Below are 144,179 nucleotides of genomic sequence, written 5' to 3' on the forward strand. Positions count from 1 at the left end.
TACAAAATAAGACACGCTGCTCCTCGAGGGGAGTCTCTATCCTTTATATAGGATTCATACATGCAATACCATGGGGCAATACCATGGTTCTTATTAATACCATCTATCTAATAACATGGTCCATTTGCAATTAATTGTGGTCCCTTCATTAAATGCGGGTTAACCACTTACAATTATTAATATGGGATTTATTGACTCTTTACTTAACTATAACTATGACTCGATCCTATTACATAAATAAGGTGGTTAGGGTGGGACCCTAACATTTAACTAGATGGGCAGAGGAAGAATCCGTGAAGGACTATACAAGGGAAACAACAACGAAGTTCTTATTTGAATATGTGTTGACTAGGTTCAGTTGGCCGAATATTTTGATGAGTGATCATGTTACGCATTTCCTAAATAAAATTATTAGCGTATTGACATAATAATTCCAAGTTTATCATCATAAGAGTATGCCATATCATCCTTAGGCCAATGGGATGGTTGAGGCATTTAATAAAATATTGGAGGGTGCGCTGACAAAGGTTTGCAATGCACAGAGGAATGATTGGGACATGCGTGTACTAGCAGTATTATGGGCTTACAGAACTACTTGTAAGAAGCTTATTGGTCAGACACCTTTTAGGTTGGTCTATGGCGTAGAGGCTGTGATGCCTATGGAGTACATTGTGCCTAGTCTACGCGTAGTGGCGTTCGAAGGAATGGCAGACCGCAGAGCCTTAGAAAAGTGGTTTACGCAGATAGCAGAGCTCGAGGAAGATAGATTTTTGGCTAGATTCCATTAGCAGGCTCAGAAGGAACGCGAAAAGGAATGGCACGATCGACACATCAAACTACGGACCTTCAAGGTAAATGATTTAGTTTTATTATATCACAGTAAGTTTGATAAGTTTCCAGGAAAATTTCAGATGCATTGGCTGGGGCCATATGTTATCAAATAGAATAAAGATGGTGGAGCAGTTCAACTTGTGAAATTGAATGGAGATCCATTTCTAGAAAAGGTAAATGCAAGCTAATTGAAGCCATACACCTGGGATCTAGCCTGATGACTACATGACGTTAGCACAATCTTAGCATTCTAGGCAGTTGCAAGGAGGCGCGAGACTATAAACTACACTGCCCTATGTGTAGAGTTGCGCGACAGAAAGGTGTCACAGTACCAAAAGAAGCGTGAAGAGAGCTGCAATATGGGGGGGAGACCACACAGCATAGCCACAAAGTGACCGTTACCGTCATTGTTCATGATTTGATAGTCAGGATATGGCTAAGAGGAGTGGGGCTGCAACATTTAAGGTTGAATTTAAGAGTGAAATCTTTGGAAATCTACTGCCAATCTAGCATTTATGTACGGATTTTGGGGTGAATGGTCGAATTTGAATTCGAATTCACCTATAAATTATGCATGGCTGTCCAGCGAAAAACACTTTACATTTTGTCACGGATTCATAATTCTGCTGCCAAAACATGGGGGATAACACCCAGTCCGGACCTTAAGACAACTTCTTTTCCGTTTAAAGTGGTGGCTCCGACTAGGGATAATGGGACCAGTTTCCCAATATGGGTTTTAAGATGAGAGTGGGTGGTTCATGAGTGTTTTTGCAATAGAATAATGATAATCTAAGTGACTTATTGTTGATGCAATTTCTATAACTTAACATATTCTAATATAAACCCGGGTGTTCTTGCATGGTATGCAATCTACAAAGATATCCTTTTAACATGTGATAATAAAGATTGAACTCAATTAAATGGAGATGATAACGTAAAAGATAATTCCTTTGACTAATTAGTTAGTCAAATGAATTTATAAAATATATCGCATGTCTAATGAGTTATATATGAAAATCAAAACCTCAGTTATGGCATAAATATAGAAGTGCAATTAATGCTTCACAAAAACAATAAATCTCACATATAATTCATGAAAAGAAAGTTTTGCCACTAATTAAATGTAAACAGAATTATGCATACACGATAATAGTACCAGATGTATGAAGTCCTGCTCATTTGACAAATGACATAGACCAAATTCTTCCTTCAAATCAAATTGTCTCCTAATAATACAGAAGTGCATCAAGAAAGGAAAGTAGTCTGAAATCTAAAAGAAAAGATTGTGTTCCATAATTTCACCAAAGCATTCACAAACTTACAATAGTGCATTCTTTGTAAATGTTTTTGATAAAATTCTGGACCCTTCTCTAAATGCATGAGAAGGGTATAAATACTATGCTAACTAAGTATGAAAAAATAGATTATACAAAATTTGAGGAGGTTTTAAACAACCTTCCTCTTACATAGGTAACTAACTACAAAAATAAACAGAGATTGACTAAATAGAACTAAGAGGATGACTTGTTGTCTACCAGCTTTTCCTTTAAATCGTAAATATCGATCATCGGTTGAATTTGAGGAGGTGGACCGAAACGAAATTTGAGCTATCCTGTAAAGATTGCATCGGAAAGTGGTGGAAACATCCTTTGAGTCGCATGGAGGGAACAATTGAGGGTCATGATCTGGCTATGTGGCTTGACCAAATATTGCCAGTATGACTCCCAGTCCGTTGTAGTTAGTTTCGTAATTTCACCTCTTTGTTTCCCCACTTTTTCTTGCCGGCCTTTACTCAGAGCAGTTAAGTCAGGCATTTCTTTCAAATTACCCTCCTTCATGAGATTGGTAGTGAACAAGGTATGCTTTAATGCCTTAATGATGTTCTTTGATACTCCATCTTCCCTAGCAACTGCCAGCTCGACCTGTTTTATCCTAGCATCCCAATCAGTGAAGAGGATGTTTTTGTGATTTCCCTCAATCTCGGGTAGATAGGCCTTCTTTCCCTCTTTTGATTCCTGCCATTCAATGAATTCAGAGATTATGGTGTTTAAATCATTAAAATCTGTTCTCTGGTCAATGGCTCTGTCTGTGAGCTGGTCGTTGGTAATCAGGTAGGGAGTGATGTGTAATAGCTTCTCGCATAAATACTCTTGCTACTTGACTAGAAGAGAATTTAGTTCTACAGCCTCTTTGATGAATTCCTCAACAGTAGGAACATCCTTGTACCTGTCCAAGGATTGCTGTAATTCATGGAGCTGCATGTTTTTGGACGATAATTTGGCTTCATGGCTTATTTTCAAGACTTCCATGTCCTACTACAATTGTGTGAGCTGCTTGGCTTCCTGCTTGTTTGCTCTTGCTTTTTCTATCTCGAGCTCTTGTTCGTGCTGCGCAATTCTTTCATCCTTTTCCTTTAGCAGAGTAGACACCTCAGTAGCCTTATCCATAGTGGTTGACATGTATGCTCCTGTGAACTGTGATAGTGTAGTCAAGTTCTCGATCAGATTAAAAGGCATGTGCTTCTAAACAACGTCCATTGGCTCATCTCCAAGTGAGAATTCAGGTGCATCTACCCTTCTCCTTTTCCTTTGTCTTCGGAATACAACCTTGTGGAGAGGGCTATAGAATACATCAAGTGGAGGTATCTCTGTCACTTTCAAAACAATTTCTGATGTGAGTAGAGTAGGGATGAGTTCAACATGTTAGGATGTTGTTGCTTCTTGATATATAGGTGTAGACTCTTTGCCGATAGACTTGGGCTCTGTATCTTGATGAATTTTTAGAGGAGTCTTGAATTCCTCTGTTTCCTAAGTATTTGGAGCTTTGGGGGTGTCTTGTAATTTCTGATTGAATTGATCCCATTCCTGCTCCAAACTAGTGCCTTGGGCTTGTGAAATTGTCTCTGTGGTCGGAGTGTCCATTACCTATTTTTCAGTTAGCTTCCTACTAGACTCAGCCGTATTGTCTGCATCCCGGACTTTCCCTGTGTTTGTTGTATTCTCAGTGTTTACTTGAGAGTCCTTTTGAGAGCTAGGGGTTGTGCTATCGACAATGTTACTTGGGGTAGGCTTATCCTCGGGCTTTAATAGATGCATTGGAATGACCCGAAGCCTCTCATTCCTGAATTCCTGAAATCTTTGAAAATCTTTGGGTTTCAGGTTATCCTTTGCCCATTCAAGTGCTTGCTCAAAAGAAACTGCTGACTGTAACAAATCCTCAAGGTAATTATCTCCATGATTGTATGCCTTGAGCTTTAGTCCTGTAGTAACATTGTATGCTACTTTGTTTGGAAGGAATTTCCTTGTAGGCAATGTATGAAGCTTGAGGGCTTCCATTTGTGTTGATTCCTTAGTAGCATGAACAAAATTCGCTAAAGTAAAAGAGCCACATTTGATAGGGAAAGTAGGCCATAATTTCTTCTTTCCATCTTTAAGAAATTTAGTCAGGCCCTTTCCCACAGTCTGTGATCCAAATTTAAATAGGAGCGCAACAAATTACAAATATAACCATACATATAGAGATGTAGTAGAAATAATACTTCATTTCATTACTGTAAAATACTAAAATATGCTTACAAACAGAAATGGAAATAAACTAGCTAGGGAAATGGTAGCTTATCTCTGAGAAGTGATGTGGTAGCCACATACCTCTGAACTGTGTTACAATGAGGCTCAAAGGCCTATTTATTGTTGAGAAACAATGGAGAACCCTAACATCCAAAAACCTAACCCTAGAAGATGAAAGGCCAAACTGTGGGCCCCATTTGGGTAAATTGGTACATCAACTTCCCGGGGTCGTAACTTTGGCATACGATCTCCGTTTGACACACAAAATATCTCGTTAGAAAGATCTATCTGAGAACTACAACTTTGGGAAGCATGGACCTTTGTTGCTCCCACATTTCCCAAAAAATGTCGTTTAGGGCCTCAAAACGGCTCTGGAAGTTCAAAACCTGAAAAACTGCTAAAAATAGTAAAATGTGCTACAATTAAGGAAACTGAAAAGCTGAAAGAAACAATGGTGGGGGTACAAGTGGACTTGGTGGGTGGCCACCAATATACACCTAGATCATTCCTCCCCCCTTAGGAAGCAATGGTCCCCATTGCATTGAGTTCCTCCATGAGATGAGGAAACTTTGCTAAACTTGGTCCCTGGTGAGCCTACTTGCCCTGGTGAAGGATTTGGCCTTCTTTGACAATTTGATACAATTGGATATTCTACAGGCAAGTGTGCTTGATCTGTGTGTCCATGATCCGAGCAGTTTCAGCTTGTTCCATGCAATCCGGATTTAACTATGTGGGTGTGATCTATTCTGCAATGTCGGATGTGTCTAGTAATGGTGGAAAATATGGCCGAAGATGGTCCACATTGAACACTGGGTGCAGGCCAAGGAATGGGGGAATGCTGAGCTCAAATTCATTGTCTCCCATAGCCTTGGTAATGGTGTAAGGACCATATCTGAGTGGTTTGAGTTTCCGATAGGCTCCGGTAAGGCGTTCCTTTCGCAAATGAAACCAGACTTTGTCACCCACCTGAAACTTGTGTGGCACCCGATGTTGATCATGTCGCTGCTTGTACTTGGCATTTGATTTCTCCTAAATTTCGTGGACCTTCTGGCAAAAATGTTGGATGTGCTCAATGAAACTATTTGCCTGATCTGTTTCAAACTGGACATGAGCCAAATCTGCATGAGTAGCTACAATTGGCATGACCACATGAATGGGACATAGTGACTGGAATCCCAAGCCCACCTGAAAAGGGTTTTGTCCAGTCGAGCTGTGGAGAGCCCGGTTGTAGCTGTGTTGAACATAGGGGAGGCTCTCGTCCCATGTACGTGGATGCTTTGAGTTGTACATGCGTAGAATATGTACGATCATCCTATTCACAACCTCTTTCTGGCCATCAGTTTGAGGATGGAAGGCTGTGGACTTAGTGAGTTTGGTGTCCAACATCGACCAGAGACTGGACCAAAATGTGCTGAGGAAACTACTGTCCCGATCTGAGATGATAGACAATGGGATCCCAAAGTGTACCCACACTCGTTCAAATAAGAGTTTAGCAGTGGCTTCTGCTGTGATATTCTTCTTGCAGGCCGCCATAATGTCCATCTTTGAGAACCTGTCAATGACCACAAAAATACAACCATTTCCATGCTTCGTAGAAGGCAGGCCCAACATGTAATCCATGGAGATGGATTCCCAAGGTTGACTAGGGGTAGGCAGCGGGATATAGAGGCCTTGCTTCTTGATAGTCGGTTTGGCAATGGCGCAGGAAGTGCATGATATGATGTACTTCCCGACATCCTGTCAAAGATTTGGCCAATAGAAATACTTCTGTAGTACTGCCACCATTTTGTCGACCTTGAAATGCCCAAAAGCCCAACTGTAGTGTGCTTCCCAAATTATATTGGCATGCTCGCTTGAAGGAACACAAAGGTGACCCAGGTGGCATAACAGGGCATCTTGGAGGTGAAAATCTGGAACATGCTCACCCTCCAAGAGTGACTGGTATGTGTGGCCTAATTCTTGGTTGCTTTTGTAGAGAAGTGGCCAATCAAAAGTCTCGTGCCCACAAGAGTTGAGCACGGTGGTTAACGCCATGATCGATGGTCAACTGAGGTAATCTGAAACATTATTGGTGCTGCCCTTCTTATAATTGATATTCAAATGGAACTGTTGTAGGTATGAAGATCACTTCTGATGGCGATCATTCTACAATTTCCCTTGGGTCTGTATGAACTGTAGGGGTCGGTGGTCTGTGTGGATGGCCGTTTCCTTCCCCAAAATCTAATGCTTCCATTATTGGCAGGCCTGTACAATGGAATACATCTCTTTGTCATAAGTGGGATACTTTCGGACTGTGTCTGAAAGTGTGTCACTGTGATATGCCACTGGATGACCGTGTTAAGTAAGGACTGCCCCAATAGCATAGTCAGAGGCATTTGTCTCGACCTCAAATGGTTGTTGCAAGTCTAGTGATGCGAGCACTGGTGCCGAGTAGAGGCGGTCTTTCAACTCTATGAATGCCTTCTGTTGAGATTCAGACCAAAAGAATTTTTCTTTCGCTCCTCCCTTGGTGACTTGACTCAAGGGCCAAGTGATATGAGAAAATCCCAACACGAACCTACGGTAGAAGTTGGCAAGACCTAGAAAGCTGCAGAGCTCTATGAGAGTGGTTGGAGATGGCCAATCCCCAATGACTTGGATTTTGGCTGGATCCACATGCACCCCCCATTCATCAATAATGTATCCCATATATTGAACTTGGGTCATGTCAAAAGTGCATTTCTCCAAATTGGCACATAACTTGTGTTGCCGCAGTGGTCGGAGAACTTGTCGGATGTGGTGGAGGTGCTCTTCCCAACTCTGGCTGAAGATTAGGATGTCATCCAAGTATACCACTACAAATGAGTTGGTGAATGGCCGCAAAATGTCATCCATTAGCCTCATGAAGGTTGCAGGAGCATTCGTCAATCCGAAAGGCATAACCAACCATTCGAAAAGGCCCTCCTTGGCTTTGAAGGTAGTCTTCCAAACATTGGAGGGTTCGATTGGTACCTGGTGATATCCTGACTTCAAATCGATCTTGCTAAAATATTTTCCCCCCTTCAGTTGCTCTAGGAGGTAATCAATTCGTGGGATCGGGTACCTATTATGGACAGTGATATTTTTCAATGCCCGATAGTCAATACAGAGTCTCCAAGTCCCATCCTTCTTCTGTACCGTCATGATTGGGCTCCCAAAGGGCGATGAAGTTAGACAGATGTGACCTTTTGACAACAGCTCCTGAATCTGCCTCTTCATTTCATCATTCTCTAGCATGGATCGCCGATAGATTGGTCCATTGGGAAGTAGTGCACCTGGGGTCAGATCGATGGAGTGCTTGACCTGAAAGTGTAGAGTAACCCCTGCGGGGGAGGTGAAGATGTCCTTGTACTCCTCCACGACCTTGTCCATCTGTAGTTATCGTGTGGAGGGGCCCTGTCTGGAGGTCGTGGCCACCGTCTTCTTCTTTCCCTGAGGGTGTATCATTAGGAAAACAAATTCCCCAGTTTTGGAAACGAGCTTACTGCATTGTTTCACAGTAACCAAAGAGATGGTGGTAGGCGGTGTTACCTCCGGTATCTTGTACAAATTATTTCCCAAAGTAACAATAACAACACGGGGCCTTGATTCATACACAACATGTCGCTCCACAAGTATGGGTGTCCTAATAATACATCACAAACATCAAGGGGAGCAACATCACACAATACCTTATCCTTGAAGGGCTTGATGTTGTATGGATGGCGACACTGCTGGATTACGCGAAGATCCTATCCTTGGTGAAGCCACCCGATGGTGTACGGTTGTGGATGTGCTATGATCAGTAAGCCCAACTGCTTCACGACCTTTGCCGAAATGAGGTTCTTTTTGCTGGGACTGTCGAAAATGAACTGTAGCGGGGAGCCCTTTACCCACATTTGGGAGTGGAAGAGACACTCCTCCTCCTCTAGATCTTCGGGTTCCTTCTTCTGGTTCTTTGTGGTGGCAACAGTGGTATTGGGCTCCACATCAATAATCTGCTTCCCTTTTTCATTCCCCTTGTCGGGTTCTGACTCAGAGTCGAAACATGCATCTGATTCTGAAACCCATAGCTTGGCCACTAATGACTGCTTGGCCTGACACTCACTTGTGTTGTGAGTGGAACTCTTATGGAACTCACACCACTTTCCCGTGTCCTTTTTGTGGCTTCGTGGTGCTTTTCTTTTCTTGAAGCTTTGGTGGGTTGTCTTGGGCCACCCCGCTTTGGCTTTATCCGTTGTTCTATGGTTTGGGGGCACCTTTCCCTTTTGGATTTGAAAACCCAAAGTCTCGCTTCTTCTATTTAAATTTTTTCTTGATCTTGACGGTATATTGGTATGTCGTGCCAAGGGAGGAGATGTTTAGGAATTCTATTTCTTCCTAGATGTACTTGTGCAGGCATCCACAGTATTTGAGTACAAAATACTGCTCTGAATCCTTGATACCTAACTTTGTGTGAAGGGTATGGAAAATATTGGTAGGCTCCGGCACGTCTTGGTCCCTTCCCTGTTGCGGCGTGGTCCACTTTATGTATTGATCCTCATAGCTTCCTACAGGGTAGTACTGCACCTTGATGGCATTTCGGAATGAATCCCAAGTGGGTGCGGCTGAAAATAGTGAGGCTGTACTTTCATCCTTCTGCTCACAGTAGGTTTCCCGCCAATCCTTGATGTTGGGGGCGACTTTGAGAAGAGCGAAGGTAATCTTTTCCCGACTTGAAAAATTATGAAGATAAAAATACCCTTCTAACATATTTGACCATTTATCTATAGCATCTGCATCTATCCGACCCTCAAATATGGGAATGTCAAAGTTAACTTGTACCTTAAAGGGTGTGGCGCTTCCAAAGTAGCTGATGTAAGTAGATGTGTCGCCCCTAGGTAGTGCTGAAGGATCTGGGCAAAGTTGTCCATCATCGCATTCCTTTGTTGCTCGAGGGCCTCTTTGAGCAAGATTTTGATAGGATCTCCTACCCCTGTTAGGATATTCCGACACATAGGGAATAGTTAAGTACAACTTGGTCTAGTATAGAGTTAGGTAAAGTGTGTTTCTTTACCTTGTACATTTTGTAACTTACAATCCGACGGTCATGATATGTAGTGATCCGACGGTTCATTCTCTCCTCGGTATTACCGACACTTGATCCATGGCTTGACACCAATTGGTCCATGATTTCTATTTAAAGCACATGGAGGGTCATTTGTAGTGTAATCCGTCTATGAGAGAAGCTTATGTAAATTTTCATTCTTTTATTAATAAATTGCCTAAAGTGGCCGCATTGGCTCAGGCTGTGGACTGTTTCCCTCTTTGAGGGTTTTAACCACATCACAAATACTGGTGTATTGATCTGCGATCTGGTTGTGAGCGGTGTCCTTTGGTGTTCTGTCTGAGGAACTTACCCTGTAAATTCCTACATGGTATCAGAGCTATTTGAGGGCCGTGTTGGCTTAGGCCGTGGACTGTTTCCCTCTTTGAGGGTTTTAACCACGTCAAAAATACTGGTGTATTGATCTGCGATCTGGTTGTGAGCGGTGTCCTTTGGTGTTCTGTCTGAGGAACTTACCCTATAAATTCCTACATCATGTAGGAATTTACAGGGTAAGTTCCTCAGACAGAACACCAAAGGACACCGCTCACAACCAGATCGCAGATCAATACACCAGTATTTTTGACGTGGCTAAAACCCTCAAAGAGGGAAACAGTCCAAGGCCTGAGCCAACGCGGCCACTTCAGGCAATTTATTAATAAAAGAATGAAAATTTACATAAGCTTCTCTCATAGATGGATTACCCTACAAATGAGTGTCCATGCGCTTTAAATAGAAATCATGGACCAATCGGGTGTCAAGCCATGGACCAAGTGTGGGTAATACCGAGGAGAGAATGAACCGTCAGATCACTACATATCGTGACTGTAGAAATTTTGAATAATTTAACACATATTCAATGGATATTATCCTGATCATGTACTATTGCGGAAAACATACACAATACATAAGCTCCTCTATGTTGATCAACAATATAGCAGCATCAATAACAATAAAACATCAAGAGCATTCACACATTAACATAGTATGTATCCCGGGGAAAGCATCGCGCTAAAAACCCCAACTATCTGTATATTAATGATTGAGTCATGTAACATTACACAGCATAATACTTCTCACAAGTATCTCCACCTCTGTTACACACAATACAGCTCAGATCTGATCTCCAAATCTCTTCCACTGCTTGCCTGCCTCCACTGCTCAATACCTGCTCAAGAACTGATGAGAATAGCTTCCCAAACTCGATTTTCACCTGCAAAATAGTCACTCACTCTTTGTGGACGTGAGCAAAGGCTAAAATGTGGGCCAAATACGTGAGCAAACTCATTGGCATACTCAATCCTTTGATTGTGCAAGATCTGATGCACAACTATAGTCACAACTGATAGCAATCTGATTCTCTACCACCTGTCCCTGTTGAACTGAACATGCACTGACATGCAACTGAGTTAATTGATGTATTCATTAGTTGTATTATGAGTTAATAACTTGTGAATTAATTAATAACTAATTCACTCAACTCATCTCTAGTCTATTTTCCAGTTAGACTAAATACAACCAGTTTAACAAAGCTAAACTGAACACAACTCCATCAACTCCACAATCAACTCCACCAAACTCAACTGATTGAGTTCTAACTGAAGTCATGCATGCAACAACTCAACTGACTCATAAGAAAAGCGTATTTCCTTCTGACAGCTACATGTGCCACTTCTGTAGCTCAAACTGAAGTGCTCCAAGAGAATAAGATTAAGTTTATAGTCCAAATATTATTGTGAGATAATAATATTTGACTTTTCTATTTTTGACAGCCAGTCTAAAAATAGACTTTGATCACTCACACTGTGATCACTCACACTTTCATCAAAAATAGAATTCCATCTATTTTTCCCAACTTGATCAATCATCCATAAACATAGACATGATCCATATGTCTAAAAATAGACATAGTCTAAAAATAGACTTGCGCCAAAAATAGCCTGCGGGCCCACTTAGTGAAGGCGACTCTTTTCACTAAGCTCCATCATCTTGTTGCAATCTCAACACTCCCTCTCGACAAGATATGGATTATCCACAACCCCTATCCTGCCTCGGTGGTACTCGAATTTGCTCCTAGTGAGAGCCTTCGTCAGAATATCAGCATCCTGATGCTCCGTTGGAATGTACGAAAGTAACATGATCCTCTGCTGCACACAATCTCTGATATGATGGTACCTGATGTCAATATGTTTAGATCTATCATGAAATACAGGATTAGCCGAGAGTTTAATGCAACTCTGGTTATCACAGTAAATCACAGTAGGATCCAAATGAGAACCGAACAAACCAACCAGGATCTTCCTCATCCATATAGCCTCGCATGCAGCCAAACTTGCTGCCATATACTCGGCCTCCGCTGAACTGAGTGCCATGGATCTCTGCTTCCTGTTGTACCAAGAAACTGCTGTCGATCCGATACTGAAGACCCCTCCTGATGTGCTCTTTCTGTCTATTGGGCTCCCTGCCCAATCTGCATCCGTGAAGCCACATAGCTTCACCTCATCCTCCTGTCTGTACCACAAACCATATCCCGATGTGCCTCTCAAGTAGCGCAATACATGCTTGCCCGCCTTCCAGAAGATCTTGGTAGGCTTAACCATAGCTTGTGAAAGCTGGTTAACTGCATAGCATATATCAGGTCGTGTATTGACCAAATACATCAGCGACCCCACCAACTGTCGATAAACAGTGGCATCCTCCTTCCTCCAACCTCCAGGAAGAGGAGTATCAACAGGCTTGCAGCCATGCATGTTGAACTTCTCCAGTATCTCCCGAGCATACTTGCCCTGAGAAACAAACAGTCCACCACTGCACTGCCATATTTCCAATCCTAGGAAATAGTGAAGGAGGCCCAAATCCTTCATCTCAAACTCTGTAGCAAGATCCTTCTTGCATGACAGTATGAACAGCTCATCACCCGTTAGAATCAAATCATCAACATACAATACAATGATAAGCAACTTACCCTCCACCACAATCTGGTATAGGTTCGGATCCGCCTCGCTCTTGGAGAATCCAAGTCCTGTGAAATAGCTGTCTATCCATGTGTACCAAGCACGTGGTGCTTGCTTCAACCCATACAACGCTCTCTTGAGCCTGCACACATGCGACTCGCTGCTGAAGACTTCAAAGCCTTCGGGTTGCTCAATGTACACCTCCTCCTCAATGACTCCGTTGAGGAATGCAGTCTTCACATCCATTTGATGAATGTGCCATCCCATCTGCGCTGAGAGAGCAAGAATCGTCCGTATGGAAGAATACCTTGCGACAGGTGCAAAGGTCTCCTCATAATCGATCCCCTCAATCTGTGAAAAGCCTCGGGCAACAAATCTTGCCTTGTACTTCTCCACACTCCCGTTAGCTGCCTGCTTGACCTTGTAGATCCATCTCGAACCCACCACTGATTTCCCTTCCGGTCTAGGAACAATCTCCCATGCACTGTTTCTGACAATAGAATCATACTCTTCCACCATGGCGTCTACCCATGCGGGATCCTCCACAGCTTCCTCGAAAGAGGATGGCTCAGTCACAACACACTTGCTCATAAGAGCCATGTATCCAGTGTACCGATCAGGTGACTGTCTCTACCTGCGTTGGGCTGTAGGTGGTCCTACAACTTTCTCTGCATCTTGAGCCAGTCGCTCAGCTTCTGTCAAGCGCTTTCGCCCTCTGATGGTTGGCGCTGCATGAGTGGTCTCTTCCACTCCATGAACCTCGTCCTGTGGCTGATCCACGTCCTGAAGCTCATCCTTAGGAACTAATAGCTCCTCATCTGCATGCAAGTGTAGCTCCCTCTCAAGAGAACACTTCATGGCTTTCTCATCCTGAAATTTTATATCCTGTCGCACAACAGTTTTACCACTGTCTGGCAAATACACACGATAGTTGTGGGGCGTATCAGTGTACCCCACAAATTTCCCAACCTCTGCAGTCGGCTCCAACTTCTTTCTGGCATCCTTCGTCACATGCATGTAAACGTTAGCACCAAAAATCCTCAAATGAGAAAGATCAGGCTTCTTACCAGAATAAGTCTCCTCAGGTGTACTCATGCCAAGTATCCTATGAGGACAACGGTTCTGCACATAAACTGCTGTATTGCATGCTTCCGCCCATAAGTGAAGGGGTAGGCCCTGATCATGCAACATTGCCCGTGCAGCACCCACAATCGTTCTGTTCTTCCGCTCAGCTACCCCGTTCTGCTGTGGGTTATGGGGAGCTATGAGCTCTCTACGAATCCCTTCTGCCTTGCAGAAATCCTTGAACTCGTCCGAGATGTATTCACCACCATTATTGCTCCTAAGAGCCTTCACCTTCTTCCCCGACTCCTTCTCGACCAGTGCTTTGAATTCACAGAACTTTGAATATGTCTCGCTCTTCTTCTGCATGAAGAAGATCCAACACTTACGAGAGAAATCATCAACAAAAATCACATAATACCTGTGTTTTGCTGTCGAAGCAACTGAGAAAGGTCCACACACGTCTGTGTGAATTCTCTCAAGGATCGTCGTGGCGCGACTATCCTTCTCGTGAAAGGTGGCTTTCACAAACTTCCCCAAAGTACACCCCTTGCACTGATCTGACTGCGCAAGTGTGCCTTTAGGAAGCCCTGTAGTGATCTGCTGCAGTATCTTCAAGGCTCCATGGTGAAGGTGACCCAATCTCCTGTGCCACAACTCACCATCATCCCGGCTCACCAATCCTTCTGCCTTGCCAGCCATTGCTGCGAATCCATCTACATGCAACTGATAAAGGTTCCTAACTCGAACCCCTATCTTCCGGGTCTCACCAGTTGTCTTGCTGCGCAGGAAGGCCTTTCCCTCGCTGAAAACAACATCATACCCCTTGTCTTCTAACATCGCCACTGAGATGAGATTCTTCTTCAATCCTGGAACATGCATGACTTCCTTCAATACAAAGGGTTTACCAGACTCCCTCTCAAAGGAAATGGTACCGATACCGGTCGCACTGTATCTACCATCATCGCCCATCTCGATGTGCACTCCAAGATCTTTGTCCTCCAGATCAGAGAACAAATCTCTATCTCCCGTAATGTGAAAAGACGCACCACTGTCCAAGAACCACACTGATCCCATCACACTTGAAACCAAGCATGCGATCAATGAAAAATCAAGCTCAAACTGAGAAGCTAAGGCCTCTCCCCCTGCAGATCCAACAGCTTGCTTGTTCTTCTTCTTCTGCGGACAATTTGTGGCATAGTGTCCATGCTGGTGACAGTGAAAACACTTCACCTTGGACATATCCTGCTTCTTGCCTTTCGCACCAGACTGAGAAGCTTTCTTGCTCTTCCCTTTCTTTGCTTTGGCAGCCAAAGCGCAATTCTCTTCATCAGCTCCCTTTGATGAAGATCCGTCCCTGGTACTCCGCCTGATCTCCTCCTGCACAAGATCTGACCATAGTCTTTCCCATCCTGGCAAATTCTCCCGACCATTGACAGAGTCCTGATAGGAATGCCAACTCTTCGGAAGACCAAGGAGAGCCAAGCTCACCAAGTCCTCATCATCGACAGTAACCCCCACACTTCCCAGCTCATCTCGACACTGAGTGAACTTCGTAAGATACTTGGGAATACTGTCACCCTTCTCGCATTTGATGTTTCTGAGTTTATCTTTGAGCGCCAACTTCCTCTGATCGCTCTTCCTTTGGAATAATTCTGTTAATGATTTCCACATCAAATATGGAGTAGCCTTTCCATGGAGGCTGGACACAATGTGATCCTTCACGCCCTCCAACAGAATCCTTCGACATTTTGCGATCTTCTTTTGCCAAGCATCAGCTTGAGTAGCATCAGTAGGCTTTGGGATATCCGTATCTATGAACTCCTTCAGCCCGTTATCATCCAATACTGCCTCCATCCTGTCCTTCCATGCAATATAGTTTGAGCTGCCCTCAAGAGCATACTCCAATCGCAATCCATTGAAAGACATTGCTGCGTTGTCACCAAGAAAACACTGCTGCAAATTCGAATTCCACCAGCAACCAACTCAACCGCCTCGGATCTAAGATTCGTGAGAACACAATATTTCTCGTACAGAGATTGACTGTATGGGCTTTTACCGGATATTTCACCTTCCAAAGGAAGGATGAATCCAGAGGCTACCTGGCCTGATTACAGGCTCTGCCTAGAGAAATAGAATGTAAACACTTCCTGAATAGTAGATCTGATGATCAACAGCTCCGATACCATGTAGAAATTTTGAATAATTTAACACATATTCAATGGAGATTATCCTGATCATGTACTATTGCGGAAAACATACACAATACATAAGCTCCTCTACGTTGATCAACAATATAGCAGCATCAATAACAATAAAACATCAAGAGCATTCACACATTAACACAGTATGTATCCCGGGGAAAGCATCGCGCTAAAAACCCCAACTATCTGTATATTAATGATTGAGTCATGTAACATTACACAGCATAATACTTCTCACAAGTATCTCCACCTCTGTTACACACAATACAGCTCAGATCTGATCTCCAAATCTCTTCCACTGCTTGCCTGCCTCCACTGCTCAATACCTGCTCAAGAACTGATGAGAATAGCTTCCCAAACTCGATTTTCACCTGCAAAATAGTCACTCACTCTTTTTGGACGTGAGCAAAGGCTAAAATGTGGGCCAAATACGTGAGCAAACTCATTGGCATACTCAATCCTTTGATTGTGCAAGATCTGATGCACAACTATAGTCACAACTGATAGCAATCTGATTCTCTACCACCTGTCCCTGTTGAACTGAACATGCACTGACATGCAACTGAGTTAACTGATGTATTCATTAGTTGTATTATGAGTTAATAACTTGTGAATTAATTAATAACTAATTCACTCAACTCATCTCTAGTCTATTTGCCAGTTAGACTAAATACAACCAGTTTAACAAAGCTAAACTGAACACAACTCCATCAACTCCACAATCAACTCCACCAAACTCAACTGATTGAGTTCTAACTGAAGTCATGCATGCAACAACTCAACTGACTCATAAGAAAAGCGTATTTCCTTCTGACAGCTGCATGTGCCACTTCTGTAGCTCAAACTGAAGTGCTCCAAGAGAATAAGATTAAGTTTATAGTCCAAATATTATTGTGAGATAATAATATTTGACTTTTCTATTTTTGACATCCAGTCTAAAAATAGACTTTGATCACTCACACTGTGATCACTCACACTTTCATCAAAAATAGAAGTCCATCTATTTTTCCCAACTTGATCAATCATCCATAAACATAGACATGATCCATATGTCTAAAAATAGACATAGTCTAAAAATAGACTTGCGCCAAAAATAGCCTGCGGGCCCACTTAGTGAAGGCGACTCTTTTCACTAAGCTCCATCATCTTGTTGCAATCTCAACAGTGACCGTCGGGTTGTAAGTTACAAAATGTACAAGGTAAAGAAACACACTTTACCTAACTCTATACCTAACTCTATACTAGACCAAGTTGTACTTAACTATTTCCTATGTGTCAGAATATCCTAACATCCCCCCTTAAGAACAACTTGGGATAGGATTGAAGGATTTACAAATATGACACAATAGGAGAAGGAAGGAGGCACTAGAGCCTATCCCCCCTTCTAACATATTTGACCATTTATCTATAGTGTCTGCATCTATCCGACCCTCAAATATGGGAATGTCAAAGTTAACTTGTACCTTAAAGGGTGTGGCGCTTCCAAAGTAGCTGTTGTAAGTAGATGTGTCGTCCCTAGGTAGCGCTGAAGGATCTGGGCAAAGTTGTCCATCATTGCGTTCCTTTGTTGCTCGAGGGCCTCTTTGAGCAAGATTTTGATAGGATATCCTACCCCCTCGTCTTTCTTTTCATTTGCCATGGGAGGCCGTCAGTATTTGCGAGGCTGGCCTTGCAAAGGTTTGACCAGTTCAAGCCCTAACTCCTTATATCTCGACCTCGTTGGGGACATGAAAGGAAAGACAGAGAAAGGGCAGACCGCCTTGATACCACTGATCCAAATTTAAACATGAATGCAACAAATTACAGATATAACCATACATATAGAGATGCAACAGAAATAATACTTCATTTCATTACTATAAAATACTGAAATGTGCGTACAAACATAAATGGAAATAAACTAGCTAGGGCGATGGTAGATTATCTCTTAGAAGAGATGTGGTGGCTACATGCCTCTGAACTATGTTACAATGAGGCTCAAAGGCCTATTTATTGTTGAGAAACAATGGAGAACCCTAACATCCAAAAACCTAACCCTAGAAGATGAAACGACAAACTGTGGGCCCTGTTTGGGTAAATTGGTACATCAACTTCCTGAGGTCGTAACTTTGGCATATGATCTCTGTTTGACACGAACAATATCTCGTTAGAAAGATCTATCTAAGAACTACAACTTTGGGAAGAGCAACTTGGACCATGGTCCCAGTTTTCCCAAAAAACATCATTTAGGGCCTCAAAGCGGCTTCGGAAGTTCAAGACCCGAAAAATTTCTAAAAATAGTAAACGGTGCTACAATTAAGGAAATTGAAAAGCTAAAAGAAACAATGATGGGGGTTCAAGTGGACTTGGTGGCTGGCAACCAATATCCACCTAGATCAGTGTGGTAGGCAATCTCCCTTGTTAATAGCTTATCAAAAACATATAACGGAAGGTCGTGTGGATCAGTAGTGCTACCAAAAAGCCTAATGTAGGTGAACCATTCCTTAATGAAATACTTGCCTACAGCAAGCAGGTCTGCTATAACTTCTTGGGAAAACCTAGGGGCTTTCTTATTGAAAATCATTTGGTGTAGGGGCAACACGATATAATGAAATATCTTGTAGAAGTGAGATATGTAATGCGATTCCCATATTTGTTTATGGCTGAGATGGATTGGGTAAGGATCTTGTATGGTCCATTTCCAACCCATGTTTGGAAATGTCGTGCAAAAAGAGAAATCATCCATAATATAAGCACATAAATATAAGGGAGAGAGGTTATTTGAAGGGGAGGCTTTCTTTTGTCGATATTCAGTAATGGAGGTGGCTAAGTTGTCAGATAGGATAGAAGGCCAATTCATGATATACGAATTTGTAGAAATTTTGAATAATATGACACATATTCACAGAGATTATCCCGATTATACACTATTTCAGAATACATGCATAATACATAACCTCCTCTACGTTGATCATCAATTTACAGAAGCAGAAACAATAACATGCGCACATAGAAGCATCAATCACACATATCAACACAGTATTTTCCTGGGGAAATCATCTTTCTAAAAACCCCAACTATCTGTATATTATATTGACTGAGAACATGTAACAAACATAGTACAATACTCCTCACAAGTACTCAGTACTATCTCCACCTGTTACACACAATACAGCTTAGATCTGATCTCTAAATCTCCCTCGCTGCTTTGCCTTCCTCCACTGCACAACCCTGCAAGAGAATGAATGAGAATGGTTGAACCAAACTCGTTTTTTACCTCAAGAGAATCACCCAACCTGGGAATCAGGTGAGCACAAGCTATATTTCTTGGTATTGGCCCACACTACGCAGAGGTCATTGGCATAACTCAATCCCATGCATGTGCACAATCTCATGCACAACTGATAGCAATCTCAACCTCTAACACCTGTCTCCACTGAACTGTACATGCACTGAGTTAACTGATGTATTCTTCAGTTGCATTATGAGTTAATAATTAGTGAATTAATTAATAACTAATTCACACAACTCATCACTTAGTCTATTGATCAGTTAGACTAAATACAACTAGTTCAACTAAGTCAAACTGAACACAACTCCATTAACTGCTCATCCAACTCCACAGAACTCAACCATATGAGTTCTAACTGATGTCCTGCATGCAATAGCTCAACTGACCCACAAAGAAGGCATATTTCCTTCTGACAGCTGCATGTGCCACATCTGTAGCTCAAACTGAAGTGCTCCAAGAGGATAAGATAAAGTTTATAATCTAAATATTATTATGAGACAATAATATTTGACTTTTCTATTTTTGACTAGCAGTCTAAAAATAGACTCTGATCACTCCTGCTGTGATAAAAAAATAGACTTTGTGCCATAATTTGCCTACGGGCCCACTTAGTGAAGGTGACTCCTTTCCACTAAGCTCCATCATCTTGTTGCATTCTCAACAAGCATTTCTTGTTGCACACTTTTCAACACTCCCTTTCAACAAGAAAGGCTTCCTCTCAAACCGGATCCTGTAATTCTGGAATATTCTGCATGCAACACATCTGCCCGGTCCACTTTGCTCCAACAACACTTGGAGAAAAAACACTCCCAACTGACCACTCTGTTGGGCTAGGAACATACTCTGATGCTGAAGCTCTACCTGCTGCTGACAAGTGCTCCCTCTCTGACATCTGTGCTACTGCAACATCTCCATGCATCTCGCACCATTGCACACCTCTCTGTGCCACATAGCACTGTGCAAAACACTTGTTCTCTCGCATTGTTGCAGCCTGCATGCTATGCGCTGTCCTGGGATTCCCTACACTGTCGCTCTCTCTGCCACTCCATCCGCATCTGTCTCTACCCAATTAGTCAGTTCCTGCTACTCCACATCGGGGCTCCCGTAGCAAGGTCTCATCCAAGAGGTTGGGTACCTCAAGGATCCTGCCCCTCCTCCTTGGGACGATCAATCCACATCACCCCACCTCCTACCTAGAGGTATGGCTGCATGCGATCCCTCAGCCCACCTGGCTCGAAGTTTCCCCCTACTGGAGGTCTCTGCATGAGTAGATGTATCTACTTAATCTCCTCTCAGCTTACCTTGTTGTGGCTACCCCAAAACCTCCTGAAGCTACTGCACCAATCGTGGCTCCTCCACAATCGTCTGAGACTTCTTCTGGTTCTGCATGTTGAGAGGTAATATACACTCCCTCTCAACCACCAAGTATCCATCAGTTTCCTTGCTGCTCAAGGCTTTTCATGCATCTTGAACCTCAATAGCATACAGGTTCTTGACCCGTGAACCAATCTACTTCACCTGTCTAGTGATGATGTGTCTAAGGAAAACCTTTCCCTTACTGAGGACTACATCATAGCCTCTGCCTTCTAGCATCACGATCAACACCAAGTTTCTCTTCAGTCCTGGTACATAATTGACATCGGTCAAGGTAAGGCGAGCTCCATGCTCCCTCTGAAAAATAACTGTGCCTACACCTGGGACACTATACTTCTCATCATTACCCATCGCTATGAGTATCTAGAGATCTTTCTCCTCCAAAGTACTGAACAAACTTTTGTCACCGGTCATGTGCAAAGAAGCTCCACTGTCAAGAAACCAACCACTTCCCATCATGGATGAAACCATGCATGCGAAGAGTGTGAAATACAAATCAAATTGTGAAGCAAGTGCCTCACCTTCAGATCCTTCCCCGGATCCCTTCTTGGACTTCTTCTTTGGGCAATTAGTAGCATAATGGCCCAACTCATGACAACGAAAGCATCACACCTTCGACTTGTCAACCTTCTTCCCATCATTGGAAGAATTGGATTCGGAAAGAGAAACCTTACCCTTCCCCTTCTTCGCCTCACTCGCTAAGGCACAGTTCTCCTCATCATGCATAGATGAAGAACTGTCTCTGGTGTGCCATCTAATCTCCTCTTGCACAAGATCCGACCAAAGTCTCTCCCATCCTGGCAATTTCTCCCTTCCATTCACCGAGTCTTGGTAGCTATGCCAACTCTTAGGAAGGCCAAGGAGTGCTAGACTCACCATATCCTCATCCTCAAAAGTTACCCCCACACTTCCCAGCTCATCCCGGCATTGAGTGAACTTCGTGAGATACTGGGGCATACTGTCTCCATCCTCACACCTAATGTTTCTGAGTTTATCCTTGAGCGCCATTCCACTAGCTCAAAAATCAACCGCTTCCGATCTAAAATTCGTGAGAACAAAGTATTTCTCGTACAGAGAGGCTACCTGGCCTGATTACAGACTCTGCCTGAAGAAATAAAATGTAAACACTTTCTGAATAATAGATTTGATGATCAATCCCGCTTTGATATCCGTTAGAACTCTTTCTACAAATCAACTAGCTCTGATACCATGTAGAAATTTTGAATAATATGACACATATTCATAGAGATTATCCCGATTATACACTATTGTGGAATACATGCATAATACATAACCTCCTCTACGTTTATCATCAATTTACAGAAGCAGAAACAATAACATGCACACATAGAAGCATCAATCGCACATATCAACGCAGTATTTTCCAGGGGAAAGCATATCGCTAAAAACCCCAACTATCTGTATATTATATTGATTGAGAACATGTAAAAAACATAGTACAATACTTCTCACAAGTACTCAGTACTATCTCCACCTGTTACACACAATACAACTTAGATCTGATCTCCAAATCTCCCACGTTGCTTTTCTTTCCTCCACTGCACAACCCTGCAAGAGTATGAATGAGAATGGCTGAACCAAACTCGTTTTTTACCTCAAGAGAATCACCCACCTTGGGAATCACGTGAGCACAAGCTATATTTCTTGGTATTGGCCCACACTACGCAGAGATCATTGGCATAACTCAATCCCATGCATGTGCACAATCTCATGCACAACTGATAGCAATATCAACCTCTAACACCTGTCTCCACTGAACTGTACATGCACTGAGTTAACTGATGTATTATTCAGTTGCATTATGAGTTAATAATTAGTGAATTAATTAATAACTAATTCACACAACTCATCACTTAGTCTATTGATCAGTTAGACTAAATACAACTAGTTCAACTAAGTCAAACTGAACACAACTCCATTAACTGCTCATCCAACTCCACATAACTCAACCACATGAGTTCTAACTGATGTCCTGCATGCAATAGCTCAACTGACCCACAAAGAAGGCGTATTTCCTTCTGACAGCTACATGTTGCACATCTGTAGCTCAAACTGAAGTGCTCCAAGAGGATAAGATAAAGTTTATAGTCTAAATATTATTATGAGACAATAATAATTGACTTTTCTATTTTTGACTAGCAGTCTAAAAATAGGCTCTGATCACTCCTGCTATGATCACTCTTGCTGTGATCACTCCTGCTGTGATAAAAAAATAGACTTTGCGCCATAATTTGCCTGCGGGACCACTTAGTGAAGGCGACTCCTTTCCACTAAGCTCCATCATCTTGTTGCATTCTCAACAAGCATTTCTTGTTGCACACTTTTCAACAGAATTAACACAAGCATCGATCAAGGGAATCCATTCTATTGAAAAATTTGTGTTATTTGGTAGTCCATACAGTCTACATAACATTGTTGCTGCATAATTGTAGGGGTTTTCCAAAGAGGCTATTGCATACATACACAATTTGTCATACTTTAATTTGTTGTCTAACATTCTCCAAGTTTGAATTAACTTGAAGGGGTCTGGATTATTCTTTGCGAAGTTGGCCACAAATGTGCTGTTGTAGATTTCCTGTGGGTCAGGTGTTGTGGGGAAAAATGCCTATGCAGGACGATCCTATCCACCTAAGGTGTGACAGTGCCTTAGCAACAAACAGAGACAACTATTCTAGTATTCTTCCTTTATGAATTAAGAATGAAGAGAGATGGATGGACTAACCGGTGTCTTCCGTTTGTCCCTCGATCCAGTTTCTCTTCTATTTGGGAGTTCCCAGCTACTTGCCTTCTCGCTCACCCAGCTTCAAGAGGTTTCTGCAAGATCACAAGAGGAGAACACTACACAAAGACATAGATTCATATTCATAACTAGTTCAGGATTAGATATAAACTAAACATACTAATGCAATCATACATCAAAGATACATCAGTATATAGGAGAAACCAAGATAGCTTTATTGATGAATAACAAGGTTCAGGAAGAGAAACAACCTAGAGGGCTCCAATCCAGCATCTCCTTCCCAGCAAATGAAATTCCTATCTTCACCCCCTTCAAAGCATTAAGCACCCAATGATTCCAGTCTCAAACCAACAACAATTCTTTGCAATAACAAAATTCCAGCCCCTAGATCTCATGGAGGAGAGATCGATATATAGATGTTTGGAGAGAGGATGAGTCAGCTTGAGATCTGACTAGTGTCCTCTCCCTCTGTTAGTTCTTGATTCCACTTGGAGGTTCTTGCTTCCACTTGGAGATTGGGAACCTCTTACTCATCATAGTCGAATTCACTGAGGCAAGTGTCATTGAGGAAGATTCTGGAAGCTTCCTGGGTCTTGACACCTTGCTGAATGAGCTTGCCATTTGTCAACTCTCGCTCAGCGCACCCTGGTAGTGCTTCTACTTGCGTTGCAGTGCAGGTAGCCAGTGTTGACTTTGCATTTCAGCGCAGACAGCTAGTGGAGCCATTGAATTGATCCTGAATTGACTTGTTTTTGAGCAGTTTCTGGTGGAGAACTTCTGTGGTTTGTTAGCCTTGTTCCTGTAGGGGTAGGAACAACATGTTTAGGGACTTTGGATCCCTTAGATTATGGACATTTCATGCTTAATGCTATAAGGCACAAAAATGTCTATAACAGTTGCCCCCTAAAGTATGAGGCCGTTTATCGGGTGAAATGCTTTATCAGGAGGATCCGAAGTTCATCCAATGCTAGGAGGAGACCTGTAATAAGATACAATACAATACATTATTTTTCATACTGCTTTCATGATCTAGCTGAGGCGGGCATTCCCATGCTCAGCTTTATAAATTCATTTTCCTGTACATAGAATAGACAATCGTCTGATGGTAGACTGATAATTTTGATGCAATTATCATCCTTTGGATAGGAGGATTATCTGCTGCAATGATGTACATGTCAATGTCTTTATCTTTCCTGAATATATATCGCAGCCCGGATGGATGAAACTAGATCCGGGGTCTTCAAACTCGTTCGATCTTCACTCTAAGTACAAGTTGATCCATGTGAGAAATGTTCTGAAGTCGAACATGGAAAGACATCGCTTGATTACCGGTCAATGAGGTAAACCGTTAACAAGCACGAGAGGAATCACCGATAATGATAATGACCCTCAAGGTACTGCAGTACAATTCACGTGGTGTGAATAAAGGACTTGGCGTCAAACACCATGCAAAATCTTTCGGTCGAAGGTCATTGATGTATACCTGTCGCCGGAAGTGAGAAACTTGCCATTGAGGCATGCAAGCTTCAAAGTACTGAAGGGGTTGTTCCTAGATCAACTTCTTGGATAATGAGCTGATGTCGACAAGAAGCGATCCGTCAAAGGAGGGCCTTAATGAATCCCACATCAATGACACGGAACGGAGCTAATGATTTTGATGGAGGTGAAAACGATCTGTGACATATGATTCAGGGTGGCGGTCATGAAAGGATGAAGGATAATGTACGGCAGTGGATGGGACACGGTTGACTTTTCTGAACGACTTCTCTTGAACATATGGCGACACTGATGCGATGGATCGGTAGCATTACCCCAAATATGGATGGTATGGCGAGACCATGGTGATGTGACCAGTGAATGAAACAACCCAACCCGATTGTGGTACGGAGGAAAAGTGTCACGTTCAAGAGCGACTTGCTACCATCAAAATTTTCTTGAGTTTCTCCCAATTTTTCCCAGTCATTGCTGACCAGTACCTCTTTATTTTTTTCAAGCTTGAGGAGGATAACATATGCTTGTTCTATAACTTGCCCTTCGGGCAAGCCCATCGCTATGTTTTAACGAGTCTAGCGATAGTGAAACTCGTTCTCGTCTAAAGACAAGTTTGTCGCTATTTAATGATTTTAACGAGTCTAACGAAAAAGATAACTCGGTCCTTTTCATTTTTAGAGAGTCTGAAAAGGTACATAAAGTTAACTCCAAAAGTCATTTTTCGTCATCTAATCCCTTAGGTCCGAAAAAAGTATAAAACAATACAGAAGGGATGCGTTTTCGATAGTTTTAACGAGCCGAATAAAACAAGCGCTCGATCTTTTTGTGCAATAATCCCTCAGGTCCAAAAAGATTAAAATCTAGAGGAGGGATAGCACTTCCTGTCCCTTTAACGAGCTGGAAGGCCAAGGACTCGGCAATCTTTTCATATTTTACGAGTGAGATGAAAAGAGCTTAAAGAAGACTCGTCTTTTGAGGAATGAGTGATGAAACAGGTTAGCAGCTAATTCCAGGTACAGGTTGGAATTTTCCAATCACGGCAGTGTCACAAGGATGGCTAGTGAAATCACTCTTCGCAGCTGTTCCTCAAAATGGGTAAACAAACATATGGAGGTGAACGATCGGCCAATGGAAAAGTGAAGGTGACGGTGCAAACACGACCAAGGCTTTAATGGCTGATGATATTACATTCACTATGGTTATTTACCGGGATAGTTCATTTTTTAACGAGCTTAATTGCGGGTGGAAACATTTGCTCGATCTTATGTTTATTTTTTAACGAGCATGAACTATGCGCTAAAACTGCTCGGATCTTGCATTTATTTTTTAACAAGCATGAACTGTGTGCTAAAACTGCTCGATCAATCCAGTCATATGATAAGAATGTCCCATGTAAGATTCCATTTTTTATGGAGCTTGCGCCTTACCAAAGCTATGCCCCGCATCCTTTCGTTATGAAAGTTCGGAAACGACTAATCCTACGAGTTTAAAGGGTTAGACCTACAGGTTTAAAGGGAGGACCTAAAAATTTAAAAAATAAATAGCCACCCCTTGCTTGCACTCCGAAAGGTTTGCATGCCCCCAGGTATAAAACAGAGTTTCAAGGTTACCCCTACTTTAGTCCGGCAAAACAATTGTTTTACCGAGAGAGGCCTACCTCTTTCAGGTTACCCAAATATTGCTCCATTCGTGGCCACGAATAGAACACTTCCTCGGCGCTGTTTATCGAAATAGACAACGGTGAGCGATGATGCCCGCCAACCCACATAACTTTGACAAAAGAATCTTATTCTAGAACAACCCCTCTTCCACTCACGGACGGGGTACGGACTAGTCATATTCTCCCATGGAAACCTACCCTATACCCAAAGTTTTCTTGCCGAAGCAGACCAGGACGCATGCCCCCTGGGTTCCAGTCATATCTTCCCAGATTACTCGCGCTCATCAGGAGGACGGACCGTGGGTTGAGGCATTTCTTGTGTGAAGAGACCATTTAGGGATGGTATATGACTATTTGCGATGCGTGATCCGGGAAATGAAAGCTGGTCCACGAGCTTGACCACTCTTCCTTCGTGCGGAAAACACATTACTCTAAAGAGTGATGAGATGATGGCTCCCATGCAATATATATAGTCTCATCCAAGGAGTAGGTTATAATCCAAGGGTCCTTGAACGACCATCACGTTCATTTGAACGGTCTTCCCTTTCAATGTGATCGGTGCATTAGGGAGGATCCCTAAAGGTCGACTGGTTCCTTTATCAAAGCCTGATAGATTTTTCATTTCAGGCAAAAGCGCTGGCGAACCAAGCGCTTTCCAAGCAATAGAGGAAAGGATACTCACAGATGCCCCCTCATCAATGATAGTGCCAGCCATTACCATTCTGTATATTTGAACGATAATTCTGAATGGTATGCTTGCTGGCAAACGGGGTCTGCCTAGTTGGTTCCAGTCGAACGAGACAACTAGGTTGCTTGGTGGTGGGACCAAATAGACGGCCGGGTATGACTTTGACGAAGTTCCTTCCTGGGATAAAGGAATGGGCAAATTTCCCCCTTGTTCGTCGGAGTCTGTGTTGATGAAGAGAATTTGGACGGTGTCGCCTTTATTCTCCTCTGTGATGGTATCATTCGAAGATAGAGCCTCTGAAGGCAAAACCGGGTCAACTGCCGCCTCAACCTTTTGACTTTTGTCAGGTATGGATTCAGACGGTTCATCCTCAATGATAGGTGCTTCGGCTGACCACCTGAGCGGGCCAGCCGGGTTCTCAACTAGTGAAGGACTTGGCAGGAGTTTTTGATATCCAGGAGGAAGTTGTGCTCGTAAAATCGGGCGATCTTCCAAAACTCTTTTAGCCTCGTCTAAGAAGGGACAACGGTGGATGGCATGGTCACCTTCACACAGTTTGCAGGGAAATCTAGCTTTCCCTCTCTGTCCTGCGACTTCACTTTCACTAGTTGACGGTGAGCTGTCAACATGGCTATCAGAGGTTGACGCCACCGAATTGTGCAAACGGGGAGACCAGTCCCTTAGTATCCGAGGGATGCAGGGACAATCTCTGTGGAAGTGGTCTCCCTTGCATATGACACATGGCGATTTAGGCCTAGTCAGTGCGGTGTGTGGATTTTTGTCAGACGCCACTTGTTTGCCCCCAAGTCGCTTTTGGCTCCTTCTTCTTCTTCTCTTTCTTCTTCTTTTCCTTCTTCTCCTGAGGAACTTGGTTTTTTGTTTTACCAGTTCCGTCAAGCGAAGAGGAAGGAGGAGAGGAAGAATTAGATGAAGTAGAAGGCTGGTGGGTAACTCTGGTCTGGTCTAACTGTTGATTCGACTGTTCAGGAATGGTGGTGTTTTGAACGACATTGGTTGAAAAGAGCCAGACCGGCAGGCCAATTGTCAGTCCTGGAAGCGACAATGTGGCCATATGGGGCGCACCAACATCTCCCCAAGAGGAGAAGGGACTAGGATTTCCACCAAGGGGAATTCCTTGGTTGGTGTGCTCCATTTTCTCAACCTAAAGATCAACGCAGGAATAGGGGTGATTGTTCCATTTAAAATAAATTTTTAACGACGCTTAGACACAACTTGCTTTTTCAATTTTAAAGAGTCGAGAAAAAGCTAAAGATGACTCTAGTCTCCTTCGATGTTTTAACGAGCCCGAAGTGACAAATGCTCGGATGGACTTTTTCCGTTATAGAGTCTGAAAAAGGCCAAAAGAAACTGCTCTGGAGTTCTAGGCAGAGGGTGTGCCAAACTTTTCGCAAAACCGCAGAATACTTTTTAAGGTACGGGCAGTCGATCTTCCTGAATGTTGTGTTCAGTGCATTGTGATTAGTAGGGCGGCCGACATGGCTTCCTATGGATAAAGGTTTTATGCCTATAGGGGTCTCCCAATATATACGCGACGGTACGTGGGAGCACAATCCGTACTGGCGCTATCGTCCCTCAGGAGGAATCACCCACCATCAATGAGATCGACAGTCACCAGGTTTTACGACGCCGAAACACGTCTCTAGCCTAGACCTCTGTGTTGTGCGTTATGTTGCAAAGCGTTGTTAAGTTCATTCAATTTATTTTAGGTTGATATTTTTAGAAGTTTGCCTTTTGAGGTTCACCACGAGATGTATGATACAATTCCTAAATGCAGTCTAAAGATGATAAGCAAGCTTTATATCTTTTCAACTTATGAAAATCCTAGCTACAAAGGGAAAAGAAAGACACCATCTTTTCTCAAAGAGCAATCAGCACACTCTAATGCACTTTTCCTAAATCAAACATGCAAACTATGAAGATGCAAATGCACAATGCAGGTGTTTGTTTTCCACTTTCTTAGTATTGATGCCTACAAAGAAAGCTTTTTGTACAACTTTGAATTTGCTTTTAAATGACCAATACAAACAAGTTTACTTTTTTCGAAATCAGAAAGGGCAGAAGAGATTACAACACTTAACGATTTTCGAAATGAATACTTGTTTCGACACTTAAAAGAGACAAACTCAAACCAAAAGCAAAAGTAAATGTATAATCAACTGTAAACAGCCAATGAACTCTCTTCTAAGATCACAATCAACAGATCTGAATCAAGGGCGACAGGATGACTATTTCACTCTTGCAAAGGAAAACTGTAAATGACGCCACAAACACATAAAAACACTCATAGTCTTTTTGTACAAAAGGAGGCGGAATTTAAGCAGAGAAAAGGAGTTATCAGACTGGTACCTATGCAGGTTACAGGCTACAAAAATCAGAGATCAAAACAAGGCAAAACAGAGCAGAGAACCCCAGCTGCACAAGGCCTAACTGGATCAGCGCAACCTCAACACAGGGGTTTTGACATTCAGCGCAGGTAGCCTTCACGGGACCTGCGTTGAAATGCAGAACCTCTTCACAGGGTCTGCGCTGAAGGAGAAACGAGAGTTTCTCACTCGGTTCTGGGTCACAGTTTGCTATTTAATCTACAGTTTCAGGCCAAATAAAAGCAACAAGCTAGGTACAATCAAAGGGATGCTTTGAGGGAGTACTAAGATCTATCACAAAGGATCATCAAATCATTTGTGAGTCCATTGTTCAGATCATAGACAAATCCAGTGATTGGATCAAAGCAGCAGCTGTCTACTTTGCATCTGAGAATAGCAGATGCAGTTCGATTGTTGTTGTTGAGTCTATGAAACAAACAATGATGGAAACACAAATAAAATGACTAAACAGATCTCCCCAGTGGAGTCGCCAATTTGTTGTGGGGAAAAATGCCTATGCAGGATGATCCTATCCACCTAAGGTGTGATAGTGCCTTAGCAACAAACAGAGACAGCTATTCTAGTATTCTTCCTTTATGAATTAAGAATGAAGAGATATGGATGGACTAACCGGTCTCTTCCATTTGTCCCTCGATCCAGTTTCTCTTCTCTTTGGGAGTTCCCAGCTACTTGCCTTCTCGCTCGCCCAGCTTCAAGAGGTTTCTGCAAGATCACAAGAAGAGAACACTACACAAAGACATAGATTCATATTCATAACTAGTTCAGGATTAGATATAAACTAAACATACTAATGCAATCATACATCAAAGATACATCAGTATATAGGAGAAACCAAGATAGCTTTATTGATGAATAACAAGGTTCAGGAAGAGATACAACCTAGAGGGCTCCAATCCAGCATCTCCTTCCCAGCAAATGAAATTCCTATCTTCACCCCCTTCAAAGCATTAAGCACCCAATGATTCCAGTCTCAAACCAATAGCAATTCTTTGCAATAACAAAATTCCAGCCCCTAGATCTCATGGAGGAGAGATCCATATATAGATGTTTGGAGAGAGGATGAGTCAGCTTGAGATCTGACTAGTGTCCTCTCCCTCTGTCAGTTCTTGATTCCACTTGGAGGTTCTTGCTTCCACTTGGAGATTGGGAACCTCTTACTCATCATAGTCGAATTCACTGAGGCAAGTGTCATTGAGGAAGATTCTGGAAGCTTCTTGGGTCTTGACACCTTGCTGAATGAACTTTCCATTTGTCAACTCTCGCTCAGCGCACCCTGGTAGTGCTTCTACCTGCGTTGCAGTGCAGGTAGCCAGTGTTGACTTTGCATTTCAGCGCAGACAGCTAGTGGAGCCACTGAATTGGTCCTGAATTGACTTGTTTTTGAGCAGTTTCTGGTGGAGAACTTCTGTGAATTGCTGTGGTTTGTTAGACTTGTTCCTCTAGGGGTAGGAAAAACATGTTTAGGGACTTTGGATCCCTTAGATTATGGACATTTCATGCTTAATGCTGTAAGGCACAAAAATGTCTATAACATCAGGCATGTGATACATAGCCTTCAAGGCTTCTGCATTGAATGATCCTACGAGCTCCATCCTTGAATTCTTGAACTGCCTATCTTCAATGATAAGTTTTTTGACCACCCATATGATCATGTTTGTGTAGGGAAGGATTTTGGCTCTTTCTCCTATCCTATGAAGTAAAGAATAGGAGGCATCCCTGCATTGAGGTCCTCAAGGCTTTGTCGACCCAGCTGTTTCTCTCGTAACAATAATTTTAGGACGCTCGTCCTCCAGTCTATTGTAAATTACTTCCCAAGATGTTGCGCCTCTAGCTACATCATAGAATGTATTAACAAAGATAGGAGCCATCTCTATATCCTCTGTCTCAACAATGGTCTTCTTAGTTTGCTTCTGCATCACCTTTCTTAAGGACATGTCTTTTGTCGCTTGCCTGAAACAGACAACATATATCAGTGCAGATGATATCAAGTGATTAAGACTAAAATCCTCCATGAAATGACCTTGGATCATGAGAAAGGTTTTTATAAAATATTCGATTATAACTACCCATAACCTGGAGAATGATTATCCTCCCTCGGGCTACTAAACATTTAATAACCTGTCAATTCATTTGTTATTATTATTTAAAACGTAATTATTCTGCATGCTTTACCTCCTTAATTGCAAATCATGGTCTTTAAAGGGGTATCATGTAACGCTTATCAGATATATCGGGCAAAATGTGATTGCGAAATTTGCAATATCACATTTCACAAATCGTTAACGTTTGTCCTAAGGAATGTTCAAGTTTTTTGTGAATTACGAAATGCGATTGCGTAGTGACAAGATGAGGTTATCGAAGCGGGAGACCTTTTCGCATATCGCAATTTCGTAAAGGATTTATAAAATAGTGATGTGAAAAAGTGCAATATGCGATTTGCGATATAAGTTTCCTCCTTAGCTCATTTTGCAAGGTTTTGGTAAGTTTTTCTTTAGAGTTAGGCATTATTGTCCTACACTTAAAAAATTTAAAAAGGGTCCCCATTTATAACTTAAATGATATCTATTGTTAGATAAAAATGGGGTGGGGGGGGGGGGGGGGGGTTGTTTCGTAGTACAACAATTGTCGATTCACTTGGGAGAACCAATTATCTCTGAGTAGTTTTCTGAAATTTCTAAAAACTTTCAAAGTAATTGGAGTTATACGAATAACGATTTCGTGATTTATAAGGTAAACAACATTTCTCTTGAACCACCATTACTTGCTCATGCCCATCTACTTAATTACTTCACCCCTATAATGATAGAAATATAAATGTTAGCATCAATCAATAATAATGTTTAAAATAATATAGTAGGTGCCTCCTGCAAATTATTTTTTTGTTTTTTTTACTCATTTATAATATATAGAGCCTCTGCTGCCAACATGCATTCATAGTCTCGACAGGGTTACCTTTTAACCAACAATGATCCATTATCCCATATGTATTAATTTTTAGATTTCAAACTGATATTCATATGAATTGAATCTCTCTTGGACTTTGTCCCTTATTGTTTACCTTTTGAGTGTAATCTTTTCCTTGAAAGCCATTGTTTAGGCGTGGTAACCTACTGATGACAATGCCATTCACTGGTTGTAAATAAACTGATCAAGATGGCTCTTGATGAGAGCCCTTGTCTTCTGATCAAGAAGATCATTAGCTGTTACCCTGTTTTGATATGCAGTATTGGTAATATCAGTTTTAATTACTTCCCTATGAACATGGTAAACAAGCTCGTAATGAGGCTCTTTATCTTTTAAGTTTTTTATATTTTAGAATTACACTTTGAAAAAGGAAAATTTTAACAGATGGGGTGGGCCATTAGCATTTTTAAGGGTTTTGGGTGATAATGATAGATTTTTTAAGATACTGCTCTGTAAGGAGTCATTGCTAGGCTAAACATTCTTTTCTTGATTGATAAGAAAACCTTCATATCCTATAAATATAAGAGTTTTTCATAAAATAAATGTTTTTAAGCAAGATTAAGTTTTTCCAAAGGGATGAAGTTTATTTTAGTACTAAAGTGTCCTAATTGTTCCTTTTAACTCCTATTTTCTTATAAAAGTGAAAAATCAGAAATGTTGTCAAAGACTTATTTTGAAAAGCCAGGTGTAAATACTAGTTAACCATTACTTTCCTAAAAAGAAATATATTAAAAATTGGAAGAGGTTATCTCCTAAAAATAGTACCTTTTCAACATTTGCCCTAATGGGCAAAGAATATTTCCTATCGGACAAGTCTTGTAAAAGAAATGTTGATGGTCCAATTTTTTCAATAATTTGAAAAGGGCGAAGCCATTGTCTTTGGAATTTGGTATGTCTACCTTTTTCCTCATGTGCCTTGTCCCATTTCCGAACTAAGCCACCTACCTCAAAGGATTTTTTACTGGCAGAAGTTGTATCAAAAGAAGCTTTGACTAATTGTTGATGATGGAAGTGGGCTGCTTTAGCCTTTTCTCTTTCTTCTTCGAGTTTGAGAATTTGAAATTCTAGACTGGAGAGAAGATGAAGGGCTTTCATTGATAAATTGTACTAGGGAAAGAGATGGAATTGCTACGTTTGTGGGAAGAAAAACTTCTTTTCCATAAACTAAAGAAAAAGGAGAAGAACAAATAGAGGCTTTCTGAGTAATACTGTCTGCCCATAGGGAAAATGTTAATGCTTTATTCCAATTCCTATGCTTTTGATCAATAGTTCTTTTGATAATTCTAATGAGGTTTTTGTTTGTTGATTCTGATAATCCATTACCTTGAGGATAATAATTAGCTGAATATTTTAACTTGAAACCTCACTTAAGAGCGAATTCTACCATTGCATTCCCAGAAAAGTAAGATGCATTGTCAAACATTAAAGCTGAGGGTAAGCCAAATCAGGTAATTATGTACTAATCAATGAAATCTGCGATGTTTTCCATATTAGCTAATTTAATGGGACAACTTCTACCCACATAGTAAGGTAATCAGTAGCTTTAAGGATGTACCTATGCTGCTTGGAAGAGTTAGGAATAATCTCACCAATTATATCTAATCCCCATTGTTCGAATGGTTGTTGGATGTTAACTGGCTGTAAAGGGAATGCTGGATTTCTTTCTATTCCGGCCATAATTTGACAAGTTTTTCACTTCCTTGCATATTCATGTGCATATTTAAATATCGTTGGCTAGTAATATCCTACATGCAGGATTTTGTGAGCAGTAGTCCTCCAAAATGTTCTCTAGCTGGTCCATCATGTAATTCTTGCATGACCTTGTCAGCTTCAGGTTTCTCTAAACATATTAGCAATACTGAATCATAATTCTTCCTAAAAAATACATCATTGATTAGCTCATACTGATTTGAATTTAACCTTAAAGCTCTCTTTGTTTTACAATTAAGGTGCATAGGAGCATATCCAATTTTAAGATAAAATTTCAAATCAACATATTGTGATTATGTATCGTTGAGGCTTACCTCTGATATTTGCAATTCATTACCTTGATCTTCTTTTGATGGCAATTATGAAGCTCTTGTTAACATCTTGCAAAAACCTTGGCCGCTGACAATTTTAGCTGGCCAGATTTCTACATCATATTCTTGGAGTGTAGTTACCCAATTAGCTCTTTTCTCCCCTACTTATATTTTTATCAGTAGTTGTCTTATTACAGGGTAGGGCACAACTATCTTTGTATGGGTTTTAAGAAGAAAAGGTCTGAAATGATTCAGAGTTTTAAAGATCGCAAATGCTTGCTTTTCTACAGCTGAATAATTTAATTCGGAACCTTGAAAGTTAGAACTGAAAAAGGAGATGGGTGCCTCGACATTTTCATCGTTCAGCTATTTCAAAACTATAGCATACAAAGTATCAGATGAAAAAGTATATAATACAAAGGGTTTGAGATAGTTAGGAGTTGTTAATGAAGGGGAATTAATAATGGCTTTCTTTATCAACTCAAATGAATCTCTTTCATTCTTGTTCCATCTGAAAACTGCATTTTTTCTTATCATCGCTCGAAGGGGTAAGAGTATTTGTGAAAAATCTAGGATGATTCATTTAACCAAATCTATTTGGCCTAGGAATGATTGCATGGTTTTTTTATTGTGTGGGGTTGAATTTTTTCTATTTCTTGGAATCTATCCCGATCAATGTAAATTCCTTTCTTGGATACTATAAACCCAAGGAGTTTTCCTTCTAGTAAAGCATTTAAGATTTCTTGGGGTTTAAGGAAATGCCATATTTCATGCATCTTTCAAAGATGTGCTTGAGGTCACTTAAATTATTGTTCCTATCCTTGGAATAGACTGTGATATCATCCAAGTAAATAACAACCGATTTATTAATTAGACCTCTAAAGGAAATGTCCATAGCACGTTGAAATGTGGCACCAACATTTATGAGTCCAAAAGGCATTTTCTGATAGGCATATGTTCCCCACTTGGTCCTGAATGTTGTCTTTAATTTGTCATTTGGATGCACAAGGATTTGATTATATCATGAGAATCCATCTAGAAACAACATTAATTTTGAACCTACAACTGATTGTAGTACCTGTTCCATAGTAGGCAAAGGAGAATTATCCTTTTGGCAAGCTTTGTTTAGGTTTCTAAAATCAATGCAGATCCTAATATCATCGTTATTTTTCGTTACAAGTACCATATTTGATACCCATCTAGAATGCCTAATAGGGAAGATTATCTTGGCCTTCAGAAGTTTGTTCAATTCTGATTTAATTTGACTTTCAAGGTTCGGGTGAATTTTTCGAAGCTTCTGCTGAATTGGTTTTTCATTTGAAGTCATGGGTATGGTATGTTGAATTATAGAGGTATCATAGGTTTTGAGATCTGCATAATCCCATGCGATGACACCTTTATATGTTTTCAATAACTTGATGAATGATACTTTTTCTTGAGATGTTAGATCAAGACCTAGGTTGATATTTTGAGGTTTCTCATTTGATCCTAGGTTTACTACTTCAAATCTCAGAGTAGAACTTTGAGTTTTGGAGTTAGTAATTTTCTTGAATCTATATTTCAAATCATAAAGATATTCCATCTTAACCACAGACTTAGGAATTGGGTTTAGATTAAGATTATTTTTTATTTATATAACATGCTCATGTTCGTTTATGATCTGCTCTTCATATGATCCTTCTGATGTAAGGAAATTTACTATATCTGCATCATTATTGAATGCTCTCCAATTTGTTATATTGTTGGGAATAGATGGCCTAAATATTAATTCTATTGAAAATCTGTTTGGACTAAAGTCTTATGATGGTATAAGTCTAGATGCCTATGCTAGTGAGGGAGGTCCCCAAACCAAAGAAATATAAGCAAAAGAATCTTGTGCCAGTGCACGAGTCACTGAGGAAGCATGCCACTACACAGGCCCAGAGGAGATAAAATCCGAGCGCAAAGGAGAAGGGGAAGTGGTGGATTTGGAGGCTGAGGACGGTGTAGAAGATATAGAAATTGAGGGGGTGGACCCTATCTCTAGGTTGCTAGAATACATCCCTCTGTGCAAGGGAAAAGTGAAGGTCCCAAAGGACCCAAACGCAGGACAGTTCCTCCTCAACACACCCCTATTACCATAGAACATCACCTTTGAAGGTCCGTGATTGGTACGGATCCTGCACTTGAAGCTCGAAGACTAGGATTTGGTGGACTATGAGCGCCCCTCCACATTGCTACTGACACCTTCATGTAGAAGGTCTTCTACAAAGAATCTGGCGTCACCGCATTGGAGCCTGTGGAATGGATTCACGGAGTAAACAAGTCAGGGTTGTTCAACCTGTTGTGGGTGCCACACTACCATCAGTCAAATATAAATTTGATTGTCATTAAGCAGCTGCTGTGCTTGGTGCATGACGGGTGCTTATTGTTAAATTCTCTGATCCCCATCACCAATATGATGATCCATCGGATCATGGTATTGCCCCATTCAGGATTGAATCCGGCCAAGGCGTTTGGCGGAAAGACGAGCGAGTGCGACCTCGCTAAGGAGATGAAGGACAAGTTTAAACTTGTGAAGAAGCCATGTGGGTACTCGATTACTTCCACTACTGACCCCGCTGTAAGGGTTGCCACACATATTCTGGCTGGTAAGGTTATGAGAATGTGTCACGCGGATGAGGTTTCGACACTAGTGGTTTTGTTGGGAGCACAGTGTGCGGAGGGCATACTGTTCAAATGGGTATGCTGCTTGTGCAGTGAGTTCCTTGTGAACTGTTGAGAGGCATAGGATGACAGTAAGACATTCCATTATTCGTGGCCGTTACTCTCGATAGTTCTCGTTGCATGGGATTTTCCTGAGGACAACCAATTTCCTCCAATGGAGAAAGATTTACTAAAAGCTACGAAGTTTGCATCTATCTGGGCCACCAAAGATGCTGCATGGGTCATAGAGATCAGGTCTTTTGAGTGCTGATGGAGGAGAGCATTCACACGACCATCAACTAGAAGCCGCAGTTGTCAGCAACCATGTTTGAGTAACTTTCAAGGTACCCAGAGTTCAAAGTGGATTTCCACCATGTCTACATCCGGGTGCAAAAGGACCCTGAGCAGAAATGGTTCGACCTACCATACCTTGCTACTGATGATGCTATTGAAGAGGTCATCAAGCGTTGGACAACAAAGTGGCATTCTCCTTCTAACCTAGCTGGAGGGACTAGAAAGTATGTGAAAAAGAAGAAAAAGGAAGCAACCAAGCAGAAGGTTCAGTAGTTGGCTGAGAAGAGGAAGAAAGGGGTCGAGGAAAAGGCCCGAGTAGAAGTGGAGCGCACTACGAAGGAACATGTAGAGCAGGAAGAGCGCGGCTTCAAAAGAAGTCAGAAGTATCCTTCACCACAAATGGAGGAGGAAGAGTAGTCAGAGTAGGGCGACAGTGAGTAGCAGGAGAGAACTCCCTTCCGAGTAAAGCGGTACCAGGAGTAGGAAAAGGAAGGACTGAAAAACAAGACAAAGGCCACCAAGCTATCGCTAGATCCGATTACTTTAACAAATGACGACCTGGATGAAATTGGAGACAAGGTGTGAGATACTACCACAGAACTACTGTAGCAATTTGATCAGCAGCAAAAGTAGGCATTGAGCATCATCCAGACGGGTCTACATGAGCTACAGATATAGACAACGAGAATCTAGGCAGGTGTAGGATAGAGCAGTGTGGTATCAACTGGTTTGGAACTGCGGACCACTAAAGCAACATAGATGGTTTGGTCATTGGATCTCTGGGAAGTCGCGCTGCCTAATGGAGCTTTGAGTGCAGAGGCGGCCGCTGACAAGGCTATTGTCAGCACTTTGAAGAATATTGGCCTCAACTTGGCTGTGCTCCCTAGCGAGTTTCTTCACACACTACAGGCAAGTGTGATAGCAGAAGTTAAGGCCTGGAAGCACCGCGCATTGAGCCTGATCAACAAGTACAAAGTCAACATCGAACAAATTTATTGTTCATGGAAAAATCAGTAGCGCTGGAGGCCCAGAAGAAAGTTCAGGTGTAGAATGACCAACTTGCAGCCGTGGTAGCTGAGGCATGCATAACAGTCCCTGAATTGCATATCCCGGAGGAAGTGCCATTGGAGGCAAAGATTAGGAAGTTAGCTGGAGGTGTGCAAAACGCAAAGATAGAAGTGGCCAAGGTTTAGTTCGAACTGAACCTGAAAATCACATAGTTAGCATTGAAGTCACAACCTTCAACTCTGCAAGAGGATAGAGAACAACGCACAACTACTATGAAGGATGGAGTCACAGCAGTGGATGCTGTGGTGGTGGATTGCACCATGCTCTTTGAGAAACCCATGGAGGTAGTCACAGATTTGCAGGAAGATCCTAAACTGTAGAGGTTAAACATTGAGGCCCATGAATTGCAGCAACGGTATGATGAAGCAAGAGTGAAAGTGCGCATCGTCACTATAGCACAATCATTGGCCAAGATGCATGAGGAAAAACAGTTTCTTGAATAGGTGGAAGAAACACAGAGGAAAGAGGCAGTCCTCAAGGCTAGATTGGGTCCTTGGTTGGATGAGGCCTATGTTATCTCTGCCAACATTGAGGAGAAGTTGGCAAGCCTACAAAGAATGCAACAGAAAATCAAGGAATACAGTACGAGACCAACAAAAGAGCCGCTGGTGGAGCAGATCATACATGAAGCCATGCAAAGCGTGCTTGAGGTAGCAGTGGCACAAGTAGAGTTTGGAGGTCTTCGTAGTAAGATCTACATGCCAGCAGAGTGACTCAAGGCGAGTCATGATCTTTGTGTTGGGGTCCTGTTGGGATAGGGTCCCCTAGGGTCAATTTTGGGGCAAAAAGCCCAAGTTTTGTTGTATAAAATGTAAAGTCTCCGCAAGTTGTGGTAGTGGAGCGCATAGATAGTAAAGTTTCATAAAGGGTTTCACCCTTCTTTTATGTAAGATGTGTCAACTTTTATAGATCTACCCATAATCTGCAGACCATGGGTTTGTACAAGTAGGAGAGTCTTAGAGAGTCTAAGGCTTAACAATCGATGATGAAGATGAATGTAATGGGTCAGTAGGGAAAATAGTGAAGAAGTATTATAGTAGAAGGGAGGCTCTATAGTTGTGTGCGGAGTGGCCTAGAGTAGAGTCCACAGCTGAGTGAACGAACTCCTACAGCTGAGTGCATAGGGAAGTCTTGAGTCTGTAAGTAGAACTGAAGTATTAATAAAGTGATTATTCCAGAAATTTCTGTGTTTGTCTATTTACTTCTGTTATGAATGAGTGCGCTATTATGTTATGATTAATGATGGGTTTATGAATTAATACTGTATTGATGCGTGAATTTACATGATTTATATTATCATATGAATGCAAGTAATAGTAATTGTTTACGCGAAGAATATCTTGTTGCATGTTAAAGTTATTGAACACTTAAACCAATCTGGGTAACTACGGGATTGAGAGTAATCAAAGAGGCACATAAGTGGTTGATTCACATGTTTAGGGTCTGCGAAAGACCATCGTGAATGCTTGTGGAGGTATAGAGGCTGATTAAGGGTAGTTATATCGATAAGCCCTAAAGGCTTATCGATATGTGTGAAGGCAGATTTAGGGCATAAAATGACATTACACTAATCTTTGGGTGTGGAAATTTGGTTCCAGCATCCCCCTATACTGCTTCTGGTGAGACTTCAGTCTGCACTCCATGGATTGATGCCAAAAGGGCTAGTAGTGTAGGGATTTGTTTGGAAAAACTAGATCTGAACCTGGTTCAGGACCCAATAAGCCAACACCAACACTTGGCTATAAGACCCTAACAATAAACCCATGTAGGAAAACCCCCAACTAGGTACACTATTCAAAATGGGGGTTTCTTGGGCTAGGAAGGGTGAGTAGCTGATGGGGGGCCATGCAAGAAAAACCCTAGTTAGCTAAACTACCTAAAATGGGGGTTTCCTAGGCTTAGAAGGGTGAGTAGTTGATGGGGGCCCATGCAGGAAAATCCCCAGATAGGTGGACTTGCTGGAATGGGGGTTTCTTGGGTTTGGAAGGGTGAATAATTGATGGGAGAATAAATTCATAACATGCTCACTGGGATATAAGCATGAGAGGTCTTGTTCAAGGCAGACAGTGTACCGAAATCATTATTGTGGAGGCAAAGGAAGCTAAGAATGACCATAGAGATAAGTATTAATTTAAAGCATTACTTGTTGAAATTTTTGCTTAATTTGATTTAAATTTATTATGATTAAGCTCATAAGAACTGTATGCTTGTGATATAGGTGAGTTGATGAACTATCCAACAAGGATAGATGATGCACATTGCAAGGTGACAATGGAACAACACAATGAGAACATAATGGTATTGAATACCCTAAGTACTAGGCCATTATGGTGACACTAGAACCATATGCATTAGATATGTCCAAGAAGATAATGAGATGAATATGTGTTACATAGTATTTTATCACACCTTCTGTTCACTTCCTGTTCCATATCCCGAAGTTCCAAAATAGTGATAACTGTGAAGTATATCCATCATGATACATAGACAAAAAGATCCATGAAAAACCAAAGGAAAACTGCCCAGAGTCAATTATAAAGGTTAGCTAAAACCCTAATTTTTAGGGTCAGCGCTCTTTGCTCCACTGCTTGCTCATGTTGATGGTAGGTTCCACTGCTTTGTGCTAGTGCTACCAGCATGGGTTTTGATATGAAAACCTATACTGAACTTCTTCTAGAAGGTTTTCCCAAAATGGGGGAGAAGCTTTGTATGCTAGAAACTTCAAGAACAATGAGCTGGATATTGGTTGTTGTAGATATGGTCGAGCTCTCCCATTTGGAAATCTTGAACTTATCATTATGTGACTTCCCCTTGATATGTTTACCTTCCTCCCTATTTTGTGGATCCCTAACTCCCTCTCCCTTCCTGTAAATCAACTCCCTTCCATCCCTAAATGGTTGGTCATTGATTGCCTGCATTCCTATATTGAGATTATGCCCAAATGCCACCCATTCTAACTTGGAGAAGGAGTGCTTGAAGAGTCTTTCCCTGGAATTTGACATCCACCAAAAGGAGGTCTCTAACATCAAGGCATACGTTGTATGCTTCCCATTTTAGCTTATTAATATATACATTTGATGTTCACTTTCCATAATTGTGTAAATTTTTATGCTTTTAACTTAATACTCCTTGATCTATTAAGTAGTTTATGTTTGATATATGCCATATATGATCTTGTACCTTGTATTTCTCTTTGATCTTTCTTTCAGGTACTCAAAAAGGAAGAAAAATTAAGGAGCGAGCCTGGAAGCGAAGGAATCAAAGTCATCTCCAAAGGATTGAGTGATTAGCATCAGAGTGAGGTAGTTCACTCCCTCTTTTCATTTGTTAAACATAAAATACGAAAGTGCATGTTAGTTTGTTTAGTTTGTTGCTAGACCCACTCATTGGGCTAGCGAGATCGCCTCTGTCTGCAGAGGGGATTTTCCTTCACAACAAAATGGCGAATCCACTAGGGAAGCTATAGCCTCTTCAATATCCTTTTCTATCTGATCTCTTGATTAGTTTGAAATACCATTGATCTCATAGTTAGTTTGAGCCTATATAGGTTTACACAGTTACTGATTACTACATTAGAGTGTTGAGTCTGGAGTGTTTGTTGAAATCTTTTTTGTTTTTTCCTTATTCCTTGCCCAACTCGTTTTTGACTCGAATAATCATGCTGCTAGTGCACTTTCCTTTAAAACACTCGTACTGAACCCCTATTTAGCACAAGTTTGGCCATTACAGTTGTGCTGATATCAGATATTGGTGAAAATTAGGGTTTCTCTATCAAAATCCAGTGTGTCTTAGCCTCTGAGGCCCTTTTTCTTGTCCATTGTGATTGGATTTATTGGTGTTTTATATGATTATCTTATTTGATTAGCCAATTCTTGTATCTGGAGATTTCAAGTGTTTGGAGTGAAATTGGATTGATTCTAGGGTTTTTAGGTCATTTGGTTGCCACTTGCCATTTGTAAGTGTCACTAAGTTTGTAGTTTTCTGATTGATTGGATCTAGTTATTTGTTAAAGTTATTCAAAACATCAATTTGCATTAGTTTTGGCTTTGTCTTATGCAAATTTTTGTTCTGATTGCATTAGGTCGTCTTGCACTTGAAAAATCATTTTTGTTATTTATCAAACATAGATTACGTTGTTTAGTTTACAAGCTGAAAAGGTTGCAATGTTTATTCATTCAAAAGAGAAAAGTGAAAGACATTTTCATTTAAGTGCTTTTGGATTTGAGTTGGTGTTGCTTTGAGTGCATTATTTGCATTTGAGGCATTTCAATCAAAATCTATTTTTTTCTTTAATTTAAGCTTTGATTACATTAGAGCATCTAAAAATCAAAGAACATTATTTATATAAAGTGCATCTTAGTGAAGTAAACACAATTTTTCTTTCGATAGATTGCATATAAGATAGTGAAGATTGTTTTTTCTTTTGCATATTTCATTTGGAAAGAAAAGTTAGTGGAGGCATGTTCTTTGATGCATTCTCTTGTTTGATGCATTAATTGATTGAATTCTCTTCCCTTGTTAGTTTAGCTTTCATTGAAGTGAAAATTTTCATTTTCTCATATAGTTGCATTTTAGGATTCAGGTGACATCGTTTGAGCCAAAAAGTTGAAACATAATTCAAGAACAATGTTAAAATTTACTCAATTAACCTAAGGAGCATTTGGAACTTAACACAAATATTTAGAGGTCTAGACTAGAGACGTGTTCCGAAGTCTATAAACCTAGAAGCTATTGTTAACTGCATGCATTGTATCACAAGGGTGAAATCTCATTCCATGTATGGAAGTATATAGGATCGTTCTCCAGTACTCTTGGGTATATCAGAGGCTCTCCACATATAGAAAGTATATGGGAATGCTCTCATTGAACGGTTATTCATTAGAAAACACTAACATGGACTTGTGCTCTCCGTACTGTCACGTATATATTGGGAGACCCCACTAGGTTTCTATCATTTAGCCACAGGTAACTGAGTCAACCACCTTGTAAATGTGATACACCAAACACAACATTCGGGAGGTTGGCCGCTGTACAATAAGTCCTTGGTTTTGGCTAAGGTGTATATTGCGGTTCACAGATACTTGGTAAACCATCTTTCTTAGTAAACCCTTTTTGATTTATCTCTTGTTTTTAAGTTCTAAAATTTAATTTCCCATGATAACATGACTTACCTATGAAGTTATCCTTGGCCTCACATTACCTGCTTAATAGTAAATTTTAATTGTAAGCTCAAATAAAGGGTCATCACAAGGAGTCCATCTTGAGATTTCACAGTCACTTGAAGACCAAGGTTTTGAACTTGGAATTATCCCAAGTATTCAACCCCTTGCTTCTCGTCCTCCATCCCAAGAGTCATCATATCTAGAATCTGATCTAGAAACTCCTGAGGTTCCGTAGAGGTATTTATTATTCCCTTCGAATCTACTTTTTGATCCTTTGGTCATATCTCCTGAATGGCCATATAGTTCGTTTGATAACCCCAACATACCTTTGGAACGTTCTCCTAGTACATCACAGATTCATCGCCAACTGTTTCCACCTATGGCATCAAAAGGTGAGATTCCAACCGCTCCTCGAGATCCTCCTCTAGAAGTCTCAGCCACTCACACTCATGTTGTTGGTGACGAATCTAAATATAACTTTCCACCGGAAGGCTTTCTGTATGTGGTAATTACGCCACCTCCACCACTGCCTGAAAGAAGTGAAACGTTTTTTCCACCAGGTTACACCTCTTTGGCTCAATTTTTTTCAATTACTCTAAGTGCGTCTTCACCTTATCATAATCCCATTTTGTCATCAGGGGCTATGCCTACTTCTGGTCCATTTGTTTCAAGCATGGCCTCTCAAATTCCTGTAAAAACTGCAGTTGCTTCAGTTCCTGTACAATCTATAATTACGGTTGGGAATATTAATGTCCCGATAGGTTCCTCAAGTGCTCCATTAAGTAGAAAATATGTTCCACCACCTATCCCACCGTATGGGGGGCAATAACCACCTCCTCCATATGTACCTCCTATTTTGGGTGGAACTTATGTGAGTGGATCTCAAACTCTTGCCACCGGACTTAGTCAGACTGTTGGTAGTGTACCTTATCGTAGTGGATCATCTATTCCATTTGGATTAGGCCAAATCTCGAATCAATAGCCTTTTTTGACCTAGATACCCTACCAACAAACGTACCCTCCATATGGCTCATAACAACCTCAAAACCCACCTTTTAATCAACAAGCAGGACCCCAAATGCAGTTTGGTCCAAATCCATCATTTGGGACATTTGGTCAATTTCAAACTGGAACTTATCAGTACCAACATCGAACCAAAAAAATTCCACAAGGAACTTTCCAACAAAAGCAACCTTATGTACAACGAGGACCTTATGTGCAACAAGGGCCTTATCAACAACCATTATAATAGCAAGGTCAATGATTCAAATGGAAAATTGTATCCACCCATGGTATTCATCCACCCATGGAATTTGTTAGCACCTAGATTGAACCTCAGGTTGAATAAGGAAATTTCGGGGTAACCACAAACCACGCTTAGCCGAGTAGCTATCCCTACTAGGCTAGGAGAGGGCTCTCTCCGTAATGATCTCTTCCAAAGTGACTGGATCAAGAAACTAATATTAATCTAGGTATAGTAGCACAGGGTTTTGATTTGATTTTTTTGAAGGGTTTTGCTGGATCAGAAAGAGCCAAACAGTTAGGGCAAGGTAATTAGGTCAAAACTGTAGGGTGTTCGATGGGGCAAGGTAGGCACAATGATAAGAACCTAAGGGTTTGATGGATGGGGTGAAGACAGGTAAGGAGCTAGAAAGAGCATGTAAACCACATGGATTATTCCTAAACTGAAGAAAACACAGACTGTGAAATGTCTACCCAAAACAGAGCATAAAATATATGGATTCTACCACTCAGACTTGTATACATTCACATAAAGGTAATGAAATGATGAAATGGAGTCAAAAATACATTCTAACACATGAATACAAAAGAAAAACTAAACTAAGCATCATACCACATGGATCCCAAAGAAATAACTGCAATTTTTCATTAATCTTCTATTGTAACTGATACAAAATGATATCTAATCAAAACATAAGCATCCCACTGAGTCCAACCCCTACAATGACTGAGGAAAAGAATCATATAGACCCCAAAAAACTCATCCTAATCTTAGGGAGTCGAATCCATGAGAGGAGGAGCTGTTTCCAGCAAAATCTGAACTGTTAGTAAGAAAATAGGGTAGTCAAAGTGACTCATCCCTAATCCAAACAAATTGACACACTACACCTCATAAATTTGTTTTACCTAATGAATCTACCCTAGTCTGCTCTAGAAGCATCATAATTACATTCAAAATATCAATTACAAGGGTAAAAATATCATTTGTCATGGTAGAAGTGAAAATTGGGTCAAATCTGCAAAATTTTGGGCAAAGTGTCAAACGCGTAGTGCCAAGTGCCAGTGCGCAGCGCTAAGTGCAAGCGCACACTTCAACTTCAACTCCACTTTTGGAGGATTTCCCGATGTCCAAATTGCACCCACAATAGCTTGTTGGAAATATTTTCTTGTCTAATTTCCATAACAACTTGAATTTATGAATTTGGATGTCATTTTTCCAATAAAAAATCAAATCTCCCAACACTGCTCAGCGCCCAGGCCAAAAAGAGGGCATAAAGGTCATTTTTTGGGTGTTTTTTGACCTTTTGACCAACCAGTTTTCCTCCAAATTATTAGAAAATGTACAGGGTGTATGTACTCATCACTAGAAACCCAAAAATTATAACTTCTTTCTTATTGGGTGTCTCAAAAAAGAGCGCAACGCCCAAGGCGCTGCACGTTTTCCCTCCATGACTGTGAAAAAACTGAACCGAAAAACACAGGCATTTCCTTCAAGTTAAAAAACAGTTCAACATTCCCAAAAATGTATTTTTATGACTGATCAAAGGTTAGAGGCATCTAGGGATGCCTCAGCAAGTATCACGTCTCCGCCTCTCCTCTTGCTTGGTCAATTTGTCAATTTTCTCATGATATGTTTTGAGCTTGCTCCTTGCCACTTGGTTCCTCTGTGCATAATACTTGGCCATGTTCCTTTGTATCTCAACATCTCTGTTTGATTTTTCCACAAGGATCTCCAAGTGTGTGTTCACCTTCTCAAGCCATGACTCTTTGTTCTAGCTATGTCCTTGACCAGTTGCTCATTTAAAGTGAGTTGCTCCTCCAATTCTGCCTCCTTTTGCCTTTCAAGCTCTAAGGCTCTCTTTAATCCTCTTGTTCTTGGTCTTTTTCTTTGTCCTTGTTCATCATATGGCTATCCATAATCTCCATAAGCCTCATCAAGCTGAAACTTGGCCTTCTTAGCCTCCCTCTTTGCCTTGATGTACTTGGTTTGCATCAATTCTTGCTTGACCTCTAACTGCTTGTTCTCTTGCTCATAAAAGAAGATGATATATTCGACCCTTTGTAAACTGGTCTCAAGCTTCCTGATTTTGGTATCCTTTACTTTCAAGGCAGCCTGAGTGATTTCGTCTTTCTCCTCATCATTTGTGTTCACAAGGAGAAACACCTTTTCAGTGTAATGTTTTTCATGTTGTTGTTTGACCTCTGCTTCCTCCATCATTTTCTCTTTTCCTTTAACCTGTAATGTTGATGATGAAGGCAAGGCCCCTCCCACTTTCCACAGGGTAAACACCTACCTCTTTCCCCTTTGATAGTTGAAAGTAAATGGTTGCAAACTGTTCCTCTGTGGTATACTACTCTATCCATGCTCAGTTTGTACATCATGTCCCTCACTGCCATCATTGTCATCATGTTCCTCATCACTGTCATCATCTATATTGGGTGAATGAATGGTTACATGAAATGGTGATGTAGATGGTGTGGAGGTGTCTGGTGAAAAATGATCTGTTGAGGATGAGTGATAAGTAAGCTGTGGTGGATGAGAAGAAGTAGATGGATGAGTGGAGGATGATGGAGGAATGCGGGGAGCTCGCTGAGTAGGTGGTTCATTGAATATTTCATTAGCTATGAAGCTCTCCCATGAAATGCCTAGTTGATCTAAGTGATGGAGGACTATCATTTTGATAAGAGAATGATGGAAAATACTAGGCATATGATGAGTTGGATCCCTTTTCTGAGCAATATATGTCATATTGTCAATACTTTTGAAAAGGTAATATGGAAAACTGAGCATTCTTACCCTAGTAAAGTTAATGAGAAGCCTGATATGATATGAGTAAAGTCTAGAAAACATGCCCTCACATGTGAAATACCTCATGATTATCTTCATTCATGGCGCATACTTGTCTAAGAGATAAGAGAAAGGGAAAATTATTTTCTCATCATTTTTAAACCTTGCTTTAAGATATGGCTCATAAAAATTGTGAGGCAGATTTCTTTGCTTGAACCATTTCTCTACTGCATTTGGAATTCCAGTGGCCTGTGATATGATGGCAGGAGATATAGTGAATGTGACCCTGCTAAAGTGACCTGGTTGTTTTTCGAATTGAGGATGAACCGCTTGGTTAACTGCTGATGAAAATTCACCCTTTCAACCCTTTGGCAAAACTCAAAACAACCCATGTACTTGAAACATGATACTGTAAGTGGTGATGCCATAAGTTCTATGGTATCAGTGGGTTCAAATTTGATAATTCTCCCTCCCTTCTTGGCTGGCCTCCTTGACTGTCTTTCCCCTTCTTCTGAACTAGTGTGACCCTCTTGTGATGCAGGAAAGAGTTCCCTCTACGGACAGAGGCAACCCCTCTAGCCCTAGAGTGGGTTTAGTCACAAACTAGGACAGATCAACAATAGCTTTCCTTAAAAAATCATAGTTGTAGGCCTACCTCAACTGGTGGTCGATGGAGTTCCGTTGCACTGCTCCAGCTTCCGCTTCCTTTTCCACAACAAGTGATCAACCTAAAACAATGCAAAGGAAATACAACAAAGCACGTAACCGGAAAACAACAATGATCTGTTTACTCACAAAGTCAAGAAGTCATGATCTATCAAGTAAATTACATACAAGACATAGGAAAACATCATTGATTGTATTAATAATAAAATAAGAGTAAGCTTACAACCAAAGTCTTGACGTCACAAGCCTTCTCAGAGGGATCCAGCCAGCATGTTCCTCAAGCATTCACTCTTTGAAGATGGATCTCCCAATATACAAGTCTCACTCACTCATAGGTTTTACACAAGATTAAGGGCACTTCACAACCTTCCACAAGCTATCTTCAATCCCACACTTGTCACACTCACACCAAAGCTATCTACTCTGCTAAGAAACAAGAACTAGCAACCAACAATCCAAGAATTAGGAACTAGCAGATCATATCAATAGTGAGTGATTTTATAGGAGGAGGAGCCTCCATGAAATGAGGAAAGAGTGAGCTTATCCCAAAGGAAGGTAGCACAATTGATGGAACTGCCATGCCAGGAAAAGGGGGCGATACAAACTATGTCAATAACCAGGTCTGGAGTCATCTGGAAGGCCGACTGTTGGAACAAATTCGCCCAATCTAGATCATCGCGGGTACATAACCGAGCTTTAGCGTTGACATCGCTAGTGAGAAATGTAGCCAGTCAGATCATCGCTAAAGATAACAAGTAGCCCCGCACTGTCAGACCATCACAGGAATTAGATGTACTTCTGCGCTGCTAGCGTGGCTGGACTATTTATGAGTGCCATTCAGCGCGTATATTTATTCCACAGACGCGATGAGGAAGATAACTTAGGAAAAATGGGTCTTTGGCAGCACAAGAGAGGATTTTTTCAATATGAGCATGTTTGAATTACTGTTTAACACCTCTTCTGCCATGTTTTTAAGGTGAAAAATTTAGGGACTGATATGTGGGTCAAGGTGAGTGAAATAGTGAGGGATATTGAATGAAGTATAGGAAAGGATGATTTGAGGGCGACAAAAGTCCATGAAGTGCTGTAATTCTGATCAAATAGGTGATTTTGGAAACATACAAGAAAGCTTTGCTAGGGTTTTAAAATTTAGGGTGCCAACTTGGTAAATTGATGGAGAAAAAGAGATATTGGGCCCCTTAATTGTTGTATGCATGTAATAGAAGACTTTGTAGCTTGAGTAGATGAAGAAAAGTGGTGTTTTAGTGCTCCTAGGGTTTTCCAGGCTTTACTGGCCAAACGCACAGCACCAAGTGCCAGCGCGCAACGTCCTTGACAAACGCGCCCTTCAATGCACAGGTGCGCAGCGCCATTGAAATTTGCTCTAGTTCGGTCAGGAAAACGCGCCCTTCACTGCATAAGCATCCAATGACTCTGTTAACACCCAGGTTGTTCCCTATGACTCCCAAGGGAATACGGCCGGGGTAACCACTAACCAATCTTGTGATCACTGTTTCTAGCCAAACTGTGATCAGAGAGGGCTCTCTCTTTATGATTTGTATCTGTAATGATACTGTTTAGGCTAGGTATTAAGCACAGGTTTTGTTTATGTTTTGGTTGAAGAATTTCTTTCAGATCTTTGTGATGTATTATTCAGAGAGTCAAGTATCATTGGGCAATGGAGTCTATGGCTGTAGGTGTCTAGAAACTTTGGGATGAACTGGTGAAACTTACAGGGCCATTTGGGTGCTTTATAGAACAAACTTTTGATTAATAACATGAACAGGCTAAACAAGCAGTGAAAGCATTTAAGAATTTTCACTCAGCGTTTAAGTATTCCCGCCCTACTGGTTACGAGAAATGGATAGATGTCTCAGGGGCAAACTCGAAACCCTGGAAATGTCTATCACTGTGAAAGATATAGTTTTAAAGTGCAGCAATTAAGAATTACACTTCTGTTACTGTATCTAAAGAAAACATGGATAATAGCTCAGTTTGAGTTCAGGGTAATCATAGATTAAATCCTGGAACCATTCTTCCACTTTGCTATTAAGTGTAAAACATTTAAACGACAAAAGAGAACAAAAGACTCGAAAAAAACATGAAATACAGAGATTTAAGAAAAACTTATTGTTTTATGAAACACTCTGGAATCCTGCAACATTCACCATTCATCACGACGCATCAAATACACCAAGCTTTTGGAAATTCCATTCTCCCTTTGTATTACTTCTCTGAGGATCTTACAGCAAATGAGACTTCCGAAAGGAAAATAACAACAACCCCTGCTCTATTATGCGGAGGGGTCTATATAGTACTCTGTATACAAAATATCTCAGGTATTGAGTCATCTGAGAGAGAGAAAATATCTTTAGTAGTGTTCAGAAAGTAGGCCGGAAGTTATTACAACGTTAAATGCAGAGTAAATGCCCTTTATGTCTGTCAGATGATTGTTTTGACTTTAAGGAGTCACTGAGTCGGTTACATTACTATGTATCGATCCTGTAGGTACGCATTTACTTTTGCCTGCGCAATGAGTTTCTCGGCTTTGCCAGCTGCGTTTGTCTTTCTTGCTTTGTTGGCTGCTTCATCTGCTGAGTTGGCTCAGCTTTGAATTTATGATGCCTGCTGATTTTGCTGACTGTTCTTTCCATCTAAATTTATAGAAGAAACAGGAATTGATGCATGGCCTAATGTTTACAAAATTCTTTGGATGGCATCTGTCCACCATTCCTGTGTAGGGAGCTGATGCCTGAGGATGGCCTGCATTGTCTCTTCAGCTTCTGTATACTTGAAAAAGTTGGGAGCTACATCAAACAGATGATTCATTTCATTCATTATAAAAAGTAGATTTTCTATATTACCATAGAAAATTTGTCCTGTGATAGGCCCTGTGTCTTCTGAGGTGCCGGCCTTCTCATTTACCTGTGATGAGGCAAAAACATTCACTCTCTTGGCATATTCTTCATGGGTGAATAATCTCCCTCCGTTGTTCAACAAGCTGGGGAGTCCTTTACTTTCCAATACCCGAAACCTCTCAATGAACCTGTTTACCTCGGTTTGCATATCTTGGGTTCTTCTGTCTAACGTTTGCACCAGACTTCTAAGAGTAAGAACCCTCTTAATCATTTGGATAGTATCAGTTCTGTTTGCGATTCCCATGATGGTCAACTGAGAACTTGTCTTATGATTGAGCACATTGATCATTTTTGTTGCAATTTCAGGCATGTTCCCCAATAAGGCCCTTGATGTTCTGATTTCCCTCTGCGCCTTTGGAATGAGCTCCAGTTGCTCATGGATTGTCTCAATGTATGGCCATTGGTTATTGATGGATTTACCAATATTGGACCATATCATTGCTCTGATTTCGGCTATGATTTTATCTAGTTTTAGCTCTTTCTCAAGCTCCTTGATTTTGTCTTTAAGAGCTTTGATTTCCTTGGCCTTCTCTCCTACTTCTCTCTTTGTTTTGTCATGCCTTTCATTCACCTTGGCCAGCTGCTCCTTAGTTTCATTTAGCTGCATCATTTGTGCTTCTAGAGCTTGTATTTCGCTCTTTAGCTTTTGCATGTCTAAGCTCTGATCTGTGCTGGTGGGTGCTGCTGAAGTAGATGTGGCTGGTTGTTCAGCCTGCTGAGGTGGAGGTGCAGTAGTAGGAGCAGTCTCCTCAAGATTAATGACCTGTGGAGGGGGCTGAGATGTTTGCCCCTCTTGCGCTTGTGTTGATGATCCTTTCAGAGGTGCTTGTGTGGCCTCATATTGCCCCAATTTTTCTTGTGCCTTTATAAGTTCTTTGTAAACAGAAATTAATAGAGCAGTGGAATCCTGCTCATACCTTTGTTTTGCCACTTCATCGGTCTGTGGATGGATAGTGGCTGGAAGTTTAACCTTCTTCCTTAGTGCAGCCATATCAGCATCTCTGATTTTTAAGATCTCTTGTATCCCTTTGATATCATTGGGATTGTGCCCAATTTCTATGATGATTTCTTCCAGGGTTTTGATCCTGTTGTCTTTGGCCTGAGAAGAGGCTCTCTCTAGCTCCAGCTGGGAAGCTGTGGCATTCAGACTGCTTGTTAACTTGTAGTTGTCCAAGGTCTTATCGGCCAATGAAGCATACACCATTTCCCCTGTTTGTTTATGCAACTCAATTTTGTCCATGGGGTGTATGTCTTTGGCAAGGACCTCTAAATTGGTCCTGAGATAATCAGCAGAAGACTGTGGCTTGAGTGCCGTAGGCATAAAATGACTCAATGTCAGTTTTCCCTCACCTACATCAAAAGCAGACATGAGTCTCTGCTGATTGGAAGGAGCCATGTTAAGTAGGTGATTATATAATTGAACTTTGATTGGGTCACTCCTCCTCTTAATGTCTATGAACTGCTGCTTTATGCTCACTCTTTCCTCTTTCTGCTGGCTGGAGGAGCTGACTTCCCCTCCCATTGTCCTGTCTAGTTCCTGCTGGGAGGAACTTGCTGAAATTTCTTGACTCGGTGGGCCCATGCCCAGTGCTTCTCTGATGGCTATATCCTCTTCTGGAAAATCGTTGAGTCTTTGCCTTTTCTCTCCTTGATTTATAGAGGATGTCAAGGGAGTTTCTCTTTCCCTCTTCCTAAAGACAAATGTGTCCTCCTTTTGAGGGGTTTGGAGGACCGAGGCATCAGATGTAGTGTCTTGCCTTGCAGGCATGACTTTTTCAGTGGTCTGAGGAGTATCCACTGTTTCTTTTTGCTGAGCAGGTTGCTCTTGTCCTTGTTTTTCTTGCTGCTGTTCCTCTTGCTGTCCTATGTCTTCTTGTTGCCCTTGCTGTAGCCCTTCTGCTTGTTCTTGTGCTTGCTGACTTTGATTTTGCTGCTGTTCCTGCTGTTGCTCTTGCTCCATCTCTTTTTCTGCCTCCATTTCTTTTTCCTTTCCTTTTTCTGATACTTTTCCAGCAACTCTTGTAGTTTGATGTGGAGTAGTTGAAGAGGAGGCTGCTGGTCCAATTTGTGTGCTTGGCAGTGAGGGGACCTGTGCATAAAATTCAAGGTCAGCCATCTTCTTTTGATTGTTCAGAGCTCTTTGATTAAGCTCTTCTTGAGTCATATTTTCTTCTAGAGTTCCCCTTTTCCACTTGCTTTGATTGGCATATTTTTCAATTTGGGGGAGGCTATAATGACCGTAAGCAGACAGTTTATATTTGAGTCTCCTCATTGTGATGAAGTTGTTGGGGTCATATGGTTTCCATATAAAACTGTACTTCAAACCAAATCCCACCAGTATTCTATCTGCCTCCTTCCACCCTTCATCCCTTTCATTGTAGACTAAATGGCCAAGTTGGCTCTTGATTTTCAGCTGTGCTTTCTTGCCTCTGCCTGAGAAGTGGAACATATCCACATAGCCAAACTGCCTGAAGTATTCTAAGGCAAATAGCCTCATGGGCACAAATTTGGGTAGTCTAAATGGGGGTAATTCACACCCATATATTCTGATGACGGTGTGGTGTTGGTAGAGATACCAATCCCCAATACTGTATACTTTTGACAAATGTAGGCACCTTTTCATGTCATCTGTCAGTCTAGGAGGAGGTGAACCAATCAGTAGAGTCAAGGCTGGATGGATGAAAAGATCAATAAACTCACAGTAGGTGTATGGAGAGTGGCTTGATATGTGGAAAACAGATGTCCAATATACTACTGATCTCAGATTGCCCTGTGCATCTACTCTCTTCTTTGGGAAGGAAAATTTATCATGCTGGAAGTATATGAGCAGATGATATAGGTAGGAGGTGTACCTAAACACTCTATCTCTTGAAAAATTCATCAACTGTTCATGCATTTTGTCTGATATGTATGTTGCATAATCATAGTGAATTGGCTTTTTTCCTGGGGAAAACATAAGCATCATTTGTATAATTGTTTCATCCACATGTTCTATCGAATCATATCCCAGGATGGGACTGATCATGTCAACCAGGTCTAGGCCCAACTGGTTAAGATAAACATAGTTGATAGGAGGAACTTGCAGAGTGCTAGCCTTGATGAAGAGCTGGTTGACCTTAATGATTTGGGCCTCTGTGGTTTTGGCTCCCTGTACTATTAGATCAGCTAGTGACAGTGGGACCAACTTTTGCTCTGTCTGGAATTGCAACATCTCCCTGATGGCTTCAGGGGTAATGAGAAACAGAATTGAACCTTCAGCATCTAGCACTGCCCTCTGGGATGCATCATAGTGTTCAGCAACTATGTGCACAAGCTCAGGGAATTGATTAACCTGAGGAAGCTTGAATATTGGGAGGAATGAATCCCAAATTCCCAGGATGTCTGTCCCCCTCTCATGTTTGATCTTTATCTCGTTTAATATTTGCAGATGGAACCTGCTTCTGCTCATCATTTCCTCTGTTATCTTGTAGTCCAGGTCTGCCAATGCTCTGGTGTCAAATGTTCTATTAGGAACATTCAGGGGAGCCACATTGAGGGCTATGGGAGCTACAGGGGGGTCCATGACTTTCCTTTGAGGTTTCTGTTTTGCTTGGGGATTGTGTCACTTATGTAGATCAATAACAACAGAGTTTCTTTGCAGAGAAGGGTGAAAATGCCTGAGAAAAGGTGAATGCAGGGTCTGCAGCAGTTGAAATGCTGCTTTATGGTAATTAAGAGCGAAGCTTAGCTTTTCTGGCACCTTTCAATGGTAAAATTTGGTTTCAGATGCGCCTGCCACGATTGCGCAGACAGGACCTGGTTTCTTAGCAGAATGCCACTGGGAAAAGGCTCGGCTGGTGTTTTCCGAAGTGATAATTGGAACTTCAAGGCTTTGCTGAGGAATTCAGTGATGAATTTCTGATTTTCGGCTTTCTTTAAGCTTTCTAAAGCGTTAAATAGATAATTGCAGGTGCACAGAGGATGAATGATGAGGAATACCTGGTAAAACAATGAGCAGAGGTCGTGACCGCAGGTTGAACTGGTGCGCTGGAGGTCTTCTGGTCAGTTTAGCAGGTTGGTAGACAATTTGGACGTTGTTTGCATGCAGAGCAGAATAACGACGAACACACAAAATGACCAAAAAACGCAAACTTTTGGCTAAAATGGACCTTTTTATGTTTTTGGCGCGAATTCATGCTGACGTCAGCATGACGTCATTGGTGGGGTCAAGGTCGGATGACGTCATGCTGACGTCATCGGGTGACGGGGCGCTGACGTGACGGTGATGTGCGGGTGGGATGGGGAAACCGGAAACCAGCGATGGTTTCATATCGCACCGCCTTCTGTACGGGGGCGGTATCCATCGGCTATACCTCCGACGCGTGGTGGTGAGGACACGTAGCAGTGGGATGACGTCCTCCAAATACGGACGTCGGAAGATAACGTTCGGTCATCGGATGAGTTCCGACGTCACGATGATCGTTGGATCTGCGGGTGATGATCGGACGGCGGAAGGACAGCAGACGTGACGTGGGGTTAGTACGGGTAATGGTCAGATGACAGATGCAGTCCGATGCGATCAGGGCCGTCGGATCTGTAGGCCTTTGATCTGACGGTCGTCGGGGAGGTGACATGTGTGGAATATACGGATGAGGGCGGAGGCAGATAAACGTGTTTTGAGCGCTTTTCTAATGTATTATGATAAAAATAATTATATGCGCCAACCTCGGCTAACAGGCGGAAAGTGGGTTTTTATGCTCTTTTGGCTCTTTGAGGCGGGTAAGGTGGGGTTTAGGGCCTTTTTTAAAGGTTTTATGTGCAAAAGGGGGTAGAGATAGAGGAACTGGCTTATGAGGAAAAGGGGTATTCGGCATAGGTTTATCAACATGACCTGATGTCATTTGATCCCTGATTTGTAACTTTATTGGCTATAATGCCAAGGGGTGGGTATTTATAAGAGTTTGGGATTTATACACCTTGGTGTTAGTAATATTAGGGGGAAAAGGGGATGTAAAGGATTTATACAATAGAATTAGTGTTAATATGAATGAAGGGAGCAAATGAAGGGGATCTTACTGAGTTTATCTGAAATTGATTTAGTTTTGACAGTAGATCAAAATGAAAAGATTTTAGACAAGAAATGTGGCTTCTGAATTAACCAGAACCATCTAAAACCATGATCTTTCTCCATAAATCTCAGCTAAAAGAAAGGGAATGTTAGTAATGAAATGAAGGGGGAGAGGGAGGTTAGTCATGCTCCTGCTGTAGTCTTTTACTTTGCTGCCCATCATCACCATTCTTGCAATGATAGGGATCACTTTCTGCAACCCCAACTACCTACCCAGCTACTTACCTAGCATTTTTTGTTTCTCCTTGGAGGGTGCACTTGGACTTGCAAACCCTTACTTGCCTTTTCTTTTCTTTGGCTTTTTCTTTATTCTTTTCTATCTACCTCTAACCTTATCTCTTCCAAGGTCCCAGATTGAGCTGTTGGAAACCTTTTCTTCTCTACCTGAACTACTTGTCTGCCAAGATTAGGCTGTTTGGACAGACTTCTTTCTCTATTCTATAACACAAAATTGAAACATGGCATGATCCAGGTTAAACAGTTGGATCATCCATCAAAATTTGAAATTAAAGTCCTCAATCATTTAGACACTCACACACCTTTTTGTTCTCTAGGAAATATGGGATCTTTGTGAACTCAAAGCAGAGCATATTTGGACTTTCTCTTGCCAATCATGAAATATGAAACCTATTGGTATAGGTATCCAACAGACTCTGCCCAGCATGTAACATCCAACTGAAGCACGCAGGGCCTTCCTGATTTTTTCAAATTTTCACTCAATTTCCTCTTTGCCAAGGAGAGGTTACGGTCCAAAAGATTTGATGAAGTTTGAAAGATGCTTTTGAAATCTTATATAGAGGATGAGTTGGATTTTTCCTTAGAAAAACCCACTTTATAATGTTTGTTTGGAACTTTTTACTTTTTTTTCAAACCTTTGTCTAATGCTTCTCTTTCTTTGTCTCTTTTTAAGTGGATGATGCTTTGATTGAGCTAATTCTTCAATGGTTCCTCTATGGCAGGAAGGAGAAGTTCCTTGGGCAGCTTATGGGAACAATTATTACATAAAATGACGTGAATTACATAAAAAATATGAACAAACTAAAATACTTTGTTTTCATATAAAAATAAATAAATATGTTTTTGAGATGAAAATTACATCAATGAAACAAGGATTTTGTATAGTAACCATGACTAACTACTAACCATTCTTTGTTTATTGGTCTTCCTCATACCTTTGTTGCCCTTTATTTGCAATAAAACAAAGCTTTTGACCTTGGAAATGAACCCTAAGACCTAATGGAGACATGACTGCCTTAAATCTAAAAATAACATAACTAAAACCATAACTGAATGAATCATGAAGATGGGTCAGAAAATATCCCTGATGAGGGAAAATTAGATTTTTTGAGAACAAGAAGACAACCATCAGTGGATCATTTTTGGCATGACCTAATGGAATGATAAAAAATTTTAGTATGAGACACCTACAATGAAAATGCAAAGTGCAGATTTGATCCCTGATGGAAGTATGCATATGCTGACACTAACATTGGCCTTATTGGGGATGGCAGCTCCTTGGAGGTGTCAAGAACACCGTAGACGAAGTGCCTAGCTGATTGGGCCAATACAGTCAAACAAATGAAAGACTGAAAACTTTTTGAAATTTTTGAAAAATGACTCGATACGAATTGAAAAATGACTCAAAACCGAGTCTAGACTGACTCAAAAACCAACTAAAAATAACACAAAGAATTTAAGCTTTATAGCCTTCACTTCGAGCCCCAAGCTCAAATGACATTTTACTTCAAATATTGAAAGGAAAGTAAACTAGTATATACAATGGCAATGAAACAACTGCAGCAAGCTACATAAGAAATAATAGTGTTTCAGGAGCCTACAATTCACTGGTCCTCCTGAGCATTCTTGACCATCCATTTCCTTCAATAAATATGCATTTTGTCCTTGATAGGCTGAGATTTTATAAGGTCCTTTCCAAAGATTGTCAAACTTACCATGTTTCCCCTTTTCTTCATTTCATGCATCCCATCGCAACACTATATCTTCCAGTTGAAACTTTTTTGCCTTGGTCTTGCGGTCATAATTTTTCTTTATCTTCTCTTGCAGCCGGAAAGTATTTTTAGAAACCTCTTCCCTTGTTTGTTGAAGGTGAATCATTTGATTGATTTGGCATTGAATATCATCTTCTTCACTACCTTCTTCTTGTAATAATCTCATGACCGGGACTACAAGTGATGTAGGAAACACTGTATCAGTACCATAAACCAATTCAAAAGGCAACATTCCTATTGGTTTCTTACTGCTCACTTTGTCGGCCTACAAAGCATTGAAAAGCTTTCGATGCCAATTCTTCTTGTTTGCCTCCAACATTTTCTCAATAATGTTTACCAAGGATTTATTTGAACACTCGGCTAGTCCATTGCCTTGCGGATAGTATGTCGTTGAATGACCCAATCTGATGTTGTACCTGATGCAAAAATCAACCATTTTCCTCGACTTAAACAATGTTGCATTATCTGTAATAATCTTGTGAGGGCAACCAAAACGAGACAAGATATTAGACTCTAAAAATTGAATGATTACCGTGTCCGTAGCTTGCCTTGTCGGAATGGCTTCGATCCATTTGGTGAAGTAATCGGTGGCTGTCAAAATCCATCTGTGATGTGTTGATGACGTAGGATGGATTTCCCCTATGAAATCAAGTCCCCACTGCTGGAAAGGTGCATTAACTATGATTGGCTTCAAAGGAAGAGGAAGTAGCTTCGTTTTCCCTGAAAAACTTGACATTCATGACAACTCATGATTTTTTTATATAAATATGAAAATAAAGATGGCCAATAATACCCTGCTCTCAAGATTTTATTAGCCGTTGTTTTCCAAAACAAGTGACCCCCATAATCTGCTCTATGAAAATCATTCATTACCTGCTGAGCTTCATTTTCAACCAAACAATTAAGAAGAACCCCTCCCGGATCTTTCCAATAGAGAGCACTATCCAAAATGCAGAATTTTGCAGACTTTAGTTTTAGTGATCTGCGTTTACTTTTCGACATTCCAGGAGGAGGAGAAAGATGATGAAGAAGATATACTATATCAGAATACCAAAGTGAGTTGAGAAACATTTCTGATACCTGAATGAGTGTTCCACCATCTTCTTCATCTGACATTTCTGCAATAAGATTTATGTCTAGAGCATGAAGATTCAACTCAGCCATGAGTTTTTCCAAGCCTTGACCTTTGATCAATTTCATGGGTTTAATCTCAAGATCATACTCTAACATCGCTACTATCCACTTACCTCTTCTTCCTTCTGGATCAGTTTGCATGAGGACATCTTTGACAGCCGTGTTGGAAACATATGCTATGGTATGCGAATGCAGAATGTAAACTCAAAAATCCTTCAATGCCTTTATAAGAGCCAATGCTTGTTTCTCAATGATGTTATAGCAAAGAGAAGTATCTGTGATAGTCCGACTAAAAAATGAAATGGGTTGCTCCACCTGATCCTTGTTTTGCATCAGCACCGTAGCCAAAGTATGCTCAAATACAAATGGAAATGTAATAAAATCACGAGTATAATCGGGACTGATCAAAACAGGGGTTGTGGTCAAAGCAAGCTTTACCAAGTTGAAAGACTTCATGGCATCCTTGGTCCATTTCACAGTGCTGTACTTCTTCAACATATTAGTTAACTCACGCAAATTCTCAGCCAAATTTGGTATAAATCTGCGTAAGAAGTTCATCTTACCATTGAAGGCTTGGATCTCCTTTTTGTTGCGCAAAAAGTCTATTTGCTGAATTGCCTCCACTCTAGAAGGATCAATATGAATACCATCTTTGGAAATTATATGACCGAGGAGCTTACCTTCCTCCATGGCGAAAAGACTCTTCTTTGGATTTAAAGAAATCCCGAACTCCCTGCATTTCTGAAAAACAATCCTCAAGTGGTGTAAATGCTCATCATTAGAACTAGAAAACATTGTCAAGTCATCTAAGTAAACCACTAAGAAAACATCCTTCTCTTTAGCAAAAGCTATATCCATGGCCCGCTGAAAAGTAGCTCCGCATTCCTCAGCCCAAGTGGCATCTTGGCATACTGAAAATTCCCCCATGGTGTTGTGAAGGCAGTTTTGTCTTGGTCTTTTTCGTGCACCAAAATCTGATTGTAACTTGAGTAGCCATCTAGTAGTGACATCCGTGATGCTCCAACTACTCTTTGCAGAATGTGGTCCATCTTAGGAAGAGGATAATTATCTTTCAGGGACACTTTATTTAGGTTCCAAAAATCAATGCACAACCTTATCTCTCCAGTATTTTTTCATACCGGGACCAAATTTGAAACCCAATCAAAGAATCTAATTGGAACAATGATACCAGCTTTAAACAATCTATTTACCTCTTTCTCGATGGATGGCAGCAGCTTTGGGTTGATCCTCCTCAACTTTTGTCTAAAGGGTTTTTGATCCGGCTTGATAAGAATGGTGTGCTAAATGATGTTCTTGTCATACACTTTCAAATATTAGTAATCCCACGCAAAAACATTAGAATATTCAGAAATCAACTTAACATACTTAGCCTTTGACTCGGGAGATAATGTGTTTGATAACTTAACAAGCCTGGGCTTGTCTGCTATCCCAATGTTTACATCTTCAATTCCTTTGTCAGTAGGAACCAAGGTTGGTTTTCTCACCACATCATCTTGATCAAACAACTCCTCTAAAGGTATAAGACCTCTAGGAATAACATTATCCTTCAGCTGTAAAACATCCATCTGATTTACCTCAATGTCTTCTTCATCATAATCACAAACATCATCAATGAAAGCATCCTTAAACTTCCCTTCATTCTGCAAAAAGGAATTAATTTCATTGTCATCCCAGAAAACCTTCCAATATCTCAAATTTTCAGGAATAGTAGGCCTATTTTTGACATGAATTTCAAATTTATTTCTAGAATTCATTGGAATTTTCAAATTGCTCGCTGCTATAGCAAGTGAATCAGCAATGATGTTTTGACTTCTCGGCACCGCTGTCAATGTGTATTATGCAAACATCTTCAAGATATCCAGGACTGCGTACCTATAAGATCTCATCCATGAATGCTTCGTTTGATATTCTCCTTTGACTTGTTTAATCACTAACTCTGAATCACCATAAACAGAAATCATTTTCGCACCAAGCTTCTTCAAAATATTTTAGACCTGTAATCAATGCCTCATACTCCACTTCATTGTTAGAGCAATCGAAAGCTAATTTATAAGAACACTCTAACATTACTTGGTGTTAGTGTCTGTCTTTGAAGCCTTCCACCAGTGATCAAATATTCTCTTATAAAGTGGTATTAGGGTGTCAAACTCAAATTTTGTCATTTCAGTGAGCCTTCAAGTAAAATTTGGTCACTAGGTATTAGTTCTAGGATCTGTTTTAATTCCTTCCAAAGTTTTCCAAATGTCAGTCCATGTCACCATTAGGCTGAGTGTACCATCATTCAAAGAGTTGTCATCATCATTTCAGGTTCCAATGGGGCATTTTACACCTTGTTCATGCTTCAGTTGTACTTAGGTAAGACTCATTTCCCTCTCCTAGGGTTTTTGTTTCTGAGCAAGAAAAAATGAATTTGGAAAAAGCGAGAGATGTTTTTGTCCACAATAGGCCAAGGAAGATAAAGCCCCTTCACTTTTACACAGGTGTCATGGTTTTATAGAAATGTCAAAAATACAGTTGCCTTAGGAGGATTGCTGCACCTCTGGAGTGACCTTGGTAAAATAAATATTTCTCCTAGCCTGGTTGGCCAAATGACTTTCTTGATGAGTAAAATAATAACTAGAGACAAACAAATTTCCAATGAGCTATCATAAGCTCAATTTGGAGTTGAGGAAGACCTTCAAATGTTGACTGCAACATCACTCTTCATTTAGGCAGCCTCATTCTGCACATTTTGACCAGTCTTGGGAGATTTCACTTTGGACAGGGCAAATGAACTCCAAATTGACAATTTCAAGATGGTTTGGAAAGTAGACTAAATAAGATTTCCAACAAGCTATCACACACCCAATTTGGACATTGGGAAGGCCTCCAAAAGCGGTCTGCAAAAAGGCACTATGCACTTGTCAGCTCACGCTGAGCATTAAAAGTGTGCTGCGCACTTGTTGAGTTTCAGCAATGTATTTTTACACTGGTGCTGCACATTAAAAGGGAACTGTGCAGCTGTGTGAGGGTTCTATGCACCTGTCAAACTCTTCCAAATCACTCCAATTTGCCTCAATTCTCCAAATTTTCCTCTTGACAAGTAAGTAACACGATTATTCTTGTTGAAAAAGGGTTTTTTGCATTAGTCTATGGTAATTGTGTTTATCAAAAATAAAACCCTAGTATCTATGAATTTCTTCTCAAAACCCTAGTTAATCACTAAATCACCTCTCACAAGTTATAAAACACCTACTGTTGCTCTCCTATTCCATTTTTTACTTAGTTTCCTAAGTTCCCTCCCCTATCCTTAATTCACTAGAGCTCATTTCCCAAAACCCTACCCTCCATATAAAACCCTAGCCCTATACACTATTCCCAAACCCTAATTCCCAAATCCTACATTTTCACCACACCTACTTCCCTATCAAACCCTTATCCCACATTCTAAACCCTACTCACTTCCCTCATTCCCCTCATTCCCTAAAACCCCAAAACTTCCACTCCTTCGAGCACTCACACCCCCATACACCTCACTCATCTTATCTTTTCAAAATCTCTTCATACTCATCTTGTCCCCACCTCATTCCTTTATTCCTCATCCAGCTACTACATCACTAAAACCTATGGAGAGGGACACAGATTATGAGACGGAGGAAGAAACCCTTAGTGACAGTTCCATGGAGAGATTTGAGAAGCAAAAAAGGAGCAAAACAAATTAGAAATCCTAGCTGAAACTTCATTAGCTCAGCAAAGCACTTAATGAGGTTTCCTCTTGCCAAATTTGAAGAAAATTTGAGAATTTTTGGTCATTTTGCATTTTTTGAGATTTTTACACAGGGATTTCCAATCGGTGGCACTGCAATTTTGATGGGGACACTATTTTGAGAAATGGCTTACATATTTGGATTCAGCATGAAAAAATAAGTAAACCCAGAAAGTTTGAGAAAATTTGGTGAAGATCTTGGCCACCAAAAGGTCAAAAAATACCCAAAAAATGCCCTCTCTGCCACTTTTTTGACCCATAGGAAGCAGTCTTGGGAGAATCAATTTTTGGAGGGGAAAATGACCTCCAAATCAGGAAATTCAAATTGTTCCAGAAACTAGACAGGCAGGGCTTTCCAACAAGCCATCTTGGGCCTGATTTGGATGAGTGGAAGACCTTCAAAATGACCTTTGAAGTGGTGTTGCACATTAAATTTCTGGCGCTGCGCATTAAATGAATTTTGCCAGTTTTGCTAGAAAAGCTAAATTTCGCCTAGTTTTCTCTACAGTTGACTTTTTCTTGCTCTCTTGGTGAAATTAGCATGGTAAATGATGTAAATTGATGTAATGATGGATGTAAAACACTTGATAGGGTAGATACATCAAGTCAAAGGTGGTTGTGAGCTGAATGAATTGGTTTCCTTGGTTTTAGAGGCAAGCTATTCCACTGCCTACTTTTGTGTTCCTAGTTTAGATGTTGTTGAAACAACTCCTTGACTCATGGATTCGACCCCTGATGGATAGGTCAGGTGGTTTTGATGTCTATATGATGTACTCTTTCAGTCATTTGCAAGGGTTGGAATCTTGTGGAAGCTCTGAGCTCTATTGTATATCTCTACAACAGTTGGCAAGACATAAAACCAGGTTTCACAGCTATTTTTGTGGGATTCTTGTGATACTGAGTTTATGTATTGTTTCTTCTTTATAATGATTTTTTCTGATGTTTTATATGTATCCACATCTCTCTCTCTCTCTCTCTCTTCTAAACTAAATGAATCAAGGTGAATAGACAAAATACACTAATTTACAGTGCTTTGTCTTGGGAATGCATTTGGTTTTCTATGTTTTTCAACAGTTTGAAGAGGATTCATGCTCCTCATGCCCTCTTCAACCCCTCAGTAGTCTAAATCTACCATCTTAACCAATTTCTAGTACATAAATCCTTTGTCTACCTCACCCCACAGAACATGTCTGTATCCCTGATTTGATTTCCCGGACCCAACCTGCCTGCTCCATTTGATCCAGCAACCAACTCATCAAAATCAACCAAAAACCCTTGAGCTACTATACCTAGCCTAAATCTAATTTCATTTAAGTCGTCTCAAGTTGTAATTGCAGTCATTTTAATCGAGATTGATAAGGAGAGAGCCCTCTCCCGACCTGGTAGGGCTAGCTACCAGGTTAAGCGTGGTTTGTGGTTATCCTAAGATTGCCTCTCTTCAGCCTGAGGTCCATCTAGGCTCTAACACTTGGAACTTTTTCTATTTTAAAAACAAGACTTCGAATCCAAATTCCAATACCTGCACCATCCTTATCCAAAGCACCATCGAAGTCCATGCTCCAAAGGCGATCTTCGTCTTCCAGATTTTGGAATTCTTCTATTGTTTCAATCTTACCTTTGCTGGTTGCTTCATTTTTTTTCTTCACTGACTTTCTGCTCCTGTGGAGGCCGCTCAGAAGGAATTTCCACTTTTTCCTTTTCTTGATTAAGAACTTCTCTAAAACACTCGGAAATTTCTGTTACATCATCTACTTCTACGAGTTGAATATCTATATCATTCAATCCACTATCATTGTACAAAATAAAAGACTCTAAATATGTATGTACAACATCTATCAGATGATTTATGGGCTTCTCTTTACTAGTGATCATATATTTCATCTTCTTTTCCCAGTACAACTTCCTCAATTGACTGAAAACAAGGATTGTAGCATAAGAGAAGTCAAGTTGTAAAGTGCCTTTGAGTTTGGCTCCCCACGATCTAGACAACAACATACCAAATCGAGGTGGTATATCAGCTACTACCACGCCCATAAAAACATTCTTGGCTAGGATTTGTTCTAAGGAAACCACTAAATCTTTGATGAGACCAATGCAATGAACTCTACCAGAATCAAATGAATACAAATCATGATACGATCAGGTGATATCCTGGCCCAAGTTTTCCATGATAGCCTTGGGCATCAAATTGTGAGAAGCTCTGGAATCAAGCATAACATTATGAAGAATATACTCATGCAGTCTAAGACTCAAATAGTTGACCATCTATAGCTGGACCGAAAATAAGCTCAGGATGATCATCCTCAACATTCACCATGTCGGACAAAGGATCAATTTGTAATATTCTAGACACATGGTGTTTGTAATGGCTATTCTTAACAAGCTCGGTCAAAGGAATGGACACTTTCAATTTAGCAATTTCACTTTCTAAATTAAAATATGTGACTTTTTCTACCTCTTTGACAATGATGTCCCTCTTATCCGTTTACTCCTTCGTTACACTATCCTTTTTCTGATTGTCTTTCTCTTTTGCTGCTATACTTGTTGATGGCTGATTTACCTTGCTAGGATTTTGGTTGGCATGATCCTTTCCTCTTTTCCGATTGTTTGAGAGATCATTCTTTGACTGAACATCCTTCCTCTTTTGAAAAGCACTGACCGGTACATCTCTGCTCCTCAAAGAGTATTGTTTCTGCTGTGCGCTCAAAACATTCATATAGCCACTCTGATAATCATCAGATTTGGTCTCCAAATCAACATCATTTGCTAGGATGTAGTCCTCATCCTTTAGAATGTCAGAAATTTATGCATTCTCCTCATCTTCAATCAGTAATATAGGCATACCATCTGTAGTGAAGAAATTATTTGTTTCAATTACCGTATCGTCCTCCTCTTCTTCTTCCACTCATTGAACATAATTCTGCTGTAACGGGGTTCTGATCTTCTGTTGTTGTTGTTACGCTGGTTATTTCTATGCTTTTTGCTCTCTTTTCTTGATTCGGAATTGGGGCTGTTGCTGCCCTCTAAAGTTTGGGTTCTGGATCTGCGGTTCAGGTATGTCTGAGATGGACAACTGGTTAACTATCCTTTCCATTGTTTGAATCAATGTATCCATTTTTGCATCTGAAGTAGATGTTTCTTCTTTCACGATCACTCTTTTCTCTGATCTCATTCTTGCTCTTTTGGCCAGCAAATTCCCTTCTATGCTCACATTATTCTTTTGCATGTCTTTTAGAGTTGTAGGATCATGTTCATGTAATTGATATGCCATATCGACATCAAATCCATCTGGAAACTTAAGCAAAGCTAATCCCTTTGGTGGTTTGATATTTGTAGGAATATCATTGTATACTGCATTAAATCTCACACAAAAGTCTTGCACGCTCTCGCCAACATTTCTTTGACGTTCTCATATTCAGACAAAATCTAAAGGGGTTTCTTCTTCACGTCCCACTGATCTTGGAACTACCTCTAAAGGATAGGTAGAGTAGGGATAGAAGCTGCTAGTAGGGCTCTGAACCATTTCCGAACTTATCCTCCAAAACTTTGTGCAAATAGCCTCTATCTTTCAATCCGCAGTATTATCGCCACCATGTTAGCACTTGGATTGAACCTCGGGTTGAATAAGGCAATTCCAGGGTAACCATAAACCACACTTAGCCAAGTAGCTAGCCCTACTAGGCCAGGAGAGGGATCTCTCCGTAAGGATCTCAGCCAAAATGACTGGATCAAGAAACTGATATTAGGCTAGGTTTAGTAGCACAGGGTTTTGATTTGATTTTTTTGGAGGATTTTGCTGGATTAGAAAGAGCCAAACAGTTAGGGCAAGGAAATTTAGTCAAACCTGCAGGGTTTTCGATGGGGAAAGGTAGGCACAATGATTAGAACCTTAGATTTTGATGGATGAGGTGAAAAGATAACCAAGGAGCTAGAAAGAGCATGTAAAACACATGGATTCTTCCTAAACTAAAGAAAGCACAGACTGTGAAATGTCTACCCAACACAGAGCATAAAAGATATGGATTCTGCCTCTCAGACTTGTATACATTCACATAAAGGCAATGAAATGATGAAATGGAGTCAAAAATACATTCTAACACATGAATACAAAAGAAAAACGGAATTAAGCATCATACCACATGGATCCCAAAGAAATAGCTGCAATTTTTCATTAATCTCCTGCCGTAACTGATACAAAGTGATATCTAATCAATACATAAGCATCCCACTGAGTCCAACCCTTACAACGACTGAGGAAAAGCATCATATAGACCCAAGACAACTCATCCTAAGCTCAGGGAGTCGAATCCATGAGAGGAGGAGATGTTTCCAACAAAATCTGAATTGCTAACAAGAAAATAGGGTGGTCAAAGTGACTCATCCCTAATCCAAAAAAACTTATACATTACACCTCATAAATTTGTTTTACTTAATGAATCTACCCTAGTAAGCTCTAGAAGCATCATAATTACATTCAACTTATTAATTGCAAGGGTAAAAACATCATTTGTCATGGTAGAAGTGAAAACTGGGTCGAATCTGCAAAATTTTAGGCAAAGTGTCAAATGCATAGTGCCAAGTGCCAGCGTGCAATGCCAAGTGTAGGTACGCCCTTCAACTTCAGCTGCACTTTTGGAGGCTTTTACGATGTCCAAATTGGGCCCACAATAGCTTGTTCGAAAGATCTACCTATCTACTTTCTAGAAAAATTTGAATTTCTGAATTTGGATGTCATTTTGCTAGCCAAAACCAAATCTACCAACACTTCTCAGGCTGCAGTGCCCAAGCCAAAAAGAGGGCAGAAAGGTCTTTTTTTGGGTGTTTTTTTGACCTTTTGACCAACTAGTTTTCGTCCAAATTCTTAGAAAATGTACAGGGTGTATGTACTCATCACTAGAAATCCAAAAATTTTGATTTCTTGCTGATTGGATGTCTCAAAAAAGAGCGTAGCGCCCAAGGTGCTGCGCTTTTTCCCTCCATGATTGTGCAAAACTGGACTGAAAAACACAACAATTTCCTTCAAGCTCAAAAATGGTTCAACATGCCCAAAAATATATTTTTATGACTGATCAAAGGTTAGAGGCATGTAGGGATGCCTCAAGAAGTATGTCAAGTCTCCTCCTCTCCTCTTTCTTGGTCAATTTGTCAATTTTCTCATGAGCTCTTTTGAGTTTGCTCCTTGCCACTTGGTTCTTCAATGCACAATACTTGGCCATTTTCCTTTGTATCTCAACATCTCTATTTTTCTTTGTCCAGCAGGGTCTCCAAGTGTGTGGTCACCTTCTCAAGACAAGTCTCTCTGTTCTCAGCTATGTCCTTGACCAATTGCTCATTTAAAGTGAGTTGATCCTCCAATTCTTCCTCCTTCTGCCTTTCAAGCTCTAAGGCTCTCTTTAATCCTCTTGTTCTTGGTTGTTTTCTCTGTTCTTGTTCATCATCCGACTCTCCATAATCTTCATAATCCTCATCAAGCTGAAACTTGGCCTTCTTAGCCTCCCTCTTTGCCTTGATGTACTTGGTTTGCATCAATTCCTGCTTGACCTCTAGCTGCTTGTTCTCTTGCTCATAAAAGAAGATGATATATTTGGCCCTTTGTAAACTGGTCTCAAGCTTCCTAATTTTGGTATCCTTTGCTTTCAAGATAGCCTGAGTGATTTTTCATTCTCCTCATCATTTGTGTTCACAAGGAGAAACTCCTTTTCAGTGTCATGTTTTTCATGCTGTTGTTTGACCTCTGCTTCCTCCACCATTTTCTCTTTTCCTTTAACCTGTAATGCTGATGATGAAGGCAAGGCCCCTCCCACTTTCCATAGGGTAAACACCTTCCTCTTTCCCCTCTGATAGGTGAAAGAAAATGGTTGCAAACTGTTTCTTTGTTGTATACTGCTCTAACCATGCTTAGTGTGTACATCATGTCCCTCACTACCATCATGCTCATCATGTTCCTCATCACTGTCATCATCTCTATTGGGTGAATGAATGGTTACATGAAATGGTGATGTAGATGGTGTGGAGGTGGCTGGTGAAGAATGATCTATTGAGGATGAGTGATAAGTAATATGTGGTGGCCCGGTGGGTGAGAAGAAGTAGATGGCTGAGTGGAGGATGATGGAGGAATGCGGGGAGCCGGCTGAGTAGGTGGTTCATTGAATATTTCATTAGCTATGAAGGTCTCCCAAGAAATGCCTAGTTGATATAAGTGATGGAGGACTATCATTTTGATAAGAGAATGATGGAAAATACTAGGCATCTGATGAGCTGGATCCCTTTTCTGAGCAATATATGTCATCTTGTCAATACTTCTGAAAAGGTAATATGGAAAACTGAGCATTCTTACCCTGGTAAAGTGCATGAGAAGCCTGATATGATATGAGTAGAGTTTGGAAAACCTACCCTCACATGTGAAATACCTCATGATTATCTTCATTAATGGTGCATACTTGTCTAAGAGATAAGAGAAAGGGAAAATTCTTTTCTTATCATTTTTAAACCTTGTTTTAAGATATGGCTCATAAAAACTGTGAGGCAGATTTCTTTGCTTGAACCATTTCTCTCCTGCATTTGGAATTCCAGTGGCCTATGATATGATGGTAGGAGATATAGTGAATGTGACCCCGACTAAAGTGACCTGGTTGTTTTGCGAATTGAGGATGAACTGCTTGGTTAACTGCTGATGAAAATTCACCCTTTCAACCCTTTGGCAAAACTCAAAACAACCCATGTACTTGAAACATGATACTATAAGTGGTGATGCCATAAGTTCTGCAGTATCAGTGGGTTCAAATTTGATAATTCTCCCTCCCTTCTTGGCTGGTATCCTTGACTATCTTTCCCCTTCTTCTGAACTAGTGTGACCCTCTTCTGCCATGTTTTTAAGGTGAAAACTTGAGGGATTGATATGTGGGTCAAGGTGAGTGAAATAGTGAGGGATATTGAATGAAGTACAAGCAAGGATGATTTGAGGGTGACAAAGTCTATGAATTGATGTAATTTTGATCAAATAGGTGATTTTGGAAACATACAAGAAAGCTTTGCTAGTGTTGTAAAATTTAGGGCGCCAACTTGCTTAATTGATGGAGAAAAAGAGATACTGGGTCACTTACTTGTTGTATGTAGGTAATAGAATCCTTTGTAGCTTGAGCAGATGAAGGAAAGTGGTGTTTTAGTGCTCCTAGGGTTTTCCAGGCTTTATTAGCCAAACGCGCAACACCAAGTGCCAGCGCGTAGCGTCCTTGAAAAATGCACCTTTCAATGCACAGGCATGCAGCGCCGTTGAAATTTTCTCTGGCTTGGTCGGGCAAATGTTCCATTCACTGCACAAGCGTGTAGTGCCACACTCAAGCACGCAGCGACTTTGCCCAGCGCGCAGCAACCAACTGAAGTGCGCAACGCCTTCCTGATTTTTTCAAATTTTCATTCAATTTCCTCTTTGCCAAGGAGAGATTAGGGTGCAAAAGAGATGATGAAGTTTGAAAGATGCTTTTGAAATATTATATAGTGGATGAGTTTGATTTTTCCTTAGAAAAAACCCACTTTATAGTGTTTGTTTGGAACTTTTTACTTTGTTTTCAAATCTTTGTCTGATGCTTCTCTTTCTTTGTCTCTTTTCAGTTGGATGATGCTTTGATTGAGCTGATTATTCAGTTATTCCTCTCTTGAAGCAAGGAAAAGTGCCTTGGGCAGCTTATGGGAACAATTATTACATCAAATGACTTGAATTACATAAAAAATATGAACAAACTAAAATACTTTGTTTTCATCTCAAAAAAAAAAAATTATGTTTTTGAGATGAAAATTACATTAGTGAAATAAGGATTTTGTACAGTTACCATGAATAACTACCAACCACTCTTTTTTTATTGGTATTCCTCATACCTTTGCTGCCCTTTATTTGCAATAAAACAAAGCTTTTGACTTTGGAAATGAACCCTAAGGAGACATGACTGCCTTAACTCTAAAAATAATATAACTAAAACCATAATTGAATGAAACATGAAGATGGGTCAGCAAATATACCTGATGAGGTAAAATTAGATTTTCTGAGAAGAAGAAGACAACTATCAGTGGACCATTTTTGGCATGACCTGGTGGAATGATAAAAATTTTTAGTATGAGACACCTACAATGAAAATGCAAAGAGCAGATCTGATCCCTGATGGAAGTATGCATATATTGACACTAACAGAATTTACCCATGGTATTGTAAGCGGCATCCACCCATGGTATTTGTCAACCCATGGTATTGTAAGTGGCATCCACCCATGGTATTCATTCACCCATGGTATTCATCCACCCATGGTATTGTGACATCTACCCATATTATTCATTCACCCATGGTATTTACCCACCCATGGAATTTACCTGGGGTATTGTAATGAAAAAAGTATATAAGTAACAAGTCGTATTTACTAAAAGGAGATTGTTCACCACAATGCAACTTTTATAGTTATTCTCTGTTTTAATAAAATAAGTTTCTTTGTGGTTTTATTTATTGTGTGTTCTCTCCTTTTCTTGTTAGCATTTTAGTTTTTTCAGATCTTGCCCCCCCCTAAGATCGATTTCAATTTTTTTAGATCTTGGGGGCCTTCCCCCAAGATCTGAATCAGTCAGCCCTTGCAGCAACAAAACCAACCCTTGTACCAACAAGGCCAACCCTTACAGCAACAAGGTCAACCCTTGCAATAATAGGGTCAACAATTTTACCACTAGGGTCAACCGTTGCCAGAAAAACTGTATACTCCATACTCTTTGCAAGCTATTTATCCACCTTATGGTTTTCAATGTCCTATGACAGGTTAGTATCAACCTTACCCTGGTAAAAGACCATGTTTTTGGGGACAAAATACACCCTTGTATGGTTAGAGTACCTCTTAGTGGGGGCAATATCAAACCCCTTATGGTCAAAATCCACCGCTTTGGGGGTAGAAACCATACTAACAAGGTTGGAATGCACAAAATGGGCCTTATCAAAGGCCCTTCATGCCTTTAATCCATAATTTCCATTTCTAGCAACTTTGGAGCTACCAGATGTATCAAGGCTCACAAATGACCCAATACTCCATTCCCCGTATTGGCCTCTGGTTCCAATTAATATTCTTGGCGATTGTCCAGAATTTGAAGGAAATTATGGAGAAGACCCCCAGGTCCATGCTATGACTTACCATTTATGGTGTTCATCCAATTCTTGGGTTGATGATTCCATTCGTCTACATCTTTTCTAGCAAACATTGATGGGTGTTGCCATGAAATGGTACATCGAGCACGAGGGTTTCACTGGGGGATAAATACCATACCACGTGGGTTCATATTGGGGGATATATATTGAGGAAAAAATGGCATAATATATTGGGGGATATATAGGGGGCAAAGGGTTTTTAATTGGTAGGTATAAAAAATGGAGTTCAAAGTTAATGAATAAATATAAAGGGGTATAAAAAATGTTAATTAAAAAATAAACACCTAAAATATCTAGTGGATGTAGGGGTATTTTGAATTGCGAAGGTGTATTGTTTTTATTGGTAGGGGGTTAAATAATGTGTTTTTTAGGGGACTTTCCAATATGTAGTCAAATTAAGGCTATTTTTTAATATTCCACGGATGCACGTGATAGGTTAGAGGCTCATTCAGTGAAGACCCTGTGACATCGAGTTATCTCGAGATGCCTCTCAAGATTTCAACAATTTGGATATGGCTTTTCTTACTCACTTCCAGCTACTAGTTCGATATGAAACTGATACCCATTTCATAACGTCTTTGAAACAAAACACTGCTACCCACATCTCTGATCATATCCATGAATGGATACATCGATGTCGCCTTATCAAGTTTTATATTCCAAATGAACATTTAACTGATTTTTTTGCCAAATCATTCGTTAATAAATTTACCAAGGACATAACTATGGGTGTCTGTGTGATCGAAGATCAAGCCATTGCCCATGCCCAGTATCTATATTTGGTATATTCCCATTCTGGCACGTTGTATGATCTCTTTCCTGATGCTCTAAGACCATCAACTGATCTTGCATCTTTCAAACCTCTAGAGGCACCTCCCGTCGATGGTATTATTGGGTGAGTGACTCAAACTTCTAGTAAATCTTCGTCTGCTTGTATGAAGCAGAAATACGTTTCAACTACCACATCTAATTCTCCTTCGAATCCCTCTCAAAATCTTGGTAAAACCTTTGAGGTTAATGCTATTCAATCTACCAGGGCAGAAAAAACCTCAAAAGGTAAAAGGAAGGGTAAAGGAAAAACCAAATCTGAGAACCCTGAAACAGGATCCTTCGAAATCATCTACTGATGATGTATCTAAACGTAAGCCCAAATATCCTTTCCTCATTTGTGCTGAAGATCACTATACCAAGGATTGTCCCCATCGTGCACTGACTATATTAAAAGAACCTTTTCCATCACAAAAAAGCCAATTTGTAGAGAAACCACAATATTCTAGATCTTCAGGCTCTCAGGTTTATGTCAGTGGAACGACACCTATTTATGTTGCCACTCGGTCAAAAGACTATCCGACTCCTCCCAAAAAAGTGGTGGAGAAAGAAGTTATTGATACACCCTCCACTTCAACTCTACCTAATTCTAGTCCTCTTCATGTTGAGAGACCTAGTAATGAATCCATTATCTGACCACCTCCTAGGGGTGTCCTTCGAAAATCATCATACAATATGAATGCATGAGCTGCTCAACATTATAATATTGTCAAATATTTAGCTCAAGCGCTTTCGGTGATGTCTTATTTTGAATTTCTCCAAAGTTGTCCATCACATCGAAAATAATTACTATCTGCTATAGGAGGAATTGTCCCTATTGATTCGAGTCTGATTACCTTTGACCTGGAAAATCATGTTCCACATCTTCCACATTAGCTTTCCTTTTTAATCCAAGTCATTATCAAAGGGAAAATGATTCAGAGGACTATTTTTGATGAGGGTGCTTCCACCTACATCATGTCTATCTCATGCTGGAAAGTTATTGGCTCTCATCCTCTCAATCAGTCTCCTAACACCTTAGAAGCCTTTGATGGTAGAGGATCTCGTCCATACGATATTTTCACAAACTTGTCCATAACATTGGAAGGGAAAACCGTAATCTAGAAGTAGGTTGATGCCAACTTGAATTATAACCTTCTACTTGGTCGGAGTTGGACCCATTATATGTTTTGCATGGTTTTTATGTTGTCCCGCATGCTCCGTTTTCCTCATGAAGGGAAAATAGTCACTGCTGACTAGTTATCCTTTTTCTCTTCTAGCTCTCCAAATGGAAATGTACCATAAGTGGGAAATACTAACATCCCTTACGAGAGTGTTGGGGTAGGTCTTTTTAAAGAATCTGCTCTTATGGGAACTTTTTCCCTCGCACCTCCTGTCAGGCCAGGCAGTAAATCTCCAAAGGCAGAAAAAACTTATTCGTATTTTATTCCATAGGTAACCCATTGTTATATACAATAGGGAGTGATTGTTCAGTTCATCTCCCGATGACTGTTCACCTTCCCAATTGATTTATTTACATAAAATTCCCAATCATGAAGATTAGGTGTCAACATTCCCCCCCTTAATCTGAAGGGATGTTGGTGAGTCCAAGCTTCATTCTGAATCGTTCAAGATTTTCCCTTCCAAGTGCTTTGGTGAAGATGTCTGCAATTTGCTCATTTGTGGAACAATGACGGAGATGGATTGTTTTGGCCTCAACATGATGTCGAATCAGATGATATTTAGTATTGATATGCTTTGTTCGATCATGGAACTTTGGGTTCTTGGCCAACTTTATTGCAAAGGTGTTATCAATCATGAGTGGAGTTGATTTTACTTGTTTTACCTGCAAATCTTCAAGAATTTTCCCGAGCCACACAATTTCTTTCGTTGCTTCAACTGCTGCCACGTATTCTGCTTTTGTTGTGGAATCTGCTGGAACTGCTTGTTTGCATGATCTCCAGGAGACAGCTCCTGATCCAAGACTCATAGCATATCCTGAAATAGATACCCCAGTTTCTTTGTCTCCATCGAAGTCTGAATCAGAGTATCCAATCAAGCTGAAGTCGTCCACCTGTGTATACTTGATTCCAAGGTCTTGAGTTCCCTTCAAGTACCTTAGAACTCTTTTTGCAGCAGACCAATGTCCCTCACAAGGCTTTTGCATGAACCTGGAGAGGATTCCAAAAGTAAATGAAATGTCTGGTCTGGTAGTAGTGAGGTAGATGAGACTTCCTACAAGCTGTCTATACTTTGTTGCATCCTCAAATTCCTTTCCTTCAATAGATGTGAGCTTTAAGTTTTGTTCCATTGGAGTAGAAAGAGGATTGCACTCTGTCATGCCAAAGCTATTTAACAAATCTCCAATGTATTTCTTTTGAGAAAGAAATATGGCTTTTGGATGTTGGGTTACTTCAATGCCAAGATAGTAATGAACATAGCCCAAATCAGTCATTTCAAAACTTTTCCCCAATTCCTTCTTTATGGATGCAATGTAGCTTTCATTGTTCCCTGTCATTAAAAGATCATCTACATATACCACAAGATACACAACTATTTTTCCAACTTTCTTGACAAATAAAGTTGCATCATCAAGATCAAAATGATTGAAGTTGAGTTTCAGAAGATGCTCAGTTAGTTTTTCATACCAGGCTCGCGGTGCTTGTTTGAGGCCTTACAAGGAATTCACAAGTTTTCATACTTTATGTTCATGTCCTTCCACAGCAAATCCTTCAGGCTGGGACATAAAAACATTCTCTTTGTAGATCTCCATTCAAGAATGCAGTTTTTACATCCATTTGATGGACTTTCCAACCGTTCTGAGCTGCTAGTGCAAAGAGTGTCCGGATGGTGGTCCATTTTGCTGTGGGGGCAAAAGTTTCCTCATAATCGACCCCTTCCTTCTGTGCAAAACCTTTTGCCACAAGCCTAGCTTTGTGCTTCTCAAGTGAGCCATCAGCTTTGTACTTGTTCTTGTAGACCCACTTGCAGCCAATTGATTTGGTTCCAAATGGAGGATCAACCAGCTTCCAAGTGCCATTCTTTATGAGAGCATCATACTCCTTTTGCATCGCTTCTTTCCATTCATCATGAGAAGCAGCTTCTTTGAAGGAAGTTGGTTCAAAATCTCTAGACAAGTTCAATTCACAATCATAAGTAACATCCATATCAACAGGTGAATTAGAGTCATCTACATCACCTCCATTTTGTCGGTTTGAATTTCTGGTTCTTGTTTTTCCAATTTCATCGGGATGAACACTTTCAAGTGTCTTTGTCAGCCACTTTGGGGGACCTTTCTGAGATGGTCCAGGCTGCTCTGTTGATTGAGTTGGGACTGAATCAAGATTGAGTCTCCCAATTCTATCAATTACATCACTTAAAGCATCATCCGTTGTTGGAGTTTCATGCAGGGGAGATTGTTCTTCAGAAGAAGATTCCACATGTTGATCTAATATAGGAATCCACCCTTCAAGATGTGGAATCTGATTATCAAATTCTTGAAATGATTTCGTTTTTTCGAATCTATCCAAGTGATCAAGTTGCCGCTCAACAACATTGTCAGATTTGGATGATTCAAGAAAAATTACATCTCTAGATACAACAAACTTTTTATTTACTTCATCATAGAGATGGTATGCTTTGGAGGTGTTTGAATACCCCAGGAAGATACACTTACGACTTCTAGTACCAAGTTTGTTTCTATGTACCTTTGGTATCAAAGCATAACAGGTGGAACCAAAGATCCTGAGATGTTTTACCGAAGGAACATGTCCATACCACAATTCATAAGGAGTCTTGTTTCTGATAGCATTAGATGGACATCTATTCTTTATATATGTAGCACATAGAACAACATCAACCCAAAACATTATCTTTACATTTTTGAAGAAAAGCATGGATCGTACCATATTCAAGATTGTTCTATTCATTCTTTCAGCTACACCATTCTGTTGGGGATTATAAGGCACAGTTGTTTGATGTTTGATCCCATGTTGGCGAAGATAGTTTTCAAATTCATTTGATGCATATTCTTTTCCATTATCGGTGCGGATAGACCCAATATGAGATTGTGCATCATTTTCAATCCATTTATGAAAATTCTTGAATGTTTGAAAAGCATCAGATTTGTTCTTCAATAAATAAACCCAACACATTCTGGTGTAATCATCAATAAATTTCATGATATATTTATTTCCATTTGCAGAAGGAACAGGCATTGGACCACATAAATCTGAATGAATGAGTTCAAGCTTCCTATGTGCTCTTGAATGTGAATCATGAAAACACTATTTTCTATGCTTTCCTAGAATGCAAGCATCACATTGCTTATGTTTCATAGGAATTGTAGGCAAACTAGCAACACCATTTTTCTTCAATAAGCGGAGACTGTCATAGTTTAAATGTCCAAATCTAGCATGCCATAATAAACTTGATGGAAGAGTACCTTCTTCATGATGAGAAATATATGAGAAAAGTTGTGCATGAGCAGAGGTTCCTTGCAGTTTGAGAAGTCTTTCTTCTTTTATTCCCCTCATGACAAGTGAGTGGTCAAATGCTTTTCTTACCTCAAGCTTGCCATCAAACATATGAATGGAGTGACCTTGCTGGCGGATGTGGACCAAGGACAACAAGTTTCTCTTGAGCTGGGGGAGATATAGAACATGATCCAGAAGAAAGTCTGGAAGACCAGGCAGTTTAAGCCTGATTGTGCCAAGCCCTGATGGCTTGATTTTTGACTGATCTACAAAGTATACTGCTCCATCAACATTTTCAGTGAAATCTTCAAAAAAATCTTTTCTATGAGTCATATGACATGTTGCTCCTGAATCAAGCAACCAATCATTTTTCGAAGAAGCAAGTGAAGCATTAAACAAATCTTCATTTACTCCAATGTTACATTATGCCTCAATATAGTGAGCGGATTCAGGTGCTTTACCATTGTCTGTATCATCAGTTTTACCTTTCTGCTGGTTTCGTTTCTACTCAATTTTGTCCCATGGTAGCTTGCATGTAGAAGCATCATGTGATCCATTTCGTTTGTAGCGAATGCAATGCAGATCTGCCTTTTCTCCTTGAGAATGTCTGCCCCCCTGCCTCTGAAGTATCTTCCTCTTCCTCTTCGTCCACCTCTTCCTCTTGTAGAATCTTGAGTAGGATGCTTTTCTTTATGAGCAAGGCACACAGTCTCTTCAGAAGATTCAGGGGCTGTCTTCTTTCCAAAGGCTTTCTCTCTTTCAACAAACTTTTTCACAAGAGAGTCAAAGGTTATATCTTTAAGATTTCCATTTGCTTGTAAAGACTCAAGATAATTGGAGTAAATAGGATAGAGTGCCTTGAGAAAAGAAATAAGAGGGATATCCAGCTCAACCTTAGTGGATTTGATATCATGCATTATAGATTTTACTTCATATGCAAGAGCAAGAGGATTATTATTTTTCAGCTCAAGAGTGAAGAGTTTAATCATGAGCTGAACAACTTCAATTGCAGAATGTGAGTCATAGAGTTATTTCAGCTTTTGTAAAGCTTCAAAGGCAGTTGAATATGATGAAATATGGTGACTTACTTCTTCATTTACAGATGCTGCGATTAATGCATAGGCTTTGCTGTTCTTGTTTTCCCAAATGACGAGCTCTTTGTCTGATGTAGGCTGCACTGGGTCATTGTCTCCTTCTCTGACACACACTCCTTTCCACAACTCATTGAAGATTAGGGTGTGTTTTATCATCCGGGACCATTCAGGATAGTTCTCCTTGCCAGTGAGAACTATTCCTACCATAGAGATGATTGAATGCATTCTGTAAAAAAAAACTTCTGCTGATAAAAAAAAAAACTTCTGCTCATAAAAAAAACTTCTGCTGATAAAAAAAACTTTCTGCTGATATACAATGAAGTTGTACTCAAATTCTTTATGCACTAAGTTTTCTTCAAATGTCTCCAAAATTTATAAAATATCCTCCCCTTTCATTTTCTTTTAGTGGGATTCCTTTTCTCGAGACAAGTGCAAAGAATGCCACTAATGTTGAAGAAGCATTTATGACCATGGCATCAAAGATAAAAAAGAGGATGGAAAATCAGCCGACATTGAACACTGGCAAATCTGGCACAGTGAATGTTGGTGGGAGTCAGCCTATTCCACCGAAGAGCGGCTGTTGTTCATAGTTTCGAGTCTTGGAACTCAGGAGCATTCTGGTCAAGTAATTCTACATAATGTATGCGGCGATGTTATGGTTGCATCAGGTATTTTGGGAGCTCTTTTGGAAAATAATGCAAGGATACATAAAGTGATGCTCGATGCCCAAGTTCAGTGCACTGGCTGATCTGGTCAAAGAGCTGTTTAGAAATGGGGATTATCAGAAGTTTTCAGCTTTAATTCAACGCATTCAAACATTAATGCAAACACATTCAAACATCAAAATGATAATACCACTGCACATTCAAAATGTTGTGACCTTCTCGTCAGCACTTTAAACTTTCAAAACTTGCGTTGCAGCCCACATGGGAAAGAAAGGATTCTGTCCAGTTTTCAGCGGCGTACAAAGAGGCGTCTCAACCAGTCCATTTATCAGGGGTTAGAAATGTTTAATCAATCTTTTGTATAATCAAATCAACAACACAGTCCTCATACCATGTCATAAAAACGCCACTGATAAGCTCTTTGCTACGAAATACTTAAGATTTTGACGAGGGTTTTGGAGGATCTACAAAATGCTTATGATCTTTGTCAGGCCATTCATGGTGCCGTCTTTGTGTTCTTCTCCGTTCTAGAACTCCCACCTCCACTTGGCGATAGCTATGCTCTCTTTCTGGAAAGCCTTCACCAATACGTTCGGATACCGTCTTCCTCAATTCCTCTTTCTCGGCTCCAGGAAAAAAAAGGCGCTGGCATTCAGAGCGACAGTAGTGCTGAAAGTTACCATAGAATAGCGTTCACATATCATGCAGGTCGAACAGGACAATGAAATGACGGTTTTTTTTTACAGCAAATTAGAAAGGTTTGGGAAAATGAAGAGGCACCAACGCATCTCTGGGCATGTCAGGCCATGGACAAAGGCAGAGCAGCGTTCAGGACTGAGGCAGTGCTAGACTATTTCAGGACAGAGGTAGGGAGTTACAACTATTTTTAGAACTTGGCTCTGATACCATGTCAGGCCAGGCAGTAACTCTCCAAAGGCAGAAAAAACTTATTCGTATTTTATTCCATAGGTAACCCATTATTATATACAATAGGGAGTGATTGTTCAGTTCATCTCTCGATGACTGTTCACCTTCCCAATTTATTTATTTACATAAAATTCCGAATCATGAAGATTAGGTGTCAACACCTCCAAACGTCGCTTCCATTAACATGATCTCCAGTTCACACTATCCTTGGATCATTCCTCATCCTAATCAAGTTGATTATTTTGGAGATGTCAGGCTTTTGAACCCAGCAAAACAAGCCTATCAAGTTGTTGTTTTGGCTTCAGCAGCCACTTTTGAAATTCATGCTAAGCTTAGTATGCATCTAGATGTGTATTCACAATCCCCTTGGCTTGGTTCTTGGGATTCTCTGGATCCCTTGAACGAGACATTTCCAACCGATGAGAGTATCACCGAGGTTATGTCTCTTGAAGAAACTCCCTGGAATGATGTCCATCATCGTTCCTCATTTCTCCTGATTCTTGGAGAGATTTCATCATCTTTAGAAACCTTTGTTTCCTATGAACTACCTCATCCACTTCAAACGTCTATTTTTTTTCATTAAGTTTTGTCTAAAGGAAACATGGGGAGCATTACTGCTACAATTCCAATTGAAATTTTTGTTAAACTAGGAATTGTTGAAAACATCCATGTTGGGGTTTCGTGTTCTCCAGTTGAGATCAATATTTACACTACCCTTTTCAAGGAATTTTGTGATGTATTTGCTTTATCATATGAATAAATACCTGGCATAAATCTGAGTATAGTTGTGCATGAAATACTTACCCAAATGTGAAGCCTATTCATCAACATCTTCGCTTAGTGCACCCTAGAAAGGAAGCCACTATAAAGGGAGAAGTTGAAAAAATTCTTAAGGCTGTTTTCATTTACCCTATTCCATTGACAGATTGGGTATCGAATATTGTTCCTGTGGCTAAAAAGAAAGGGACTAATCGTGTTTGTGTTGATTACCGTGATATCAATCGAGAGTGTCTGAAAGATAATTATCCAACTCCTTTTATAGACCAGATAATCGATGAGTGTGCTAGGAGTGATATTTTTTATTTTATGGATGGTTTTTTTGGCAACAACCAGATTAACATTCTTCTCGCCAATCAGCATAAAACTACTTTTATCTGTCCATGGGGAATTTTTGCCTATAAAAAACTCCCTTTCGATCTGAAAAATATTGGCACTACCTTCCAACGAGTGATGTCTCCGCTTTTCATGACATTAAACATATCGTTCAACCATATCTTGATGACTTACCCACACATTTTGGTAAGTGTCACGACCATCCTCAACACCTTTGAGTGATTTTTCTTCATTGTAAACACTACAATATTTGTTTAAATCCACATAAGTGTGTATTCTGTGTTGAATCTGGTCGTCTCGTAGGGCTTTTTGTATCTAAAGAAGGCATCTAGATTGCCCCCCTCAAAGTAGAGGCCATTGTGAATTTACCCCCTCCATCATCTTTACACTAGTTACAAAGCTTGTAAGGCAAAGCTAATTTCCTTCATCGTTTTGTACCCAATCATGCTGAACTTTCCAAGGGATTTACTCATTTTCTAAAGAAAGGGATCCCATTTATTTGGGATGAAATCACTCAAAGATCTTCCGATGCATTAAAGGACACCATAATTAGTGCTCCTTTACTGCATCCTCCCAATTACCACCGCGATTACTTCTTGTACTTGGCCACAACCGACAATACTATTTCCATGGTACTAGTTCAAGACAATGATGATGTAAATGAACACATGATTTACTACTTAAGTCAAAATATTATTGACACCGGAACTCGATATGCCCATGTCAAGAAACTAGCTTTAGTCGTTGTTCACGCTGTTCAACAATTTCGACACTATATCCTCTTGCGAAAAACCACTGTGATTTCTAACTGCAACCCCACAACATACATTCTGACTCATCAGTTGCTAGGGGGAAAGTATTCTAAGTGGATTGTTATCCTTCAAGAATTTTATTTAGAATTTGCTACATCCAAATCAAAGAAATCACTGGTTTTAGTCGAGTTAATTTGTGACCTTCCCTCTATGACCACATATATGGCTTCTGATGAGCTAATTCCTAGAGAAACTCTCTTTCTCATAAGTAGTCTTGACCTATGGTATGAGGATATCATTTTTTATCTCCAAACCCAAAATTTTCGATCAGAGTTGTCTAATTCTGAACGTCATCGCATCCGACATCAGTCCCAACGCTATCAGATTATTGGGGATACTTTGTACCATGTTGGTGTCAATTCTATCCTTCATAGGTGTTTGACACTTGAAGAATATGAGAGAGTCCTAAATGAATGTCACTCTGGGGCCTGTGGTGGTCATATTTTAGGATATGTTATTGCTCAGAAAATCCTCCGCGTCAGTTATTTCTGGCCTTCAATCTTTAAAGATTGCATTTTGGAAGTCCAAAAATGTCATGTATGCTAGATTTACAACCTTAAATAGTGTGCCCCACCCACAGCCTTACACCCATTTGTTACTGTTGGCCCCTTTGCTAAATGGGGTATTGATTTCATGACATGTAACCCTCACTTGACTGAGGGGCATAGTTATATCATTGTCGTTGTTGATTATTTCACTAAATGGGCCGAGCTAATTCCCACATACGCTTCTATCTATAAAACTACCATTCAATTTATTTTCTGCCATGTCATAGATCAATTTGGTGTCCCTCAAGACATCGTCACTGATCATGGCTCTCATTTTTGACATTACATGCTAACAGAGCTTACTACTCAGTTGGGTTTGCATCTCGACAACTCAACTCCTTATTATCTATAGGAAATTGGCCAAGTTGAGGTAGTCAACAAAGTCTTAGTTACCATGCTTCAATGCACCATTGGGATGCATCAATGAAATTGGAATCTCATGTTATTTTCAGCTCTATGGGCTTACTGAATTGAAACTAAGACCGCCACTAGATTCATACCTTTTTAGGTGGTATATAGTCTAGATTCAACTCTTCCAATTGCGTGTGAAATTCCTTTACTGAAACTAACTATCAAATTACTCCCTGATACCTCACCCGAGGAGGAACATTTTATTTACCAGGAAAGGCTTGATGAAACTTTCCATATTACGACATTAGTAATTGAAGCCTAGAAGAAACAAGTTAAGGCTCAATACTATAAAAGTGTTTCTCCCTGCGTTTTTGCTGAGGGTGACTTGGTCTTGTTATATGATCAAGCTAATGACAAATTGGTAGCTGGGAAATTTGAACCAATGTGGCATGGGCCTTACATTGTTAAGTGAGTTTTACAAAAGGTGCCTATGAGTTATTCGATTATGAAGGAAATTATTTCGCTGAGCCTCGAAACGTGCTTTACTTTAAGAAGTATTATGCGTGATTTTTCATGTAAATACTTTTGTACATTAGTTTGTTTCATTAGTGTGAAGTGTGGTTTTTGTGTGTTAGTTTGCTTTTGGAAACTAGTTTCCTCTGCTTACCTCGTGCTCTACTTGGTTTGCATATGTCATTGAACCATTACATTGGTTTTGCTGATGGTGCTTGTCATAGTACAAGGAATCTGTCTTTCACTGAATGGGTAATCTATGACTCTAATGGTGAGTTAGTGAATTTTCAAGGTATATGTTTAGGTCGTATGACTAATAACATTGCCGAATATAGTGCGGTCATAGAACTTTTGTCAGAAGCTAGTGCTCTTGGAATTAGAGAGTTAACCGTGAATCTTGATTCACAGCTCATTCTACTACAACTTAATAAACAATATTCAGTTAGAAACCCTCAAATTTTGAGTTCATCTCTTGGAACAAAAATTTGATTTTTATTACTTATCATCACATTCTGAGATGCATGAACACATTAACAAATGCATTGGCTAACTATGTGTTAGATAATAGACATGGTGAATAGAAAAACATATATATATATATATATATATATATATATATATATATATATATATATATATATATATATATATATATATATATATATATATATATATATATATATATATATATATATATATATATATATATATATATATATATATAAAGTGTTTGCAAAAGGGTTTTCTACATCAAAATGACAAAATATATGTTCTAAGACACATGGCTTCATAAGCCTACATTAGTGCAGAAAGTAAACTAGAGCTGGCTATCCACCCACATGGTGCTCATGGTAACACGAAATAACTCAACTCAATAGCCGATGCAGTCTGGAAGAAACCCCTACAGTGTGTCTCTGGTACCACAATGGCACCTCATCTATTGAGGTGTACTTTGGAATGGCCCTAGTTAAGGCTTATAGGTTACGCTCTACCTCGACAATTGGATCTGCTCCATCCTCATAAGGAGACTCCTCAATATAGCATTCCACTCTTATAGCTATTGGAGAAACCCCTGGAGATCTATCTGATCCCACATATGCAAATCATTATAAGTTAAATCTTAGTACACATACAAAAAAAAAAAAAATATTCAAGAACTTTAAAAATAGTTTTTACCTACATCAGTCCATTGTGCGCCTAGTGGAAGTTGGAAGATCTGGATCTCCTCAGAAATCCATGCCTGCATATTCCCAGTCGTCAACCATGATTAGATATTGACGCATCCATCTGAAGAATGCTAGAATGAATGACATTTGCTGGTCGCCTCCCTTTTAAGGCATCAACTTGCCCCATCTAAGTGATCGTGGATCTCTGGGCGCTGTGGTATACACCTCCATCCACTGGTAACAAAAAAATGGTACACGTTCCAAAAACAATGTCACCAAATGGAATTGTACCCAAACTATTTCAGTTTTCCTATTCTTCACTTGGTTAGTCGGTCTTTCATATTCACCAACAAACCCTCACACTAGTTAAACACTGTGGGGTTCAAACAATCAATAGCATACTGGAAATTAGATTTCGTTGCCTCATGCAATGCTTTGGCTCCAACAATTCGAGCCATAGTATGCAAGATAGTTCTCAAATGGAGATTTGTGATCATTTTTATATTGATATTCCCACTTTTTGTCTTTCAGGAACTTGGGAAGTGCTTTAAAATCAATGTGTATGTGATCTCCCCAACGACGCGAGAACTGGATAGCTGAATCTGTTCTCCCCTCCTAGATAACCTAGTGATGAAGTATATGTCCGAGATATCTATCTCAAGATCCTGATCCCCGATAATGAACATTTGGTAGTTTACATCTGAACAACTGACTAGATGTTGTAACCACTTAACCTAGGTCCCAATCCCAGGAATCCTGAAGAATTATTGTAGCCCACAATCTCGAAGAGAAACAATGCAATTTGGATCTTGAGCTACTTGAAGGTCTTTGACGAGCCTCATCATTGGGTAACTATATGGACCTTAATACACCCCCAATATTATTTAAATAACCTCTTCTTATAATTCCTTACATATTTTGATTATATTTTGCTTAATGAGATGAGTAAAAGTGAGATGTTATGCCTAGTGGACTAATGTGTATTGATTTTAGGTTTTTTAGAGAAAATCATGGCAATTTTAGCTAATTAAGGGGAGAAAATAGAATGAGAAAAGGAGGAGAGATTGTAGGAGACAGATCCTCCTCATTTACACCTCACTCATTCAAATATTCCTCCATCAAATCACACTAGCTCGAAGTTGCAAGTAGCCGAGTCATGAAGAGCAAAAGGCAATCGAGCCAGTGGCAGTTAAAGAGCCAGTTCATCTTGAGTTTGGGAGAAGAGCCTCCCTAGATTTAAGGAAGTCATTGGAGACTTCAGTTGTATACATAAGGAGGCTTAGAGCCTTATTAGGATTCAGATTTTTGATGTAAAAGCACTAAGAATTTTTCGAGTTCAAGACTTGTGGAAGACATTCTTATGTAATTTTCTGATTTGATAATGAGAATGAGAATTTCCTTGATCTAGTACTAAGTTGACTCAGAGGGCTGAAGCTCTTGTGTTAGGGCTCAACCCTAGCAACAAAGGCTCCTCTTCTCGTATTTGTATGCTTAGCTGATTTCATAGATTAATGGATGAATTGTCTTTAGCATCATTTCATTGCTAGTAGTTGTGGATTTAATTAGTTTTCTTCCATTTGTGCATTGCTTCAACATTAGCTTAGGAAGATAAAGGAATATAAAAAACTTGATAGTAGGTAGCTTTGGTATCACTCCTCCCTTCAGGGACCATGGCTTGAGGAAATAACTCCTATGCAGCCCCAAAAAGAAAGAATTTTGATTTCTTATGGAATTTAGGTTTTTCTGTTACTTAGGTCAGCATTTTACTAGCTTTAAGAATAGGATTTATTTTTCATTTCTGATATCTTTAGCCTTGCACTATATCTCCTAAAGGTTTCACATTATTATGCAAGTTTCCCCATGCATGAAATAGGTAACTAGATAATGAAAGTCTATTTTTCCTTAGTTAATTGAATCTTTCTTGTTTGACATGATTTATGGATAAATGTTAGTGATTGATGCAGTGTAGGAGTTTCAGTAGTACAAAGATATTTCATGACCAACAACCCCATCCTAGCCTCATCCATCTATGATTATCACTTTTTCCACTAAGTCCCTTCACCAAATTCATCATTCCATAAGAATACTTCTCCAAGCTTGTTGAGCAAATCCAACCATCTCACAAACTCTGTTTTGAGCTCTGAAGGAGTCCTAGGCACTCCCTTGCCTCATTTCTCCCACCATTCACCTTCCCTAAGCCCTACACCACCTTCCAAATCCATCCTCTTGCTCTTGGTTGTATCCTATAGGAATACAAGGGATCCTGTAGGAGCATTAAGACATCCTGTAGAAGGCATTAGGACATCCTATAGGTTGACATGTAGTGGCTTGTTTTCAGGCCGAATTGTGGAAAAATCACCTAGGACGATAGGAGAAGACCCCTACTTGCCTCCCAAGCCTTCTGACCATTCACCATCATCCCTAATCCACCTGCTACATCACCAAGGAAAGTTAGCATTCACCTTTTCACACAATAAAGACAAAAAGAGAAAAAAACTATTTTGTTCATTTACATGCACAACAATAGAATTTTTGGATGTTTCAAATTGCATGCCTAGGACAACAGGATTACACACATGTTAAATTAGAATTATTCTGAAACAAAGCCTCCTAGTAGTTAGTGAGATGAATGGCGTGTTTAACCATTTGATTTTAGTCTTTTCCTTACTACAATAGACAAGATTTCATTTAGTGAAAATGTCCCTTTTCCTCATTGGTAATCAAGCTTCTTCTTAATCAAAAGAAGGTTGGTTTGAGAAACCTTAGTGGTATATCGCCAGCTTAGCAGTGACAAAGAGCAGACCCATTGCATCTACTTGTGTACACAGAACTGTCACCTCCAAGTTTGTACGAACCCCAGGTTGATAAAGTAAAGTTGGTAGCCCTAGGAGTTTCAACATTCTTGCTGCAATATTGGTGCTCATCAATTTTTGTATTCATGTTCCCATTCCTTCCATTCAATCACCATTTTGGACTGATTATCCCGTGGAAAATAAATAAAACAACATTTCATGAGCTTCGATGGAGACAAAATTCAAGAAAAACCATTAAGCATAGAGGATTTCACCAAGATATTTTTACCTCTGTGCCAGCACGACTGTGTGTGAATTTTTAATGCGCTGCCAATGCATTGGCACAATTGACCACAGGGTGATCAACACTGGTCTGGTGGGCAAAACCAGCACTAATCGCCCTAGACCTAAATTTTTTACCAGTCCTCCTAGCAACCTAATATATGGACAAAAATGCATGAAATAACAACCAAAATGAAAGGAAGAGACAAAGCTCTTACTTGCAGCAGACGACTCGATGAATGGTGTCCTAGGTTGATCATACTCCTCGCCTGAAGTATGAGGTAAAATACGGTAAATTTGCTGTCAAGATTACAATTTGGTAAAATGGTAATAATCTTTTGTTTTTCCAAGTTTTTATAAATCTCAAATGATATTTTTACCAAAATTAGGGCATTTTCACTTATTTTTAAATAATTTTCCACAAAAATTGGTAGTGTGTGTTCACTTGTGCAGCGACAGGTCATTATACTTGGTGACTATAATTTATTTTGATTGATTCAATGAGTTTTATTTTATCACTTTTTCTGACTCATAAAAAATAAATGAAACAACGATCCCATGAAGTCATCTTTAAGTTCTTTTCTAACTCTAAAAAAATGAAAATATTGCCAAGTACCTGTCATTTTGAACTTGTTAAAGTAAATGAAATAAAGTCTAAATAGTATATGTTTAACCCTTTTTCGGACTAAGATAAACTATTGTACGAAAAGGGAATACCTTAGTCAAACATGGCTAAGAGGTTCTCTTGGATATTGTTTTCTACTCTTTCAGGTTTAAGAGAAGATTTGCGAAAAGTGACCTTTGGAGTTTTCTTTTCTGATTCTTTTTCAAAATCTCTAAACATGAAAAAGATGCCAAGCTTCCCCTCTGTCAGAATCATAAAAATTAAATGATGTAGGACTTGTCACCATGACAAGACCGAGTTTCTCCTTCCTAGGGCTCATAAAAATTACTAGGATGGAGTCATTTGAAGGATGAACTTATATGGAAAGTATATGCTATCCCCTTCAAGCTTGCTATCAAAAGTAATGGGGTACTCACTAGAAATGGTGGGGGAAAAGTGAAATCGACCATCTCTTGTATTTTTTAAAGGCCGCATGTTGCTCTTGAACATGACACTCATCTGTTACTCGTGTCAGGTTTGGGACATCCTCACTTAGTCACTTGCCTTCATGGGTTTGGAAATCTATTTTGCCTCTCATCTTATTATACCACTTCGTCATTGATACCAATGATCTTATGTTGAGTCAAATGCTGCCAAAATCCAGAGTTGTGTCGCCGATATGTTCAAGAGAATTCCTATTTGCAGTTCTTTACCGCTTATATACTATTTGACTTTCTACCATAGTCCTGGATCACACTTATCTACTCTACCACATCCTTTTTTCATCTCGATGAAGTGGGATTCATTATGGTCCTCCTTCGATAGGTCACTTCCTATCGACTTCAGATCATTATATGGGAAGATGATCTAGAAAATCCCTTCAAGTACCTTAGAGCTTGCATGCCTTAATGACAAGTTCTTTGCATTTGATGATAGGTTTTCATCATTGGACTTCAATCGGATGGTTCCACGATTGTTCGACTTTAGCTTCATTATTCACATTCATGGATTGTGATGATTGTACCTTGAGAGCCATTGCCATTATTGGTGGTTTCTCTCATACCTGTTAACAGTTTACATCATTTACCAGTAATCAAGTGGTTTTCTATCATGTTTGACTTCGACACATCTATTCACATGTTAGAATTATTACATTGATCGGGTCAAGAGGGAGCGCAAGACCCTAGATTCTCTTTGATAAAATCCAGGTTGCATGGATTTATGAGTTATTCATGATTGTACACATGTTATCCTTTGTATGGATGGCTGCAGCCATACCATGGGCCCATGTATGTGATCCTCTTTATTCGGATGGTTGCGACCATACTGTGGATCCATACACATGATCCCTTCTATTCAGATGGTTGCATCCATACCGTGGATTCATGTATCATTAGATGCCTATTCATGTATCACTAGGCATGTTTATCAGAGATGTCAGATATGTATATGTATATGTATATGCTTGATTTGCAGGTCTCCTAACAGTGTTGTTTTAGTCCTTGCCTTGGCTTGTAAAGCATCTCAACCATCACTCCCTGTTCTGCCTTCATGCTTTAGGGGGCATTTGTTACACAATATTTTTTCACACCTTCTATTCACTTCCTGTTTCATATCCTGAAGTGTCAAAATAGTGACAATTTTGAAGTATATCCATCATGATACACAGAGAAAAACATCCCTGAAAAGATAAAGGAGAAATTCCTTGAGTCAATTCTGAAGAAGGTTAGCTAAAACCCTAATTTTTAGGGTCAATGCTATTTGCTTACCTGTCTGCCCGTGCTGATGGTAGGTTGCACTGCTTTAACCTAGTGCTTCTAGCGTGGGTTTTGATATGAAAACCCGTGTTGAACCTCTTCTGGAAGGTTTTCCCAAAATGGGGGAGAAGCTTCGTATGCTAGAAACTTCAAGAACATCAAGCTGGATATTGGTTGTTGTAGATATGGTCGAGCTCTCCCATTTGGAACTCTTGACCTTATCATTATGAGAATTCCCCTTGAGATGTGGACCTTCCTCCCTCTTTTTTGGATCCCTAACTCCATCCCTCTTCCTATAAATCAACTCCCTTCCATCCCCAAATGTTTGGTCATTGATTGTCTGCATTCCTATACTGAGATTATGCCCAAATGTTGCCCATTCTAACTTGGAGGAGTGCTTAAAGAGTCTTTTCTTGGACTTGAACATCCACCAAAAGGAGGTATCTAACATCAAGGCATAGTTTGTATGCTTCCCATTTTATCTTGTTAATATATACATTTGATGTTCACTTTCCATAAGTGTGTAAATGTTTATGATTTTAGCTTAATACCCCTTGATCTATTAAGTAGTTTATGTTTGATATATGCCATATATGCTCTTGTAACTTGTATTTCTCTTTGATCTTTCTTGCAGGTACTCGGACGTGCAAAACAAGTAAGGAGCGAGCCTGGAAGTGAAGGAATCAAAGTCATCTCCAAAGGATTGAGTGATTAACACCAGAGCAAGGCAGGTCAATCTCTCTTTGCATTTGTTAAACATAAGCTAGGAAAGTGGATGTTAGTTTCTTTAGTTTGTTTCTAGACCCATTCATTGGGCTAGAGAGATTGCCTCTATCCATGGAGGGGATTTTCCTTCACAACAATATGTTCCCTATGGATGCCATGAGAATAAATGGACAACTAGGCAAGAATGTGCTGGAACGCTAGATTGTCTAGAGGTGAGTAAACCATGGATAATGAATGACATGGATTGAAATGGAAACTCAAGACATGTAAGATGTCACTGATGTGATAAATTTAATTATTAAGCTCATTTTTTTTTATGTTATTTGTTTTTAGAACATCAAGGACATGTTCCTTTAAGGGGTTGGGGTTTGTAACATCCCTCACTTTTCCCTTGTTTATGTAATATGAATTATGAATGTACTTCCAACATGGAGAGCCATGGATGGATAATATATAGACTATGATTTCAAAACCAATTATTTAAAAATTAATTAACTATTGACTAAAGGAACGAATGCCGTACGGATCCATTGTATGAGGGAAGCTTTCTTACTTGCATGCCTTCAAGGCCATGAACCCAACCTAAATTTAATAACTCTAGTCACTTGCAAACCGAGAAAACAAATGTTTGAGAGATTTTTTATGAGATGGGATTGGAGGAAACAGGTTGCATGTCATGAACAACCCTAAGGTAGCCCGCATTGAATTCCAAGAACCATTGTTGATCGATTCATCAACTAATATGACATAAAATTGAAGAAACATGATTGGTTGGTATGAACAGAGGACTGCACCCATCTCATCTCTCTTGTAGATTAAGTTTGAGGATGGTTTCCTTGTGAAGAAGAGGAGATTGGAAGAAGAAAATCGGTGTATTCAATGGAAAACATTGGTCACAAGGAGAGAGGGAGGTTGTTCATCAGTTGATCTTTTTGGTCCTAGGTTGGCCGGTGGTTTGGGGAATAAGCTTTCTCTCCTAATATATCTTGTTGGGGAACAAAGGGTGTTAAAAATATAAGTGCAGATCTACGGAGAAATAAATGTAGAAGACAGAGAAATTGTGAAACTAATTGCAGAACCTTGTGTTTGATTTGAACTACTGTAAAACTTGGTGAAGCCTATGAATGAGCTCATAGAAGAGTGGGTCACCGCAGTGTTAGTACCAAAGAGAAGATGATAACTACCTATACAACAGACTCCATATCCTCAGTGTTCAGATAATTATTGTGTGAAATTCCTAAGCATGCATCTCCTCAGATTATGGTTCTTACTTGAGGGGGGTTAGCTACAAGAAATTTCTAGTGTAGCTGGTCTAAGGTTGGTTGGAGAATGGAATTCGTTCCTTCAATTTCTAACCCAGTTAAAACACTCAGATAAGCCTATTTCATTTATATATTTGAATTATGAGCTATGATATTCCACAATATGCATATCTTTGGTACGAGATTTGGTATATCTATAAATGTTAATGCATTTTTGGAATATGTTGGTTAATGTTTAGTTCATGATTGATGTAAAATATTGTGTTTATGCTCTCCCTTTCTCTCTTATTTGACAATGAATGCTTATACTATATATAACTTAGCTTGGTCAGAGAATTTGAGATGTATAATATCTGGATTGTAACTCTTCTTGTGCAGTCATGTCAATATGTGTGTTTTCAGTTAATTGTTATCATAACTCCTTGAATAATTTTAACTAGCTTGCAAGAGGTCTGTTGAAAATGCAACAAGAACATCCTAATTTAATTTTTCCTTGAATTATATTAGGAATTAAATTGTAATTCCATATCACATGACAACGTGTATTAGTTAACTAAGTTATTTTGACTTAGTTGGCTCAATTAATTCAAGTTAAGGGTCTAAATTGAGTCATGTAGAGTGTCTCCTATATTATAGGAGCCCTAGTTGAGTTTATTTTGAGTTGTACTTAATTATTTCAATTTAATTGAGTTAAAGTGAGTTAAACTAGTTCCAACTATTGGAGGAACTAGTGTGAGGTCTAGTAGTGTGGTGCTGCTTGAAGTGATCAACTAGTTAATTGATGATTCACTCATAAATAACTCATGCATGTCAAATCTGAGAGTTACCTAGTTGAGATTAGAGTTCAGGGACAATGTACTATCAATTTTATAATCATTCGAATTGTCCAGGTGGTGCATAGAGTCAGAGGAATTCCTATGAGGATTGCACAATTCCAATGTAGGAATTTCCCTAATTAATAGGGGTTAATTCCCAAGGAAATAATGCAAGGAAATAAGGACTTGGGGAAGAGAGAAATTGGTTAAGTATTGGCCCAAGCTTGTCTAGGAAGTAGTGAGACAGATAGAGATAGTGCAGAGGTTGCTCGGGCTTGATAAAAGCATTGTAATCTTCTCATATTTTTTGACTAATGCAATGTACAAATAACAGAGGTTTTTAGCTGTGGCTTTCCCTAGAAAATCACTGTGTAATGTGTTGATTGGATTTTTTTCTCTTGTATGCTTCATGATTTCACGATCGTTTAATTGTGTCCACTGATGAGTAGATTACATTCAAGTCTATTGTTTTAGTAAATTACAATTAATAGTTTGAATCTACAAGGAATTTCTATAAGGTCAGCATAGTTGAATTAATTAGTGCATCCCCTTGGCACAACAATGAAAAATATGTATATTTTGGTGTTGGGGCCTCACCCCTTCTTGCCTTAGAGATGTTTAAATTTGTTGTTATGGGAACTAGTTCCCTATTACTATTATAGCTAAAACTTTGAGGTTCAATACCTCAGGTTATTATACCATAAAACTCAGAGAGATAGGCGTGGGGAAATCATCCCTTTTGTTTTGTAAAATCTCTAAAATTAGCATTATGGTGCTTTTCGAGACCAACAGAGCATGATGGATCAAGCCACATACAAGATTAGGAAAATCCAGACACCGAGGGACTGATGCCATAACCTCTTCCTAGCATAATCATGCCATGTGGTCCCCACATTGGGCATCAAACACAAACTTATCAAAGAAAGGATGTGAGGAATCCTTGATGCCAGGCATTGAGATGACATGGACCTCAGAGTTGGAACCTTAGATCTTGACATTTTCCAGTAGAGGTTATAGAAAAAAGAGGTTAGAAACCCTCAATTCTGAAGCCTCAAGATGACATGTTACCTATGGACTCCACCTTAGGCACCATGCATAAGGAATAAGATTCGTAGGTCTCAAACCTTAGACTGCAAATTTTCTTTTGAGACTAGAATGGAGAGTAAAACCTCGGTGTTGAGAACCCAATTCCAAGATAACATGGTTAGGGGTGACACGACCAAGATGATGTGGCTTGGGATGACATGGCCTTGAATGAAATAACCTAAGCTGATGTGGCTTGGGGATGGACCCTACTCTTAGTCCTCCAACCTCAGTGGGTATAATTAAAGTTGGAATGAAAGTGAGGTATGGCATAATGCCAAGGAACTGATCCAATGGAAGTTCTAATTATCGAACAATGTGGTCAAAACAGTACTCAGCACCACATACCTTAGGATGAAAGTCTTGAAATGGGAGACATCAGTGGAGAAGGGCTAGTCCAACCATGCTTCTAGTGTGGGAACGTTTCCAACTAGGAGACTTCCCACCTCCCATTCTTTGTGTTATTTGTTACATGTTGTGGGAGAGCATGCGAAAGCATTGTTGTGCCAATATGAGGTGAACCTGGTATGGTGGGCCCTATAGGGACGACATGTCAGGGTCACAAAGACTCAGTAGAGGCCATGTGGGTGATGTGATGACAAGACCTCTTTGATTAGAAACTTAAATTAAGGTAAATTTATATCGTTGTGAAGCTCTTAACGGTATGATCACAATGGTGGTATCAAAATTAAATTCCACATACTACAAAAATGAATTTTTTTGTAACCCCGTCTCTATAATACACCTTGGAGTTAGCGTTAAATAAGTAACACCTTCCTCAACTTGAGAAGCTTGAAGAGGGTGGAGGGAGGGTGGTTACATGGACCAAATCAAGATCTAATTAATATTAATATTTTATTATTTCCAGTGAGAGGAAAATGTAAAAAATAATGGTTAATGACAATTCTATTAAACTTTATTTTGAAGCATCTAGGAAAATGATGCCAAATCAGGATCTTTCAGTATCTGAAGTGTTGATAAATCTAGGGTCAATAATATTAGATTATTTCTCTTTCTTTGATAACTGCTTGGGGTATATTTTTACTTAACTTGAATAACTTCTTCTTGTACTTGTTTATTATTAGTATTTTCTTCATCAAACAACTACCAAACCATAAAGAAAAATAAGAAAAAGGACACAAGATATAGGTGATCAACTAGGGCCAAAACCTCTCCAATTGAGAGGAGAACCCACAATAATTATTCTCTTCTTATAGATATTTAATTGATAAATTCCAAGACCTAGACCCTTGCCAAACAATCCCTCCAAGATCAATTCAAACTTTCTCCTTAACTCAATTCAAACTTGCCTTCTAGCAACTTCCTCTTTTCCTTTGACCAAGAATTCCAACCTACAATCTTGACTACAATTTTGACCCTTTCTACTTGCAACTTTCAGCCTCCTGCAATTCTCGCATGCGCGATGAAACTAGGGAATATTGGAGAAAGTTTCTTCTTCACTTTCCTTGAGCTTGCCTTCTTCTAATTTCAACTTGCAAGAGAGATCCTTCACATGCTAGATTTGGACTTCCTTGAGGTATGAAATTTGGTCTTCCTGCAACAAGTGGATGCCCTGATTGACCTCACACATGTGAGAGATTTCAACCCAAAAATAGATAAAAAATTTTGTTTTCTTCTACTATTGAGTCACCTCCTCTTCTTCGCTCTTCCTTTGAACTTCTTTGTCTTTTTTTTAACTTGTTTTTACTTCTTCGATGCTCTCCAAATGTGATCGAATAGCCTCTTATATATAGGATTCCTGTCCATGCTTGTAGGCCAACTTGTCATTGTATTTTAGGTTGACCTGTCACTTGATAAGGCCGACTTGTTATTTGCACATTCAACAAGGTCGTGGAGGGTCTTTTGACTCTATTTGACTCAAATAAAATTTTCTTGACAATATGTAACATGCCTAAAACGGTCTTACATACATGACAATGACCTGACTTGTAGAATCAATGACAAGCCATAGAATCTCTCAATGGGATATTGACCTATAAAAATAAATTTCCTTGAGCATGACACCCATGCCTCAATAATAACAATGATAAATTTATTTTTCTCATTACATCAAATACATGAAACCATGATTACATATGTCATTATGAAGACCGAACCTAGTTACATATTTTAATATGAAGAATTATTGTCATTAATCCTTAGAAAACATGGAAGAAATACTTCTCTATAAAATATTAGAATATTGGATTACATACCCTTAAAAACCTATTTTTGAATACTCTTGCGGATATTCGACATTGTAGCCTACGACATCACACCTTGCATAGCTAACATCCTATGTCGTCGTCGCAATTTTCCTTATCAAAAAGTGTGTCAGTATTTTTACATGGGTAAAAAAAATAAATAAATAAGGTTACAAAGCTTCCATTCTTTGCCCCCTTATGACCCCCCCACTGTGCAAGCAGCGCAATGAAGGGGGGGCTCCGCCCCCCCTCTGACCCCCCGATTTAACTAGGGGAGCTTGTCATGGAAAGAATATAACACAACCCAACATCCTCTCACTTGTTGTTTTCTTTCCACAAGGGGCCACAAGAGAGTTTAGTCATTTATCCAGCCCTGCAATGCCCATTGTTTCTCTACACCAAGAGAAATTCTCAGAGCACACATATTTTTTCAATGCATCTGTAGAATTCTTCAAAGTGTCTACCTTTACGAACAACACATTTTTGTCTTGTATCATATCCCTCACAAAGTGATACTAAACATTAATGTGCTTTGTATTTGAATGATAAGCAGAGTTCTTTGCCATGAAAATTGCACTTTGGCTGTCACAATCTATCCTTATAGCTCCCTGAACTAACCCCATACTTGACCACAATCTTTGCAACCAAACTGCTTACTTGCTTGCATGAGTGGCTGCCATGTATTCTGCCTCTGTAGTTGATAGTGCCACTACAGATTGCTTATGACTCATCCAACTGATTGCACCTCCAAATAAGTTAAACACATACCCACTTGTAGATTTTCTCTGAGCCAGATCTCTAGCCCAATATGCATCAACAAAGCCAAGGATATCTAATAATCTATCTAATCTTGGTCTTCCTTGGTATCATAAACCATAATCACTAGTGCCACGCAAATATCTGAAAACCCGCTTCACTGTTGTCCTATGCTGCTTCCCTGGTTTTGACATAAACCTGCTCAATACTCCCACTGCATGTGCAATGTTGGTCTAGTACAGACCACCACATACATCAAGATACCAATTGCACTTTCATATGGAACACGGGACATGTCCTCTTCGTCTTCTTGTGTCTTGGGACACTGTTCAGCAGATAACGTTACACCAACAGGAATAGGAACCTTCACCGGTTTACTATCCTGCATATTAAACCTCTGCAGTATTGTCTTGACATACATCCTTTGGTTAACCAGAGCTTCCTCTTTTCCTGATATCTTTTAATTTCCATGCCCAAAATATAGTTTGCAACACCAAGATCTTTGATGTCGAATTTGGAGGACAATTCAGTCTTCAAATCCTGGATAATTTCTTTGTCATTTCCAACCAGCAACATATCATCCACATACAAGACCAGATAAATAACACGGTCACAAATTAATTTAAAATACGCACAGTGATCTGCTTTTCTTTTGGTGAAACCAAGTCCCCGTATAAATGTATCAAATTTCTGATACCACATCCTTGGTGACTGTTTTAACCCATACAGAGACTTTTTTAAGTTGCATACCAGTTCTTTCTTACCCTTCATCGCAAAGCCTTAAGGTTGCTTGATGTAGATTACCTCTTCCAGATCCCTCTAAAGAAATGTTGTTTTCACATCCATCTGTTCTACCTCAAAATCAAAAGTAGCAGCAATAGATAAAAGTAATCTAATAGAAGCTACCTTGGCAACAGGAGAACGAATATCACCAAAATCAATTCCCGACACTTGGGAATAACCTTTTTCTACCAACCGAGCTTTGTATTTCTCCACCTTTTCTTCTGCATTTGTCTTCTTCTTGAACACCCATTTGTTGCCAATGGGTTTCCTTCCAGCTAACAACTCCACCAGATCCAAAGCCTCATTTTTGTGCAAAGATGACATTTCATCAACCATGGCTTCTTTCCAGAGTTTGCCATCCTCTAAATCTACTGCTTCCTTCACAGTTCCGGGATCATCATTAGTAATAGATAAAGAAATATTTGAATAGAAAGAAGATTGACTATACCTTTCTAGCTGCCTTCTTTCTTGAACTGATCTTTTCACAACCGGAGTTTGTGGATGTTCATCTTCTAATTCCTCTTCTGCTGTAGAGTCTGATTCGACCTCCTTTAGCTCAAACTCTATCTTCTCAGGTTCTTTTGGTTGGAATTCATGTTTAATAATATCTTTCACCTCTCTGAACACCACATCTCAGTTGTACACAACCTTTCTTGTTACTAGTTTTCAAAGCTTATAACCCTTTAAACCTTCCTAATACCCAATAGAGATGCACTTTTCAGATTTCCTATCCAACTTTGTTCTTTTCTCCTTTGGAACATGTACATATGCATCACATCCAAATATCATCTATTATATACCTAGGGGGGATAACATGGGGTACCAAGGGAGGTACCCAAAGTAATAATGTAATAATGGGATGGCCCATAGTAATAAATAAGGTGGTTAACCCATGTCATGTAAGGGACCAAAAGTAGTTAGTAATAAGGTAATAGGCCCATGGTATTAGGTTGATGGTATGAGGGAACCATGGTAGTGATCCATGGTATTGTATGTATGAGGCCTATATAGAGACTAGAGACTTCACATGGAGAGATATCAAGGAATTATGTCAAGGAATAATGTGAAGGATTATTGTATGAACATGGATATGGCTTGTGGAGTGTTCTCCTTCCTTAAGGAGTGAATGTATGGTGTTGCCCTACCTTAAGGGTTTGATCAATAAAGAAGCATTTCATATTATTTCTGGGTTTATTTGCATTGTATTATATTTTCATATCAGATCTATAATATTTCTGAGTTAGATCTATAACAAGTGGTATCAAAGCTATAACATGTGGTATTAGAGCACTTTCTTGGGCAAACAGTGGAGAATTTTTTTTTTTGGTAGGATTACAGGGCCGGTGAGTTTGTAGATTAGATCTATATGTTTTGGTGCAATATCTACAAAATCTAATTGTATATCTATATTCTATGTGAAAAATTACCTGATTTCAAAAAAAAAATCGGTTGAATCGGAGTCCAGATGAATGAGATATCGCTGATCTAAAAATCAGTGGGGTTGCATACAAATTTTTCAGGGCAGCGAGTTTTTGGCATAGATATGGATGTCTTGGTGCAATATCTGTAAAATCGGATTGTAGGTCTGAATTCTTTGTGAAAAAATACTCGATTTCAAAAAAAAATCAGTTGAATCGGAGTCGGGATGAGGGAGATATCACTGATTTAAAATCAACTATTTTTTCAGAATTTTTGGGTGACGATGGGAGAGTTGTAGCGTAGATATGACATTCTAGTGCATGGATCAAGCTTTCTATCACATGAATAGACGCAGAATGATTGTTCCATTTCTGAAAACAGTTCATTATAATGATTCTGAGCAATATTGACTAAACTGTGACAATTTCAAATTTTCGCCAATTTTTTTTGTGATGGCGGGCCTAGATCAGAGTTTGAGGGACTTGTATAAATTTGTTGGTTCTCATCTAGACAAATGGCTAGCACAACTGGAGAAATGTTTTAGTTTGAATTACATCATGGATAATGAGACTCGGCTGCGAATGGGAAAAATGTACTTGGACAATGAAAGATGGCAATGGTGGCAAAGGCGTCAACATTGCTATCGAAGGCCCTTGACTTGGAACATATTCACAAAAGCTATTATGGACCGTTTTGACCGTAAAACTAATCTTGTGGATAATCTCACACAGACAGACACACCGCCTAGCAAAGATTTTATTTTTACAGAAAAGAAGGAAACCAAGGAACCTAAAGGGTTATTTTCTGCTAGTATCTCCTTATTGCAGGTTCATGGATTGATTCAGAAAGAGAAGATCATTGTTTCTATAAATCCTAGTTGCAAGCATAATTTCATCAATGTTAATTTGGAAAAAAAATTGCAAGTTCCTGTAAAACACATTGAAAACACACAGGTGGATGATGAGGATGTTCAAGTGTATAAGGATTTGAAGATTTCTATGGATAAGTATGTGTTGCATGGTGATTTTTATACTTTAGAGATGGATAATATGGATGTTGTTTTGGGATATCCTTGGATGGAATCAGTGGGTACTATCAATATTAATGTGCAGAAGAAATTCTTGAAGCTCTGGTATAAAAAGAAGAAAATTACACTACAGGATATTTCCATCAATAAACAGGTAGAGTCCATGGAAGTTGACGCAGAAGATGTTCCAGGGACTGACATATCAGATGATGAGCAGTTGATGGTCGACAATCAGACACAAACAGAGGCTGAAGCCAAAAAGGTTACAGGTGTTGACACATCTGATAAGGGTTCAGTGGTTGAAGTAATATTGGAAGATAAGACACCACAGCAAGCACCACAACATGCACCAGATAAAAGTCAGGCTCCAGTAAAGGGTGAATTAAAGAAAAAGACACCGTGGGTTAAAACTTCAACATATCATCACCCACATCACCCAGCAAGACAACCATCAAGATGGCAACCAATTAGTCACAAGGACAACAACCCCCGCAAGACAGATAGAGAGGAGCGAAGATCCACCTACTACACATCAACACAGAAGAGCTACCACGGTCAACTTCCATCTCAAGCGAGCGAGGCACCAACGAAATCGAGGGTTCACCTTTCTCTTGGATGGCTAGATGCACGCGCATGGTACCAGTGGACTACTCTTTTGAGTAGATCTTAGTATTTGTGTGCTTCTCATGTTTCGGGGATGAAACATGCTAAGGGGGGTGGAATGTTATATACCTAGGGGGGATAATATGGGGTACCAAGGGAGGTACCCAAGGTAATAATGTAATAATGGGATGGGTCATAGTAATAAATAAGGTGGTTAACCCATATCATGTAAGGGACCACAAGTAGTTAGTAATAAGGTAACAGGCCCATGGTATTAGGTTGATGGTATGAGGGAACCATGGTAATGACCCATGGTATTGTATGTATGAGGCCTATATAGAGGCTAGAGACTCCACATGGAGAGATGTCAAGGAATTATGTCAAGGATTATTGTATAAACAAGCATATGGCTTGTGGAGTGTTCTCATTCCTTAAGGAGTGAATGTATAGTGTTGCCCTACTGTTTGGTCAATTTAGTGTGTCCTAAATTGCTATTTAAAATTTCAATCCGAGAGTCGTAAACTGCTGAAGTGAAGTGCACTATATATGCAAGATAACCGATTTCTTGTTTCTTTGTCGTTTTTGAGTTTTTTTTTTGTTTGTTTTTGGGTTTATCTTCTGTTCACTCCCTAATGTGAGATGGCAAAATTGAAAGTCAAGGATGGATGGCAATGGTGATTTCTACAATGATTTTTCAAACTTTAAAGTTCTCAAAAAGGCTGCAAAACTTGCTGTGATGAAATCAATTCCCAAAAGAAAATAAAAATGTACCAAAACAATGAACTGGTGACAATGAAGCCCAGTATCCTTACTGCTGTATAAAAAGAAAATAAAAACTGAACTCAAAGCAATTCAAAGACTGTAAGCAAAGCAAACTAAATCACACTACTTCAACTCATATTCTAACCCCTCACCTTTCGACTCGCTCTGGCTATAGGAGGTAATCATAAACAAATTGAGCAATCTGATATCTAAATTGCAGGAAATGAAATTGCATAAAATGAAACTAAGATTAAAATACTCATTCATACTTCAATCCCTGAAAATGACATAAGTAATCTAATCACTAACTTACAGAAAAGTAAACTAAATCATACTACATCAAATAATATTTTGATTCCTCACTATTTGAGTCGCTTGGCTATAGGAGGTAATCATAAACAAATGGAGTAATATGGTATCTAAATTGCATGAAAGTAAATTAGCAAAACAGAACTGAAAGAAATGAGAATGTTGGAATTAAAACTCATAAAATAAATCAGCAGAAAGGACAAGATGATTTCATGTCATTAGTCATTAAAACTATGTAAATTGCCCGGGCTGCCTACAAGAACCTGAAAGAAAAACACTGATCAGTTAACAATCATGAGAAAGCATAAAAGAAAATATGGACAACAGTTAACATGAATATCAGAACAGTGTAATATATACAAGCAAATGATTATAAAAGCCGTAACATAATGAAAGCAAGTAAGAAACTATACAGTAGATACAGAGCCTTTCTGTACAGGGGCCCTCTGCAACCTCGGCAAATCAATACTCAGTCACAAATTAAACTTAAGAACGCTGTCTTCTCATATATTAAAATTCTGTTATAAGATAAAGATAGAGCACGGCACAGTGGGCTCGTAAAAACAGTCAAGATTACATATGAAAAGCTAACTATCAAGCGTATGATAACGCGTTATTTATAACTGAAGATGCTATAACTGATTCCTAAATTCTGCACTACCAAACAGACACGTAAATATCCACGTCCTGAGATCTAGCAGTATGGTAGCCGTGACAAATAAATCTATGGAGTGGTGGCTGTTCGATTTGGTTCACGGATTAATCCACAGGTGTTAGCACACCTCTGGAGATTGAGGAACTTGCCACGCAAAATTTCACGTGGTAAAAACAGAGTCGTGCCACCGCAAAACTCTTGGTTTGACCACTCCTTTGACCGTCCTTGACCATGGCTGTTTGTGAGTGATTCAGCTGAACCAAGGGGACACGCTCCATGTACATGTCATTTGCAGCTTGCCCATGTGGCCGGATTCTCTAGTGGACACCTGTAACATAGTATTCAACAAAATGGCTGCGGAAACTTGAGTTGGCTGCGGAAAGTGACAAGTTTTCCCAGCTGATTGAACAAAAATCTAAATCAAATAACAGTCACAAGACATAGTTAGGAAACCATTTTATAAGCTCTTTTTAAACTAATATGCAATGATTTGACAGCTTGGTGGGTCAAGTAAATGGAAAAGAAGGCTGAAAAGGTGTATAGGGAAGATGCAAGTTTGAGACTCAACATACCCCCACTGTGAAGGTGTTGCATGTCCTCATGCAACCAAAATTTTAGTCATTCCCCTTTAATCCATATGTTTAGAAGTCTCTGCTAGTACATCCAGTCCTCTTTTCTTCTTTCTTGGTGCTACCACCATCCTGGGTTTCCTTATCAGACATCTGCATTTGAGATTGATCAATTCTTTGCTCAACTTTCTGCACTTTTTCTTTAGTTTCTTGGTCTTCTTTTGCCATAGTCCCAAATGAAGCATAGTATTATCATGAATAATTTTTTCCACTTTGCTCTGCTCCTTAAGTGCTTCATTTTCTTGCTTAATATGCCTGTTTAGAACCTCTAATTCAAACACTTCTTGCTTTAAGGATTAGACTTGTGCATCTTGTGTCATGTGGGGCAAAGTGGTACTCAGGCCTGCAGTTGTCTTTTCTAAAGATTCAAGGTAGTCATACACCTCATGTTGACTTGGATCTATTTCGAGTGTTTTTCTTGGACTGACTTCAAAGTCTTGTGGAGGAGGAGGATTGCTTTCTAGCTCTGGCCGAGAAGGGCTTTCATCAACATGTGGAGGACTAGTTTCCAGAGTTGGTTGAGGATGAGATGGACTATGGCCAGCTGGAGGTTTCTCTGGTTTTCCCCACCCAAGTCAATGAAGTGGGGTCATTTTACTTGTGTTTCAATCCCCCTTCCTCTAAGCCTATTGCTTCTTCTTAAATACGGTGGACTAGTACTCCCTTCCTCTATGCTCTGTTTTCCTTTTTCCTTCTTCCTTGCTGTAGCAATTTTTTTTGAAGATGCACTAATCTCTCAGACAATGTTTGATAGTCCTCCTTTATAGATGGCTCTGGTGATTGGTAGACTTCTTCTATGTTTCTTTTGCCTTTCAATTTCCTCTGTTTTCTGTCCTTAGTTCTTTTCTCCTTTTCTTTTTGACCAACTTCTTGAGTTTTGGTAATAGGAGAGTCTTGGACTATGGCACTTTTTTCTTTTCTCCTACTCCTTCTCAGTGTCTTTGGTGTACTACGTTCAGGTGCCTCAGATGGCTCTTGAAAGTAATTTCTTACTAAGAATTGTTCCCAGGTATCTTTGTTTTTCTTCAGTTGGTCTGCAATGAGAATTCTTATAAGTCCATGATGATATAGATGAGGTTCTATATTTCCTATGTGCTTTTGGACTGTGGTACTCATGTTTTTCAAACTCAGCAGTAAGAAATAAGGCAAATTAAGAGTTTGACTCTCTAAGAAGTTAATCAATAACCTATCATGGTACATGTACATTGAACCAAAGCGTCCTTCGCAAGTGATAAACTTTTGGATAATTAACAGTAGGCTGGCCCATTCTTCTTTCAATGCATGAACAAGAATTCCTTTTGTAAACACAATAACGTCCATACCTGGGTTACGTAGCATAATTCTCCATGCCTGTTCGTCCACACTCTTGTTTTTAAACCATCGCTCACCTTCCTGGGGCAAGTCTGTGGCAGCCGCTACTGTTGCTTCAGTGACCGTGAGCTTTAAGTCTCCAATTTCCACCATCTGGCTGTCGAAAGACCGTGCAAAGGCTTTCGTTACCTCCTTGTTATGGCCCTTAAATTTTTGGATGAAGCGTAACCATTTTGCTTCTTCAGCAAATCTTTTGCTTGAGGGTAACCTTCTAAATATTTAGGTCCTTCCGGTTCTGCCCTTAATAATCGTCCCATCCTTTCCTCTGTTTTGAAATTCAATTGAAAATTCAATTGCATGTGAGGGTTTAGCAGAGGTAAGGTGGCTCGGTTGCAGGGTTTATGGCAAGAACACAGTGGCTGTAATTGGAGGATAACAGGTAACGAGAATGTTTCGGAACTACAAGCGGAAACAGAGGATGAGCAGCCGAGGTGAGTTCACAAAATGAAGTGCAAACGTATGTGAAGAAGATGGCCTTAACAGAATGGTAAGGAAATGGAGTGGAGTCAGGATTTTGAATTGGACGACTGCGTACGAAATGTTACACGTTTAATGAATGGTTGCGGAAAATGCGATGGAGAGGAGCCATAGTGAAATAGGTCACATCTCATGATTACAAGTGGTGTATGAAAGTGCAGTCAACTATGAGTTTAAACCCGAAAATCAATCATAAGACAGTTAAGGAATAAATTCATGGTGTGCGGAATAATGTCGTGGGATGGTAATGGGTAATGGAGCTATCGTGATAATCATTGCACATAGTAGAGCTTTTATGGTTTGACAACTATGCAAAATTGTGCCTTCAATTGCTATTTGAAAGAAATTTTTTCTCATACCTTTGGAAACCTTGTCATTTGTTGTCCATTAGCCTTTAACCAACTGCTCTTTATTGATGTCTGGAGATGCTCCATGTCTTCATAGCATATGCTCAGTCACACCTGCATTTTCATGATTATTGCACTAACATTTTGACTGTAAATTTGAAAAACAGAGTGGTGGCTGTGGAAACTGCTTCTGGCTGCGGAAATTGCTTCTAGCTGCGGAAATTGCTTCCAGCTGCGGAAACTAACACAACACCCACTTGGCTTGAACAAAGATAGTTAGATAATAACTAACTGAGTGAAAATGGTCCTGAAAGAGACATTTATTGATGAAATGGAATGAAATGAATGAAATGGAGTGAGATGAAGCGGAGTGAAGTGAAATGAAAATGAAATGGAGATGGAGTGGAATGGCAAATGAAGTGGAGTGACGATGAAAAAGAAGGAGAGAATTTTTTGGAAAATATAGAGTGTCAGGTGTCCTTGATTTTCACTCTGCATTTTCTGTATAAGACCGCCAATCAGTGATTGGTTTTCAGGCTTATACAATTTTTTTATTTTTTTATTTTAACTGAAAGAAACAAAGGCTAGGCTAGTGGGGAAGAAGGATTCTTCTTCACCAACCTTATTGCAGAATTCCCTTGAAATATTTTGACAAATTCCTCTTTTGATAGTGGCTTATGATAAATTTTCAATCTGTGGCCATTCACAATAAGAAGAGTTTGAAATTCATCAATAGTCTTGATTCTTACCGCTCCATTGCTAAAGACTTTGTCAATCTCATATGGCCCAAGCCAATGGGTCTAAAATTTACCCTTGAAGTATTTAAACTTGGAATCAAACAGTAGTGCCCAATCTCCCTCTTGAAACTTTTTCTCTTTGATGTATCTGTCATGCCACTTAACTCTTTGATGTTGAACTAGATCAGTTCTTAAAATTTCTTCTTGTCTGATCTCATCTAGCTCATTCAGCTGCTCCATTCTGTGCTTTTGGACTTCTGATAGATTCATCCCCAACTGAACTGCCATCTTGAAAGTCTTGACTTGAAACTCAATGGGGAGTAGGACTTCTTTCCCATAAACGAGTTCATAGGGAGAATGTCCTATTGTATTCCTCCATGTAGTTCTGTAGGCCCACAAGGCTTCAGGAAGCCTTTCTGCCCAATCTCTTCTGTGTAGATGAACAATTTTTGTGATGATGTTCTCAATAACTTTGTTTGTAGACTCCACTTGGCCATTTGCTTGTGGATGGTAAGGAGTAGATTTTTTGTGCTTTATTTTGTATTCTCCATCAGCTTCTCCATCAAGTTAGATGTAAATTGACATCCCTGATCTGTCACAATTTCTCTTGGGACACCAAAATGAGTAAAAATATCCTCATAAAGAAAATTAACCACTGAATTTTCAATAGCAGAAAGTAATTCTTTGGCTTCTACCCATTTAGTGACATAATCAGTGCATACCAATATATACTTCTTCTATTTAGATGGTGGATTAATGGGTCCAATGAAATCTAAAGCCCATTTTTCAAAGGGTTCGATGAGTACCTGTGGTTGTAATGGCATTTCATTTGAAAGAGTTGGTTTCCCTACTCTTTGGCAGCTGTCACACCTTCTGACATATTGTTTTGTATCTTTGAAGAGGGAAGGCAAATAATATCCTAAAGAAAGGATTTTATAGGCCGTCCTTTTGTCAGCAAAGTGTCCACCGCATGGTTCATCATGACATGCCTTGAGGATGTTAGGCATTTCATCTTCCCGAACACATCTTCTCATCACACAATCTAGCCCTGTTTTAAATAATTCGTTAGAAATCCATGAATAATTTGAACTCTCCTGAATAATTCTTCTTTTTTCACTAGGAAATAAATGTGGAAGTAGCTTCCCTGTAACCAAATAGTTAGCAATATCTGCATACCAAGGAGTCTTAGTAGTTACTGCAAATAAATATTCATCTGCAAACTTATCCTCTACAGGAGAATCTTTATTAGTATTTTGGATCCTAGACAAGAAATCAACTACTGTATTTTGTTTCCCTGGTCTATCCAATACAGTAATATTGAATTCTTGTAAAAGTAAGAGCCATATTGTAACTCTGCCATTAGTAACAGGTTTTTTCATTAGATATCTAATTGCATAATGATCAGTATGGGCAAAAGTTTCATAGCCTGTTATATAATGTCTAAACTTATTGATTGCATGAACAACAGTTAAGAACTCTTTTTCAGTCACAGTATAGTTCAACTCAGTGGGAGTCAAATTTTTACTGGTGTAGTAAATGGCATAAGGAACTAAATCCTTTTGACCCAACACAGCTCCTAGAGCTATATCTAAAGCATCTGTAGAAATATGGAAAGGAAGTTTCCAATTTGGTCCTCTCAAAATGGGTGCTTCAGATATTCTTGTTTTCAATGTTTCAAATGCAGATTGACAATCAGGATCCCATTTGAATTCACAATATTTTGTAAGTAATTTGAAGAGTGGGGATGCTATTTTGGTGAAGTTTTCTATAAATCTTCTATAGTATCCAGTAAATCCCAGAAAACTTCTAACATCTTTTTGACAATTTGGAATAGGCAACTTGGAGATGACTTCAACTTTTGATCTATCAACTTTAATCCCATCCCCTGAAATATGATGTCCCAAAACAATACCTTCATTAAACATCATAAAGCATTTTTCATGACTCAATGAAAGGTTTTTTTCTTTACACCTTATAAGGAATTTTTCCAAATTCTCTAATGCCTCTTCAAATGAATCACCATAAACTGTAAAATCATCCATATAAACCTCTACACAATCATGGATTAGATCAGAAAAAATTCCTAGTACTGCCCTTTGAAATGTTGCGGGTGCATTACATAATCCAAAAGGAAGTACTCGGTAAGCAAAAGTTCCCCATGGACAGGTAAATGTGGTCTTATCTTGATCTTCAGGTGCTACCTGAATCTGATTATAGCCACTAAAACCATCCAAAAATGAAAAGTACTTTTTGCCTGCTAAAGTATCTAATACCTGATCGATAAAGGGTAAAGGAAAGTTATCCTTCAAAGTTTATTTGTTCAATTCCCTGTAATCAATGCATACTCTCCATTTACCATTCTTTTTAGGTACTATAACCAAAGGAGAAACCCATCGGCTATCTGAAATTGGATAAATGAAGTTTACATTGAGTAGTTTTTGGAGTTCTTCTTTCACTATCTCCCTAAGGTTTGGATTCACCCTTCTCTGAGGTTGTTTGATTGGTCTACTGTTTTTCTCAATGTAGATGTGATGAATGCAAGTCTTAGGGTCAATACCTTTCATATCAGTATACTCCCATTCAAATGCAGTAGAATGTTTTTGCAAGATTTTGGTTAGCTCTCCCTGTTGTGATTTTTCCAAGTTTTTGTTGATATTCAATGTTTTACCTGGAAAGATCTCAATGGCGAAACTACCAAACTCTTCCATAGAGTAAAGAGACATTTGTCTAGATGATAGATACTCAATGTCAGAATCTAACTGAAATTGTGTGGTCATATTCTAAAGATGTTTCAAAGTTTTCTAATGTGTTCAGAATTTGACTATCTTCACTGATTTCAGAAATGGTAAAGAAAGGTTGTATAGTATCCTCATCATCAACCCATTCATTATCTCCTAATTCTGTAATTGCTTTTGCTGGAGGATACAGATTGAATTTCTTTGTCGAATTACCATCAGAAATATACATATCCCCAGATCTACAACTAATAAAAGCATCAGCTGTGGCTAGCCAAGGTCTTCCTAAGATGAGAGGGTGTCCTCCTAGATTACTCTTGGGAGTTAAAATCATGAAATCTACTGGGTATTGCCAAGAATCTAAGGAGATCGAAATGTCTTCTAATACACCATCTGGTTTGATAATTGATCGATCTGCAAGTTGCAGTAAAGTAGGTGTAAAAAGAAGATTAGGAAGTTTTAGCTGTTCCATAGTCTGTCTACTCATAATGTTGATAGTAGCCCCTAAATCAATCAAAGTATTTGGAATTTCTACCCCATTGATATGTGTGTTGACAATTGGACTACCGGGATCTACATACTTCTGCATAGTAATTTTTCCCATCATGATATCTGCAATTTTTCCTACTAGGTGGATTCTTCTTGTATATCTTGGTTTCCTTCCTGGTCTTTTAAGACTCAACTCCTTTATTGTTTTTGCTAGAATGGAAATATCTCTAATGGCTTGAATCTTGATACAGACATTCTTTAATTCATCTAAAAAATCATAGTCAGGCAACAAGATTTGTTTTTCCACCCCTTTGTCAATTTGTAATCTTTCAGGAAAAGGAGGTGTAGATGAAGATGCAGGTTGCTCAACTATAGGAGTTGTGGGGGTTGACTCTTTTTCTTTTTCTTTTTGAGTGCTTGGGTTTTGAAGAAGTGCTTTAGAACCTTTATTGGCTTCAAGAGAATCTTCCTCAGAAATGCTTTGCTTTTGAGCATCTACAGAAGGCTTGTCTAAAACTCTACTAGATCTGAGTTGTACATCATTAAGAGGAACAATCATATAGGTAGGAAATTGTTGTCCTTCTACCATGTAAGCATTTTGAGGGTTTTTATTATTGGGGTTCAGCAATGGCTAGGAAGGTAGTTGATTTGTCTTTTGTTGGAATGGAAGTAAGAGTTGAGAATTTGGATTTTGTTGAGAAGGTTGTTATTGTTGTGGAAATGGCAATGATAGTTGTGGATTTTGATTTGGAAATTGTGGAGCTTGTTGATTTTGAAAAGATGGAGGATATTGATAAAATTGAGCAAATCTCCCATAAGAATTTTTCATACCTTGTACCCATGATTGAAAAGGATTTTGAGGTTGGGACCAAGGTTGTTGCCAAGGATTCCAATTTGGTGGGGGTTGAAAGTTCATAGAGTTGTTAAACCCTTGATTTTGTTGCCCCTGCCAAGGTCTCCTTGCAACAAAACAGAGAGACTCAATTGAATTTGGATCTTCTTGAAAGACAGCTTTGAGCCCAGGAATTGAAGGACAATCCTTGGTCTCATGGTTTTCTGAACAAATCACACATGTTTCTACAACTTTTTCATCCAAGGGACATTCCCTTAGAGCATGTTTCTTCCTACATTTTGGACAAAAGATGGCCAAAGCTTCAACTTCTGGTATCTTAAGGGTGTCTAGTTGCTCACTAAGACTCCCTAAAATATCAGTTTTGAATTCATCAAGCATGTTGCCAATCTCAGCCCTACTTACTGATCCAGTTGCAGATTTGTTTGCTCTAATGAGAGAAGGATCTCTAGGCCCTTTTCCAGTTTTAGATTTTCCCCTTGAGAGATGGACACATAGCTCTGCTATATCATGAAGTGGAAGTTGAGATATATCTCCTTTTCCCATCATGTTCAAAATATCTATCCATTCATCTCTAATTGCTTTTAATAGAAGGGTTTTCAAGGTTTCCTCATCTAAGTTATTCATTTTTGCTCTTTTCAGGTTGTATTGAAATCTTTCAAGCAAATCCTCCAAGTTTTCATATTCTCTTTGCACCATTTTGAATACCTCATCCTTGTGATTGGTGGGCATACAATAGTCCAGGTATCTATCCAAAAATGTTTGTTTCATATCATTCCAAGTCCTAATGGATTGAGTGACTAATCCCATGAACCATTTCAAAGCAGCTCCCTTCAATTTTGAAGGAAACAATTTGAGTTTTAGAGTGTCTTCCAGATAATCATAAGTTCGACACACGAGTTCAAACTCAAATAGAAATGTTTCAGGATCCTCATATCGTAACCCATGAAAGTTTGGGAGGACAGATGGTGAGATGTTTTTCATTGTTGCTCGAGAATCCTCATCAACTATAGGAAATCTGAATGAGTTATCTCCATCCCTATTTCCCTCATTGTTACCTCTACCTCCTCCATTGTTTCCTCCTCCTCCTCTACCTCTACCTCTACCAAATCTGTTTACTACTTCCTCTGCCATGATAGTTTCCTCAAAGACTTCAGAGTCCTCTGGTTCCTCTACTAATGGCTAACGAGGAGGAATTTCTCCCTCTTCTTCTTCAGGTGATTCTACTTCCTCAATTACAATGTGTTTTCCTGTAGAAGTAGAGAAAGGGTCTCTTCCTAACTCAGATTCGGTGGATAGTGTAGGAGAGTCTCCTAATTCAACTACTGCCTCTTGAATTCCAGGAATCCTAAGGCTAGGAGTGTGAGTTGGAGATGATGGAGGTGTTTCTTGTCTATTTCTTGAAGTAGATGGAGTTGTAAAAATCGAACTCTTGGCCCTAGCTAAAAACGTTCCCCTAGAATCTCTTGCTCTATGCATGTCAGTTTTTATTTTTCTTCAAGTCGGGCTAATAATTCTCTTTCTGATCTTCCAGGTCACTATAGGTGCAAGAAGAGAGCATACTCAAGAAATTATTAAACCAATAACTCTCTTTTCTGATCCTCCAGATCACACTAGGTGCAAGAGGAGAGCATACTTTGAGAAGTTATCAATTTTTACCTTCCTTGAAATTTTCTTGTTTTTTTCTTTTTAAGAAATTGGCTACCTAGTTTCACTTCCCCGGCAATGACGCAAAAATGTTTGGTCAATTTAGTGTGTCCTAAATTGCTATTTAAAATGTCAATCCGAGAGTCGTAAACTGCTGAAGTGAAGTGCACTGTATATGCAAGATAACCGATTTCTTGTTTCTTTGTCGTTTTTGAGTTTTTTTTGGTTTATCTTTTTTTGACTCCCTAATGTGAGATGGCAGAATTGAAATTCAAGTATGGATGGCAATGGCGATTTCTACAATGATTTTCCAAACTTTAAAGTTCTCAAAAAGGCTGCAAAACTTGCTGTGATGAAATCAATTCCCAAAAGAAAATAAAAATGTACCAAAACAATGAACTAGTGACAATGAAGCCCAGTATCCTTACTGATGTATAAAAAGAAAATAAAAACTGAACTCAAAGCAATTCAAAGACTGTAAGAAAAGCAAACTAAATCACACTACTTCAACTCATATTCTGACCCCTCACCTTTCGACTCGCTTTGGCTATAGGAGGTAATCATAAACAAATTGAGTAATCTGATATCTAAATTGCAGGAAATGAAATTGCATAAAATGAAACTAAGATTAAAATACTCATTCATACTTCAATCCCTGAAAATGACATAAGTAATCCAATCACTAACTTGCAGGAAAGTAAACTAAATCATACTACATCAAATAATATTCTGATTCCTCACTATTTGAGTCGCTTGGCTATAGGAGCTAATCATAAACAAATGGAGTAATATGATATCTAAATTGCATGAAAGTAAATGAGCAAAATAGAACTGAAAGAAATGACAATGTTGGAATTAAAACTCATAAAATAAATCAGCAGAAAGGACAAGATGATTTCATGTCATTAGTCATGTAAATTTCCCGGGCTGCCTACAAGAACCTGAAAGAAAAACACTGATCAATTAACAATCACGAGAAAGCATAAAAGAAAAGATAGACAACAGTTAACATGAATATCAGAACAGTGTAATATATACAAGCAAATGATTATAAAAGCAGTAACATAATGAAAGCAAGTAAGAAACTATACAGTAGATACAGAGCCTTGGTGTACAGGGGCCCTCTGCAACCTCAGCCAATCAATACTCAGTTACAAATTAAACTTAAGAACGTTGTCTTCTCATATATTAAAATGTTGTTATAAGATAAAGATAGAGCACGACACAGTGGGCTTGTAAAAATAGTCAAGATTACATATGAAAAGCTAACTATCAAGCGTATGATAACACGTTATTTATAACTGAAGATGCTATAACTGATTCCTAAATTCTGCACTGCCAAACAGACACGTAAATATCCACGTCCTGAGATCTAGCAGTATGGTATCCGTGTAAAACAAATCTATGGAGTGGTGGCTGTTCGATTTGGTTCACGGATTGATCCACAGGTGTTAGCACACCTACGGAGATCGAGGAACTTGCCACGTAAAAATTCACGTGGTAAAAACAGAGTCGTGCCACCTGAAAACTCTTGGTTTGACCACTCCTTTGACCGTCCTTGACCATGGCTGTTTGTGAGTGATTCGGCTGAACCAAGGGGACACGCTCCATGTACATGTCATTTGCAGCTTGCCCATGTGGTTGGATTCTCCAGTGGACACCTGTAACATAGTCTTCAACAAAATGGCTACGGAAACTTGAGTTAGCTGCGGAAAGTGACAAGTTTCCGCAGCTGATTGAACAAAAATCTAAATCAAACAATAGTCACACGACATAGTTAGGAAACCATTTTATAAGATCTTTCTAAACTAATATGCAATGATTTGACAGCTTGGTGGGTCAATTAAATGGAAAAGAAAACTGAAAAGGTGTATAGGGAAGATGCAAGTTTGGGACTCAACACCTACCTTAAGGGTTTGATCAATAAAGAAGCATTTCATATTATTTCTGGGTTTATTTGCATTGTCTTATATTTTCATATCAGATCTATAATATTTCCGGGTTAGATCTATAACAAGTGGTATCAGAGCTATAACATCATCAGATGTGAAAGAGATGGTTTCTTACTAGTCCATACGTCTTGTGGTGTCTTATCATCCAATGCTGATGAAGGTGATCTATTGACCAGGTAACATGCAGTCTCCATCGCCTCTGCCCAGAATTCCTATCTTAATCTGATACCATTGAGCATGCTTCTTGCCCTTTCCATCAATGTCTTGTTCATTCTTTCTGCAACTTCATTTTTCTTAGGTGTGTTTGGAGTAGTCTTCTACCGTGCTATACTAAACTTATATAATTCTTCAAATTCCTTCTTGTAAAACTCTCCATCATTATCTATCCTCAACACCTTTATTTTCTTCTCTGTCTAATTTTCCACCAGAGCATTAAATTCTTTAAACCTGTCAAAGACTTCAGATTTATTCTTAAGGAAATATATCCATGTATTCCTTGAGAAGTGATTTATAAATGATACATAGTACACAGACTTACCTAGTGATGGAAATTTCATAGGTCCAAACACATCACTGTGCACAAGATCTAATATCTGTTTCACCCTCTTACCACTAGAGGGGAAACTCACCTGATTCTACTTCCCATATACACAATTTTTACAGAAATCAAAATCCAGAGAGATATTAGTCATACCTTATACCATAATTTTATCATGAAGTATTCAAAGGCCCTTCTCTCCAATATGTCCAAGCCTTTGATGCCATAGCATGGTATTTTCTCAAAAGACCACTACATTTTCTGCTACACTTTGAGAAACCATAGAACTGTTGCACCTATCAACAACAATGCTACCTTACAGCTTGTACAGAGTTCCAATCCAAACTCCCCACATCAATACCAGTGCTCCTCAAACCATATTGCAGGTATCTTTCTCGAACACTGTTTTTACACCAGCATCATCCAACTTGCTTACAGAAATCATATTTCTAGCTAATGCAGGAATATACAAAACACCCGGTAGTGCTCTAATCCTTCAACCTTGCAATTTCAATTAAAATTTTCCACGACCAATGATTCTAACCTTCCTGTAATCCCCCAAGAAGACATCACCACCATCATATTTCTCATATTCATAGAACCACACTCTGTGGGGAGTGAAGTGAATGGATGCACTTGAGTCAATCAGCCATGGCTCATGATCTACATGTGTACTTGAAGAAGCCAGGTACACATCCCCACCTTCATCTGAGGTGGTTTTTGCCTCTGTAGAAGGAGTATCATCAGATCCCTTTCCTTTGTCAGGAGATTTATATTTACAGTCCCTTTTGTAGTACCCTTCCTTTTCGCATTTCCAACACACATTTACAGGTTTTCCTGGAGATTTAGATCTCCCTCTAGATTTATATCTCCCACTCGATGACTTATTTTTGTTTCTGTTCTGGGACCATCCTCGTATAGAAAAGGCATCACCATTGTGGCTGTCCATATTTTTCCGTCTCATCTCCTCCATCAGTAAGGATGAGACTATCTCATCAAACTGCAAGGTAGTTGCATTGCTACCTATTGCAATAACCAGACTATCCCATGAATCTAGTAGAGAACACAATAAACTGATGCACTTATCTTCATCTAAAATTTTAATATCAACAGATAATAACTAAATTACCACAGTATTAAATGCGATCAGATGCTCTGTCACCGAGTCTCCATCTTTCATCCTCAGATTATACATATTTTTTTGTAGGAATAGTTTATTCACCAGAGACTCAGATTGGTACAAAGTCCCTAACTTGTCCCGTAAAGCCTTTACTGTAGCTTCCCCTGATACATTCAGAAATACTGAATCTGAGACACACAATCGTATTGTGCTCTTTGCCTTCCGATCCAACTTCTTCTAGTCTTTATCGGATACTCCCGTTGGTTTAGTACCTAGATATACCACAATCAACTAATCTTTATCCACCAATAGATCCTCCATATTGAGTTTCCACAACTCAAAACTCTGACTATTAAATTTCTCGATCTCTATCTTTCCATTTCTCACCATCTTCTTTCCCCACCAGAATCGATCCCACAAATCTCCCACTGAGCAGGGTCTACCACAAGCCCGAATGAAACCCCTTAGCAACAAAGGCATCCCCTTCAAGCCAAAACATCTCTGATATGAAATGTAGGTTTTTTTAGAGTCGGTCTGGTCAGTCCTCCGTCAGAGATCAAAACTCTTTATGCATTTCATTTTTAGGTGTCCCGCTCCATTCACTCAGCTACATTCCGCTAGGGGCATGCCATAATCTGATGGAAAAGGTCATGCTAGTCATTTCCCCCCATGTCTGGCTCCTGCTGGCTTAGGTCTTTTGTTAATGATCACCAAAGTCCATGACAGTCAAGGTCTGGTCCTTTAATGGACAAAAGTAATTTTCGATCATTAGATCTAGGGATTAATCAATTTGGTGTTTAAATATGTCCAGTCAAGCCATGCAGGCCAAAGTGAGGCCCTTACAAAGTAATGATTAAGAGAGTTTCATCGTCATATTGGTAAACTTCGATTGTTCTTCAAAACTCTGTTTTGAAGAAAAGTCGAACAGTGTCAATTGTGATAAAATTTTGAAAAGGTCGCCAATTGATTTCTTCAGATGCAGTCATGGTTTTTGTGGCCAAATGTCATGTCATGCAATCCCTGCAAAAAGTGCCGAAAATTTCATCATTTGAGCTAAAATTTCAAAGGGAAAGTGAAAATTAGTGTTTCTTTAAGTCAGTGAAAAAGTGTCAAAACATAACATTAGAAAAATGGGTTTTTGGAGAAGAAAAAATTTAACCCATCACTTCCAAGTCTTTATAAACAAGTTTCCACCAAAATCAAAGTCATTGTGCAAAGCAAGGGCATAGGGAAACATTGCAAAGTCTTTGAGTGTGCATTGTGCGTGTTTGGATCAAGGTTGGAGGCGGTTTTTAGGGTGCGGTGCATATACACAGGGGCGCGGCACACACAGAGGGCACGACACACACAGAGCCAGCCCTCAGTGTATTTTTCCAACGAGCACAGCGCACACCAAGGGCGCGGCACACTGGGTTTTGCGCGCGACGCACACAGACAAAGCGCCAAAACAGTGCCAAACTTCCCTAAATTTTTTGTGAAGCCCCCCAAATTGACAGGTAGGCTCTATGATGTGACTTGTTCCTCAAATTTTATAAATGATATGGTGGTTTATGGCAATGATTGAAATGCAACAAAACTTATAAAGTCAGCCACAAGAAAACACCAAAGGCCATTTTTGCTAGGGTTGCATATTTGTGGTATTGAAGCCAAGGTTCCATTTTCACCCACCATTTTTCCCTCACCTACCATTTTTCCCTATTCTCCCTTTCTCATTTTTCCCATTATCCCTACCCTAAAACACTACCAAACCCTATTCCCTTCCCCCCCTCTTATTTGTCAACAAAACACCCCAAAACCCTACCTTGTAAAAACCCCAAAAACGTACCCTATCAAATACCCAAACCCCCTACATATCCCTAAACAAAATTCTCCCCATAACCCCTATTCCCATCACATTACTCCCCTCCTAATACTCCCCTTTGTTTCATTGTTCCCCTTGGTGGCAGATATCACAACAACACCTAGTTTCACCATCACCAAAGGGCAGTCCAAGCACAGTACATAAACAACAGTCATGGCATCTGAGGGTTCATCAGAGTATGAGGTGGAGACTGAAAGTGATACATCCCCGAAAGAACAGGCTCCCAGGAGACATCACAAGAGTGGAAAACATGTTAGGGATGAGCCAAACACCCTCACTGAATTGTAGGCATGCCCTCTTGCTATGTCATGTTTCCAGCACCTAGCATTTTTTGAATTTTGACAAAGGGTGGCTAATGTTAGAGTTCATCATGAGTTGGCCCATATTTTTGTGCTTCACCTCCATGGAGGTCAGTCTATCTTGGCCGGGGTCACCTTCACATTGACACCCGAAACTATCTCAGTGGCAACAGGCATACCAAATGTTGGAGAACAGTGGCATAAGAAGAAGAAGGTGGATAGGCATCATTATGAGCCTTACATTAAGGGCAGTTGTTTGAGGCAGCTCACAAGAGTCTTTCCATTCCGATATTTGAGAAATGAGTATGCTCCATCCATGAGGTTGATCATGAAGTACTTCAGCTGTGAGGGGAGGTTCTCTCGTGTATATGCCTATCACATCAGGTTGCTCATGCACTTTACCAGGGTATGGATGATGAACCTACCATTTTTCATTTGCAGGAACATAGAGAGGATGAACACATTCATGCAGCATAAGACCACTCAGCAACAACTTAACAGTGTTTATCACTTTGCTCTTATCCGGATTTTGGTGGATCATCAGTTGGGATTGCAGGGCATTGCTTGGGAGGACTTCATCTCCTGTGACTTCTTTAGCACTCCACAGGTATTATCAGAGGTAGAGCATGAGGTAGGTGGTCCTTCTCACTAGTATGAGCACCAAGAGGCCGCTACTATGCCAGTATTCATCACCTATCAGAGAGGCAGTAGACATTTGTTTGCAGCGGCAAAGCTAGTGTTATTTCCACCCGGGGTGGAAGGGGCCTCGTTTCCGGCGACAGAGGAACAGGACAGAGGTAAGGAGCCAATGCATGATGAGGGGCATTCAGGTGATCCATCAGGTGAACAAGAGACCGAATTTGTTCTCCTTCATGATGATGAGACAAATACAGAATCAACAAATACAGAGCTTAGAGAGATCATCCAGGAGCAGTAATCAGAGATTGAAGCCTTGTCCCTTGATTTAGAAAGAGCCAAATGGAACATGAAATATCTAGAGCAGAGGAAAAAATAGCTTGAGGATCAGCAAGTGATCATGGAGCTACAAAACATTCGTGAGCATCGCCAAGCTGCACAAAGGAGAAGAGTTGAGCTCACGTCATTGGAGCTAGAGATCAATGAGGACTGGGAGGCCAATCTCGAGAGAGTTAACATGCACTTGGAGAGGCTGCTGGACAAGGCCGACAAGGACCATGCCTTACTGAGACACATGGCTTTCCATTACAGGGCACGAAATATGAGTGCAAAGGCCCGGATAAAGAGCTTGAAGGCAAAATTGAGCAAAGCAAAAAAAGAGGCAAAAGAGAAAGATCGACATTGAATCTTGGTTGAAGCTTCTTTGGCACAGCATAGCACTTCATAGAGAGCCTCCAGCCAAAATTTCAAGAAATTTGGGGCAATTTTGGTCACATGGTAATTTTTTGGTCAAAACACAGGTTTTTTCTCCCTGTGCGTTGCGCCAGGCGCTTAGAATTGGGAGCTCCAAATTGGAAATGGCTTGCATTTTTGGATTCCGCATGCGAAATCACGACTACTGGTGCTTGGAAAATAAATTTGGGCATGATTTGTGTCTCAAGGAGGTCAAAAACACCCAAAAAATGACCTCTCTGCCCCTATTTTGACACACAGGAAGCAGTCTTGGGAGAATGAAGATTTGGATGGGAAAATGAGCGCCAAATTCAGAAATTCCACTTGGGTTGGAATGTAGACAGGACATGCTTTCCAACAAGAACACTTGGGCACATTTTGGACTCCTGAAAGTGCCTCAAAATAGGCTCCAAAGTTGCATGGCACATATAGAAAATGGTGCGGCGCATATAAGAAGAAAGGCCAATTTCACCTTCGTTTCGCCAAATTTCGATTCACGACTTCTCCAAGTGAGCCCGCTCATCTACATTTCACTTTTTCAGCACCTAAGGTGGCATTTAAAGTATATTCACTCCAGATTGGCTTCTATCCAAGTGGCAAAGGATGGCAAATAGTCACCCAAGCCATTTGTCATGTTTGTAATGCTGCATCTGTAGCTAATGGTTGGCTTTCCACCTCCATTTTGTAATGATTCGAGTAACTCCCCAACCATTGGGTTTTCTATCTCTTCATGGCACATTCTATATATTGTATGCAAACTATTTGCAAAAGGTTGGTTGGCTTGTAATTTCTGGGAGACTGTGGGAGAGAAACTTAGTTCTTCATTATATATTTTGATAGCGGATTAATGAAAGGCAGCGGCTCTATTTCATGAGATTCATGTGGTTGTGAGTGTAGCAAATGTGTCTCTTATGTTTCATATGTATTTTGTTATGTTTCACAGTTCATTTCATATTCATTTCCAGTGAAATTTTCTAAGTTAGATAAGGTAGAATTCATTTATATTGCTCTGCCTGTGGGAAAATTTCATGTTCAGTGTTCTTCTTCCGTTGAAAAGGATTCATGTAGTTATGCCCTTCTCACTCTCCTAAGCAATTTCTCCATTCCGCATTATTTCGAACTAAATTTCTATACTTTCCGCCGGTCTTGCCTCATGAAGTAATCTGTGCCTTTGTATTAAATTCTCTGTTCATTGCTGTCCGTTGGTCCCATACCATCCCAGAAGCTCAGTCATTCATAAAAAATTGTTTCTTGTATCCATATTCACTTACTAGCCTAAGATCAATATTTCACTATAATTCATCTCTCACCATTTCGTTTATCTATTCACTGAGTGTGAGGAGAGAGCCCTCTCCTGTTCTAGTAGGGCTAGCTACCAGACTGAGCATGGTTTGTGGTTACCCTGAATTTTTCCTTCCTTCAGCCTAAGGCAGATTTAGGTGCTAACATAGTGGCGACTCAACTGGGGAGAAATTAATCCCCTTACTTCTTGATAATTCTAAGCTTCCGGACGATAAGTTTAGGATTTGACAGGCTGAGTAAGTTGTTCATGTCCTTCTGATTTTTTCAAAAATAGCACGCTGGCTTCGAGACGATATACCAGAGCCAATCCAGATCCGGATCCTCCTCATATTTACGAAAACCCCAATTTGTTTCCAAGACTCCTTCGTCAAGAGAGCACTATAACTCCCATGTTCAAATCCCACTCTTGTCCTGACATTTTTGAGTATCTTGAAGAGCTTGAGTTTGATGAGAAATTTGAACTATCGTTGTTTGAGACCAAATCCGAAAGGGATGTTGACTATACTGTCCCCAATCCAAAATTTCTTGTAGACTTGAAGACGGAAAGGGCTAATCGGTCAATTGATAATTACATTATAGCTCAGCTTCAAACTCCAATTGCTAGCCCCTTACAAACTGTGCACACTCCTCCAACACCTCCAAGGCCAAATCCACCAAGAGTGATGATTGCCCGTTTTGCACCCCTGGTTCTGCCTCAAGTTCTAGATGATATGCCCGTAGATTATCAAAGCAAAATCCTGTTTTTTGATGGCACTCCTAACAACATTACTGCTCAACAACATGTGGATAGAATGGCAGATTTCTATGAACTTCATGAGATCGATGCGGAGAATGCGGCAGTGAGACTCTTTGTACAGACATTTGCAGGTGATGTGAGGAAATGGTTCAGAGGTTTGCCGGCGGCAAGTATCGCTACCTTGGCAAACCTACAAAGACAATTTTTAAATTGATGGGAAGTGAAAAAGAATCCTCTTCAAATTCTGGCTGAATATGAGCAAATCAAATGAAACGCTGGTGAGTTGGTCCAAGACTATTGCATTAGATTCAATTCAATTTATGACGAAATTCCAGATCATTTAAGGCCACCTGTGGGACTAGCCATGGTGAATTTCCCGGACGATTTTGATGCTGACATGTCTTATCAATTAAGAGAGAGAGAACCGGCCACAATGGAAGACATGCAGAAAATCGCGGTTAGCGTTGAAGCAAATCTGCTGTCCAAAAGAGCTAGAGCAAAAGCAGAAAAGAAGGTCACAGTCAAGGAAGAGTCTTCCTCGATGGATCAATTACTCAAGAAGGTAGAGCAGATGCTTGAAAGGGTGAAACTTGAAAAAACGGAGCCACAAGTTAGAAATCCTAACTTTCATGGTCAGCAACAACCACAATATAGAATAAGGCAGAGAGATCAGCGAGCCCAAGAGCAGACAGCACAACAGCCGGTACAAACACCTTTGTAGCAAAATTTTGTGCATGGACCAGAGTAAGATGAGGACTGGAATATAATAGGTGAAGAAAACCACCTCTTTACTCCTGATGATTTGCCTACTTACATTCCTGAAGAGGAGGAGTATGCGGAAAGTTCAGCTGCACACAAAGATGCAGATTTCATTCTAACAAGTGATACAGTCTTGGAGGAAGAATCAGATGAGTACCAAAGAGGCTATATGAATGCTTTGTCTGCCCAGTAGCAACAATATTCACTTAGAAACAGAGATGTGCCGGTCAAACCAATTCAGAAAAGGAAGGATGTTGAGGCATTAAAGAATGATTCATCAGTTACACAAAGGAAAGGAAAGGAGGCGGTTGGTCCAGAAAGCAGCAAATCACCATCAGCAGAACAATCACATCAGCAAGTTGCATCGAAAGAAAAGGAAAAGAAAGAAATCCCAGTCAAAGAGGTAGAAAAGATTCCCGCTTTTAATTTAGAGAATGAGATTGCTAAATTAAAGGTATCCATCCCCTTGACTGAAATAATGAGGAACAACAGTTATAGAGGGCAAGTATCTAAAATGTTGAATTTGGACCCAATGTCCGACATGGTGAATGTCGAAGATGATCAACCTGAAATGATTTTTAGGCCAGCATCGAATGGTGAGTCTCCTAATAGTGATGTGCCACCCTTTTATATTAGTTTAAGATTGCATGATTTTGTGTTACATAACGCCATGTTCGATTCCGAGCTTCTCACAATCTCATGCCCAAGGCTATCATGGATAAGCTTGGTCTGGACATCACCCGGCAATACCATGATCTCTATTCATTTGATTCCAACAGAGTAAGATGTATAGGACTCATCAAAGACTTGGTTGTGAGTCTGGATCAGCTCCCAATGAAGAATGTTTTGATGGATGTGGTTGTAGCAGATATTCCTCCCAGGTTTGGCATGCTTCTTTCCAGGTCTTGGGTAGTGAAATTGAAAGGGACACTATAGCTAGATTTCTCCTATGCAATGATTCCGGTGTTTGGACAAATGAGGAAATTGTATGGGGAAAAAAAATGAAATACATGATCACAAGCAAGGAGAAACCAATAAATCATCCAATTAACTATGTACATACAGATTTAGAGTCTTTTGTTTTGTATTCAAATAGTTTAAATGATATAGATAGTCAGTTAGTTGAAGCAGATGATATTCCAGAAATAACAGAAAATTTTAGAGAAATTTTAAAGAAAGAAGGACAAGAACAGCAGAACATTGTTGGGCAATCAGCTGAAAGTAATGGATAGAAAGCAGACAAGGCACAACAAACAGATTTCTAGCACTTGCAAGAGGAGGAAGAAGGTTTGTGGACCATGGATTTCGATGGAGCAGTGGGAAATGATGGCACTGGAATTGGAATTTGGGTACGCAGTCCTTTCTCCGCCCCGAACAAAGTGCCTAGTAATGTGCGGGTATGCTCTTACAAGTTGGCTTTTGATTGTTCAAACAATGAAGTTGAGTATGAAGCTCTGATTGCTGTCCTAAATATTATAAGAAAGCTAAATGCTAAGAGGATTTTAGTATATGGCGACTCCAAATTGGTAATTAAGCAGGTCAGAGGTGAGTATCAAGCAAAGCATCCTAGGACGCGGGCTTACCGTAATGTAGTTCTAGACATCCTAAAATTATTTTCAGAATACACCTTGACATGTGTGCCTCGTATACAAAATAGTACTGTTGATGCTCTTGCCAAGGCAACAAGTAGTTTGAAGATTCCAATGAAATCTAGCAATAAATTCGAAATCCATGTCAAGCATCGTCCAATTGTTCCAGACAATCAGAGATATTAGAAAGTGTTCCAAGATGATGAGGAGATTGATGATTTTTTGCAAAACAAAGGCAACTGCAAAGAGACCTCAATTGATGTAGAAAATAACGATGGTAAAGGTAATGGTACAGATGAGGTGCATATCAATGAAATGGACGTGTTGCAGCTGAAGAATAATGTTATTCCTAAAGGCTTGACACCTTTAGAAGAACTCTTCGATCAAGATGATGTAGCCCGCAAGCCAACATTGCAGCCAACAGAGAAAGGCGTAGAAGAGGTCAACATCGGAACAACTGCTAATCCTAAGTTGGTAAAATTGTCTAAAGCATTGCCACCAAAGATCAAGGACAAATATATCAGTTTGCTATCTTCAATTGCAGATGTGTTTGCTTGGGACTATTCTGATTTAAAGACGTATGATACCAATATAATTTAGCACATTATACCCATCAAACCTAATAAAAAACCATTCAGACAAAAGTTGAGAAGGCTAAATCCAAAGTTGCTGCCATCTATTGAAAAGGAGATAAACAGGTTGTACAAATCAAGGATCATTGTTCCCATCAGATTTTCAAATTGGATCTCTAATTTGGTGCCCGTATGAAAGAAGATAGGTGAAATCCGCTTATGCATTGATTTTAGAAATCTCAATAAAGTTTCATTGAAGGAAAACTATCCACTGCCCAAAATGGACCATATACTTTAGCGAGTAGTGGGATCATCTCGTATGTCACTACTTGATGGTTATTCCAGATATAACCAAGTTTTTGTCCATGAAGATGACTGAGACAAGACAGCATTCACCACTCCATGGGGAACCTTTCTTTACGCTAAAATGCCTTTTGGTTTGAAGAACGCAGGTGCCACATTTCAACGTGCAATGGACTTGGCTTTTGCAAATGAGAAGGATGTCTTTTTGGTGGTGTACCTGGATGATTTGACAGTGTTTTCCAAATCTGATGAAGAGCACATGTACCATCTAAAAACTGTCTTCCAAAAGTGTAGAAAATATGGTTTGTCACTGAATCCGAAGAAGAGCTTGTTCACCATGGAGGAAGGCAAACTACTTGGGCACATTATCTCAAAAGATGGCATTCGTATTGACCCAGCACGTTTGCAAACAATTCAGCAAATCGATCTACCCTGGAATAAAGAAGAGATACAATCATTCAATGGTAAGATGAATTTTCTACACCGCTTTGTACCTAATCTTGTTGAGCACCTACGAGAAATGACAAACATGCTTAAGAAGGATAGCCAAGTGAAGTGGACGGAGGAGGCTATAAAATCTTTCAATTTGGTCAAATTGGCTCTTTCTTCAGCTCCAGTTCTAGTCAGCCTGGACTACAGTCAGGACTTCATATTATTTTCATTTGCTTCGGAGCACACTATGGCAGCTGTGTTATTGTAGAAAAGAGATGATCATGAAAGATCCATTGCATCATTGAAAAGCAAGCCCTTGCACTTTTGAAGGCATTGGAAGATTTCCGGGTATATATTCTACATTCTCATATTTTGGCCTATGTTCCTAACGTTGCTGTAAAAGATGTTTTAGTGCAGACCGATCCGGAAGGAAGACAAGGCAAATGGATTGCAACCTTGCTGGAATATGATGTGGAAATAAAGCCCACAAAGCTGGTTAAAGGACAGGGATTGGTGAAGTTAATGGCCGAATCAAACTTGCATGCCTTGGACATAAATCTGATCACTACTATGTCCGATGAGAATGAGGAAGGATCGTCAATTCAGGTATCTGAAATGTTTTCTCTCTCTCCGTGGTATTCAGATATCATATATGTGCTTGAAAATTTGTCACCACCGCCCAGCATGCCTAGAAACCGAGCGAGAACACTCAAGTTGAAAGCTACCAAGTTTTGCATTATAAGTTTTGTGCTATATTGGAAAGATTCCGGTGGCATTTTTTAAAATTGTTTGGTGGAAAAAGAAGCAAAGAAAGTTATGGAGGATTTCCACGGAGGAGAATGTGGTGGTCACCTTTTTTGGAAGTCAACAACAAATAAAATTCTAAGAGCAGGGTACTATTGGCTGACATTGTTTGCTGATGTATATAAGATGGTCAAGCGCTGTCATAAGTGTCAGATTTTCGAAGGAAAGCAAAAGTTACAGCCTTTGCCACTTAAGCCTATTGAGGTGAGTGCTCCTTTCCAGCAATGGGGGTTGGATTTCATTGGTGAAATTCATCTCGCTTCTTCCGTTCAGCATAGATGGATCCTCATAATGACAAATTATTTCACGAAATGGATCGAGGCAACTCCCACCAGACAAGAAACAGATGCAGTAATCATTTCATTCCTTGAAAATAACATCTTGTCTCGCTTTGGTTTCCTGAATAAGTTAATCACTGATAACACAACAGCTTTCAAATAAAAAAGGATGGTAGAGTTTTGTCATAAATATCATATCATTTTGGGTCACTCAATTGCCTATCATCCGCAAGGCAATGGATTGGCAGAATCTTCGAACAAATCATTGGTTAGCATCATCAAGAAGCTGATGGAAATAAATAAGAAGAGCTGGCATAAGAGGTTGGTCCATGCACTTTGGGCAGATCGGGTCAGTCAGAAGAAATCCATTGGTACGTCACCGTTTGAGCTTGTTTATGGAGTTGATAAAGTGTTTCCTACCTCTCTTGCTACCCTGGTAGTCAAACTTCAGGAGGCTAGCAGTGAAGAAGATCCTATGCAGAGAAGGTTGAATCAAATGGTCCACTTGCAGCAGACAAGAGAATAAGTTTTCAAGAACACATCCAAATTGCAGGAGAAAATAAAGAAAATTTATGACAGAAAGGCCAAGGTGGACAAATTTCAGTTGGATGATGTGGTGCTAAAGTGGGATGCAAGGAATGAGGAAAAAGGTAAGCATGGTAAGTTCGAGAATCTTTGGAAAGGTCCTTTCAAGATTGTAGCATATCGGGGTCAGAATGCCTTTCTTCTGAAGGAAATGAACGGGGAAGATTGTCCAGGAGGGCCGATCAATGGTCGACTGCTCAAGCGGTACCATTGCTGAGTTATTAACGTTGCTTCCACTGTCATTGTAAATACCATTTTTTTTTAGTTTGGTTTGAGTTTGTCAAGTTAGTCTTTAAGTTATTTCAATGTCAAGTTTGAGTCAATTCTTTGGTCATTTTAGTTTCATAAATGAGTCAAAGTCCGGTGTTGTTTGTCGAAATTATGACTCCATAGCCCAATGGACGAAGGCACTGTCGGCCTGGTCAGTCCTCCGTCAGATATCAAAACTCTTTATGCATTTCATTTTTAGGTGTCCTGCTCCATTCACTCAGCTGCATTCCGCTAGGGGAAGGCCATAATATGACGGAAAAGGTCATGCTAGTCATTTCCCCCCATGTCTAGCTCCTGTTAGCTTAGTTCTTTTATCAATGATCACCAAAGTCCATGACAGTCAAGGTCTGGTCCTTTAATGGACAAAAGTCATTTTCGATCATTAGGTCTAGGGATTAATCAATTTCGTCTTTAAATATGTCCAGTAAAGCCATGCAGGCTAGAGTGAGGGCCTTACAAAGTAATGATTCAGAGAGTTTCATCGTCATATTGATAAACTTCGACTGTTCTTCAAAACTCTGTTTTGAAGAAAAGTCAAGCAGTGTCATTTGTGATAAAATTTTCAAAAGGTCACCAATTGATTTCTTCAGATGCAGTCATGGTTTCCGTGGCCAAATTTCCTGTCATGCAATCCCTACAAAAAGTGCCGAAAATTTCATCATTTGAGCTAAAATTTCAAAGGGAAAGTGAAAATCAGTGTTGCTTTAAGTTAGTGAAAAAGTGTCAAAACATAACATTAGAAAAATGGGTTTTTGGAGAAGCAAAAATTTAACCCATCATTTCCAAGTCTTTATAAACAAGTGTCCACCAAAATAAAAGTCATTGTGCAAAGCAAGGGCATAGGGAAATATTGCAAAGTCTTTGAGTGTGCATCGTGCCTGTTTGGAGCAAGGTTGGAGGCGGTTTGCAGGGCGTGACGCATATACACAGGGGTGTGGCGCACACAGAGGACGCGGTGCACACAGCGCCAGCCCTCTGTGTATTTTTCCAACGAGCGGGGTGCACTGGGTTTTGCGCACGGCGCACACAGACAAAGCGCCAAAACAATGCCAAACTTCCCCAAATTTTTTGTGAAGCCCCTCAAATTGACAGGTAGGCTCTATGACGTGACTTGTTCCTCAAATTTTATAAATGATATGGTGGTTTATGGCAATGTTTGAAATGCAATAAAACTCATAAAGTCAGCCACAAGAAAACACCAAAGGCCATTGTTGCTAGGGTTGCATATTTGTGGTATTGAAGGCAAGGTTCCATTTTCACCCACCATTTTTCCCTCACCTACCATTTTTCCCTATCCTCCCTTTCTCATTTTTCCCATTATTGCTACCCTAAAACACTACCAAACCCTATTCCCTTTCCCCTCCTCTTATTTGTCAACAAAACACCCCAAAACCCTACCTTGTCAAAACCACAAAAACATACCCTATCAAATACCCAAACCCCCTACATATCCCTAAACAAACTTCTCCCGATAACCCCTATTCCCATCACATTACTCCCCTCCTAATACGACCTTTTGTTTCATTGCTCCCCTTGGTGGCAAATATCACAACAACACCTAGTTTCACCATCATCAAAGGGCAGTCCAAGCACAGTACATAAATAGCAGTCATGGCATCTGAGGGTTCATCAGAGTATGAGGTGGAGACTGAAAGTGATACATCCCTGGAAGAACAGGCTCCCAGGAGACATCACAAGAGTGGAAAACATGTTAGGGATGAGCCAAACACCCTCACTGAATTGCAGGCGTGCCCTCTTGCTATGTCATGTTTTCAGCACCTAGCATGTTTTCAATTTTGTCAAAGGGTGGCTAATGTTAGAGTTCATCATGAGCTGGCTCGTCTTTTTGTGCTTCACCTCCATGGAGGTCAGTCTATCTTGGTCGGGGTCACCTTCACATTGACTCCCAAAACTATCTCAGTGGCAATAGGCATACCAAATGTTGGAGAACAGTGGCATAAGAAGAAGAAGGTGGATAGGCAGCATTATGAGCCTTACATTAAGGACAGTTGTTTGAGGTAGCTCACAAGAGTCTTTCCATTCTGATATTTGAGAAATGATTATGCTCCACTCATGAGGTTGATCATGAAGTACTTCGGCTGTGAGAGGAGGTTCTCTCGTATATATGCCTATCACATTAGGTTGCTCATGCACTTTACCAGGGTGCGGATGATGAACCTCCCATTTTTCATTTATAGGAACATGGAGAGGATGAACACTTTCATGCAGCATAAGACCCCTCAGCAACAACTTAATAATGTTTATCACTTTGCTCTTATCCGGATTTTGGTGGATCATCAGTTGGGATTGCAGGGCATTTCTTGGGAGGACTTCATCTCCCATGACTTCTTCAGCACCCCACAGGTATTATCAGAGGCAGAGCATGAGGTAGGTGGTCCTTCTCACTAGTATGAGTGCCATGAGGCCACTACTATGCCAGTATTCATCATCTATCAGAGAGGCAATAGACATTCGTTTGCAGCGGCAAAGCGAGTGTTATCTCCACCTGGGGTGGAAGGGGCCTCGTTTTTGGCATCCACGATAGAGGAACAGGACAAAGGTAAGGATCCAATGCATGATGAGGGGCCTTCACGCGATCCATCAGGTGAATGAGAGACCAAATTTGTTCTCCTTCATGATGATGAGACAGATACAGAACCGACAAATACAGAGCTTAGAGAGATCATCCAGGAGCAGCAATTAGAGATTGAAGCGTTGTCCCTTGATTTAGAAAGAGCCAAATGGAACATGAAATATATAGAGCAGAGGAACAAACAGCTTGAGGATCAGTAAGCGATCATGGAGCTACAAAACATTCATGAGCATCGCCAAGCTGCACAAACGAGAAGAGTTGAGCTCACGTCATTGGAGCAAGAGATCAATGAGGATCGGGAGGCCAATCTCGAGAGAGTTAACATGCACTTGGCGAGGCTGCTGGACAAGGCTGACAAGGACCATGCCTTACTGAGACACATGGCTTTCCATTGCAGGGCACGAAATATGAGTGCAAAGGCTCGGATAAAGAGCTTGAAGGCAAAATTGAGCAAAGCAACAAAAAGGCAAAAGAGGCAAAAGAGCAAGATCGGCATTGAATCTTGGCTGAAGCTTCTTTGGCATAGCATAGCACTTCATAGAGAGCCTCCAGCCAAAATTTCAAGAAATTTGGGGCAATTTTGGTCACATGGTAATTTTTTGGTCAAAACACAGGTTTTTTCTCGCGCTTAGAATTGGGAGCTCCAAATTGGAAATGGATTGCATTTTTGGATTCAGCATGCAAAATCATGACTACTGGTGCTTGGAAAAGAAATTTGGGCATGATTTGAGTCTCCAGGAGGTCAAAAACACCCAAAAAATGACCTCTCTGCCCCTATTTTGACACACAGGAAGCAGTCTTGGGAGAATGAAGATTTGGAGGGGCAAATGAGCACCAAATTCAGAAATTCCACTTGGGTTGGAAAGTAGACAGGACAGGCTTTCCAACAAGCACACTTGGGCACATTTTGGACTCCTACAAGTGCCTCAAAATAGGCTCCAAAGTGGCGTGGCGCATATAGAAAATGGTGCGGCGCATATAGGAAAAAAGGCCAATTTCACCTCCGTTTCGCGAAATTTCGATTCGCGACTTCTCCAAGTGGGCCCGCTCATCTACATTTCATTTTTTCGGCACCTAAGGTGGCATTTAAAGTATTTTCACTCCAGATTGGCTTCTATCCAAGTGGCAAAGGAAGGCAAACAGTCACCCAAGCCATTTGTCATGTTTGTAACGCTGCACCTGTAGCTAATGGTTGGCTTTCCACCTCCATTTTGTAATGATTCAAGTAACTCCCCAATCCTTGGGCGTTCTATCTCTTCATGGCACATTCTATATATTGTATGCAAACTATTTGCAAAGGGTTGGTTGGCTTGTAATTTCTGGGAGACTGTGGGAGAGAAAGTCAGTTCTTCATTGTATATTTTGACAGAGGATTAATGAAAGGCAGCGGCTCTGTTTCATGAGATTCATGTGGTTGTGAGTGTAGAAAATGTGTCTCTTATGTTTCATATGTATTTCTTTATGTTTCACAATTCATTTCATATTCATTTCCAGTGAAATTTTCTAAGTTAGATAAGGTAGAATTCATTTATATTGCTCTGCCTGTGGGAAAATTTCATCTTTAGTGTCCTTCTTCCATTGAAAAGGATTCATGTACTTATGCCATTTTCACTCTCCTAAGCAATCTCTCCATTCCGCGTTATTTAGAACTAAATTTCTATACTTTCTGCCAGTCTTGCTGCACGAAGTAATATGTGCCTTTGTATTAAATTCTCTGTTCATTGCTGTCTATTGGTCCCATACCATCCCAGAAACTCATTCATTCATAAAAAATTGTTTCTTGTATCCATATTCACTTACTAGCCTAATAGCAATATTTCACTATAAGTCATCTCAGACCGTTTCGTTTATCTATTCACTGAGCATGACTCGAAGAGAGCCCTCTCCTGTTCTGGTAGGGCTAGCTGCCAGACTGAGCGTGGTTTGTGGTTACCCTGAATTTTTCCTTCCTTCAGCCTAAGGCAGATTTAGGTGCTAACAGGTTTTAATCCCATACAAAAATTACTGCATACGAATTCTAAAACACAGAAGATAAACAATAGCAAGAGCATAACACATAAAAAAATATACAAAGAGATTTTCCCCTGGATCCCAAAACCGGGACTACCAGATGGATTTTTCGTTATGTTCCTTTCAATGTTACAATACATATATATACATGCTGAAGCATCCAATACCATGGACCGAAAACCATTGTGCCCAAAACCATGTGTGAAAACCTTGCACAAAACCATAGGTAGGTCTGCCCACCTAATATAAGGGAGCTAGTCGTGGAAAGAATATAACACAACCCAACAATCTGAGGTATCCTTCTGATTGTTGAGGATATGGGCTCAAATCCCCACTCAACTGGTTCTCATCCATATCATAGTGGATCCCATCCCCTCCATTGTAGATCTAATGTCTACCTAATTGGATCTTAAACTTCCATGCTTGGCCTAAAAATACAATACACTCAAAGGAAAAGGGGTTGGATTTTAGACTCTTGAAGTATACTTGCTCTCTACTAAAGTATCCATTGAAGGACTTGAATGCAAGGTTGGAATTGAGGACTACTGGGAGGAAGCTATCAACATCAATGCTTTTGTTGTAAATCTCTCATTTTCCTGATTAAAAGTATATTTCTTTCTGAGACATGTTATATCATTATGTAAATATTGTAATGGAAATCATTAATCATCTATTTAGAATATGTTGAATATTTTATATATCAAATGCTTTGATTAATTTTTTTTGGCGATATTGCAAGTTTTGGCTTTGAGGATCAAAGGAAGAATGAGAGCTACAATAAACAAAGAATAAGTGAGGATAAACTTCAGATTACCATGTATGTCCATATTCACATTTTCAATAGTTTTCTATGGAAAGTTTTTATATTTTTGTGTGTTTTTTGTTCTAATGTTTGGTTTCTGAACCCAGGGAGATTTCTCCTGTCTGCAAGAGTGATTTTTCCACCAAACAAAATTGGCGACTCCACGGTGGAATGAGTTGTTCTTTGGTGTTATACCTTGTTATCTTAAGCAAAACCTTTCTTCAATATTTTGCGAAACCTATTTGGTTCTAAAGACCCAGATATTTTAGATATTTTGAATGTTTTTTTATGTTTTTTCTTGAGTTTTACACCCGTTGCACTCTTATGTGAGAGATAGTGCGTCAACATCGCACTGTGTTTTTTCTAAACTGTGACTACCCCTATTCATCACACTTATATGTATTGGATATCTACGTCAATCTCTGAAAAATTGAAAATTTCCATGGGTTTCCTCTGTGTTATCTTGGATCTGTAGATTATTGTCATTTTTTAGTCTATCACCACTTCGTTGTAGGTCAAACATTTCAATTTTGGTTTTGTTTGGTTGCCTTGTTGTGAAATGTTTTCATTTTTACATTACTTTGATTTGATTGTTTTATTGATTTATTGAAAGAAAGGATACTCTCTTGATTTTCATATTCAAATCTTTCGAGTCTTTATTTCTTTATTTCAACATTTTCAGAGTTTTGTTGTTTACATTTTGGTAAAGATCGTTCATTGTTTTGCATAAAATATTATTTTTCACAAAAAGAAAAAGACTGCTTGAATTAGTGTTAGTATGAAAATTATTAGTATGAGTACAAAAAATGCTTCACTTAAGTCACTAGTGACAAGGGACCCTAACAACAGAAAATGGCTACTTCGATGCTTCATATCTGCAATAAAACATGATAAAACCTTGCAAGAAAATATCTAACGCAAGTCCAAAACATATAGCAACAGTAAAGAAAAGTGCAATAACCCAATAGGACTTTAAATTAATAATATTTTATTAAAAACACATGGTGATGAAGATTGACAACATGGATCTAGAGATTCTCCTTTGTTGGATGGGTCATTTTGATGTCCTTGTGCTTCAATAATCTTGTTCTTCTTTCTCAAATATGCAGTAAATCCAAAAGCAAGATGGAACTCAAGTGGGAGCTCAAATCTTGTGAGATAATAATGGTGACGATGTTAATGATCATTGTTAAGAATGAATGTAAAATCCTCTAGTTTATAACAAAGGATTGAGCTAAATTAGGTATTGGAAAATAATAAAATATTATTGACCAAATCAAAATCTAACCATTAGGAATACTTTATTATATTTTTTGGGAGGGAAAAGACATTCAAAATGGTCAAATACCTTTATTTAGAAAATTGTTGAAGTAATTAACAAATAAAATGATTTATTAATTACTCTGTGAGAATTAAGAAAATTGTGATTTTGAAATAATTATTAAATAATGGTTTAACAATGATTCCAAAAATAAGAATAAAGAATAACAAATAAATAATTATTTATTTAATTATTACAAGGTAATTTAGTCAAATGTGACAAGGAATAATTATCAAATAATGATTTAATAATTACTCCTAGAGAATATTAAATAAATGTTGATTTATTTAAATATTGTTCTGGGGTTTTTTAATTTCAAAGAAAAATAATTTAATAAAAATGGTTTACTAAATTATTTCCTATGGTGAAAGTGGTTTTACTATGGTAAATTTAATCCTACATAGTGTATTTTGATCCACCTAGTTAGAAATGGCTAGGTGATAACAGATTCCTTCCCAATGTATGAGCATCAAGAGAAAATCGTATGACCGAAATATGTTGTAGGTTACACTTCCATGAGACACCAAGAGGAGAGAGAGAGAGAGAAAGATATCTAAAGTAATGCAAGGAATGGTAGGGAAATGGAGGGGGTGAGGCCTACTAAACTGATATAAGTCTCCTTTTATTTTGGAGTACATGATCTCAAATGAGGCATGAGAGGCATACCTATACCCGCTGAGATAACTGAGTACAAAAAATAATGGTCTGCCCAACATTGTGGGACTGAGCTACATAGTACATGATACATGATAAGGTGACACCAAAGGGCCGTAAAGTGATACAATAATATAATGTGTCCCATATACATAATGTACCTGCACAATAGAGGTCATGACTAAATACAATAAGATTCTAGTACATGAGAATAATGGCCATCGGGCTGACATAGTGAGGGTGGATCGCAACCAAATAAGCTTGACTAAACAGGAAAGGGATTTGAAGATTTGAATGGATCATCTCTCTGAGGCATGCATGCTGTGGGCGTTGCAAGTGGTGGAAACCAAGCCAATAAAATCCATGGAACTGCATCTGAGGCTAGATCATGAGCTGTGAACATCCAGGAATGTGGGGGGCTAACTGAAGGGTCCCCTCCTCGTGATGTCTAAAACATCTCACACACACCTGGGAAATAATGATGTAATCTACTAGATCACCAGACCGTCAAGTGTATGACTCTTGATCGTGAGATAATGAGCTAGAGTCAAGAATGTGAAACAACCAAGTCAAAGGAAATGATGATTCCAATTACTTGATAAGAGGAACCGAATAATGATGAAATTTGGAGCCAAGGTACACCGCCCTTTGGACCACTCTCTTGAAATAAATGTGATGAAGTTGATAGAAGAGTGCCTGCCAAAGTTGAGGCAATGAGGATTCCACAACAAAGGCTCGAGGACCATAGTAATGTGGCTGATAGATTGACACTAGGGATGATGATGGAAGGAAAATATGGTTGGTGGACCGACGATTTCCCTTTTCATAGCATAATATGCATGTTTTACGTGGCATCGACTAACTCAATTCTAGAGGGGATAGTCAATTACACAGATGAAGGATTTTCAAAGATAGATCAGTATAGCTCAAGGCCAAATTTGAGAAAAATGGGATGAATGTGATGTAAATATGGATAAAACATTGTAAATGGACTCAATGAGGCTCAGAACAATCTCCACTCCATGGATGTAAGGGTGACTCATCTCTGATGCTATGAACAAGGGTGACTCAATGATGTTGCCACATGGGGGAGGCCCAAAGGGGATCATAAAAACATGAGTAAATAATGGTTATTAATGATGAAAATTGACATCTGAGTTGACAAGTGCAAAGGTAAAGTGGTACCAAAGTACATATGGCTCACATGAAGAAATTTGGTATTGATGGATGGAAATGTGAGACATCATGGATAAAAATGGATTCCTGGTGAAGTGTCAAATTACAAGAAAAAAAGAGATTCATTATCGAGCTTGGTGAGAGATTTCCAATGGCACTGATGGTTCGTCAAACTGAGCTACGATTTGGTCACAATGGGCAATGGAAAAACTAGGGTTTTCTTATAAGAGGGCTTCTTGCCCCAAAATCCAATTCATTTGCATAGTGAGCTGTTGGAGAATTTGGAGAAGAGGTGAAGCCTCTAAGTCATGGGAAGATTGTAGCAGACAAATTGATCATTGAAATTGAGATCTGTGACTTATAGATATGTGATCTTACTTGTCTAAAAATGGCCTTGATTCTTCATGGAAGGATCGTTCTTGGTGAAGAATCAAGGTAAGGGAATGATCTCCTAGAGGTAGTCTAGAGTCATCCCCACCCACCAAGTCAAACATGGGGATCGGGTGGTGAGCATGGCATCACATAGAGTAGAATGTTTTAATTTATGGTATCAATAATCTACTATATGTGATGTGTATATGGAGTGTTGGGCACGAGACCCCCCAAGGCAAGTTTTCGGGCTTAAATCCAAGATTTTGACCAAGTCCAATGTAAAGAATCCGTGTTTTGTGGGCATGGAGCGTGAATATTGTAAATGAGTCATAGGGTTGTCCGCCCTCTTTTTTGTAATGTAATGTCGGACTTAGAAATCTACCCATGATTCGCGGACCATGGGATTGTATAAATAGAGCGAGGCTCTAAGTTGTAAATATGTAAGAGCATCAATGGAGAAAATAGGAGAATTGAGTATTATCTAAGTGTAGAGTCGAATCTTTGGGTCGTAGAGTAGGACAAGGCTCTGCAGCTGAGTGCGCAGACCCCTGCAGCTGGGTGCATAGGGCGGGTCGAGTATGTAACCTTTGGAGAAGTAACAAAGAGAAGTTTTAAATAATTTATGTGTATATTTTTCCTGTTTTGCGCATTGAATGTATCAGGTATAAATTGCATTTCTATTGTTTATGTGACGCGCAAACTTATATGAATGTGTTGATAAAGTGAATATAAGATAAAGTATCTTTTTATGTGAAGATAGTTTACTGTTATAAGAAGATAAGCAAGATCCGTGGTATAACTTGGGGAGTAGTGCAGATCACTACTAGGGTAGCATGAAATCACCTCAGCTCCTGGTGAGGGCTGTGCAAAGGTGATTATAATAGATCGCGAAGGCCTCACAGATCAGGATAGTGTGCAAAGTGACCTGCGCGAAGGTTTTCAAAATTGGACTAAACCGACCCCTCAGACATCTCAAGGGTGCGGAAACTTGGTTCCAACATCCCCCCATACTGCTTCGGGTGAGACCTCAGTCCGTGCTCAGTGGGATATTGTTGAAAGGGCCAATAGTGTAGGGATTTGTTTGGCTAATTAACTTCAAACCTGGGTCAGGCCCCCTCAAGCCAACAAATGGTTTCGTTGCCAGGACCAGAATCTACATAGAGATGTCTGATGTCGTATCATTGGAATCCAGCTAAGAAGGAAATTGAAGGGTGGTTGGATAGGAGATTTCATGAGTTTGCGGCGTAGGAGAACAAGAATCAGCGACTGATAAAAGAAGAGTGGTTAGATTGCTACCTGTACACAGAGATCCACAATTTCTTTTTCACATCTTTCCCTACTGAGCTGTATGAGTGGATCGTGAAGCTAACAGATAGCCAAGGAAGGTGGAAACTCGACAATCCTATTGTGTGGACCCCAGAGTTGGTGCGCAGATTAGAAGCATTCAAGGATAAGATTGTGTTCGTTGTTGATCACTGGCTCGATTGAATTATAGGAGGATTCATTACTGAGTTTACAGTAGATACTTCAGTCAGCTATAGCGAGGCAGAGCAACGCTTTCTCAAAGGACCGCGAGGTCAGTACGTAAATTATTTGAATACTTGGATTAAAATGATATTGTGTGAAAAGAGGGTTATGAAATTACCTTGATGTCCAGAGCTATGCAAAGTGGAAAAACCTACAGAAATGAAGGAAGTAAGGGACCAGAGAATAGCCCTTTGATTTCACCTCAGCAAGGGGATGAAGAAGAGCTCGCGAAGGTCTCTCCACGAAGTGCGATCCATTTGATAAGTCAAAGAATTTCGCGCATACCACCCCCACCCACACCACCATTGGCTTCACCTCCATCACCTCCATCTTCACCTGTACCACCTCCACCACCACCGTGAGTCAATATGGCAAGCACGATAAAGTTGCCTGTGTTCAAGGGAGTAGGAAATGAAGATCCAAACCAGTTTTGGTTTGCGATAAGAGTTGTATGGGAAGTGCAGGAAGTTACAGATGATAATATAAAGAAACTGACGCTGGTCAGCGCTTTGCAGGGTCGCGCGCTAACTTGGTATATTAAGCATTTTAATGACAATCCGAATTCGAGAATCACGAACATCCAAATTTCGCTAAATAGATAATTTAGCAGGCTGAAGTCAGAAGCGCAGTCGATCATTGGATTCAAAGAGATCACAATCCTACTAGGCGAGACTCCTTGGGAGCTAGATCAAAGACTGAAGTGTATGATTCGCAAAGCTAATATGACTTTGACGGATGGACAACACTGCGAATAGTTTGTAGCATCGCTAACGCCACATTTGAGGAACGCGCTGTTGCAACAGAGGTTAACGACTCAGGAAAAGGACTTGGAGATCGTGATGAGGCTGCATGAAACCCTGATGCAGGATCCTACCTTGGGGTTTAGCAAATCCATGCGCAGTTGAAAAACCTATGCCTTGATATGTAGAGTCTGAAACAGGACAGGACATCCCAACCAGAAGTGCGCGAAGAGGTGTGGTGCGTAAAATGCAAGGGTTAGGGTCATGATAAGGATCACTACCCTGTTTTCACGAATTACCTTGTGGGGGGGAGTACCGATGCCGTTAAGGCCAAAAGTGCAAGCAAGACCTAGCGTGACACCTGCTTTGTGGTGCATGATTTGTCAAATAGGAGGAAAGCATGCTACAGACAACTGCCATTTGTTACAAAACTACATGCAGAATTCGCAATAGTTGTTCTGTAATTTTTGTAGATTGGTTGGACACGATGAGCTCACTTGTAGAAGCTATGACATGATGATGGATAGAACTCCGACCTATAGAGTTCAGGCCAAAACGCAGCCCCTAGACTCGAATGCAGGAGTGGTGCGAACCAGATTTCAGGGGCGCAGACGAGGCCGAGCTGGAGGAGGACCTAGAAGAGGTCCCGAATAGCTGATATGCTACAATTGCAGAGGGCTAGGACATTATGCTCACGATTGTACAAATCCAATGCACCCATCATGTTTGTATTGTATCTTGTTCCATCATGAGGAAGAGGATTGTCCTACGCTGATAGCTAGGATAGGCGACAAGGGAGCGCTATCGCCTACATCGACTCAAAACCTACAGATGATGAGGTCTGAGCTGTGCGAAGAAGATCCAAATGTGAACATTGTGCTTCAAAGTGGAATTTCGATGGGAGATGATAAAGGAAAACAAGCCGAAGATAGCACTTGGGTTTGCAAAGCTCCGACGAAGGAAGCGGAGTTTGATTTGGAGCGCGCTAAGGAAACCTTCATGGAAGCTAAGAATAGATTCGTTGATGCCTCCACTTCAAAAAGAAAAGATAGGCTGGAGCCGGACATGGACCCATCTATGCTTACAATGTTCCTAGAAACATGCATGAATCTACTGCACAACATTAAGGCTGTAAAAGAATTGCAAGAAATCACTAATAGATGCGCTGGGACTGCGCGAGGAGAACTACGTGTAGTTCGGAAGATTGGAAAACACCAGAATAGGACAGGGAGAGAAATGAGGTTAACCACAAATATTGGAGAATATGAGATGGACCAAGTAATTCTGGACTTAGGATCAGATGCAAAAGTTCAGCTGAAATAGACATGGGAGCACATGGGGAGGCCTACATTACAATGATCTCCTATCGAACTACGAATGGCGAACCAACAAAAGATAATACTTGTGGGGAGATTGCATGGAATCACCATGGATATTGAGGGAGTGAGCACACTAGCAGACTTTGAAGTGATAGAGATTGTTGATGACAATAATACCTACCCCACACTCTTAGGAATTGATTGGGCCACTGACATGAATGGGGTGATTAATTTGAAAAAGCACTAGATGATTTTTGAGAAGAAGTCTCTATGTGTAGTTATATCCTTAGACCCTGCTGAGGGATCACACTAAACAGAGCTAGTGCACAACTATGAAAGCGATGACGATTTGGACTACATCTACAAGATAACTGCGTGAGAGAAAGACTCGGTAAATCCCACTGCAGATGGACGCATCTCATGGGAGTGCGAAAGATCCTGTATGTCGGATTATGATGAGGAGATAGAGCAATGGCAGAATTGGTTACACGAGGTAACGACTCTGAACTGTAATATGACGACAAGATCGTTGTGCTGCGCAGCGATAGAAGGAGGGATCTGCCTACTTATGATGGGTTAAGTGAGGTAGATACCTTCCTAGATAAGTTTGAAATGGAGGTGTCGGAAAAGCAATGTTTCCAAGCCTTAAATTGGGTACTGCACGCTATGCCTACAAGGTGGTGGGGTACGCACAAAGGGAGCTTTGAGGATTGGCACGAATGCAGAAGCATGATGCACACGTGGTTTAGGAGGCCTAGAATGTGATTGATGAATAAATGCAATGGAAAAGATAAATCGCTCGCACATCTAGCCAGATGGATGTCGACATAGGGAAAACAACCTACGTTTATGCACATGAACTTCACATTGAGAGATACGGTCAATAAGCATGTGTTGGGGGGGCAATTACACAAATGGATTCTCAAGTTGGAATGACAGAATGTGGAGAGAACAAGCGCGCAAAAGGTTATCCACGCAGAAGCATTCAATGAGGTGTGCGAAGCACTAAACAAGGTATGTAGTGCGTAGCGAAGTGATTGGGACCTACACGTACCAGCAGTTTTATGGGCCTATAGGACAACATGCAAGAAACTGACGGGACAGGTGCCTTCTAGGCGGCCTATGGAGTATATCATGCCTAGTTGATGCATAGCATCGCCCGTGGATATGATGGATCTCGGAGTTGGAGGAACTCGAGAAGAATGATTTCTAGCTGGCTTTCACCAACAGGTACGAAAGCAGCGCGAAAAGGCCTGACACAATCAACATATTAAGTTGCACACCTTCAAGGCGAATGATTTGGTGTTACTGTATGATAGTAAGTTTGATAAATTCCTGGGAAAATTCAGAATGCATTGGCTGGGACCGTATGTTATTAAGGAAGTCACAAAAGGAGGTGCAGTGCAGTTGGTAAAGTTAAATGGAGAATGTTTCCCAGGAAGAGTGAATGGCAGCTAGTTGAAGCCATACATGGGTGGCCCGACTATCTAATTAGCCCACCAAAGCACAGTATTAGCACTTCAAGTAGCTGAAAGGAGGCACAGGACTATAAACAAATGCAAGGAATGCAGGAGCAGATACAAGGAAGCAGTTCAGATACAACAGTCTCTGAACAACGCGTGTAGGAGGTACAGTAGGTAGCCGCTCAGTTCACTGTCGATCTTGTAGCAGTCCAAGCAGAGTTGGGAGGTCTCCATGCGAAGATCTTTGTGTCAACCGTGTGACTCAAGGGCGAGTCATGATGTTTGTGTTGGGGGCTTGTTGGGTGCGGGACCCCCCAAGGCAAGTTTTGGGGCTTAAAACCCAGATTTTGACCAAATCCGATGTAAAGACTTCGCGTTTTGTGGACACAGAGTGCGAAGATTGTAAATTAGTTATAGGGTTGTCTGCTCTCATTTTTGTAATGTAATGTTGGCTTTAGAAATATACCCATGGTCTGCAGGCCATGGGATTGTATAAATAGAGCGAGGCTCTAAGTTGTAAATAAGTAAGAGAATCAATGGAGAAAATAGGAGAATTGAGTCTTATCTAAGTGTACAATCGAGTCTTTGGGTCATAGAGTAGGAGAAGGCCCTATAGTTGAGTGTGCGGACCCCTGCAGCTGAGTGCGCAGGGCGGGTCAAGTCTGCAACATTTGGAGAAGTAATAAAGAGAAGTTTTACATCATTTCTATGTACCTTGTTCCTGTTTTATGCATTGAATCTATCGGATATGAATTGCATTTATATTTTTTATATGATGTGTGAACTTATATTAATGTGTTGATAAAGTGAATATAAGATAAAGTATTTGTTTACACGAAGATAAATGACTGTTATAAGAAGATAATTGAGATCCATGGTATAACTTGGGGAAGTAGCGCAGATCGCTGCTAGGGTAGCGTGAAATCACCTCAGCCCCTGGTGAGGGCTGCATGAAGGTGATTATAACAGATCGAGAAGGCCTCACAGGTCAAGATAGTGCGCAAAGCGACCTGCATGAAGGTATTCATAGTTGGACTAAACCGATCCCTCAGACATCTCAAGGGTGCGGAAACTTGGTTCTAGCATCCCCCCATACTGCTTCAGGTGAGACCCTAGTCCACACTTTGCGGGCTATTGCCGAAAGGGCCAGTAGTGTAGGGATTTGTTTGGCTAATTAACTCCGAACCTGGGTCAGACCCCATTAATCAAACATGGATCACCGGTGGGACAAACTATCTGCTAGAAATACTGAGAGGCGGGGTGAACCAATATTTCTTTTACAATTTTTACTTTACCGGTTTAGATCACTTATAGGCAAAACACAAAATGAACAATATAGAGTAAATTATTTTATTAATCAAAAGTAATGAGGATTCCAATCCTCTTCTTTACACTAAATCAAGTAAAATAATAGTTTTGGGCTCCAAACCTTAGATAAAGACACCAATATCCAATCCACCAGGCTCAAACTTGTACTTTGCCAAGCACCAACATGGACTTCACGAGGCTCAAACCTCTAGGGCTCCAAACCTAGCTTCCATAAGGCTCCAACTTTATCTCTTTGAGGCACCCACCCTCTCCACTGGCACAGGCTCCAACCTAATATTCTTGAGGACTCCTGCCATCTAGGGCTCCTACCCTCGGCTTCAGTTCTTAAATATAAGGTCAATGGTTCTCCAAGGCTTCCAATGTCTTCTGGAACAAGCCCTGACAATATCTTCAATGATGCCCTCAATCAATCTTCATTAACCCTTCATTCATCAATGACAACTTTGTGATTCTTAGTATGTGTCTCCACAACTCTTCATGATAACCAAAGAAAAATCTTCAAGGTCACATTATGAGGGCTTCATCATGATCTCCAAGAATCTTCAATAAGTTACTCATGGTTTGCACCAAACAATTCTTTATGTTCTTCACAATGCTTTCAACCAAGGATGTCTGCAATGGTTCTCCAAGGAATGTCTCCAATACGCTTCAACAATGTTCTAGGTTCCAAGTTCTCCAAGTTCTAGGCTCCAAGTTCTCCAAGTTCTAGCCTCCAAGTTCTCCACTATTCAAGCTACAAGTTTGTATATCCCTTCCAAATTTTCACTGTCCAAAACTCCAAATACTTCACTATTCAAAGATCCAAATGATGTCAATGGGTTGCTACAAAAATGTCATCAAACAACTCTACAAGATGATTATTGAACTGGCTCAAAATATGTTACTGGGTTGGTTCAAGAGGTCTTCTTCAATAGGCCAAAGGTCTTATTTTTAAACCATAGATCTGATCTTCAAAGTCTGAGCCTTTTATGCCACAGTTCTGAAATAGAAATGCTAGCAAGTCTAAGCGTTATACTAGTATTTTCTACAGGTTTGAGCCTTCAAAGGCTAACCCCTTCACAGCTTCACATCCAAGCCTTCTTTCCTCAAGTCTGAAATATCGTAGGTTTGAGATATAACGCTGAGGCTCCATAGGTAATTGTAGCTCTGATTTAACACAGATCCGAGCTCTTATACGCAACTGGTCATAGTTCCAAGCCCTCCACTAGTTACTAAACATGGGTTCAAGGTAATGTAGCCACATGTTCGAAGTATTGTAGCCATAGGTTCGAAGTTAGATATAAATCTGAGCCTTCACACAAGTTTGAGCCACCACATATGTACACTTCTGATTCTCCATAGGTTAACTAACTTCAGGTCAGAGCCTCTTCAACAAATCCAAACCTTCACAAGATGATTGTCCATACTCCTACTGAGCTACAATAGGTCACCGATCTGAGCTTCAAAATATCAAGTTCAAGCCTCTTGTAGATGATTGTTACAGGTCAAAGTCTGTAATTTGTAATAGGTATGTTCAAGTTCTAAAAAGGAGGTACGAGCTTCCATGGATAAGCTTCAAGTGTGTGAACTGCTCCTCGGGCTATCTTCTACTTCTATGCTTCTTATCTTACTTTCTTTATCGGGTTGATGATCAAAATGGGGAATCCCAACTTATATTTATATATGTTTTTGTATTATAATGAAGATACATGTCTGTTGGGTGAAGGAGTTGACATGAGAGCTGACATCAGGATGAAGAAGTCGACCTACATTAAATATTTATACTTCTTTCTTTTGACTAGCAATTGAAATTTTTAATTATATATGCTGAATCTTATGTGGTCTTGTGTATAGAGGCCTTCCATAAGTCCGAAATATCACAGGTTTGAGATATAACACTGAGGCTCCACAAGTAATTGTAGCTCTGAGTTAACACAGATCCGAGCTCTTATAGATGACTGATGACAGTTCCAAGCCCTCCATTGGTTACTAAACACGAGTTCAAGTTATTGTAGCCACATGTTCGAAGTATTGTAGCCATAGGTTCAAAGTTAGATCTAAATATGAGCCTTCACACAAGTCTGAGCCACCACAGATGTACACTTCTAATTCTCCACAGGTTAACTAACTTCATGTCTGAGCCTCTTCATCAAATCCAAGCCTTCATAAGATGATTTTCCATAGG

Source organism: Pinus tabuliformis, chromosome 8 (assembly GCF_031772625.1).
Source record: "Pinus tabuliformis cultivar Carrire ecotype Pingquan chromosome 8, CPIR1, whole genome shotgun sequence".
NCBI classification, from domain to species: domain Eukaryota; kingdom Viridiplantae; phylum Streptophyta; class Pinopsida; order Pinales; family Pinaceae; genus Pinus; species Pinus tabuliformis.